This window comes from Amblyomma maculatum, chromosome 3, assembly GCF_055883805.1.
Source record: "Amblyomma maculatum isolate TAMU_Amacu chromosome 3, ASM5588380v1, whole genome shotgun sequence".
NCBI classification, from domain to species: Eukaryota; Metazoa; Arthropoda; class Arachnida; order Ixodida; family Ixodidae; genus Amblyomma; species Amblyomma maculatum.
Genome location: NC_139346.1, coordinates 152,058,012 through 152,200,228, shown reverse-complemented (window position 1 = coordinate 152,200,228; position 142,217 = coordinate 152,058,012). Strand labels below are relative to the sequence as shown.

The following is a 142,217-nucleotide window of genomic DNA, read 5'->3' as shown; positions in this document are numbered from 1 at the left end:
GTTTATTTGACTTGTGACAGAAAAGGGATGCGATTTTCATTGTGAGCCAGTAGAGAAGAGTGCGAGCAGGCCTGCGGCACCTCCAACAGACAGGACATAGTTCCTGGCAGGTGACTGTCAAGGCTGGAACAGCTCAGGTGGAAGAAATTGCATGCCCCGCATCATCTACCTACAGTAACCTAGTGATGTAGCTCAAATGAACGATGTCAGAGAAAAAATAAACCATAAGCCAAACTATACGAAAAAATAAATAGACCAGAGGTTCTTATGAACCAAGGTGATCATCAACTATTACTATCCATTGCTGTAGCTAGGCACTACGACAGCAAGGTTAGATTTGACAGCCATCACACACAAAGCCAGAAATAATAATAATAATAATAAAGGTCTTTTCCAATTACAAGTGCGCAATAGTCAAGTCTCTGAAACAACTATACTGCTGTGTGGGTTCAAGTCTTGAAACAAAATATTAATGAGAAGTGAATATTTGAATTACAGAATCACGTTTTCATAAATAAAAGGATACACTGTCGGGCTGAACGCCTTCAGCACATAGAAGGACGTCACGATGATGAGCGTCAGGAAAAGGGCATTGTTGTAGAAGATGGAGAATGTGGTTGCTTCATAGTCAGCCACCTCATTTTTCTTCCACAATATCCTGCACAAATAAAAATGAGAAATTTTGTTTTAAAGAAATGAAGAACAATACTACAGGTATAAATAAATATAATAATACTCTATAAAACTGGGACACATTTTCTTACTTTTCAACAAGCAATACGACAAAATTAAAGCTAAACAAGATCACAAGCTTTCATGGGCAAAACTCCTCACTTCATGCAGTTGAACCTTAAGAAACAAGCATACCAGGACCAACAGTGCTTTCCTGATGTTCAGTCTCCATTTTTCCTTTCATTAAATTTTGGTCTCTCCCTCCTAACTTTCAATAAAAGTGCTCAAAGAATGAAGCATTAAACCTATGTCAATTATTGATCATGGTTTCAACCACACACAATGCTTTGCTTTGTGGCTTTCAGAAGAGCAAAATCACACAGTTACATAAAAAAAAAAAAATTACTTTGGACTTACTCCGTCAAACAAAATCTGACGTAGGCGCATCAAGGGTTAAATGAAGCAGTCTAAAGAAAACAAAGTTATTTTAATAAGCTAAGTGCAATGTAGGTGTGCTAGCACAGTCACTTTGTGTAAAGCTGTGTACCTTCGTTAATATTGCTGACGACTGTGCTGTGCTAAAATTTAGTGACCAATTTTACTGATTTGAAGGAAATGCAAAAGCATATTCCCTATCAGCTCCACTGAAGTAGTGACGAGGAGCACCATAAACACTTTTGTTATATTCTAGTTTCTGTTATGACTCCGCCGGGGTGGTGCAGTGGTTATGGCGCTCGACTACTGTTCCCAAGGACGCGGGATCGAATCCCGGCCTCGGCGCCCGCTTTTCGGTGGTGGCGAAAAGCAAGGCGCCCGTGTGCTGTGCGATGTCAGTGCACGTTAAAGAACCCCAGGTGGTCGAAATTTCCGGAGTCCTCCACTACGGCGTCTCTCATAGCCTGAGTTGCTTTGGGACGTTAAACCCCACAAAACAAACCAGTTTCTGTTATGTTCAAGTCATAATAGAAACCCCTACGAAACTAAAAGGCAGATTTCCCTCTATTCTGCCACCCGCCAACCGTGGCTCTTCATTTATCCCCAGACAAACAGATTTTTTCCTAGCAAGAATTGCGTTTAGTCCAAATGCGAATTTGGTGTGTAATCACTTTATTTTTCACTTCAGTTTTGTTTTTCAGATACTGTACACAGATAGAAGACTACAACATGCAAATCAAAGTGAGAGAGATTGGCAGTTTAGCATGAAGTATGTTTAGCTGCAGCAATGTAGCAGTAGTTTAATGCAGTGGCCAGCGAAGCATAGCTGTTCAAACTGCCCAGGTTTGAAACCCATTCACAGCCATAAGATGTTTTTTTGTTTATTAGTGCTCCAAGGCTTCGGTCCCAGAAAAAAAAATGTTTTTTTGCTAGTGAGGCACTTGGTGCTAACACACAAAAAATCATTAACAGTAAGCGTAGTTGATGAGCAGCTACATTAAAAATTCCACTAAGCCTGCCTCTGCAGCTTCCATATCCCAGTGATGCTAAGTGGAGGGGGAGTGCCACAGTAACAAAAAAAAAAAAAAAAAAAATGAAGAAAGGTTGTTCAGGATTTCTCCAAGCAACAAGCATAAAAGTAAGCCACACTTGCCTCTCATCCTTTTCCTTCTTGGACATCTTTTTGTCGTCCGAAAGCTTCTTCATAATCTCTCGGGTGACAGCATCCTCCCTCTTGGGTGCCACTCTGCAGAACAGGAATTGGAAGTAAAGGGAAGACGTTGCAGCGATTGTACGCGCAAAAAAATCGCAGCCCAAAATTTATTCAGCTCAAGAAGTCGATCTTCGATCACGGACATAGTGCAAGCAAGAGCTTACTTGTGCTTGAGGACGAACTTGACGTTCTTGTAAGCGAAAGCAATGAGCCATGTGCACGAGATGGTCATCACGGCAAATATGATCGCCGACTGATACAGGTCCATCTGGTGAATCCTCCAAAACAGCCCTGTGTTGGAGATCAGAATCATCAGTTCACAACTAGCTCGAAGCAAAAATGTAATGTCTGACAACTTCCCAACTAAACACAACTACACAGCTTCAGCGCCAGTAACCAACAAAAACGGGAACACGAAGTTATAGCGGTCAGTAAAATAATTCGATAAGCTGGTATGTCCGTGCTGTTGCGCACCGTATAGTAAAAAACAATGCTGAAAATCGAACGTTTATTTTGTGTCTCATGAAGTCACGAGGCCAATGAGTGCGAGGTAAACATGAGCACGCGATCAACGCGTGCAACGTTCTTTGCAAACACCTCCAAAAGCATATTTTCATTGGGCGAAGACCGTCTATTAAAAAACGTAGGTATACTGTAGCCCGTCGCAACTGACTACGAAGAAAATAGGACTCTCGCATCCAGTAGTTAAGGCACATGCAGTACCCACGTAATGATGTTTTACGAGCATGCAGGCGAAGAGGAAAGTTTTTCACTTACATATTGGTATGGAGGACACAATGAAGGCGTTGCCGTAGAACAGCGCCGACGACTTCGTGGACACATTTCGGCTGAAATCTTGAAGCAAAAGCTCCTCTTCTTTCGTGAGCTTCCTACCACCTGCCATGTTTGCGACCGGAGAGGAAGCGCTAGGTCGCTGACGTTTCCGACGCGTGGCCTGCCTCCGACTGCAGCGGCACTAGCGGCATGCTTGTTATTACAAGCTTTATGTAATAACTAAAGAAAACTTCTATTTATTTAATATTACATTACGTGTCTTAAAACATGCACTCCATATCTTATGTTTTAAGCCGTCATCGCATGTTTGTGCTCAGCATCTATATGCATTTTATTACTTTCGGTTTTGGTAGATAGGGAAATTTGGACCTCTGTATCACATTTTGATTTAGTTTTCTTGATCCCTAGTGGAATGCGAACAATACGCTTGAAATAAGAACAGCAAAATGGGAATATATTAGTCGAAAGAAAAAGAATATCAGTAAATAAACACTCTGAACATTTTCATGACGCGAATTGGACCGCTGCGATGAAGCGGTAAACGAAGCTAGAGTGCACTAAAAGGATCTTCTAGTACACTCTAACGAAGCGGTGGCAGCGGTGGTTGTCAGTAAAATTTGATTCTCTGGCCCTTTCAGGCTATGTTGACGTTGTCCGGCAGCAAAATATGCATCTACCGCAGAGAAACTGAAACTGATTTTCATTTGTCGATTCAGGCTCGTGATACCCGATTTATTGATTGATTGAAAACTTTATTACTACCGATTTTGGAGATTTCCCTACTCCCCCACTCAAGTAGGCAGACCCGAATAGGGGACTGGTACTCGCAACTAGAAGCGCGAAAAAATTCACCGGCTTCTCACGGCCTCAACTGACAGGCAGATATGACTTCGTTTTGGGTCTCAGGGTTTGAGCTTTGCAGGAGGGACTTCCAAACTTCCATGTCTTGAATGTTGGCCATTGACCTAGGCAAAAAGAGGCATTGCTAGGTTATGTGGTCTAATGCACCTCTCTGTCCGCAGTGTTCACAGTTTTAGTGTTCTCTGTTCTCTACTTCTAAACGGTACTGCAAACTTGGTAGGGGTAATTTCCGGCCTGTAGCCTGCGAAGACTTTTAACTTCGTTGTTTAGCTGTTTATGAGGCGTGAGCCAATAAATGCTTTCGCGTTAAGATAAATTGGCCTGTGTCGGCAGGTTACCACTCACAAATTGAAAACGCAGCTTCTAGCTATAGAAAAGACTAGAACACATAGTTGTAAAAAAAAAGAAAAAAAAAAAAAGGCAGTGGCTTAGCTCAGCTATATGCCAAGATATATGTAGCGAGAGCTACTTTCCTTCTGGTTTCGGCTTATTGCCGAGCCTATGAATAGGCATTGGTCGTCACGCATCATTTTTTTTTTTATTTCGTGCACAGAAAGAAAGGCGGACCAGTAATCAGTATAGCAACACGCGGCAGTTTCGACTGAATGTATGCAGAATTGGGAATGCACAAATTCTCTTTGATATATGAGATCAGTGGTAGTCCCCCACTTAATTGTAGTTGGGACGCTGGGATTTGATGCAAAATTAAATTCGGATTTCTGTTTCATGTGGCTAAACGAGTCATCCCACGTCTGATGAAGTCCCCTAAAGTCCCGCACAACTCTGAAGCCGTGCCGTAAGCTGTCACACAGGTGGCAGCCACATTAACCACGGCGCCACGTAAACTCCTTGTATAACGTAATGCCGCTCTCCACATGTCTAACACAGAAAGCTTCTCCATTGCTCACTGCAATGGAAGGCAGCAGCTCCTTGTCTCACGTAGATGCAGACCACGGCTTTCTTATTAGGTTCAAGACGATTGGCATCAGAACCAAATTACACGACGGGCCTTTACATTCTCTTCTGTCGCTGTCGTCGGTTCCCCTTGATACTTAGGCTCCACCTGAGCTGCTATGCGCTGCCTGTTACACTCTACATCCTGGCGTCTCCGCTTGGCAAGACGTACTTCTCTCTGTTCAGGCATCTCTGCTGCTCGCTTGGCTTTTCGGTATTCATTCTTTCTCTATTGAATGGCCACATCTATACTGGACCCTAGGATTGAGCCTCTCGTCGATACTGCCGTTGAGCAGTGGCCCTACTCTCCTTCTCCATGCGAAACAACTGTACTGCGGCCGCCGTGTCTCGCCTCCGTTTATGCACGCAGTTATGCGCATAGCTAGCACGTGGCATCCACGTGACTGCGCGTGGCAGCGGCGGCCGCACACCGCAGCGAATCTCGTGCCCCTCGCACCTGCGCCTCCTCTCCGCGGCGCATTCCATACATTCCTGAGCGGTTCCACAGCGAAATGTTCGACCGACGACTGGTAGCCGTATGCCCCGCTGCGGTGGTGCAGTGGTAAGACACCGGACTACTGTGCCGGAGTACCCGGTTTCGATCCCGACCGTCGGTGGCTGCGTTTCGATGGAAAAGAAACGAAGCGGCGTCCGTGTGCTGTACGACGTTGTTGTGGCTGTAGAAAGAAGGAAAAGAAAATGCATGGGCCTGCTACTGGCTTTGTAGCTGAGCCACCTCCGCTGCCTCGTGCAGACAGAAGAGAAAATAGAGAAGAAAAAAAGGAAGAGGGAGAGAAAGACGCGTGCCGCAACAACAGCCGTCGTCCACCACCAAAGCGGTGGCGGGTGCAATGACGGCCTACAACAGATAAAAATACGGTGGCAGGCTAGCCCCCGCCGCAAGCGGCGGTTACCGACATGTCCCAGCCCCATCAGGGGAGTCTGCTGTACGATGTCAATGCACGTTACAGGTCCCCAAGTGGTCGAAATTACTCCAGAGCCCTCCACTACGGCACCACTTTCTCTCTTTCCGCTTTCACTTCCACCTTCCTCCCTTCCCTTACGGCGCGGTTGAGGTGTCCACAGAAAACAAGTGAGACAGTTACCGCGCTTTTCCCTTCCCATAAATCAATCAGGTATCCTCAGAACAAGTGTGACAGATACTGCATATATTTCCTTTCCTGTGAACCAATTATTATTTTTATCAGCCGAATGTACAGTCATGAGCAAAAGTGGTATACAACACTCAGCCGGTGGCGGAGCTCGAGAAAACTGCATGCCAACTTCATCTAGCAACAGCTATCTAAGGTCCATACAATAGTGACAGTGCCCCATTTATACCACATGCATGTGTCACTGTCGCTGTCTCTTACGCTGTCGCTAGATGGCATTTCGATGCAATTTTCTCGAGCTCTGTTACTGGCTGAGTGTTGTATACCCCTTTTGCCTACGACTGTACCTCTCGCTACAAAAATATGAAATATAGATGTCACCGTCGCGTATTGCCGTTCACCGAGAACTGCAGCAATGGAAGTGCCGGGCACGTAACAACAGAAAGCAAGTCAATAAACCTTTTTCGAGCATACAACGCAGTACGAAAACTGAAATGCACTATTAAAAAATAGCTTTTTTTGGATTAAAATTACTCACAGTAGAGAGCTGAATTACATCGGTTGCGTCTGTTTTTGCCCTTTTCCGTAGGTAAAATGCATATCTGTATTTTATATTTTTTACATCTATATCTATTGTAGTCTTTTCTAATTTGTGAGCGGTATACTTGCTGATACAGGCCAATTTTTCTTTTAATGCGAAAGCATATCTTGGCTCCTGAGTGTCCTGAACATGACCTGTGAACAGGATCTGTGGACAGAATTTGTGGACAGGAATTGTGAACAGATCATATCCGCATAAATTGCCAATAAAGAAAAAAAAAAGCACTGCCGCAACTGGGTTTCGAATCCGCGCCAGAACAAACAGCTTCCGAGGCGCAGACACGAGTTATCGTCGCAGTCGACCGCACATTCTCGAGCTTTTTTTCGTTACTTCCTTGTCTTCGACACTATATACACAACGCAAAATAACATTTACTGCGATCCTCTTGTGTGTGGGGATATTATACTTAAGCAGCCACATCTGACTCAGGGACAACAAAGGCTCTACCTTCGAGAGCCATTCGCAAACTGGATAAGGTTTTTTCTGTTTTCCAAAAAACCAGTGCATGCTTGCGCGGAAGTAGATTCGGGCTGGCCTTGCATCTGGTTCACTATGGTAAATACTAGGGTGCTTGGTAATTACTAGTACATACGCTGCACATACGACATCTGGCCGAGTGCGGCCGAGGTTCGCTAGCGTAGTGCCGGACGAATACACCAGACGGCGTGACAAAACTCGCAATGTCAATGAAGTCTATGGTTTGACGAAATCTCGTCTGGTCGGGTAGCACGGTCATTATTAGTACCAAAAAAGGAAAACGCCGTCCAAAGGTTTGGGTCTCTCTGCCGGCAATCTGCCGCCTGCATATGAAAGATGCCTCGGACGATTAATGAAACGTTCTTAAGCAACGCTCTTCGAGCGAAATTTTCAGTGCACAAGGCTTCCTTGTGGAAGCCGAAACGTCTGAATTTTTTTTATTAATTACTTTTATTTTGTGACCCAAACCTTTGGTCGGTATTTTACATTTTTGGTCACAATGACAATATTCCCAGTGCCGTCTCTCGACTGCTCGAATTTACTCTTTATCAGTTATTATCTTCGTGTCCATGCTTTTGTGTTGCAGAGAAAGCAGTTGTTAAGCCAATCAGTGAGTGCAGAAAGTTAGGAAGAATGATGAAACTGGGAAGCTTCAGGGGATTTGATGGGCGCAGTTGGCAAGGCCCGGGTTAACTAGAAAGATATATGTGAAAGTTATTTGCCCTGCAGTGGGTGTAGTAAGGGTGAAGATACCGGTAATTAATTTGAACTTGTTTTGTTGAATTCACGTGTAGGTTGGGAGCAGTTGTATAGACCAATAAGATCCAACCGCATCGGTATATATACATCGATCTACCAATTAGATTCCTACTGTGTCCAAATGGCAGCCCATTAACAGACTAACTGGAACAACAATTCGAATTGTAACCTGTTGGAAATGTTTACCATTCAGTTGGATTACCACGTATTCCAATTGGAAGCAGTGGGAAACTCAACTGGTCCACGCGCGTCGATATTTGAATCGTTCAATGGGAACATTATTTAAATTGGAACGTATTCAAAACCCTGCTGAGTCCAAATGTTATTCTTTTTACTTGGAAGCGTATGTAGTCTTGGTCAAAAGTCCTGAAGCCATAGGCTTTTCGTCTCAGTTGCAAAATGGAACTGTCAAGTCATCAATAAATGCGAAATGACATTTAAAAAACTTTCTCAGCATTATAGCCAAACGGTCGAGTTGGTGAAACATACAACAGCGCAACAAATAAACACCAAACAGAAAACTCTAGGCGCATGACCAATGTACTGAAATTGTTTTAAAGAAAATGCTTTAAGTTTACAATTCACAAATGAAGTCACGGTTGATAGCAAGCTAGAGTTTTTAGATCTGCGGTTTAAAATTGAAACGGGCCATACCTGCTGGGAAATCCTACCAAGGTTAAAAAAACTTGTTAAATTATAAACCGAATCACTCCAATACAGTAAAGACAGGAATTGTGGTCTCGTCTCTGATATCTGCGCTATCAAAATTTTGTAAACATATGATAATGAGCAGCCTAAATGAACAAATTGAAAGACTCAAGGCATCATTGATACCAGGATGATGTCCTGTTATTGGATTGTAAAAAGATAACCAAAAAGCTCAAATTTTGATCTTGGGTGCCTTGTCGGAAAAGGAAAGGACAGAAAAAAGTTTGCTGTTCTTTCTTGTGTACACCACCTGTGACAAAATCTTAAATATGGGGCTACAAGATATGACGTAGGGGTGGTTTTTTTTCTGCACTCAAGAAACTTAAAAGTATTTGTGCTAATTTGGAAAGAAAGGTTGAGCACCTGAAAGGACCTGAAATAATATGTGGGGTTAAGCTTGAAAGGAAGTGCTGAATGTGTAGTTTAGAAAATCCCAATATCATGCGGCGGACGGGCAGATATCGGCGTTGCATTAATGCATGTTTGAAAGAGCATGCAAATAACTTGGACGCTAACAAATTACTAGTCTCGTTGACCTCGTCCGTGATTGCAAATCTTGTTTTCCTTCCTTGCACTATTGTGATGTCCTGTACAAGCGCCCGCCCGCTTGATAATGGAGGCCTTCCACACGATGATAAAAAAGAAACAAAAAAAAATGGTTGTGCATTAGCAAGTCATCTATCAGACGGGTTTACAAGACGGCGCTGGGATTAATGGGGACCACGAGTACGGCTCGGCTCCTGCAGTTCGGCGTCCATAACACCGTAGAAGAAATAGCCGATGCGCAGCTCACTGCGCAAATGGAGCGCCTCTCTACCACCAAGACAGGCCGCAGTATACTGACGTCCCTGGGTTACAACTCCCCGAGCTCCCAGTCGGCAATCGTGCGAGATCAGCGATGAGGCGTGGGCCCACATCCACGTGGACACCATCCCGAAAAACATGCACCCCGAGTACAACCAAGAACGGCGGCAGGCGCGGGCCAAAGCCCTCGTCGAGCAACACGCCCAGGACCCGCACGCCCGGTTCGTGGACGCTGCGGAATACAAGCGAGAACGACTCGTGGCAGTGGCCGTTGCGGCGGCTACCGGCATCAAGACAACGGCAGCCGGTGCCCGGACGCCACAGACGCCGAGGAGGTTGCTCCGGCGATCTCGAAGGCCGAGTGTCGCACCGTGCTCAGCGACTCGAGGAACGCTGTGCGCCACTTTGCCAAGGGGCGAGTGTGCGCGCCGGCGGCCGACATCATCAGTAAACTCCAGCTTCAAGACCGCGGCAACACTATCCGCATCAAATTGTTCCCGGCGCACGCGGGAGATTGTGCATCCTCACCGAATCACAACGAGACGGCCCATTCGGCGGCGCGAGCGCTTACCTTCCGCGCCCCCGAGAGGGTCCGTTCCGAATGGTGGTTCGAAACAAAAGACCGAATGACTAGTTACGAGGAAGTGACTAAATTTTACCGCCTAGCTCGACGGGCAATGCCGCCGCCTCACCTGGCACTTAGTCGGGAGGAAGCGGTCATCCTAAAGCAAATGCAAACCGGGTCACTCCTAGCCCCGGCAGTGCTACACGTCCTCCACCCAGACATCTACACGAGTGATATGTGCAGTGTATGTCAAGTGGGTCCGGCGGACCAATGACACATCGGGGGACTGTGCCAGGTTCCCGACCGAATTTGCATCAAGGACATACCCGCCGGAACTTCAAAGTGCTGTGCAGAATACAGACAAGGACATTCAACTATGGGCCGTCCAGCAGGCCCGGGGTGCGCTTGAAAAGCAGAAGCCTCGCAACGCACCACAAACGGGCCAAATGAGGTAGTGCAGGGTAGGGCTTAACCCCGGGTAGACGCTTGGCCAGCGTCACGACGCTTTAACCCGTCGTTTGCCGGCTCCCTAATAAAGTTATACATACATGCATGCATGCATGCATGCATGCATGCATACATACATACATACATGCATACATACATACATACATACATACATACATACATACATACATACATACATACATACATACATACATACATACATACATACATACATACATACATACATACATACATACATACATACATACATACATACATACATACATACATACATACATACATACATACATACATACATACATACATACATACATACATACATACATACATACATACATGAAAGTGAGATTGCGGTCATCCTGCGTAGCAACACGTGTTTTAGGCTTGTCCACTTGTTGATAGGGTGGTCGCTTTTTCCACATATGTTCCTTCAATGAATCAACTTTCAGTTATGACAGCGTTCGTCATGTAGTTCCCTGCTTCGGTGTTTGTCTGTTGCGCTGTTGCCATTTAACATGTCTCGACATTCCACGGCCTTTGTATTGAATGGTGCCGTAGCGGCTTCATTTTGAGGCTGAGACGAAAATCCTTTGCCTTCGGGACTTTTGGCCAAGGCTGTACGAGTAGGCCACCGCCGCTGTGTCCATAGCGGGGTTTGTGGCATTGACTGCATGGGCTTGCGGTCTGAGCACGTATATGACATGTGGCGCTTGGACACGTTTGCAAGGAATGGGGGCAATGCGGAGGTTAGGAGAGGAGGAAGAGGAAATAACTTTTATTGTCCAAAATAAACGTCCGGCTCTAAGCAGGGGGCGTTGCTCTGGATGCAGGCCGGTCGGGAGGTCTTATGTGCCGGCGGCCTCTTCAGCCAGTCGAACGAGGCGGAGCTGGACTCAGGGTCCGAACTACGCATCAGGGCGGCGCCAGGGGCGGATTATCCAGGGTTCAAAGGGTTCAAGTAACCGGGCCAACCGTCCTCATGGGCCCAACGAGAGCTAGAAAAAAAAAAATAGCGGATTTTTAGGTTTGGTCCGAGAAATAGTGAGATCGTCTTCCTAATATTCCGTGATAATAATAATTAGAGCTTATGTATTACAATGTCCAATGCTTCAAAAGCTGTTCGCCGGATCGTAAGCTTATCTGATCACAAAGCCAACCTCATATTTCTCCAGTCAAAGTACCACTTTGTACTCGCGTGATAATGAGAAAAAAAAAAATAGTTTCAGCTGGTCCTAACTGGCACTTAACTGGTTCTTAACTGGTATTAACTGCTTGCAGATGCCTAGTAGTTGGAAGTCAGGGTCTCCCGTTTGGTGATCAAGTGTGATCGAACGGGTTTTAGCTGGTTTTCAGTTGGGAGCCACCTCGTACCGGCGAATAAACCAGCTGACCTCTGCCATTACTGCTGTTGATGTCAGCTGTACACATGTGTTATTAATCTGAGCGTAAGCAGCGAAAGCTTTGACAAAGGCAATAAATTATTAGGTAGAGATTATGATTGCTCATAGCTGACAGACGCCTCATTTGTCGCTGTTGTGAGCGCATAGGCGAGATTCTCAGGCGGGTCTAAGTTGAAAATGTCCTCAAGAAACTTTCCCAGCTAAAGGCTCGAAAACAATTTTAGAAACGTAATTACCTTTATTAATTTGCTTAAAAGTGGAATGAAAAATGTAGACATGTTATACGAATGCACGCGACTGAGAGTGGAAATGGCGAAAGCCACTTTATGAGTATGTTCTCATTAACTGCATCGTCTTTGTCATCATTACTATTTTGGTTTGTTAATGGGGTTTAACGTCCCAAAGCGACTCAGGCTATGAGGGACGCCGTAGTGGAGGACTCCGGAAATTTCGACCACCTGGAATTCTTTAACGTGCACTGACATCGCGCAGCACACGGGCGCCTTGAATTTCGCCTCTATCGAAAAGGGGCCGCCGCGGTTACGATTCGATCCCACATCCTTGGCCGCCGTAGTCAAGCGCCCTAACCGCGCTGCACCACCGCGACGGGGCTGTCATCGGTACAATCGTCATTATCGTCATCAATTAAATGCACCATCATTGTCATTGCTACTATCATCATTATCACAAACTATAGCGTCATTGTCATCGTTATACTGTCATCGATCACTGTCACTAACTGAAGCGTTATTTTCATCTGTCATCCTTACGCTAGAGAATGAGTATTGCACTCGGTTCCTCACAAGCCCGACGTGGACGTTATGCTCAGCTGGTGATCGGGGGTATAGTGATTCGATTTCCGGTGGAGACGGCAAATTTTAAAGGAAAGTGCGTGTACACTGTCCTATAATACACCTAAAGGTGGAGCTTAAGTGTCCACTCTATTTACATGGTGGTGATGAAATGTTTATTAAAAAAATTAGTTGTGGCTTAGCTCGGGCTAACCTTAGTTGAATTGCGATAGCAACGGCGGAGGCTTCTTTTACCTGCTAAATTATTCCTCTATCACGCCCTATCAGCGTAAGGTGCTACATTATTGGGGACACTTAAGCTCATCCTTTAGTGTATAACGTGAGAGCGTAAGCAAGCAGCCCACATATAAATGAGGAGGGTTCAATGCTGCTGAACCGAATGTGGAGCGAAAGCATTAGCTGCAGGTTACCGAGCGTTCTTCGTCCTCTTCTTCGTCTTTTTCGTCTTCGTCTTCTTCTTCATCATCTTTTCGTCTTCGTCTTCTTCCTAGTCTTCGTCTTGATCTTCGTCTTTTTCGTCTTTGTCTTCGTCTTCTTCGAATGAAGAAGATGAAGCCAATGACGTCGTCACCTGTTTCTTTTTTTTCCTTCAAGTCATCGTATCGCTTGATCTCAACGCGTGACGTCAATTTTTCGCGAAATTGTGTCACAAGACCTTATCACGTCACCTTATCACATGCATTGAATGACGTCATCAGTTTTGAGTTCTGACATACTGCGCCAACCAGTTCTAAACAACAAGTCACCCTGATAATGTGACTGCATGTCACGTGCACTAGCATTAAATGGGAGCTTTGCATTTAGCCTCCATCGTGAAGCGGCAACTGTGGCAGGGACCGAACCCATGTCTTCGAGCCCTGGTCGCCGTTCCAGCACGTCGGGAATTTCTTTTTGCAACAAAGCCACTGATACAGATACTACAATATATATGTCGTAGTCTCTCATAGTTCACCCACTCAATGTGACCTTGGCTGCGAGTGGGCTTGGTTGTATTTTTTATTCATGTTGTCGAGAAGTCGGTTTATTCCTTTATCATTCCGTACCATTGGCAGGGGTATGCGACCAGAAGGCGATCTCTGCCTTGTATACAGAGTTTAATATCGCGACCATAGTCTTCATGTAAACGCCAGTGTTATAACATCATTATTTATATTATTAACGTTGTGACATTAACAACAGCAGTTGCAATTGTAACGTCCAAAATCCTCTAGGTCAGCAAGCGAAAACATAATTAACACAACGCGCCAAAACTTGATAGCTCTGTTAGCACTGTACTACAGACGTAACGAAAAGCCTGACAGATGAGCTGCGAAGAGCAACCGCGGCCAAATCCATACGCCAAGGAGAATGAACCGAGCATTTACAAGGACGAATGTCGACAGCTTGAAAATAAAACGTGAGAGCACCGCATACCTAAGAGAGGGATGGGGACGAAGAAGGGGAGGAGGGGAGATCGGATGCGTAACTTCGAAATCGTGGTTTACGGTACAGCGCATGCGCAGTTATGATACAGGGAGAAAGGAAGGTTTGGTCCACGCGCATCACAGCAGAAGCGACCGACGGCTAAACGTTCGCTGCCGAAGGGTTGCTAAAATTACCTTGGCCCACCCCAGATCCAAGACAGGGTCTCGACGTAACAGCGCGCCGAGAAGAAGAGGAGAGAGATAGAGAGAGAGAAAAAAAAAGAGGGGGAACGTATTCGCCTCTAAAGAGGGGGAACGTATTCGCCTCTAAGAACCTCAGCTTCGAGCGTTCAAGTTACCGCGCGTTGTTTGCGAGCGCCGTGCCTGTTAAGTCAGTTGTGTGCAGTGCCGCACGAAAGCAGGCGCAGGGCGGAGCCAATTGGGAGGGAAAACACGTTAAGATATCATGTATCCTTCCACCGGCTCGTAGTGGCTATTTCTGTACTTATCATTTTTTCTTAAGCATTTGCAAGTTTTGTACAGCAAGGCCTGTCAGATGCACGGAGTGCAATATGGCCGCGACTAATTTCATAAGTACAGAATTGAGGGCTCATGAAATCTATGCGGATTATTTCTTTGTGCGTGGAAAGACATTTGCGCGCCTCAAGTGTTACTGAACGGAACTAGAGGGAGGATGTTGGCCGCCTTCGGGACTCGGGGTTCGCCGGCCGCCGGACACCAGTGATGACGTCAGGGGAGGCGCTGGTCACGTGACGGACCCTTCGGCCCGCGCGTGGCGGCGGCTGCTTCTGCTGCTTGCGCCCCCTCCTCGACGTGACCCTCCAAAAATGGAGCCCCGGGTCGGGCCACGCGGTGCGATCGCCTTGCGCCCGCCCGCCTGCTATCCAGTCGGGAGTACGCCCAAGCAGCAGCGCGGTTCTTTCGGGGAACAAACCTCGACCGGTGCGTCTGAGCAGCGCTACAGGGATTTGCCGTCGTAGCCCGCCGTGAATCGACATGGTAAAGTGTTCGCCTCCTACTTCGCCTTTCCTGCCTTCTGTTCAGCCGTTTACCGCTAACATTTTTATTCCTTCATATTTTTTACTTCGCAAAACGTGAACACGTTTGTGATGAGCCTGCGTTGTCTCGTCGTGGTCGGGACGATCGTCAGTGCAGCCAGCAAAGAACATGCAGAGAACGATATTCACAAAAATGATGAGGATTGATAAGTTATCGTTGCATGGACATCATGGTTTGAACCAATTGGCATTGTTGTAGAGTGCAAGGTAATCTGGCCGCTTCCGAGATAGAAGACAAGTGCCCCAGCCATAGGTCGCACATGCGCTTTACGAACGCAAAGTAGGATATATACTGTTGCAAGGGGGAAACAAGTAGAGCATTATTGCTTGTTATAGCAGTGAAAAGCGAGCGGTGTGCACTTTAGTATATAGTTATGAACTACATAAAAGATAGAGCCTGATTTTGTCTGTATAACGCCTTTGTAGAGTTTTTAACCCCGGACTTTCTTGCGAGAGTAGTACTGGTGTGACAATTTCAGCAGCGTCAGCGAACATCACTGAAATGTCGATACACAGAAATCGACGAGTGGATCGATACGATAATTTACAACACCTAATTGACACTATTTACGGTAGTTTACTTAAATGATAATAAACTGCTTTGTAATAGTCTGCAGCTGCGTGCTTCAAGTTTGAAATTTTGATATAGCCTTTCGGCTGGCATTCTATGACTAAACCTACACTTAGACGGAAAGTGTGTTGAAGGATGTATAATAACACCTTATTAACGCTTAATTATTTTTCTCCTCTGACAACACTCTGGTTAGCCTTTTGTATAAGTAAATCCATGTAATTTGATGTATATTTAAATCTGTAATGTTAACGTCACAAAAAAAAAAAAAAAAAAAAAAAAAAAACAGTTCAGCTTTGCTTTTGATATTGAATTCACTCCTTATGCGCAGACTTTCGACAACGCAGGAAAACTTATATTTAAGGAAAGGACTGCAGCAAATAACCAAGAAAAGAAAGTCTTGCTTTCATTGTCACAAGTATGGCAAAGCAACATAAGCCACTATACGTCTCCTTTTGTTTACCTACGCAGTTTGCAACGTGCATATCACGTATGACATGCATGCTGAGAGCTTTGTGTTGTTTTTTGGTTACAGGACGATCTGACGAAAGAGCAAGTGCAGAGTAAGTTTGACATATTCTACTGTTTGTCGATGTTCCCATCTTTTTTTTTTTTTTTTTTTTTCGAAATTCAAAATGCCCATTTGTCCTAACAAGATACCAGGAGCGGACGCCTGCATTTTTATGGAACATGTTATTTAACCAGCGCCTGTATCTGGTAACATTCACACGAGCCCAAAATAAATGCTTAACAAGCAGGAGGGTCTGGAGAGCCAAGCTTTGAAATATTCGCGATACTGATAGACACGAAGACACACACACACACACAAAAAAAAAAAAAAGAAGAAGCGGGGGGGGGGGGGGGCACGACGTTTAAGAAAAAGAAATGAAAAGAAGGAAGCAAAGGGCGCGAAATATGCAAATTGCATGAAAGTCCTATATTGTACAAAAGCTTAACTATAAATTTGAATGATAGCATGTTTAGATTCTTTTTTTTTTAAATACGCTTTATTTGTGGCCTTTGCAGCGACTGCCTAACTACTGTGTCGAATAGGTAACATTAGTTGTACAGATCGGGCAACAACTACGCAACTTAGGCGAAGTTCGAATCAGCGGTTAGGTGGAAAGAGACATCTCCGTCACAGGGTTACCTGGTCGCGCAGTTTGATTGCATGCGAGAGCAACCCTGATTTATAAAGAACTTAAATATACCTTCAGCCTCGAATGTGGCTTCTTGCCAAGTCATCCAGCAATTGGAAACCAATGAGGTCCACTGTTATACTTCGAATGTTGCGCTTGAACATCGCTGCCCGCAAGTATTCGGCATGACCTTGCTTCGACTCCCAACTAGGAAAACTGAGATATGCGTAATACGCAGACTTGCAGAAATTCATTCAGCTCAGTGCGCGTCACAAAATGTGTGCAGACTGCCGGCACGACTTGTCAAATAAATCTTATTTTGCTCTAATTTTCTTCGCTTGTCGTTGTAACGCCGACATGCAAGATTGCAGCGCGTTCATGTTCAACTGGATAATTCGGAGGTAACAGAAAAAGCAAACAGATATGATTTGGTTTGGTTTGTGGGGTTTAACGTTCCAAAGCGACTCAGGCTATGAGATATGCCGAAGTTGAGGGCCCCGAAAATTTCGACCACCCGGGGTTCTTTAACGTGCATTTTACATCGCACAGAAAATGGGCGCCTTGCTTTTTGCCCCAATCGAAAAGCCGCCGCCGCGGCCGGGATTTGATCCTGCAACCTTGAGCACAGCAGTCGAGCACCCATACCACTGCACCACCCTTACGGGGTTAAGTAGATATGAAGAGAATTAGCCAATCGCGTGTATTCGTTGAGTAAACGAGACATTAACGCAGGACACATCAAACGCTTCCATGCAACGTAACAGCAGTGTACACACTTACGTTATTATAATGCATACAAATAATTTCTAGTTGTAGCCTAGCGTTATGCGCAAAACAAAAAAAAAAAAAACAAAATTCGTCTTAATGTCCTATAAATGGTTCTGCCCACACTAGGCTTGGATTACAGTGGGAATTTAGTTGCTACTGTCGCCGCTGATGCAGCGATCGCTTTCAGAAGCACGGGCTCAGCTGTGTATTGGCCTTATATAATCTCCGTAAAATAGCGCAGTAGTCATATTTGATAAAGTTATCTTACCTTCTCACAATAAAAATAATTCTTATGAGGTCGTCTTTATTAAAATTTGGTGTCAGCTTGTATGGCAATGCGTTTCTGTATAAACTGCAAGAGTGCTTCACTGCAAAATAGGTATGACGAAGGCAAAGCACGCTTTTCAGGAGGAACATGAAAATACTCTTGTTTGCAGAGGCGTACGGATGGTATTGAAGGTTCTATATCCGGGCTAGCGGCCTTAATGCTGAGGAATGAAAATAATGGCGCAGGTGGGGGGCACTCTAAGCCATGGAGCTGAAACTGGCGAAGTGAATTGCTTAAATCACGAGAGGCTCAGCGGAGGACCATCGGAAGCTCATTAAGATGTTAAATACATGCAGGGGAAGTATCGTGAAGTAACCTTATTTTAAAGCGGTAATCACATCCACGAACGGTAGAAGTGCCATTGCTCATTTTTATAACCTCGCCAATAGAATTCCATTCTGCTTCAGCAAGTTGTGTAAGTATAATAATAGGGGTGACGGTGCTGGTGGTCAGTTGCTGTTTTGTGTAATGTTACAGTCGCACATGAACCCCTTCACATACACTTTAGCATAAAACCATATTTTGGCTTTATCGTTGTAAAGTTAAACGCCGCGGTGGCTCAGTGGTTAGACCATCCAGCTGCTGAGCTGGAGTGTCCTGGTTCAGACCCAGCCGTGGCGGCAAAGTTTCAATGGAGACGAAACGCAAAATCAACCCGTATGGTGTGCGATGTCTTTGCATGTTGACGAACCCCAGGTGGTTGAAAATATTCTGGAGCTGTCCACTATACGGCCCCTCTTTCTTCTCTCACTCACTCCACTACCCCTTCCCCCGTGGTGCGGTCCAGGTTCCCAGTGTGAAATGAGGCAGTTGCTGCATCTTTTATTGCACTAAAAAAAAAAAAAAAAGAAAAAAAAGCGAGCCTGTGGCTCATTATCAATTTTTCAGGCTTGTCGCTTCTTATTTCTTCGAATTCGTGCTCTCTATGTCCCGTTCTTCACTCACACTTGTTGAAAATTTGTTTCGAAGAGGTTGCTTACATCTGCGGGTTGTCAGCGCAAAGACCAGCACCGAACATCATTAACGTGACAGCCCTTTTCATCTTTAGATTAGTTTTGTTTTGTATTCATTGTCATTATCATTACTGACACGTTCACCAACGATGTGCCACCACATAACATATCATTACTTGTCTCCTATGCTTAACGTTTCACCGCAGTTTATATATTCATAAAAGGAAGCACGCTTTTCAGTGTGTTATTAACACGGCAGTAGACGCCGTTATCAGGGGAAACAACCAACCAAGAAAACAAAAATAAGCCGCTTCCGAATTCATAGTCTATGGTACGCAGTCACGAGAAAGTTCCTACGATGCCGTTATAAAGGGAAGCAACCAACCAAGCAAACAAACAATAAGCCACATCCGAAGTCATAATCGATGGTACGCAGTCACGAGACAACGAGTGCCAGCCAAAGTCGTGTTCTCGATACATAAAAACCGTTCTCGCTTCCTTTGAAGGTGCACCTCGGTGAAAACGCTCTCCCAGGGCGCCAGCTGAGAACGGAGAAGGGTCGTGCCCCACTCTTCCATTCCTGAGCGTACACACTGCGCAACGGTCGTCCGTCCCTCGGCTGCCTCCCAGAATAGCCACCCCGAGCCGCAGGCATGCCGCGATTCCCGGTCGTCTAGCTGTGCAACATCCTGCGGGAGTCTCGCGCGCGCATTTTCTAGCCCTCCCGTCGACAGCTAAGCGCCCATGTGTGCTAGGCCTAGCGCGATAAGAGAGGCCGCATTCCTTCGGAGTAGTCCTTTGAATCTGCTAAACTGAAAAATCGAAGCGTACAAACGATTAAAACCGGTCGTCTACTGCGCTGTTATTACTTGAAGGGTGGTCGGGGATTTAGCGGTATGCATTTATGGCAGCGACTGCATCACTTTGTGTAGTTCTAGTAGCCAGAACTCACAGGTGGCGGTAGCAGAAGACAAACCCGCTATCATCATTCAACCAGAGATCACTTCATTAGCATTAGTGACGAGCAAACTTTTTTCTGAACATTTGTTTTTCTTTAATACTCTTGCGACGTTTTAAATTTCTCTGCAAAAAACGGCAACAAAATTTGTTCTCGTGTGCTTTTTTTTTTTTTTTTTGCATTACAACTTCATTGACGTGCTATTCAGAAACAGCGTTCAGGTTTCGAGCTTCTCCAAGTAAAGAAAAACACATTGCGTTAGTATAACTGTAATTCAAACAAGGAAGTAAAGCTATCGAGTATAACTATGTACACATGCGTGTACATATTTTACCACACTCGAGGTCGCTCAAAGTTACTACAAGATAGTGAGATGGTTTAATGGAAATAGATAGGGCTACTTTCCAGCCCTGTTCACATTTCGTTAATTTTTAGCCTTTTCGAAAGAAAAAAAAAAAAAGAAAGAAATGAGCGAGAGTGCGTGTGTGTGCCTTTAGACCCCCTCATCTCCCCTTTCCCTCCCAATACGTTATTCGACATCTTTCTTATGAAGATCATACTATCTTGAGCGAGTTAACTGTTTATTTCAGTGCCATATCATTGATGCATATTCGGTAACATGTTAGTCTATATTCGGTACAAAGATACAGTCGACCCTCGTCGGACAACATTCCGTCAAACATAGGGTTTTTATTTTGTACAAAGTGGGCCATGCATTGCACTGACAGGCGCCTTGTTTTGATGGCAATGTTCGTTGCTTTCGAGAGGGGATTTGAACGTAGTGAGAAGATGGTTGCCATCGGGGAACATCAGGGTTTCGGCTATGAGTAATGGTGCATGAAATCTACAACAGAAACGGAAACGAAAAGACTGACCCTAAGCAGCACTGTAGTGAATAGTTTCGAATCAATTTAATATTCAGCGTACTGCAAAGAATGCCTCGCTCAAGCGTTTAGCGGTGTCTGTAATGCGGTCTCATATAACCAGAAAATCATTGTACCTACACCCAACACTCTAAGCTGATAATTGCTTGGTCAACACGTCACTATTCTTTAGAGGAGAAATAAAATGTAGCTCATCTTATTATTGAACTGATATATTTTCGTCTTGACTTAATTTTAATTGTATAATTGTATGCGTAGTGATATAGGCGCAAGTTTACTTGTAAACCGGCACCAGCACTTTCAGTTCTAGTGTGCCGCTGTCCTAATCGATAACAACGTAATCGTTTATTAAGCTTGACGGACGTATTAATAAAAACGCATCAAATCCGACCACTGATGAGTCACTCTGCGTGACATTTTCACAGTCGGGAGCGGCTCATGAGCGAAATAGTGTTGGACAGGAGCAAAGTATAAAATATTTGGGAGCTGCAGGTGTAGCGCACTGTTACATTTGGGTTTTATTTTCCTGGCTCCCGTCCAAAATATTTTGAAAAAGAGAGTAGACTATGTCTACAGTGGTCTGCAGTGTCTTGTGAGGTCGCAAAAAAAATAATAATAAAAAGAATAAAAAGAACAGAACAAATAGCGAAGGACCCAGACATCATCCTGTCTGTATTACAATGAAGCCATTTCAGCAGCAGTTACGTCTGTGTGTAGGTAATAAACTATTATTTCTTCGACCAATTATCTTACGGGCGGTTTAGTTGAGAAGTTTTTCTAATGGTGTCACGAAACCGATACAAAGAAAGAAAGAAAGAAAGAAAGAAAGAAAGAAAGAAAGAAAGAAAGAAAGAAAGAAAGAAAGAAAGAAAGAAAGAAAGAAAGAAAGAAAGAAAGAAAGAAAGAAAGAAAGAGAATGCAAGCGGTAGTTGTTCACCTGTGAAATGAAGGAGGTATAAAGCCATCATACCGCGCTCAGGTATGGAGTTCGATAAAACATGACGCTGGGCTAGTTGGTGATTCATACTTGCTCGTAACGAAGATGGCGCAAAAAAAGACGACCACAGAAGAGGACACGACGCAAAGAAAGCCCTTATCCTCTTATGGCTCGTAATTTTCGTCGGCTACTCCTTCAGTCCAAAGAGTTCAAAGAGCCAGTTTTCCTCATTCTCACACGACGTAGCATAGTTTCGAAGTGTTCGAAGTGATGGCCATTGTGCTTTATTTTCAATTCTCTGTAATTGGTCTCACCAAAAACAAAGCAAGACAAAAATACTTTGGGTATCTGAAAAGCCAACGGGCGAAAAATGCCATGCACATCTGCCATCACACAGCCTGGTCGCGCACCTGAAGGTGTCTGGCTGCCTGGCTGCAGCAGCGTTTTTCAAAAATTTTTCCAACTTGCGTTTCATTTAAATTAAATATTATACGGCATCGGACAGTTAAACCACGGTGTTTAATGTGGCCCTGGTAATATCAGAGTCTTGAAGCACTGAAGGGTTGTTGTAAAATAGCGACGCGTGCGTTGTTACGATGGATTTTAATACTATACAACGGCTACACAGTGTAACCCGCTCCTTACACATTGTCTCTCTTTCTCTTTCCGCGTGTGCAGTGTTGCGTAAGGCGTTCGACATGTTCGACCGCGACAAGAAGGGCTACGTGCACACCAACATGGTGTCGGCGATCCTGCGTACGCTGGGACAGACGTTCGAGGAGAAGGACTTGAAAGACCTCATCGCTGAAATTGACCAGGACGGTGAGCAATATCTTCAGTGAAATAAAAGCCGGCATAAAATGACCCAATCCCGTTGGGTTACACGCGGCTGTCCTGGCCACATCAGGGGTAGTTGTCTCATAAATGCAGAAATGTTGCTCTTAACCCAGATGAACGGAATAACTGTGTCCGTACACGCACATGCAGGTTCCGGAGAGCTGGAGTTTGAGGAGTTCGTGGCGCTGGCCGCTCGTTTCCTGGTGGAGGAGGACTCCGAGGCCATGCAGGAGGAGCTTCGCGAAGCCTTCCGCCTCTACGACAAGGAGGGAAACGGCTACATCAACGTGTCCGATCTGCGTGAGATCCTGCGCGCCCTGGACGACGCGCTCACCGAGGACGAACTGGACGAGATGATCGCCGAGATCGACACTGACGGCAGCGGCACGGTCGACTTCGACGGTACTAGATGCTCCTCCTCAGTTCATCGATTTCTTTATGAATTGAGGCATATCATTCAAGGGTGACCACGACGGGTCTATTGGTTTGTTCCTAATAATCGAAATTTTATGGGTCGGTCCACCCGGCATATAAGGATGCGCAAAAAGTTGAACAGACTGCGAATTGAGGTTTCTTCTATTCTAAATAGTAAACAGACGGAGAGGGACGACAGACCATATATCTATTTACCTAATAGATGCCTTGTAGAAGTTTCTTGGCCAAAACAAATTGGTTTTAAAAGGAAGAACCAGCATAACAGGACGCAAAAGTCTGCAGGACATGTATTAAGCTCTTTATTTTCTTTTCGCTGAATATGTTTGCTTGTAAAGGCGCCATACTCCCCACCTTTTTAAATCCGTGGAGCAATACGTCCACGTACCTAGTCCGACAGCCGTCTGTAACTAGGTTCAGATCATTCTCTCTCTCTCTCTCTCTCTTTTTTTTTTTTTTTTTCAGATGCCGGTAGATAAGCACGTGGTTAAAATGTCGCGCCCGAAAATATGCGCGTGAATTCCTTCAACGCAGACAAGCAGTAGAAGTGGCGAGATGTCGTTATCGTATTATCTCCCTCCAAGAACTGTGTAACACAACCGAGGTGACACCCAATATGTGCCAGTGACAAGAGAGCCCGGCGACGCATGCAGGCACAGCCGCGACGGCAGTTGCGGACCGGCAAGGCGAGGAAGCCAGAAAAATACAAAAAGGGCAAAAGGCGCCCGCTAGCGCGAAAAGGGTTGAGGGAGGAGAGGGCGGCACAGGCGCGCGACGAGCGGCGACACCCGAACGACGATGTGCTCCAACGTAACCGGAATCGCCAGCCGCGTAGCCGCCACGCCTTCGCCAAGCAAGCACACAGACTGAGAATACGTGTGTGTTCGTGCTCTTGCTTGCGTACAAGTGCGGCGGACGCCTTCTGAGCAGCACAAGCCGGTCGACCCCGACCTCGTTTTGCCGGCGTCACTCGACCGGCGTCTTGCTTGTCTTGTCTGCCTCTCACTTCCTCTCCCAACCGACGCGGTACTGTCCAACGTTGTACTGTCGGCTCGGCCAGGTTCTGTCGCACCGTTCTTGGATTGTTCTTCTGTGTATCTAGAGGGTCTAGCAGCACTTCGAAAGGAGCAGACGAGAGGGCGTTTGCTTTTGGTGTCGCGGCGGTTTCGGTGCTACAGCTGTATGTGCGAGTATAACGGTAACAGACAGAAAATGAATGCAGTTAAAAAGAACTTTCTCCTTGGAAAGAAAGGAAGAAAGAAAGAAAGAGAGAAAGAAAGAAAGAAAGAAAGAAAGGAAGAAAGAAAGAAAGAAAGAAAGAAAGAAAGAAAGAAAGAAAGAAAGAAAGAAAGAAAGCGCCCAGATTATTTCGCATACTTAATAAAGGACAGCCCGGCAGATTATAAGGAAATTAATGCTAACAGCCGCCTTTCCGCGCCAATAGTTTTGCTGTAATGGATGCAATAGGTGGTGCTCAGAATACGAGCAATCAACTCGAAGGGCGAATTGAGTTGACCACTCGATATAAAGCAACTTATTTATATCGAAAGCCACTTTAACGTTACTTCGTTATGCCTATTATGCTTGAATTGAAAAAGGAGAAAAAAAAAAAAAAAAGCCGGAATGAAAACTTTAAGGTAGCAACGTTTTACCACGTAGTCGTATTGTAATCAGCAGACGTTATAGCCATCTCCATCCGCGTAATTTAAGCTTTTGACATGTATGAAAGAAGAGACTGCATACCAAAGTCCTTGCTTGGTTTGGGCAGGTCTGGGCGAGATATTTGCTTATGAAGGTGCAATTTCTCATTTCTTCTGTCCATCTATTTTCGCAGAGTTCATGGAGATGATGACCGGTGACTAGACCAACAGCGTACTGCTGCTCAAGGATGCGTTGTGGCGTCGGAGATGAAGACATCCTTACCACCGACTTTCATCCGATGCACGCAAGAAAAATAAAAAGGAACGACAGCAAAGTGTCAACGAGTGAAAGAGACATATACTTACTAATTAAAAAAAAAAAAAAAAGCATGTAAGAAAAAAACTCAAAAGAAATTGTGAGAGCACTGCTCTGCAGGCTTCACCACTATATCGCTGCTTTCACAGCTGTTCTTTCTGTTACGTTAGTGCTGGCTCCGCCAGCTTTTCTTTATTTTTGTCTTTTTGTTAACCTTTCCACGTGTTTGAAGTTTTCTTGACTTATTTTTCTCCTGACGTCAGTAGCGACACGCGGCTACGAAAAATGGATTGCGAGGAAGCTATCGCGCGTGTTAAGGGCCGTTATCATATAATGCCAACGGTCCTGATTAACAAATAGACACAAAGTTTTTTGGATAAATATTGGTTGATGTGTACATTCGGTATAGCCGCACAACAAATTTGTTAAATAAAACTCGCTTGTTTCTGTTCCTGCTTTTAGTTTGTGTGCTTCTCTTTTCGCCTCGTTACTTCCACGGCCGCTCAATGGAGGCGCGCTTGGTAGTTGTACAAGACCTTGAGATCAATGTGCAATCAGTATGTTTACCGACAGCCATTTTCGGCCTACAGTGCGCGCTTCTCAAGGACACGCAGAAAAGTTAGTTAAATTGGCATGAGTAAAAAAAAAACTTACACGGGAAAAAAAGAAAAGAAAAACGTACAAAGAATATACTACGCGTGTCCGCTACACTGATGAGCTTATCAATCAATGCCTTAAGTTTGAATTAGTTCATTACTTGAAGGGATCTATGCCGGTCCTATTTGCAACGAAACGGTCGCTATATGGCTGACGACCGGCTCCGTGAATATAATGTCAGGGGCAGGATTCCTGGCGAGGCGTATGAAAACGTTCATCGTTATAGCTCAAATTCTGAGGTATGTATAGTTCTCTATTCGTATAGCTTAATTAGTTGTGAGGGAGATCCTTTTGCTTTCCAGCACGTTAGTACTAATAGTTTCTGATATTTTGATTCAGCTATTAACCTGATGAAGGCTCATACTTAAAAAAAAAATAATCACGCAGAATTTATTATTTTCGGTGGTGGGTGGTAAAAACTTTAATTTCCAACAGATACAGGGTAGGCGTCAACCTACCCGCCTACACGACGACCTGGAGCCCTTGGACCCGGGCGGCGTGTTCGGCCAGTCGGATTACACCTAGCTGAATCTCAGGGTGTGAGCTCAACAGTAGAGTCTCCCAAAATTCTTCCGTCGATTCGCAATAATTTGGGCGGCTAGAGCTCGCAGTCACTAAAGAAAAGTGTGTGGCGCCCTAGAACGAAGATAAACTTTAAGTATGATGTACCACAATTTCTTTTTTTTTGGTGTGTGTACACTGCAGCTAAATTTTAACCACCGGTTGGGCTCCGCAAATGTATGCATATTAAATATAAATCCAGGCCAGCTCAAAAATATATTTATTTTCCTTTTTCCTGTAATTATTTTACCATGGTCTTCCAATACTTGAAATCCGGAGGTGTGTGTGTGTGTGTGTGTGTGTTTGTGTGTGTGTGTGTGTGTTTGTGTGTGTGTGTGTGTGTGTGTGTAGTAGTAGTAGTAGTAGTAGTAGTAGTAGTAGTAGTAGTAGTAGTAGTAGTAGTAGTAGTAGAAAGTAAACGATGTGTTCGCGCAAAGGAATAGCACACAATTGCGTCGGGGCGCGTGAAATCTAAATATGAGTATGGCAAGAATAAATAATGAATATGGCAATGATAAATATTTGAGTTTTATGGTCCGCCTCGAATGGCCACAAAATGCCCAGAAAACAGTGATTCAGAGAATTTGCAGACGTACGGATCTGGAAAACGAAACCATGACAAGCGCTCACACTGAGCATTTGAACTGAACGAATGAGTAACAAAAAACAAAACGATGTTGGCAGATACAAGATATGAGAGCGTTTCCTTCGTTGCAAGAAGTTCATATTGGCTCCTTTTATTCCACAACTAAGCGCTTCTTTATCAGCTACGAGAGCGCCGTGGCAAGCGGTTATTTAAAGACAAATCGTGGGTGGACGGGGAAGCCGAAAACAACCGCAAGCGAAAAGGTGAATGAAAGGAATGGGGGACAGAGAACAGCGTAGCTATGCCGCTATAGGCTTTTGGGACAGAGCGCCGCGGCACGCCAAAAGTTCTCTTGAATTATCCTGAGGCTGAGGTAACAACGGCCAAGAGAGTGCCGAGCGTGCCGAGAGAGAGCACATTGCTGCTTTCACTGCTTTCACTTTCGGCCGCTAGATAGTGGTGCGGTAGCGTTGCGCAGACACTTGCGCAGTCGGCTGGTCTCGTGGTCGGTAACATGGCGGCCTCGAACCGTGAGATTTGGAGGGTCCGCTAAAAGTAAATTAAAGTTTCGGATAGCCGCGCACCTTTTTTTTTTTTATTTGTGCATTCGTGGATGCTCATCAAACTTCTACCAATGTTGAAACAGTTGCAAATGGGACTTCGCGCCTTCCTCCTAGTGGCTTCGAAGATATGGAGTTTTATATGTTATGTTGTTAGAAAACAGGTTCGAGCGGTGAGTACTGTTGGAGCACTTGCCCAACGAATTTATTCATTCAAACGTCGCCAGCTGTACTGTTGGCTTCCGTTGGTTACTGTGCCGCAGCTCGCGCTCAGACCCGATTCGAGCGGCAATCGACCTGTTGACGCAAGGTCGTAAAAGCAACCTTTGTGTTTAGACGGTGCCATCGTGCGAAGAGGCTGTGTTCATGCATTGCCTCCTTGGCCTTTACATTCACTGTAGCGCTGAAGATAAAAAGAAAAAAGAAAAATGTCGCGCGGTCCGCCTTAGTTGAATCCGCTTGCTGTTGATATGCTGCCGTTATTGCTTAAAACGGCGGTTCATTGTGCCGGGAAATAAAAAAAAAAAGAAAAAGAAAGAGGAGCTGGGCTTCTTTTCTTACCGCTCGATTTGCCGCGGTGCCCTTGTCATTGATTTCTCATCCGCAAAAGAAGAAGAAAAAAAAAAAGTGCATTCGATCCAGTACAATTCTATCAGTTTTGTCTTTGTCGCAACATCATCCCGCCAACAGCAGCACAGTGGTTCATCATGCTCGGCTTAGTTGACCGTTTTCTTTGTAGTCGCTTCGGTTGCTCACTGCATGGTACTGCTATAAATATGGGAAAGGATTGCAGCGTGTTGGATCACGCGTCTTGTTGTTTCGGGCTGTTTCATACGAACAAATGTGCGGAACGTTGCCGTTTTAATGAAGTTGTCAGCCTTTTGAATTGAGTTTCTGCCGCTGTCTTCAAACTCGCGTTTATTCTGTTTAATGGAAATTCAGCGAACTTACCGCGCTGTTCACTGGCGCGGGGGAGAAAGAAGAAACATCTTTTACTTCCGAGTGTGATGCTGTTCTTAGCGGCGATGTTCCCGGGGCAGAACATTAAGGTGCGGATGTGAAATTGCATCTCCTTCAGATGACTTGGCGTCCTCGGTTTCTTTGTGGGCTTGTCCTGACAATGGGGAACTGATAGCTCTTCCGAGAACTCACGAGTTTCGCAACATTACACCGTCCTGATGCAGTCTTTTGTGTGACAATATCTGAAACGAGTGCAGCGTAATCGAGACATTGAAAATATTGGGATTTAATAGGTAGCATGGTGCAGCTTGTACTGACATGGGCGTATATTCGGTTATCGGTTCCAGCGAGGCGGAATAATGAGATAAGCATGATAAAGATACATTAACTTCCTGCTCTAGCTTTCAACATTTGGCGTTGTTCATCACTTTCTGGCTTAATACTTCTGTTATGTGTCAAGAAACATCTTTTACTTCCGAGTGTGATGCTGTTCTTAGCGGCGATGTTCCCGGGGCAGAACATTAAGGTGCGGATGTGAAATTGCATCTCCTTCAGATGACTTGGCGTCCTCGGTTTCTTTGTGGGCTTGTCCTGACAATGGGGAACTGATAGCTCTTCCGAGAACTCACGAGTTTCGCAACATTACACCGTCCTGATGCAGTCTTTTGTGTGACAATATCTGAAACGAGTGCAGCGTAATCGAGACATTGAAAATATTGGGATTTAATAGGTAGCATGGTGCAGCTTGTACTGACATGGGCGTATATTCGGTTATCGGTTCCAGCGAGGCGGAATAATGAGATAAGCATGATAAAGATACATTAACTTCCTGCTCTAGCTTTCAAAACTGGCTTCAGTTTTGCAGCTGGTATTGCTGATGCCTGGCATGGCTGGGTCATCTAGCCTGCTATGGCATATTTTTTTAAGTGGACGACGGGCCGGGGGGTAGTTGTTCTGCTTGCCTTAAAGTAAAACAGTGGAGTAAAACATTGTAAAACATTACTTGTTGCAATTGCTAGTTGACATAAAAGCGCCTGTTTGTGACGTTTAAATTCGACTACAAAAAAATCACTGCTGACTGCAGCACCAGTTACCATAAAGGGAGGGACTGCTTCGTTTCCTGCTTGTCTCTGCCTAAAAGATGTTCATGAAAGATGGTGTGATATAACTAGGCTAAGCAGTAAAGTCAACCTTTTAAAATGGTACATAGACAGTTGTATACTAGACAACCCTGCAGGCTTTTCTGGACATTTGCTGAAAAACCTACAAGGTTGCGCAGTATACACCTTTTCAATAAGTAGTCGGTGGCCGCCGCCATAGTGCTCACTGGACTGCATTTTTCGCAGAAAAACCGGTTCCGTGGCGGCTTCCACTGTGATAGCAACAAGTGCGAAATGCAGTCCAGCAAAGCACTATGGCGGTGCCCAGCGACACTCTTTTGAAAAGGTGTATAGGACTGAGCACTATTGTGACCAGTATGAGCTACACTGCGCGAGCGCCTGGGCCAGCACTATAGAGTGTAGCTCATGCTGAGCTCGATAGTACACATTGCATTGAAAGGTTAACTTCTGTGCTTAACCTGATTATAGTATTCCATCTCTCATCAACTTGTATTATGTACCGGCAAGCAGGAAACAAAGCTCTGTTCACTGGTTGGTGACATCTGTCATTGAACAGCTGTGGCATGTAGCCTGTGCGTTCTCCTGACAGCAGTGTATCTGGTCACGTGCGTTTCCAATGTGGTTCTACTTTTACAGCCTGCAACGAAGCTTGTTCTAATTTTAAGTACAGAGTATATTCCTGCAGCACATTCTTCCTGCAGCGTGCATTAATTAGTTTTCATTTAGTCCATATCCGTCAACTGGGAAAATGTGATTATTTAGAAGCACAGCATGAAGAACAACTCTAAAGTGTAGCATTGGTAGCATCTAAGGGGCAGTATTTTGAGGACAAAATGGCAGCCTTCTCATCACTGTTATTCCTGTTAGATGCTGTTTCTAACGTTGGGACATTGCTTTAGTTTTGTGTACTAAATTAAAGGAGAAAGAAGGTTAAATGAAACACAGCTTTCTGCTTGCTGTTGCTTGTGAATTTGTTCTGTATTTAGGAGCCAGAAAAATATGTAAGGTCATTTGGCAACCTCACAGACACCCCTGCTCCATAGTGTGATGATTAGATTCAAAATGGCCCAGTGTGTATACTTATGAGTAAGAGTGATAGGGCTAGGTCCCCTTCTCCCAGCACAGTTGCATGTGTTGTGAAACTGAGGACTAACATCATTATTTCTCGAGCTCTAATTCACTCAGTAAGTAACACTGTAAGCTGCAGGCACCGATATACTATTTCAACAGTAATAAAAATTTTTATTCATTGCTAGAGGATACTGGGAGGCTTCTCTGTTTTTTATTTTTTTGCTCTCAGAGATGTACTATTCATTCAGAACACTTTTAACCATCAGGGGTGGAAGTGCTGCTCCAATTGCTCCATTCTGCTCCAACCCGCGTTTCCTGCTCCAAAATGCAATATTGCTCTAAAACTTCTCCAAACTGGCTATTTTGATGTTCTGCCATCAAATTTAGCAAAACACGGGAACAATGTCATTGCACCAGTGGCAAAGATATAACTCATCTTGCACTGGGCTTAATACAAATGAAATTTTTGCAAGAAAAGGAAGCATGGAGCATAATAAATATTCGTTTGCAAGTAAATTTACTATGAGCCACCGGTGATTGGAGATAATTGTGAAAAAAAAAATGCACTGTGCGTGAGATCAGCAAGCGAAGCAGGTAGCACAAATTACTGTTTGCCGTTAGAAAAAGTTGTCACCACTGCAAAAATTGCATGAGGTATCTAATGGTTCTGCTGTGAAAACAAGCAGGTACTTCACCATCAAGCCTCTTTGTCAGTGACAAGCTTGCCAGTTCTACGGCAGACAAAACCATACTTGAAGCCGTTATGGGTTGGTACGCTAAAGCTGTGAATCACTAGGAAGCTTCTCAATATTTTTGGAAAGGCATACGGGGTTTATCGCCAAAATAATAGAAATGAGCCCCAGCATTGCTCTAGCAAAAAATGATGAACTATTGGCAAGAGGCAGTGAAGTAAAAAAGATGTAGGATGGAAAGGCTACCCCTCAAAGCCATCTCTCTATATCCCAAAGCTGCTCCAAAATGCCCGAGCCTGCTTTCACCCTTGTAGACCCCCACCATATTTACAAATGGACAAGACGATCGAGGTTGTGTTGTAGTTATCTGCAATCCCACGGTAGGCAAAAAGTATGAGAGCGGCACTGGCACAAAGCTTATCAAGGCGTATTATTGTGGTCTGAAGGCTCTTTTTTTGCAGATGAAATATCCATGTGCTCGAGAATTTATTAGCCCAGGCATAGGATCAAAAAGGATCATATCTGGGGGCTTTGAGGTGTATTCTAAATAAATAATATAAAATAGATATGCACAAGATAGGGAGCAGAAATGTCATGCCCATTAATCTGAACTCCAAATTAGTATCCCTGCTATAAACGCATTAGGTGAGACTAGATGTTCAGTTATAAAGCGCACCAGCGAGCGTTACGGTTGCTGCTAGTCTTTTCCAAGTTTTTGCTAAGGTTGGCCTGTGTTATATACATTTACATGCTTTGTCAGATATGAGTGTGAGGTTGGAAATGCATTGAACTTGCATGAAAAGGAATCAGTTTGGAGATTTTGTATTTCAGAAAATGAAAACAGCAATTATCAAAGGTGTTTGACCTTAGAAACATGCTCCAAAACATAATTCAAATGCTCCAAAACTCTCGTTTCGTTGCTCCAAAGCTGTTCCAAAATGGCTTTATTATACTTCTCCCAAAGCTGCTCCAAAATGCTTGAGCCTGTTTCCACCCCTGAACCATGTTTCTTGATGTTTCTTCAACAAAGCTGGTATTGTCTCTGTGGTTTCATTTTGTTTTTATGCCTCAGTGCTGCTGAAGAGAGAGGCGATCATGTGCCTCCAATGTGGTGTTCACAAACTCCTTCCTGCAGTAGAATCCACCTGCGTAGTTTTGTATATTGTTCAATGCCAAACAGACTGGTGTGCTTTGTTATTCTGATAACATACTGGCTTGCTCATGTTGATAAGCTCGAACCTTACTGATAACATGGGGGCTTATTTACACTGTTAGCAAGCACATTGCTTGCTTATAGATAAAGCATGCAAGTCTTTATCTTTTGTTGTTTCCAAACAGTGTGTGTTGAAAGTCTTCACTTAATACGAGGTTTGCGAAGAACTGCAGCTGAATGACGCAAATTAGCGTGGGCAAGAAAAAAAGAAAGAAAACATTGCGCAGCCTGCACTGCAAAGGCACAATGGGCTTCAGCTGAATGACAGTGGCTCCTCTACTGATGTGAAAGTATTTTTGTAGGCATATTCTTAGCATAGGAGGTGATGATTTCAGCACACATGTTGTTAACATCCCTGTTAAATTGGTGCCTTAGTTCAATAACGGAGGAGTCACAATTGTTCCTCTATAATAATATGTCCTTATAATAATTTAATCAGAATGGAGCGTCTAGGTTGTGTAATTGTTATGGAGCAAGGAAAGAATTAAGGAGAGGCTTGCATCACATTTTTGGAAGCTGGACGTGAGGGCTCCCCTTACCCATTTGGTCATGCGTCTACGGCATTTCAGCCGTTTTGCACTTGTGCCGCTAGCACCTCAAAGATCAGAGTGAGCAGATCGGCTGTTGCACTGGGCCTCTGTCAGCTGTCGGGGGCTTTCAGAGTCTCTTACGAAAGCATGCTAATGAACTGAACATGCAACACTGTATACCAATGCTCACTTTAGGCCTCCAAAACATTGCAAAGTTTGCGAAAAGAAAAGGTTGCGTAAAAATGCGAATTTCCGCCTCTATCCGGCCAGTTCTGTCAACACCACAGTCAATATGAGTGATGCAGATGACATGTGAGGCAAAGCCGGTCGAGGAATCCCAGTAGCCCTTGCGAAAGCACGTGACTTCTGCCACAAGGCTTTCCTTCCTCCATGGGGTGCCATATGAGTAGTAAGATGTTTCTGCTTTAAGGAGGAATGCTTACTATAATTCATTTCATTTTCTTTAGAGGAACATATTTTTGTGTAGTAAGTTATATACAGATTGCTTCCTCTCTTCCAGGTCATACAACATCAGACAATCAAGTATGACGTTCTACCCCTTTCGCCACTGTCCAAGCATAGACTCAGTGAGTAGATTTTTTTTTTTTTTTTTCTTTCAGTTGCTAGTTGCTTTAACTTCGGTGTCAACGCAGAAGGTGCTGCAATTGTGGCAGTAATCTTTTTGGACATCGGGGATGCTGACATCAGTTGGTTAGGACATTTGAGTGATCTCTAAGGACCTCAAGTGTTTTGATGGAAGTTAAATATGCGGCACCATGCCGTGCGGTGTCAGTGCACGTTAAAAATGCCCAGGTGGCCAAAATTTCTTGGAAGACCTCCACTACAGTGTCCCTCATAGTCTATGTCGCTTTGGGTTGGTAAAGCCCAGATATATACCAGCTACTAGACAGTTAGCCATCATATAGTTTTCTGTGCTATGCTGATAGCAAAGCATTTACATGTACAGCTTTGTCGGAAGTAAGAATCCAGGAATCTTTCTGCTAGGCCATGCTTTGTGGCTCGCTCTGACTCATTCCAGTCCACTAAAGGTGAGAGGCACTCTCATCCTCACCTCTCTGAAAATACTACAGTTAGGTAGAAAGTTGGGCGAGTTGGTATATAGAAATGATTGAAAGGATGCACTGCACTTGTCCTGTTTTTTACGTGTATAGTCGTATTTTTTTGTACAGTGCATTTTTTCAATCATGACCCCTCCGAAAGTTGACTTCCACAGATGCTAGATTTAAAGGCTCCACTACATGTCTTGAAAATGCCAGAGGTGTGGGAAAGGTTCTTAGGTATTGCTGAAGAGCCTTGTTAATTCAGGGCTCTATCTCGAGCAGCTCAGAGAGGATGATTTTTCAGGAAGGGAATTCTTTGACGCCTTGCTAATAGAAGCAGTACATTAATTGTGAAGTTTTGGTTATAGTTTAATAGTGAAAATATAAGTTTGTTTTATTTAGTAACTGTTATGGCATCCAGACATAAATAATGGATTTTGATGCGTATTTCGCCAGGTTTAAGAAGGCAGTAAAGGTGATGGCAGCAGAAGTAAAGCAGTGAAACTTTATATGTGTACCATATTTTATTTAGCAAACCATCAGAGTGTGTTGTAGTAATAATGACATAATGCTTATTGAAAGGCAGCTGGCTAAACTTTTTTGTTACCATCCACTTTTATTTTGAAAGGAATTGAGTTACTGACCTACTTTGTACAGAACCAGAAACTTGGGTGATTTAAATTGGTGTTGCATAAATGGAAAGCATCATAGCATTCCTGCTTATGATTGTTTATGAGTGATGTCCTTGAGAGGCATTCATTCATTCATGCAGCCATTTATTCATTAACGAATCAATGAACGAATGAATGTCAATTGATTCAAACCTGAAACCATTTTCTACTCACTTCTTGTTCCCAGGCTTGGTGAGGCGGAAAATACTAGTCCTCGATTTGGACGAAACGCTGATTCATTCACACCATGATGGCGTCATCAGGCAAATGGTCAAGCCGGGAACACCGCCCGACTTTGTCCTAAAGGTTGCTGCATTTCTCATTCTTTTCTGTCCTCTCCAGATATGTCTAAACTTAATATTAAAGGGGGTCTGTAATATTTCTTTTGGGCTTCCTTTCAGTTTCCCTATTTGTTTTTTTATGGCTCCTCATGCTTCCCACTGTCCTTGTATTAACAAAAATGTTTTACCACATGAGATCACGACCTATCTAAATTGTTTTGTGTAAGAAGAAGAGAACGCATCTTTGAGTCACTTCTCAAGGATATCGTTAAGAGACCCATTCATATAAACAGTAAACATGCTTGCTGTGTGTTCTTGTATATCAGAGCCATAGCTAAAATGTTGGTTTTGCCAAAGAGGAAAGCTATATAGGTACGCTGAATTCAGTCATCACATTTTGGTTTTAGCTTAAAAAAGTCAGCATACTACTATTTACCTGCATTTCCAGCTAGCTGGCTATGTAGTAGGAGTTACATCAAGTCAAAGGAAATTGACAAAACGCAAAGCCGGGGAAGTGGTGAGTTGGGACACTGTTTATTTAAGCAGTACAGTTGCGTGTCTTCAGGCATTGTTATGCTAATTTACACAGCTTTCCAGACTGGAAGGCTCCACCTCGTTGCCAAACGTTATCTGCTGGCATAGCCGTTATCACTGTTATTATCCATCTGAGGCAGTTGCTTGGTTAAGCAGGTTTCTCTATTGCTTGTTAGGACACTTGGAATCATGCTGATGTCACAAAAAGTGTCATGTTTTTGTTACTGGGATTGTTCGTCTCCTTGCGCCGTTTCATTGTTTAACCACACGCTGCCCACGTGACACGCCACACTCTTGCTCGACATACTGCAGCAGCCCAGTAATAACAATGCAATCAGCCTTTTTTAATAACATGGCGATCAACCTTTTGAAAAAGAACCTTTCCATTTTTAATCCAACAGTTCCTCTTTTTAACTACCTCTGCATTTCTTATTGAACATGGTAGTCCTTGTGCAAGCGTAGCTATTAGTGCTTTACTGTGATTAATGACCATTTGTGCTTTAATTGCTCGTAAATTGAGTGCTCAGGCTGACAAAAATGCCAAGATGAATTTTGTGTGACTTTTGACTGCGCAGGAACACCACGTTAATCAGAGAAAAGAAATGAATGGCAATGCATTTCCGAGGGGTATTATTTTGCGAGAAACTGAAAATATTGCTCCGAATAAACATATAAACAGTCAGCCAAATGTTCAAGAAATAAAAACTGGAGAGTTCCACCACTAACCGTAACTAAACGAGAGCACTCAGTGCCACTGGTGAAGTGCGCGAAGGGTTGCAGTGCTCACTTACCCCTAAAATGTCATTGCATGCTGTAGTTTTGCAATGACTTCCCATGCAGGCAGAAATTGTGTGATGCCCATGTACAGTTTCCTGAAGACTTACTTGCTTTTATCTCCAAGGGTCACCAGGAAAGCTGTGTAACATACAACCCCTTAGAATTACTCAGAGGGGAAACTGGCACTTTTGCTGTTCATCCACCTTGGATTTGCTGGGAATTGTGGAATTTTTATTTGGCTTGGCCACTGATTGGTTGAAAACCTTGTTTTGGATTTTTTTTGCTTATAGAAAACCTCTATGAAATATAATGATACTTTCCATGCGCACCAAATGCCGGACATCAATTTGCATTATATTTAGTGCAGAATTGATGAGCATCCTATTAGAGTAATTCAATCTGCTCACGCTGGATCGCTTCATGGGCAGCTATGTTTTTAAAGCTAAACCCATTTTCAATCAGACATTAGAGGATTCAAATAAAAGACGTCACACTCTTCAATATTCCTGTAGTGTATGAAGTGCTGTTCAAGAAACACGCATAGATGAAGAAGCCTTTTTATTCTATCTAGCTAATGCTGTGAGAGCCCAGAGATGCTGTCCGTTGTTGGTTGGCTCTGATGATGCGTGCATCCAACTCTTTTTTTTTGCAGACTTTGAGCCTCCCCCATCCACTGAAAGTTGTAAATACATAAACATTCCCAATTTATTTTTGTGATACCTGTGTTATCCATGCCCTGGTTTTTTAATGTTTTGAACGTTATCACCTTGTGTAGTTCTGTACGCCGTGGGCCGATCATATTTTTGGGGTGTAAGTTCTTTTTTTCTCATTGCATCATTTTCTGCTGTTTGCCCGTAGGTCACAATAGACCGCCATCCAGTTCGTTTCTTCGTTCACAAGCGCCCACACGTGGACTACTTCCTTGACATTGTAAGTTTATCTCTTATGTTTCCTGCCTGTGCACAGCTTGAGAATGGAAATACAGTTGTAGGGACGCATATGGTAATGTGAATAATAATTGTGTCCATTGTTCTGTCATGGATGACATGCTTTGCCACGGTGGCTCAGTGGTTAGGGGCGTTCTACTGCAGAGCCGAAGGGAGCGGTTTTGGATACTGGCCATGACGGTCACATTTTCACGCAGGTGAAATGCGTGTGTGATGTTGGTGCACATCGAAGAACCCCAGCTGGTCAAAGTTAAAGGGGTTCTGCAACATAATTTGGGTGCATTGTTTTGCTTGTTTGTTGCAATGGTCGAGTTATGGCGATGTTATTACCACCAGTCGTAACACGCATATTTCAATATTCAATATTTTATTTGCTCGAGAAGCGAAATCATGGTACTGACGGTGTCGGCACATAGTGGTGGTTCTTTGCAGTGGATATGATGTCAACAGGTGCGCGTTTGACGACTGAATAAATACCAAATGCACTGCAAACTGTGTCCATTAGGAAAAATTAGTTATGCTGCGTTGTTATATGCTGTATTAAGTCAATGAATCCAACATATTTTTTTTATACAAAGGCACTGCAAAGCGAGTGACTCAGAAAGCACCAACAGAGGCGGTGGTTGCTACTTTGCATCACAGACTTTTACTGCTTTCACGACCTATGCATGTGGACAGCTATCTGTGGCCATGCGGCCAAAGTTAAGCAGGAAAGAATTCAACGACCTCGCCACTTGCTCCTCGCTATTGTAAGATGCCTGCAGATAGAGAGAAAAGGGTAGCCAAGGAGTGGGTTCACGAGAAAAGCACAGTAGTTGGGGTAGCATGATGACAAAGAAATCTCTCTTTCCCCTGCTTGCTCCCGGTCTCTTTGTTGCTCATTCTATTTCTGCGAGGCGCCATAAAAGAGGTCTTGCCAACTTTAGCAAAAATGTATTATAGCGACCGGAAATCATGAGAAGACATCTGCGACATTGTAGTGATGCACTCATGTAGGCTGTTTCAGTTGGTCGGGTGAAATGGGAAATCGAAAGACCTGGAAGATTGAGTTGAAGGCAATTTTTTGTTTGCTTGTATTTTGAAAATTCATTCCTTAACTCCGGTTCTAGTGCATGCACCGATTCCTGCAATTCTTTTTGATTCGGTACCTGCGTGGTATAAATATTCATCTAAAGTATAGCTGACAAGCGTAGCAGGACCCTTTTAATTTGGAGCCTTCCATTTCAGTGTCCCTCTTAGCCATTATTGCTTTGGGACGTTAAAACCCACATCAACTGTAGGTTCACTCTTCACTTTAGTTTTTTGCACCTAAACTTGCTGGTATTCTTAAATGTTTTGGTTTAGTTGCTGCCTTGCTGAATTTGCTTAGGTATCTTATTACATTATGTCGACAATGCATTAGCATTAGAAGTCTTGTGTCATGCCTCCGTGTTTATGTTTGCAAACCCTTGCTTGTTTGTCTGTGCTAACAAAGCGCTTTTCAACTCATCTAGCTGGCGTTTAAACGTTTTCCCAAACATGTCCAGAGGTAGCGACACAGACGCTGTAATTCCTTCCGGCTAGTCAGGTATTGCGACGTCACTTCCTACCCGCTAATAACTGAGATTTATGACAAACTGCCCACTTTTATTTCCTGATAAAGCTTCTAATGCTGCCACAATAAAAAACACTGAAAACTAATCTTATCATGTATTTTCGAGGCTTAGACTATATTGTCAAAAGGATCAATTCTTTCTACAAGAGAAGCTGTTGATGTTACTTTTTTTACTTTACTAATCCAATGGTCTTCAAAGCACCAACCTCTAGCTTTTTGCATGGCAAGTGCTTTGCACTCGTCTTCTTTTGAAAATGTCATGGCTTGCCATTAGAACTGAAGGCTCGGTGAGCAAACTGTGTCGCCACATTCATTACCACTTAGTGCTTGCAACATTTCGTTGCATCACAAAAATAGCTTTGGCCATCAGCTCATGTTTATCCCTAAATGCACTTGCTAGGGAGCAGAGACTTTGAAGTCTGCCTTATGTGAGCTAATCAGGCTCTTTCTAACCCAGAGAAATGAAACCCAATCTTTCCGTCGTGGGGTACATTGTAATATTAAAGGTTATCTGCATTTTATAGTGAAAATCTTGCGTTGCAAAGCTAATTTTCATGCTTACTGCTGCCTTGTGTGATGACAGGGGATCGCTCCCGTTGATGAAGAGAGGTGTGCTGTACACTTTTGTGGCTGCATTTCTTGCTGTGGTCGGTTCTTGCTTGATTGAATGTTGCGTGCGCTGCAGGTGAGCCAGTGGTATGACTTGGTAGTGTTCACGGCCAGCATGGAGATCTACGGTGCCGCTGTGGCTGACAAGCTCGACAATAATCGGGGAATTCTCAGGAAGCGCTACTATCGCCAGGTAGGTTCAGTTGAAAACAACTTAAGTGTTGGCAGGTTTCATTTCAAACAGGCTGCCCAGGAGGCTCCATGTACTAAAACATGGCCTCCCAGCCAATGGTAGATATGCGGGAACTTTTGACTTGCATTTGTTTTCTCGAGCGTATGTTGTTGTTTGCTTGAAAAATAAAAGAAAGAAAGAAAAATGAGGCCCGAAAGTGTATTGATGGAATAGCAAGCTTGTGGGTTTTTATTTTTTTGTTCACCCTGTTCATGCTCAGCTGTGCGCATTTAAGTATTAGATAAGAATTAGATTAGAAGATTTTGATTTTGGTATGATTATATTAGAGGAAAATTTGGTGTCAGTTTTTTTGTAAGGGAAAAAAAAGTGAGGCATGCCTCTGCAAGGTGGCATTTGGCAGGTAGCATTGCCAAGCACTAATCGGTCGATGAGTTGTGTGATGTCACGAGACCACATAAAATTGCTCAGTGAGCAGGAGCCCTCAATTCAGGCAGCTTTTTTAAAATATGGGGGGGGGAGATGGTGACCGAACCCGCCAGGACCATTGGATCCCAAGTCAGGCACTCTAGAAGCTGACAGACACTGCTATGTAAAAAGTTGCTGAACCCTTGTATATATTGTTTCATACAAGCAGCTTTGTGTTCTTAGTCCCCTTTACTTTTTGCCAATAATGCAGTCACTGGCAATTTATTGAGGTAAATTATAGGGCCGTCCTAATGCGCTTTGGATTTGTCCTCCCCCTTTTTCTCTAGCTCGTGCGGTCTTTCACACAATGTGGTATCTTACAACTGTATCTTAATGAGTGGGTGTGAGATAATAGAGGCACAAGTTGAGGGATTAGCAATCAAGAGAGTAGCAATGTGCATGCATGCAGATGAATGCTCGCGTCGGTTTCAGAAGCTTCAAGAAACCTAGTACTAGTTAGGTTGGTTTCCCCGCAAAGCACGTACACCACGCAATGGTTGTGTGTCAAGCGCCAGTTATGGTAGCTTCCCCGCATCACGGCTATGTAGCGTGTAAAATTGTGCATCAGGGTGAAAACTAACACCAATTGCACCACCTCTGTGATAGCCGACAAGTGTGCAGAATTGTTGCCGCAAGGTTATAATTAGTTGTTCATGCTGCTGTTGCCTCTGTCAAGACAATCTTGTTTCGCACACGACAGCACAACAGTGAACAAGCACAATGGGAGGACACACCACGAAGCACTTTGTGATGTGTCCTCCCATTGTTCGTTGTGGCACTGTTGTGTATGAAAGCCTGATGTACCAACACGTACAGCTACTAGTTTTAAACCTAAATCCTTCTTGTAAACCCATTTGTGAAACAGTCCAAGATCTTTTTCCTAAGCATTTCACCCCAGAAAAGCTGGTTGCCAAGCCAAGGGAAATCTTGTACTCATTGGAAGACCGGTGGGCCCCTGGTGGAACTGCAGATTGAACCTAACACTTTGGTGACATTGGTCAAAATGGGCTTCCCCCGAGCTGGGGAGAAGACATTCTCCCAGTTTCAAGGAAGGGGAAATTAAAAGGGAGGCCTCTGTGACGACATCACAGTGAGGCAGGAAAGCTAGTGCTCTTGATGGGAACAGTGATAGTGCAGGCTTCTTGGTACCCTTTTGGAATCATGTGGCTGATTACACACTGCTGTTTCTGGGAGGTGTGGGAGAACAACATGTGTATCATCACAGCGCATTGAAAGCTTACCTTTTTTTCACTCACATTTTTGTTCTATGAAATGCAGAAATGTATGTTATCGCTTGTTGTTGCAGGCTTTGGATGACAGCTTGTCGCATCACCAGTATAAATTGTAGCTCTGTAGCCAGTCACATCTTTGTCATCTGCAGATTTAGCATTTTGTACTTGTTGGCTGGCTTAAGCTTTGTTAGAGTAAAAGTGTTGTATTTTTTAGTTTGGCAATATTATTACTATCTTAGCATAACAGGGGCATAGCCAGGGGGTCTGTTTCGGTGTCAGAACACCCCTCGAAAGTTTTTGAGTGCAGTACCTCCTCCCTTTCCGCCTACTTTCGGCCTATTTCTTCTCCCATTTTTTTTTTTTTTTTCGACCGGCGGCGTATAACAGTCCCCAAGAACTTTTATGTTTACCACTGTAACTTAACATACACAAAGACAGGGGTCATGACAGAAGGTGAAAACCACTACTATGTCACAAATTGCTGACCCCTTGTACAGTCAGGGACAAAAGTTTGCAAGGCGTGAGTTTGTGTAAAAATATTTATTTCTATGTCACTGGACAAATAAAGTGAATGAAATGTGCTTAGTCACGAGGGTACATGCACACCCCATTCAGGGAAAAAGCGCTACAGGAAAAACTAGCGAGACAATGAAGAAATAAATTTTTTTCTAGAAATCCGCATCCCGCAAACTTTTGTCCCCGACTGTACATCATGTTTTGTATGTGTAGCTTTGGATTCTTAGTCCCTTTACAATTTGGGCAGGCCCGATGCATTCTGGATTTGTTTTTCCTCTCTGTTCTTATGCAGCATTGTACACTGGATTATGGAAGCTACACCAAAGATCTCTCTGCCATCACACAAGATCTGTCAAGCATCTTCATCTTGGACAACTCTCCAGGTGCCTATCGGTCCTACCCAGGTGGGTGCTACTGCTGCCTCATGACTTCCCTATTAGATTCTCTGTATGTGTGGAGGTGATAGCATTGCAAATATCTATCACACATTGAAGATAACACTTGTTTTTCTCCGAAATCTATTGAACTAGGCCTCAGAGATATAACGTGCCGAGTATAGGTGACCAGAATTTTCCTTGCAATAACTTGAAGGTCTTTGGCAATAGTTAGGTGACGTCACATGTGTTATCACGTTCCAGACTGTCTCCTGTGTATATATTTTAATGTTTAGTATTACATGTGTCATGTTGGAAAAAAATCTTTCTTCTTGGTTGGCAAGGTGAAAAGAGGGAAATCCCTTCTGCACTTGTAGGGGAGAGGGGAAGGAGAGGGAAGACAAAGAAAGGGCAGGGGGTGGATGGTGCCACAATAGAAAAAGGCAGATCCTACTTTCTCCCTCCAGGGAGAGAGAAAGGGCAATAAATGGGAGGCAATGGGCGATGTTTGAAGGAGAAGGTAGAGGGGGGTACGACTAGTCACTGTGTTGCATTTGGGATGTGGAGTTGGGGATGGCATGTAACACAGTAGTTGGGTGAATTGGATCACACCACTCGCTCGCACGGTCTGAACCCAGCCTCAGCTGCTCTGTCCACTTCAGTGATAATCTACTCTTTTTTGTTGGTATGCGATGTAAAATAAGGGCCACATGGACTGGCAGAGCAGCATTGCTGGCTCCCCCGGTCTTGTTGGGGCCAAAGCTGCTATTCCCTTTTTCGTTCTTCTAGTTATTTTTGGATTCACGCTGTTCTGATGGTGAAACAAACCAGGCAGGTGTCTGCATTAGTGGAGGTTCACGACGAATTTTGTTCACCCTTCACTACAAGTCTTATCGTTGTCCTCTTACTGGGTATGCAGTCCAGGTGGTGGCATCAGCATGTACACATTCTGATGCTGTGAAACCTTCTTTTGCCTGTTGCTTAGAGTTTAAACACATCTGCAAAACTAAATGCTGTAGGCGTTGTCCTAAGAAATGTGCGCCACGTACATTCAGAACATCTCACAGAGCCAGAGTTTCTTATTTCCTCTCACCTGAGATGCCTGAGCATCTGTGATTCATGCGGGGGCACAAAAAATTCTAGAAGACACTTTGGACCACTAAAGTGCGATGAGGCGAAAGCCATTATAGTATGTTGGATCTTAGCCCTCCACTGAGGCACCTCTATCTCTGTCTTCTTTCACTCCCACTTTCCTCCCTTCCTGTGGTGCATTTGTCCGCGGAGAATTGTGACCGATACTGCGCCTTTTCTATTCTGTAAATCAGTTTCAAACGCCACTGACGCCTGCTGTGCTAATGTCTTCTAGGCATCTGAGTCTGCTACTGTTTGCTGTGTGGTGTGGCATTCTAGAAAGCGGCAAATGAAAGGCACCACATGGATCGCCTGGATCGGACGCCTGGCGGGGTCAGCTTCTTATATGCATGAATCGCCTGGTGATGTCATGACTTGTCATGACGATACATCGCGTGCACCTTGTCGAACACAACCACCATTTCATTGAACACATCAAAGTTCACTGGCATTCTATTATATTTGTTTACGCGAAAGGAAAGATGCAGTATCTGTCACTTGCGGATGCCTGCTAGGGAATCATGAGCGTTTAATGATCCAGGGCTTGGCGCAGTTGGTAGAGCGCTGGGCTGGGGATTCAAGAGATGGAGGTTTGATTCCCTGTGGGGACAAGGTTTATTAATTTATTTTTAACTCGCTCTCGAAAGCGCGACGCCTCTGCTGACAGCCTTCTGTCGACAACGATGAGGCATTGAAAACTTTCGCCTTACAATACTGGGTCAGAGCAGGTGCTTTATTTTTCTGCCCAAGCTGGAGATTGTAATCAGCCAGCACGCAGTAACTCTTCAGGAAAGCTTAGGCTAGCTGAGCTTTGTATGCTGCTTCACTGAGAGTCAAAAACATGGTATGTCATTCAAGCAAGTCTAAATTTATATGAATCTGTGTTGCTGCTCTGTCTTGGATTCCATCAGGTAGACTGTTGACATTACAGGAAAGGAGATTTGTTGTCTTAGGCGCCCGACGAAAGTAGTTTTCTTTTATTTATGGGGACATGCTGTTTAAACAGCGAAAATTCAAATTGTGAGGTGACTGCAGATGAGATGCAGGAATGCATTTTTATACCTTGCTGCGGTTGCTTTCATGAAGACTTGCCTGCTGGGCACTGATGACCAACGAATCGTAACAGTTTTTGACAATGATGCAAACTCCTCAGACGACTGCAAACCACCGTGGTGTGGCAGGCTTCCAGGCCAACAACACTGACTGGCAGGCTTCGAGGTCAGCAACTTTGACAAACCCTGATGGCAGGGCTGTCAGCCGTACACCCTTCAGAAGATCTGCTGGTGAGCAGTGGCATCAGTAGGAGTGGGGGGGACTCGCCATGGTGCTGTGAGCTTATGGGATAGTGCGCACACACGGCACTCAATAAAAATTCCTCTTAGTGTTCCACTCCTTTCATCACCACTCGTATAACGGTAGAATAAGAATAAAAGCACATATGCCTCATCAAGCCTGCTTGAAGTTAACACAGAGCTGAAGGGCAGATTGCATTGGAGGGTGTAGTAAACTACACACTACTACGCCAGAGTGGGCATTTGTCACCATCACACCTGCCATTAAACCCTTAAAGTGTACGGGGGTGGAAGGGCTCCGCCGATTGCGCCATTCTGTGCCAATCTGACCCGTTGCGCCAAGCTGCGTCGAAACAGCAGTTTACACGGTAATTCACCGTCGCAAGTATACAATTTACCTGAGTATTATTGTCTGTTGTGCAACACTGGGCGCTCATTGTAAAAGCACGCAGCCACATCTACATCCTTGACAGTTTGGTTCACTTGTGGTGTTTTTCATAAAGTTGTTGTCACCATGATTTTCATGAAAGGCTGGTGACACGAGCCGTACCGAATTTCACTGCTGTTCGTCTATTTTTATTTCATGAACTTGACCAAAAATGTTTACAGCCATTGCACTCCTAAATAATTCTGGCCAATGGGAGTTTTCATGCAGTTTTTTAACTAAACTAGGTTTATTCGGAACTTTGGATAATTTGAACTAGGAGCGCAGTCCCTGCCGATGCCCACTTAAAGGGGACACGTGTGAAAGGCGAGTGCGATTAGCTGCGACACATTGTTGTGAACGGCATCGCCACGGTCGATCGCTGCTCTTTGCCTGCGTCCAACTCGGTAGATGTCAACGATGGTCCTTATGCGGCAAGTGCACAGGTGGCTTGCGACATGCTGAGGCACGACACACTCCGCCATCTATCACTGAAACAGTAACCCTGAACCTGAATTGCATGGGACAGTTGTTCCCACGCATATGTGCGCACTATGTCAGGTATGACGATGATTGGAAGTTCGCCATTTCAGAAATAAAGCTTAGTCGGATAGTTTTGGATTTGCTCCTACTTCACGCCATCCCGCGGCTGTGATTGGGCGCGCGCAACGAACGCTGCTTGGGGCGTCACAGCTTTTTTGCTTTTGGATGGCATTACGCTGTTATAACGCATAAGTATATGGCTCGTGCATATGTCCATGTTCTGCATCCAAGCTATAGCCACGCGGTTCCACCGCACTGTGTGGTTCGCTGCAATGCCTCACCGTGCCCTACGGTGAAGCATCCTGAAGACGCGAGGAGGCCGTTTGGGGCAGAGCCATCAGTTAATACCACTGAGTAGTCCTACGAAAGGGTTGGAGGCTTTTACGATTTTGGAGCAATCCTTCAACCTTCTCGACAGTGTGCGCAAAGCAATTAAAGTGCTTTACTGGACCGGGAAAAACGGAAAAAATGCAAGCAGCTGTCATGCAGGTGTTCATCAGATAAAATTACTGTAATGTAGACTGTTTTCAGCAATATTTTGTTTTATTCCATTCAATACCTAGAAATTAAGGTTAATTTGAACATTTCTTTTTTTCGGTTCTATTGGAGGCCATATTAAATAGGACTTACTGTAGCTGTGAACAGAAAAATGTGCTTAGTAATTTATCAGTCTGCTCCAAAGTGCTCTGAAATAGCCCATAAATTGCTCCAAACTTGCTTCAAGATCGGACTTCTGCTGCTCCCGTGCCTGCTCCAAAAAGCTAGAACCTGCTTCCACCCTGAGCGTATGAGGGATGGAGAACTCAAAATTCGGATCATTGCTTGCATGCGCTTGCTGCTCAACTCTTTTGGGACCCTTGATAGGACATGCGATTTTTGAAGGGTTGTGGAAAAAGAATTTAATAAGTGAAATATTTAACCCTTTCGCTGTGAAACAGCTCTCTACAAACTTTCTGAACAAAGAAAGTAGAAAAAGGCTTGAATGCAAAATAAAAAATGCTATGAGATAATTCAGAAGATGCAAAATGAGAAAAAAATGTCTTTTTTTAGTTATGAAAATTTGGCATGAAATTTAGCATCTAAGTTTTTTTTTTAGTGCTTTTTGGCACCTATATCCACCACTCAGTTCCCACGGTGGTTTTTTCAACTGTGACATACCCGTTCCCCTAACTCAAAATACCAGGGACCTAATATGTTATGTGGTGAAGCTCATTGTAAAGGAGCACCGTTCTCGTAGCGTTGTGGAATTGCTAAAAAACGTTAGTTTTCAGCTTGTTCTTTTTGTGCGGATACCACAGAACAGTTGTATTTTTGAACTTTTTGTGGTTTATGGTCGTCAGTACGGTCAGCGGAAGGTGGCAGAGTGCGAGCCGGTTTGAGGTCGAGGTTGAAAATCTACTCATGTAGCTCCTCTCTGAAGGCTAGGTGATCAAACCCGGCTCAGTTGTGTGACTTAAAGAACTTCGCACTTAGTTCCCGAATAAGCCGTCACACATGCTGAAGCTTTTTCTTTGTGACGGCTAACTCGCCTAGTCTAAGTCTGCAGCTTGCTGGAGCACTGAAAATGAAATTAAGCATCTTGGTTATGTGGTCCATGGTGAAAGTAGACCAGTGTGTAGGTTTCCCACATTCCAATACATATTCAACCGGGGAATGTCCCCAATGCCCATCCAGGTCACAATGCTTATGAACTTGAGGAGTGCCTTCTTCGCAAGACCTGTCACAACGAGCATATCTTGATATTTGTAAAATTCATGTCAAGGCATATTTATTGTTGTTTTCGCAATCAGCCTATATCACTTGGGTCAAGAAAAAAAAATTATAAGAAGTTCACGTCTGTCGGAAGTTACTTTGATCCAGTTCTGATGCCACGGCTGCATCTTTGCTTAGGCGCATGCCGGGTTCCCGCCGTCTGGTCATAAACTATGTACAAACTTCCACGCCATCAGCAGATCATTATTGCAGATTGCAGAAGCCCTACCACATAGAGATAAAATGGTGAGAACTTTTAGCGATCTTGCGTGTCTATTCAGGAGCGATTGGAAGCTGAAACTGTTCTCACCTTCGGCCATTAGCTGACGTTCAGGTATTTGTGCACCTAAAACACTGTCTGAGCTGGGATCAGGGCTTCCAAGATCGTCTTCTGATTCTTCACTGCAAGTCTGATTTAAAAAAAAAAAAAAAAAAAAAAAAAACAAAAAAACACCGTTTGCAGTCAAAGCAGCCAAATTACACGATTGACAAAGCTTTCTCTGTGTGGCTTGACAAGAGCTGGATAGCGCTTTTTTCCACCTTAACTGCCATTGCGCTCCAGATAAAATAATCTTTATGCGTTTCTGCCTGCTGAAATAAAAGCAAACTATGCTAAAACCAAACGTTCAGTTGTCTAACTGCCTTCTAAATTGCAAAGCATGTTCCGGCGTGCAGAAATTTGAGCTTGACTGTGCATTCAAGACTATGATTCGTACATGAAGATGGCCAATGGGGCGAATTTGAAATGGCTTAACTTGGAGTTGGGTTACGAGCTACTTTGTGAATGCAGAATTTGGTCTATATGAATTGCCTGCCCTACCATAGATGTCCTTTAGGTTAATAAATAACCGTGTGCAAATGTTGAAATTTTTGAATACAAATCAAATACGAATATGGGAAAAAAATGGCCTTCGAATATCGAATATCTGATCAGTGAAAAGAAAGAAAAATTGAATTAGGAATAGCAAAATTTTTTGTTCTGATTTATTTCAGAATTTACATGGTATTTGCAAATAAAACTAAACTAGAACTTTAAAGAAGGGCGTATCCTACTGAGAAACTCAGTATAAAATTTAGACGGAATTTTGTATACTGTTTCTTTTTGTACAGGAAGGACCTGCATGAAACCAGGTGGACCTGAGCTATCATGTTGCTGCTGAATTTAGTAATCAGTCGTTAACTCAGCCTTCAAGTGACAAGAAAAAAATATCAGAATTAACTGAAGCTATTGAATGGGCCTGAAGAAACTGCCGGGAACCGTTTGCATAAGAGTAATTTTATCTGATCAACACCTGCACAATGGTTGTCCGCATTTGAGATGTAGCCAAAGTGGAAACGATGTTCTTTCCTGGTTTCATCACGTGCTTCATTTTGCTCACACAGTCGGGAGGGCCCTTTGCACAAAAAGGGAAGGTCCCTCTTTACACAGTGGACCCGTCGCGTTTTGAGGATGCTTCACTGCACAGTCGGCATGTTCGAGCATTTTGGTGAAACGTCAGTGTAGTGAGACAGAACATTTTCGGTGTATTCGGTAATTTTTGAATGTTCAGAAAATTCCCAATATCAGTTTTTAATAAGAATTGAATAACAGACATACTCGATTTGCAAGCACACCCCTATTAATAAGCCATTTTAAATGGTATTGAAATTCTCAACTCGGCCACCATTAAAACTACTACTCAGCCACCACTAAATCTATTTGTTGACAGTATGGTGGTTGTTTTCGCATACACTTGCAAGATATGTACCATTTAGACCTCTATTACATACAAGGTTAAGAAATCTAGCTAACTGCAAGCACTGCTGTGCTACAGGATGTTCTCTGCCTCTCTCGTGATGCAACCCTTGTTGCAGCGTCAAGACGCTCAGGAGCTGGAGGGCTGGTTGAAGCCTATGATAGTTACCATCTTCATAGCCTCGATTGACATGCAGCCCAGCTAATTTTAGGCAACGTGGAGTCTGCATGTTGTTTCTCTGTGGAGGTCACTGTCAGTCTAGACCACCTGGGGGTTCTTTAACGTGTACTGGAATAGCAACGGTACACTGGTTCCTTGTGTTCTGCCTCTATCAAAATGCAACCACTGCGGCCGGGATTGAACCAGAGAGAAATGAAAAGGGAAACTTTTCCAAGTTTTGGCTCCTAGATATTGCCCCTTGAAAACACCTAGACGTTTGTTCCCAGCAAACTGTATTTTTTTTAAATTTTTTTTTACACATTAGGAGATCTCGACTAATTTTATATTCTGTAATAAGCATGCTGGCAGCAGTTGCTGTCAGAATTGGCCTGATCTTCATGGACACCAATATTTTTTAATTTTATTTATCATTATTATTATTTTTTTTTTTTTTGCGAGCTGCATAGCTCAAGTGAAAACTTGCTGTTGCAAATAGCCCGTGGAAATAGCAATTTAGGATTTAGCAAAAAAAGAAAAGGGGGGGAGGGGGGACTATAAATGAAAGGTAGGTGGCCTCTTTTTTGTTGGGCGTGTTTCTTCAGAATTTTTTCGAGTTTCATAAGAAGCCTGTTTTGCACATTTGGATCTTCTATTATCGGCACTTTCCAAGCTCTCCAGTGCAGTTATATGCTCCGTGCGGAGACTCTTGCCTCGGACGAGCTGCTCTCAGAATGCGATCCCTGGTAACTGTGAACCTTCCTGCCTCAGGTCGTACTTGCATGGAATTGTGGGTATAGTTTTCATCATCATCATCAGCCTGATTATACCCACTGCAGGGCGAAGGCCTCTCCCATATTTCTCCACTTAACCCGGTTCTGTGCTAGCTGCATCCACTTGACCCCTGCAAACTTCTTAATCTCATCCGCCCACCTAACTTTCTGCCGCTCCCTGCTACGCTTTCCTTCGATTGGAATCCAGTTTGTTACCCTCAGCAACCATCGGTTATCCTCTCTTCGCACTACATGTCCTGCCCATGTCCATTTCTTCTTCTTAATTTCCACTAGAATGTCGGTAACTTGAGTTATTTCTCTGACCCACTCTGCACGCTTTCTATCTCTTAATGTTACCCCTACCACTTTTCGTTCCATAGCCCTCTGGGTTGTCCTCAACTTAAGTAGAACTCTCTTGGTTAGCCTCCACGTTTCAGCCCTATAGGTGAGTACAGGCAAGATGCAACTGTTGTATACTTTCCTCTTGAGCGATACCGGTAAGCTGCTAGTCATAATCTGCGAGTGCTTGCCAAATGCGCTCCATCCCAATCTTATTCTTCTTGTTATTTCCTTTTCATGGTCCGGATCTGCGGTTACTACCTGTCCTAAGTAGACATATTCGCCTACTACTTCCAGTATTTCGCTACCTAATGTAAACTGCTGTTCCTTCCCGAGGCTGTTGAACATTACCTTAGTCTTCTGCATACTGATTTTCAAGCCTACCTTTCTACTTTTTCTGTCTAGGTCATCAATCATTATTTGCAGTTCATCCCCCGAGTTGCTTAGCAAGGCAATGCCATCAGCAAATCGCAGATTACTGAGGTATTCTCCATCTACCCTTATCCCTAACTGCTCCCATTCCAAGTCTCTGAATACTTCCTCTAAACAAGCTGTGAATAGTACTGGGGAGATTGTGTCTCCTTGCCTAACACCTTTCTTTATGGGAATTTTGTTACTTTCTTTATGCAGAACTATGGTTGCTGTGCAGCCACTATATATATCTTCCTATATAGTTTTAGAAGAATGTTAATATTGAATTGTGTTTTTTTTTTCTTTCTTGTGTTTGTAACTCTCTTCACTTTTTTATTGTTGTTCGTTGCTGATTTCTTGATTAGAAGTTGCTAAACTTACATCTGTCATAGATGTGCATCAGTTACATGACTACATATGTGTGCAGTCTTCCGGTTGGCTGATATGTTCTCAACTTAAAGCATATTCAGCTTGAAGAGAAGTGTTCAGTGCTTTGGACAGCTTGTTTTTTTAACTATAAATAAATTTTTATTCTTTGCACCATGATTCCCATCAATGATGCTCCTGCGCTAAATAAAAATGGCAGTGACTGAGATTTCAGGACCTTTATTCAAGTTCCATAATCCCCACTCCTCAGAAGCTTGACATTCAAAGGTTTCAGATAGTGTACAATTTTACACACCGGCGCATTTTGCGAAAGTGCGCTTGCTGGCTGCATTCAAAGCTAGTAGCTCACTTCTGCTGGCCCGCATGTGCATCATGCTTGAATGAGGCGCAGTGATAGCGCGGCTGAGATTTTCTGCTTCTACTAATGTATGTACTTGTGCTCTTGCTTCCCCCTCCCCCAATTAATCTAATTTGCTCACCACTTTTCTTTGCTCGGCTGCATTACTTATTGCGGCCTCAGAGGCCCATGCATGCTCAACTGCCTTCTGAAATTATAGGCGCTTGCCCATGACAGATAGCTGTCTCTGAGATCAATTTTTCGCATGCCACAGACAAACCTGTCGCAAGGCACATCATCGACAGAAGAATTAAAATCACGGGCTTGAGCCAGTGTGCATATATCTACCACAAACTGAGCTATTATAACGCGTTTCGTGCTGCACGATTGAATAAAACTTTGCCCTTTCTATAACAACAGATGGCCATTCAGAATTTTTCTTGTGGCATGCAAACTTAGCTCCAAGGTCTCGTAATTGATGTGCTGACCCTCATTAATGTTATGTAGTGCTCTTGCGTGCAGGCAGGAACCAGACTGTAGCGGCAAAGGATGTTGTAATTACTTTATTCTTATTAACAAAGGCTACTGGCGAGCACCACCATTGGTCGGCTGCCATCGGTGGTAAACTAGGAGGAGCTCTGCCCAGCACTGCAGTATGAAAGCCCCGTCAAAGGGGAGTGCTACAGTAGCGCGTGTGCTGGCATCAGCGGGCGTGTAACCGCTACAAATAAAGCCACAGAAACATTGAAACTAGGCAGGTGTGAGCACGTTATGTGCTGCCCTGTATGTCCTGAAAAGTTTCCTTGGCCGGTGTGAGAATGGTTCTTGCAAAGCTGGCACCGCGGAATTTGCACCTGCATTGCAACCGCCAGCATTACCATTAACGGCTGCACTAGCGTCATCGTTGCAGAGTACAGTTAGAATTCTCATGTGCTTAAAGGGACAGAACAGTGGCCAAACTAACATGGCCATGTTATTTGTTGGCTCCCTTCATTTATCGTTTTATCTGGGCTTCATGTCTGCCCCAGTTTTGTTCTTTGCATCTGCCCCACCCCACACTTTCCATGTCAACGCGTTAATTTCTGGTCAATATCAGATGCCATTCCTTGGATGCTTGGGCTCTGATAACCGTGCTCATGCGCACTTTTAGTCTTTGTGTGTATATAAGGCGCGGATCGGTTGTTTTCAAAAATAAAGTTGTTAGTGAGCGCATGTGTGTGTGTCCTTCTCTTCCTGGTCCGTCGTCTGCTATAGCGTTCTTTCTCTGACAATAGTTTCAAAAACTGTCTTGTGGTTAAGATTTGCTATGCCTTTACTTATTTTGTTTGCTTTTTTCTTACTAAACATGATTCGCAAACCAGTAGAGCTAAACTTATTACTAACTACCTTTACCCTCCAATTTCGTTTTCTGCCCATCTGTTTCTGTGCCTCTGCCGAAAGTTTCAGGCGTGTAGCAAAAAGACATGCATGATTCTAACAAACCGTCACAGTCTTTCATAGCGATTCCAATGCCGCTGCGCCCCACTATCTGTGCCTTCTTTTAAAACTAACGCTTGCAGCAGCTCTGCAATAAGCAGCATCGCGAACTGCGCATCTGATAGGCAGCCTGATGATCATGAGGAATGCAGAGTGCCGCCACAATAGGGCGAGAGTAGGAAAAAAGGACAGGAGAGGGCCATGAACGATCCGATCGGCTCTATTCGACAGGCACTGTAAAAATAGAGGAGGTGCTGGTTGAATCTTTGGTAAACAGAGTGGTAAGGGAACTGCTCAGTTCTTCATGGCCACATGGAAAAGTTAAAGCTGGTTAGCTTGAACTGTTCAGCTTGTGCAGCTTAGATGTTATGGTTACTCACACTGTTACAGGGGCATTAATAAACAGGTTTGCACATGATATGGCCATGGCTGCCAGTAGCAGGGGGGGGGGGACAGTTTCAATGTCTCTGCAATTGACATGTATTAATTATGCATGCTCTGTTCTTTAAGGACAATCAAATTCCTTAGAGTATGAGGATTATAAGAAAACTTCGGAGAATGTGGTGCAGGTCTTCACTGTGACAAAAGAACTGTCATTGCAGAGGAGGCTGAGATTTGCAGTAACGTCACGGGGCACTGTGGTTGTTCTGTAAATAATTTTCTTCCACAGAAGTAGAAAAAATTTTTCACGTAAGCTCCTCAGCACTTATGCTTGTACTAACAGCTTCTCTACGCTCTCACGCGTTCATATATTCCGGGCTCATTTGTCAATTTGAACATAAGATGACTGCATTTATTAAGTCCTATTCATGCATGTTTCCCATGAACAGAGCCTGCTGTTATCTCCTCTAAAGCATTTTTTTTTTTTTTTTGCAATAGCAGTACTGCACAGTAACACATAGTGGTGGGTGCATAAACTGCGTCCCAGTATCCAGTGGGGGAAATGGCACCCTGTTCTTGTACAGTGCTTGCACTGCCTCTCCTACAAGCAGTGGGAACTAAGAGCCTAAATACTGTGCCTTACTGTTGCTTATTATAGCACGAGCTTGAATAAGGGCTGTGTGGAAAGCATCAGTCTTCTCAGCAAAATTTTATCAAGATGCCTCATCTTTCATCTGATTTCATGAGGGCTGGATTTTAAAGCAAACTTTGTGGGCTACAGCAATGCTTACATGTCTGATGGTCACAGTCACCTATGGAAGGAGAGGCATCCAACTTCAGTGCTTTTAGGCAGCTTTTACTGGTAGCCTGCAAAGGAGGAACCTGGGTGGGTATATTTACTTGGCATTCTGAACATACATTGTTCTGTTGAAAATTCATACTTTTCACCAGCTCAGCCACCCATGGCCAAAACTGTGGCAGTGGTGAAAGTCCGTGCTTCAACTTGCTTCCCAGTATGCTGCCTTTGTAGGACCAGTTGTGCAGCTTTGGCATGTGCTGCTTCTCATGCGCGTAATTACAGTCTCGCAACGGTAGGGTCCCCAACTTCCTCTTTCTCCTACCTGGTCATCTGTCAGCACCTTATATGGCTATTTCTGCTGAAAGTTGGTCAGCCAATGAGGGGCCATTAAGTGGATTTTGTCAATGTTGCGCTATCCCAACCTTCGACGTTGTCTCCTGGCTCTGTTCAGAGATCTTTTAGGCTTCTGGGTTGAAAAAAATCCCATAATGCGATCTAAAAGGTAGCGCGCACTAGATAAGGTTTATAAATTATTTGTTAGTTGTTATTTAAAAAATAGAAGAGAAAAACTCAGACATGTAGATTTGAACCGCTGTCTTTACATTTAAAAAATCATTGCCAACCTATTGCTGCACAGAAACTAGAATGAGCACTTTTGATTGTGCTCTTATTTGTTCTTATAAAATTTTTCCTATTTGCCACTAGATGATGCTGCTCTATGGGAAGCTGTGGCATGGTACTGTTGAGAGAACGAAAATTTTGCGCAACTGTGATGTGAAGCGCTCTCATGCTGTAGTCTATTGATATGTGATTGCCTATTATATGACTGTCTGGAACCCAAAACCTCTGGCGCAAAATGCCTTTGGTGTGTCATATCGCCCAACTGCCATCGAGTTTGCTGTATGTGGAGGTAAAGAAATTACGTTGAGATGCAAGGAAGGTGCAGCTACCGCATTGTGTACCTGCACCTTTCTTCTAGTCTCATTTATCTGCTCCTGTCCTCTTTACAGTGTTGCCATATTGCTTCTGCTTAAAAAGAACAGAAAACTGGGCATATTGATGCTCGTTTATCTCAACACGTTATAGAACTGCACGAGCTTGGGCTGGCCCAAAAGCCCGGGACAGGCCGGATCCGGTCGGATTTAAGGTTGCGGGTCTGGGTCGACCTTGGACCCATACATAGAGGGTCAGTGTCTGGCTTTTTAATCCCTATTGCAGAGTAACGTACACTTCCGGCATTACAGTAGCGAAACGGATGAAATAAAACCATGCTATGCGCAGTAGAAAAAAAAAGTTAAGGTTTGGTGACTTATTTAAAGTTAAATCTCATTACAAGAGACACTGTTACAAGAGACACTACTCTCAGTTGTTATAAGAGACATCTGAAAATGGTTTGGTTGATTTTTCTGTCTGCCATGTTAACAACATTGCATACAAGAGACATGGTTACAAGAGACACTCGGTTACTAAGGACAACATTTTCAGGTCCCTAGAGTAAATTCTCCACTATTTAGAAAAGACACAACCCAGGTGTGCTCATGCAATGCAGCTGAAGCGTACCAACTCGTACATGATGCACTTCAAATGCCCTTAGCTAAATTCTGTTTCATATCGGCATCCTTTTTGTTGCAATATGTCAGAAATTAAGAAGGAGTGCTTCCCATTGATTGGAAAGTCAAAACGACCTCGTTTCAGCCACTGGCATCACATTACCGTCACCTTTGAAGCAAGTCAAAATACATGAATGACATCTAGCATTTTTAACTCCTCTTTGTTAAAATTTGATCACAAGATGAAAGCTCAGAATCTTGATGTCTTCCTCTTTGTGGACAATGCTTCTAGCAGCACCAAAGTTCTCGGGCTCAAAGCCACCAAAGTTATTTTTCCCCTCCAAACTCCACACGCTACCTTCAACTAATATGCAAAGCCATTATGCACGCTGTCAAGTTGCTGTACAAAACAAGGTTGGTAGAACACCTGCTGCTTCACAGGTAGCAAGAGTGTACAGTAGTAATTGATGCGAAGTTTGCTGTTTCAGTGATTTCAGGTGTCTAGAATGGCCTGAGAAGTGAAGCTGCAAAAAACTGTTTCAGACAAGTAATGTGGTGACATGATGTAAGAGAGCCCATATACGGATACTGTGAAAAGCTTCCTTGAAAATTAAGCTTGGGCGAGCATCCAAGAGACTGCTGAGGTACCAGAATCTTTTGAAGAATTCGTATCTGCAGATGTGTATCTTGTGTGCTCCCGAAGAGCTTACAGACTGTGGAATTCTCAATGGCACATGTGCCACAGAAGATGACAACCGGGACATTTCGGAGAAAACGTGTCAGTATCTGAGGGTGACGAGCATGTAAGAGTGCTTCAAAAATTTTAGAGCAACAGGAAGGCTTGCAAAGTGAAGTGCTTTACCTCCAGAATATGGGAAGGAATATACTCTGCTCTCACAAAAATACATACTAGCATGAATAACTTCTTTAAGCTTTCCTGAACAATTCCCTTTTAATGCGTGTGAATGCATTTATATGCTCATGTGCAGTAAACTTTAACACAGTGCGTTTAGAATTTTTGGTTACAAGAGACCTTGCTTACAAGAGACAGCTTTTTCGGGTCCTTTGAGTGTCTCTTGTAACGGTTTTACTGTATTACCCTAGGCTCAGTGTTTAAAGTGCTCGGCTACTGAGCCACGGTACCCAGGTTTGATCCTGGCCACATTTTGATTGAGGTGTAGAGCATGGCGCCCATGTACTGTGCCGCGTCACTGCACTTTAAAGAACCTCAGGTGGTTAAAATGATCCGGCGCCCTACACTACGGCATCCTTCATAGCCTGAGCCACCTTGGCATGTATGCAAACTCTTTTCCTTTTCGTCTCTATTGAAAAGTGGCCTGTACGGCCAGGAATTTAATTCGTGAAACTGCGTTAATTAAATAAAAGGGTTATTCCACTGGCTTCGGGGATGCTTTAGTATTTAGACTGACAAAATTCTTGAGGGAATGTGAATTAGTTTATTTCGTGTGCACGCAATCCTTTTCATTTGCTTTTTAGAACTTCTGCACATTTTCACATCTACGTGTGTACGTCTACGTGTGCACACCTACGAGATCACTGTTCAAAAGCCTGACCAGGAAAACGCACCTCATCATTTTATTTTGCATGAAAAGGATAACATTCTTCGGGCATTACTGCGATTTAAGCTTCTTTGTCGGCGAGTTCTTTCTTTGTGTAGTAGGACTCTACTCGCTCACAGCGAACAATTTACCTCATGTTTTACTGTGAGAAAGGGTCCGGGCTGTGCCTGTACCGGGCTTCACTGCGAGCTTTACAGGCTGGGCTTGGGCTTAAAGCAGCAGGCCTGGTCAGAGTTTGGGTTTTGAGTTTCGGGCTTAGGCTGGACTCGGGCCTCAGATTCAGGCCCGTGCAGGGTTTTATAATGCAATGTAAACAAACAAACGAGCTAACAAAAAAAAGTGGACAGAGAGACTATTCGACACAATACTTTTGTTACGTGTTCTTTCTTTTGGTTTTCTTTTTAAGTGCGTTGACATTTCTCCTTCTTCTCTGGCATGCTCAATCTGTATTTTGTCTTCTCTTCTTCCTTATTTTTTTTTTTTTGTGGTGGTCCTGTGCAGACAATGCCATCCCCATCAAGTCATGGTTCTCGGACCCAAGGGACATGGCGCTGCTCAACCTGCTGCCGGTGCTGGATGCGCTGCGCTTCACCAGCGATGTCCGCTCAGTGCTGAGCCGCAACCTTCACCTTCATAACATGTGGTAGCGTCGGCTGTGTACGCCTCCTCACTTCCACACCTCTTGGCTACACATAACGCCTCTGCCCACCCCATCACACCACTGCTGCTGCCGCTGCTGGCTCGTTGGGGAGGGAGGACTCCCCACGCTCCCTTCCCTTCTTTGTTCCTCGGAGCCCAAACTCGTCCCCCAGCCAGGGGCAGTGGGCACCGTTTCCAGACTTCCCATCTGCTGCTGAAGCCTCTTTGAGGCATGAGGACGACAAACTTGGTTTCGTTTACATCCTGCCAAGCTGCCGTGGCGTGTCAGCATCTTGATGGGACTGCTCGCACATCAGCACTGCAGTGGTGGTGGCCTTGTTGCCAACTCTTGTCGCGGTTAGTCTCGGACCTTGGAATCATGCAGAGCCGCTGTTTGATGTCTGTTCTTATTCCTTATTTCCTCTAAGATGACAAATGACTGCCTCGTGTTCCTGGTTCCATTTCTTTTTTGCGACAATGCTTCAAGATAGAGTCATCACAAGACCTCCTCGATGTGTGTTGTGGCATAATTGTCGGACAGAGGTGTTAATAAGACTCACGCGTTACTCTGTGCATCCATCATCTAGTTTTCTTGTGCGGCTATGTTATGCCTCCCCGTTGTGGCAACACGGTGACATGCTGTTTATTTTTTGCTAGTATGACTAAGCAGCCACCTGGGAGGCTTCAAATTACTTTTCATTAGGACGTTCATTCTGTTTGACATTGCAAAGTGCCCAGTGTAGCGGTGGATTGCTGGCATGCATTGCTGTTTGCCATGTTGTGATGTGCTTGGTGATTTGTCAGTGCAGTGTGCCATCGTACACCACTTGCTTTGAGGTGGCATGTGCACCATTATTGCTTTATGCTGATTGGCATTTAGGTGCCTCAAAGTTAATTCGCTTTTTGTCTCTGACTCATGTCGACAGGTGTGGCCATGTTATTGAGGTTTGTCATGTTTAGATGAAGCTGGGCACCAAGCAACTTTCAAATTTGAATTAGCCATTGTTGCATTGTGTTTACCTAACACAGAATATTTTTTTTTTCTGGTCCCCTATTCCTGCTTGTTTAGCAGGGTGTTGATGTAATTTCATGGTGAGCCACCATGGTACAAATATGTTTTGGTAATTAAGTTTCTGAAGCTGCTGCTGTACAAAAATTTTTTCGTTCACTCATCTAAGCCTTAGTGTAGATGCAGCCCATCACATCCTTTCACACCTTTTTCACTCTTCACAATGTTTAGTTTATTGTTGTTTACTTTGTTGGATGTAGGACCTGTCGACAAAACTGTTCTAAACAAATCATTTCGCGCACAATGTGTTTTGGGATGATAGATGTTTGTCAGCTCTTGTTTGTCAATTAGTTGCTCCCTTTCCTTGTGTCATAAGGTGAGGGGGTTATTTCAATTGCTTTTTGCTCTTTTGAAATTTCTGAGTATGTGGATGCCATAGGAAGCAAAGTCCAGGCAATGGAACATGGCTTCCTTGTCTCTCAGCCAGAGTATGCTGTCTTGGCCAAAGGACTTTGTGCACTATGAGTTAGGAATGTACGTGGAGGTTGTATGTTTAGACCTTTTCCTTGACTTGTCCAGAGTTACTGAACAGGTCTAAACCAAAAGGTGTTTACTCCTTTTCCTTCTGGTTCATATGTTCATGCTGTCAGGCTCTTCAGTGCTAGATTTCTTCAGTAATTAAGTTGTTTTGCATCTTATATGTCATATAAATTTGTAATCGCACCACCTTGTAGGCAACGAGATGTTGCTTGCCACAATGCATTATTTTTTGGTTTGCTGACCTATAAGAAGGTGGTTAGCATTGTTCTTCTCAGAGTAGCGGCAAGCCTCAAATTTATTTTGAACTTGTGCTGCTGCCTCATGACCTAAGTCACACTTAAGTTATTCTTAAAGTGTATGCTAAAGGAACGACTTTTCTGCGTTTTGGTGCTGGTGGTTGTTGACACAGCCACCGCATCACTTGTTGAGTTTTGCTTTGTTGAAAGTGTTTCCTCCATGTACGCAGCTGTGATTGACATTTCGAAAGCCATGTTACGTGTATGATTTTATTTGATGCGTCCGGCATTACGATTACGCTCGCTGGGTTTGACGACCCTTCACATGACCGACTGTATATTTTGTACATAATGTACACACAAGTTAGATATATTCTGAGGAGTTAAGTACAGCTCAAGCTTTTTTTGTACAAACGTCCTGTGATTGTACAAAAGAACTGAAGTGAAAAACCAGAAAAAAAGGAAACAGAAACACCTGTGAATAAACTGAGCTATGCTTTGATTGTTTCAAACGGCCTTCGTGAAATTCGTCTGCTGCGCACGGCCGTATTGATTTGAGCGTGCCTGCTGTAAACAAGTCGTGGCTGTGGTAGGTGCTGCCGCGTCGAAAGTTGTATGCCGGTGCATAGACTGCTACCTCCGCATGCAAAGGTGCAAAATCTGCTTAGCTTCGGGCGTTGAAGTCCCAACTTCTGTTGCTTTCTGTTTTATTCCTCCCTCCCTCCCTTTTTTTTTTTTCGCTGACCCGAACCGAAGGGGAACATCGAAAGCACCACGTAGAACGAAAGCGCTGCTGCTCTATCGGGCGTCGGTCTCCATTTGATAAAAACCTGCGAGTCGCGCGCGCCATTGGCTGGCTGCGGCCACATGGAAGCGCTAGCAGCCAATCGGAGCGGCCGCTTTCTGCTGCTCACGTTCTCGTAGCTCGAGAGGCGAGCACAGGCACAGCCGACGAAGTCTGCATCACGTAGATTTTGTCTTCTCGGCCCGGGTATGTATTTTTCTCGCCCACGGCGATCGCCTGCGAGTGTATGTCGTTTTGCGGAGCTAAATGTCTGACCAAAGACCGTCCCTTGCTCGGCGCTAGTGTGATTTTGTGTTCTTTTCTCGGCCGGGGTTTGTTTCGCAGCCAATTGGAGAAGACAGGCTGGAGCGGCTAGCGTAACAGTTTCTTCACAGGACGGCCTTTCACGGATACAGTACGGTAAGGATACTCTATTTTCGCTGTATTTCTGCGCGTGCGTCGATCAAAAGTGCCATTTGGGTGAGCCGCTGGCCCGCAACCTTTATCAGTGCAGGCCTCCTCGCGTGGTGTCATGTTGTCGTTTTCCCGGAGGCCCCGTCCGAGTCGATGACACGTCGACGGATATTGGGGAATAGGCTTAGAATGGTCGCATCGCGTAGACTTTTTTCGCATACGGCTGCTCGCGACCCGACACAGGTGTCACAGCGAAGCAAAGCAAACGACGCTGAGAGCGATTATTGGGCCCAAGACCTTGGAGCCTCAGTACCGTGGCCACGTTGGCATCGCCGCTGCCCCTGTGTGGCTCGGAGGCATGTTGCAGATCCGGTCAACAAGAATTCGACCTGTGTCCCCGACTTCTTTATTTTCTCACCCGTTCGAGTCCTCCTCCCGGGTTTGTTTCTAGCATCCCTCGTTGCAAAACTCGGGCGTGTGCGGTAGGTCACGAGCACGTGTGCATTGGAATACGTGCGCCCGCATCGGCCTCGCGGGGTACGGCCGTGCCAAGCAGCGAGGCCGGTTGACCGACCGCCCGTGCGGTGCGAGAGGAAAAGCGTGCCACCGTCGCGTGCCTCTTCAAGGGACGAACTCGCTTGCGGCTGAGTGGCCCGCTGTCGCAGTTCTCCGCTGCTATCGCTCGGGATAGTTGACAAAATCGCCAGATTATTTTCGCAACTGTCTTTGCTCTCGCTAGCGGCGATCTCGTTTCGCTCGTAACCTTCAAGCGTTTTTTTATCCTAATGAGGGCACGTCTTCTTGACGATGACTATCTGGTAGTGAGGAATGGTCTCGAGGCGCGGTCATGTTATCTGCGCAGCTGACCAGAGTCCAGGCTGTCCCATATGGTAGTACGCGTAGTTTCTTGTGTGCTCTTGACGTCGTGAGCCGATGAGCTCTTTTCGTTGTCGGCGCAAGAAATTGCGGCTGCTCTAAGTTTGTTGGCCAACAGTTTGTTTTTATGGTGTAAGTGGTGCCATTTGCATCGATAATGGGAAGACTTGCACTAAAAACTAGTAGGGGTTGGATTCATTCCAGCTGTGACACAACGCGCATCGACCAGTGTGTTTAGAGCTTCAGTGGAAAGAAACTGCATTGTGTTCGTACCAAGCAGCAGCAGTTTTGCGTTTGTCCAAACCTTGCATTGTGGTGTCATGTGATAAAGGAGTGGAAGGAAAGGCAGCATGTGTCTTAAGTGCTCTCTTCTTCTGGCTACTGTTGCACCTAGGTTTTCTCTGTGGTGAATGGGGACAGATGGACACTGTGGAAACGTGGTGTGCTTAGGACCCGGTATAAGTTTGTGCAATAGTGTGAGGCATGCGGCAAGGGCCTTGCAGAAATCAGTGCATGACACTACTGTCGCTTCAAGCATTCGTAAAAAGTAACATTCCTAAAGGCATAGTAGATGATTACCTGTCGCTGCCTCCACTGTCAGAAGTGAAGCCTGTGTTTAAGTACAATGACAATGGACAGTTATCTTTTAAATCATCAGATGATGTATAAACCTTGCAAGTACCTTTGTTGGTAGTGTATTTGGTTGGCCCAGTTGAAATTGCACTTCACTTCGGTTCTGATTTAGGCCCATGGAACAGATTTCCCAAAGCAGCTCACATTTTTTGATGTTACAAAATCCAGGTGGCAAGATCTGCTGTTAGTTTCCATAAAAGGTGCATGAAAGGAGACCCAATGCTTCACCGCTTGTGTTTTGTCGTCTTGGTGCACATTGGTAGGGTTCCCTTCTAAACCACTTGGACCTGGCAATTTGTCCTTGATGTCATCTTGGCATCTTCTGTGATTCTTTAATGTGGTTTCACTTTCGGTACTGCTGCAAGATTATGCGGCAATTTTTACTTTAAAATTCTCCTGCATAGCTGACTTTTTTATTCAAGGCTAGTTGCTTCAATTTGATTTCATAAGCCTACAAATACAATTTTTTAGAAGTTCTGCTGAAGCTTCAGAACAGGATATTTGTGGGTTCAAAGAAAAGTTTTTTTTTTTCAATACTGAGAATAGGAACGTGGTAGCCATTGCGATAAGCCACTAGTTGCATGCGAAAGTTTTTCAGCCAAATAAATTTGGTAAGAATAGCAAATTCTACTCACTTAAATGGAAACGATAAAAGGTTACACGTTAAGGATTGTACCTCATTGGAAGACTCAACCCTGTCAGTATAGTGCACCGTTTTCAAAATAAGCCCAGTGCTCATGCAAGCACTTGTACAAAGGTCCAGCTGTAGTCGTCATTAGAACTGTCATAAAGCTAGAGAGAGCAGCATCATGCAAGGCTGTAGATTTGAAATTGAAGTGTAGTGGAATTTTGCTATAGGAATGGTTTGTAATGTGAGTAGATGGAAAATGATAGCAGACCTCGGTGATGAGATATAATTGTTGATTACTTGGTAATATATCTTAATTTGCAAGATATTGTAATCATAGATTTGTTTTGAATAATGCTCTCAGCACCCGCCGTGTTGGTGCAGTGGTTAGGACGCTCGACTACTGTGCCCAAGGGTGTGGGATCGAATCCCGGCCGCTTTTCTATGGAGGCGAAAAGTAAGGTGCCCACAGGCTGTGCGACGTCGGTGCACATTGAAGAACCCCAGGTGGTCTAAATTTCCGAAGTCCTTCACTACGGCATCTCTCATAGCCTGAGTTGGTTTGAGACAAACCCCACAAACTAAACCTGAATAATGCTCTCTACTAACTTAATGCACGAAACCACTTTTAATACATAAAAATATGTTGAGGAAGGTCCTTAGCTCAGGAAACGCCTGGCAGCATGCAGTTTTAAGTGTGTAAACAATGCAAATGAAAATGTGCTGTCAGCAGCCTGACCGCAGATGCATTTTCTTTTAGCTATACCTTTTCTCCATGGAAAAATTTGACATGATGACTAAGCACTGTTCTGTCCATTAGCTTTTTTGCTGTCTTACTTGCACTGAATTGCAGAGGCCGGACAAAAATTGCAGAGAAATATGGCCTTCAGGTAAACAAAGAATGTGTTATTATTGGTGCTGCTGCTGCACTGAAATGTGAATTTTACCTTTATTTACATCTACATGCATTAATGATATACACGTGAAATTCAAGTAATGCAAAAGGAAGCTAATATGCCCTGATAAGCTTGCTTTTATTAATGCCGGTGCCTTTGCAAATTACCTCTAATATAATTATAGGCACACAGGTGTTATTCAGCAGAAACAAAGGATTAACGCAGCTGCTCTTTCACAATAAATGAACCTGAAAATATATATTTGTGTATTTAAAAGCCTTTCCTGTCAGGTATATATGCGTAGGTCGCTTCAAAAGCAGATGGCTTGATTTGGGTATTGCTGTTCTTGCAATATGCTAGTTGTTTCCCTTGAGGGTCTGCATCATCTCCGGTGTAATAGTGATCCGAATCGGTAATGACCTCGGCATTTTGCTGCCTCTTGTGATGACATTGCAAGCAGCTGGAGTGAGTGCAGTTGTATGCAAGTTAATTTCCTGTTTCAGCAAATTGCCTCAGAAGTTGCACACCACAATTAACTGGGCAAGTTTCGTGGAATCTCTGAAGAGCTTTGGGCTCTGCTCAGCTTAAACAGGTTTCAGCTGAAATAATGTGTGGTTTGTGTTGTCAAATATACTATTTAATAGTTGTGTACATTTGAAGGGGTTGCAGCTCAGATACATTTGTGTGTATTATGTTTATACAGGAATCTATCAACAACATTGAGCGTCTTTTACCAGTTTGTGGGCTAAACTGAGTTGGAGCTATATTGATTCTATCTTTAGTTAAGGTCAAAGGACTTTGCTTTAGTGGTGAAACTTGTTCTTTGGGAGAGAGCTCTTTAATGAAAAACAGCGAATTAGCTAGCATTTAGGATTTGCTGACGTGCTACTCAGCGTAGGAAAGGGCATTTGGGAGAGAAAGGCAAAATGAGAGAGGTGTTGAAAGTAAAATAAATGAAAGCAGTGGGGGATAGAATGTGCCCATTAAATGCGTACTAAGGTGCATCGTCGAGTAATGTTAAACAATGCAGTAATGAGATGCATAGTCCTACAAATGAGCTTATAAAGCTCGCAGCATGGAAAATGCGTGAGAGTGACCTGCAAGTGCACAAAGTTCATGGCATGAAAAATGTGCGAGGGTGAGATACAACGTGAAACTATAGCTCGTCAAGAAGTCCGATGTCTTCTCAATATGCAAACAGAAAATTCATTGCTTGTCTCTGTTGCCTGGGGCAGGCTAAAGGACCTAAAATACTGTCCAGTGTTAGAGGCGCTGGGCAGAGCTTCTTCATGCAATGTTCATAGTAAGCGCACTCGTCAGTATTCACTGGGCACTCAAGCAAGGTATGTTGTACAGTTTCGATTGTGCTACAGTTGTCAATGCGGACTGCTCGTCAGACCAAAATGGTATCGTAAGCTGTTTGTAAATGGAGAGTTCAAGCGAAGTTGGTGATATAGTGTTCCGAGATAGCGAGGAAATCTGGGTCTTCAGAAGCAAATCTTTTAGCCAGTTGGGATGCATCAGATTTCGTGATGAAGGTCTGAATATAGCTCCGACGTTGATAACCTTTATGAGTTGCTTCATCTGCTTTTTCATATGCAAGAATGCCACAGTGTGTTGGTGTCCACTGAAATGTTATGCAGTGACCTGCGGCAATAGCCAAATGACGCCCATATCCGATGTCAAGGGGAACGGGTTGATGGTTAGTTTTTCTTGAGCAAGTTGGAAAGGATTTGCAAAAATGCTTTATTTCTGTGGAAGCTTAATTGCTTGTTGAGGGATTTTGAAATGCATGCTTAAAGCCAAAATCCAACTTTGGTTGATGTAACGATTCCGCTGGAAAAATGAACGCATTAGGATCTTGAAAACGTTTTATTTTCAACATATCTTGTTGATACTTAGCATGCAAGTGTGGGATAGAATGCTGATTTCAAATATCAATTTAGATTTAAGATATCTCGTCAGGAAAAGAACAGGTGGCAAATTGATCATAAATAAATACTAATGTTGGAAAGAAAAGGGTATGTGGCAGTAATTATGTCTGCATGTCCCTAAAGAGGTCTTTTTTAAAAATAAGGAATTGCTATAATACCCCATAATAAACAACCTATTCAGGCTGGTTATTATCTTCTCCTTGAGATGAGATATTTGATACCTAAATGCACATCAGAAATTGCATTCTATTCTTTACTTGCATGCTGTGTTTCAAAAAGATATGAAAAGTAGTTTCCAAGACCCTCATTCCCCCTTAAGTGGTCTGTAGCTTTAAATACATTCCATTTCTGAAATGCAAAATGGCAGGCAGCATTCATGACAGATCCATTAGTTTCAGGGGGTATCTTTCTTTGCCTTGTGGGAAATATAAGACATGGCTTGCTGTCGACATATTTTTTTTACATCATTACAGCAGTGCTTATTGAAATGTGGAGGTAAGGATAAACCGTGACGAATGAGTTACTATGAAAATGAAACGATTAACTGCAAGTTTATGGCCTGTAGGCTACGTTCACAACTTTGTATGGGAGTTGTTTTTTGGCAAATTAGTTTTCTGTAGACTACCTAGGATATAGTCAAAATTGGACAGTTTTTGTCATCCCTGGTTACAAATGAGAGGCCATGCAAGCCATGATTTAATACCATGGGTCAGCTGAATAGTGAAAATTTTCGAGAGAAAGGGGGGGGGGGGGGGGGGGGCTAGCAGTGGGAATCGATAACGTATAATGGCAACTTTTTTTTACTGAAGTGATAAACAATCCGTTGCATGCTCTATGCTTACAAGCAAACAGTCAGCTTTGTGATGCTGAAGCCCAGCACGTGCACAAGCCACCTGTTTTCTGTTGTGAGTTAACTTAGCGAGTAGTTTTCCTTCAATGGTAAACGCCATGGTGCATCAGCCACTTGGGTTGCTATGGAAAAGGAAATAAAGGGCAACATTGAGAGGCACAAGGTTAGTAGTTGATATTCTGTTGGATATTAAAAAGAAAAAAAAAAAATGAAAGAGGATTTATGCAATGAGCAGCAGCTAAGCAGTAATCAGTGGATCCTAAGGGAAGGAAGTTTTGGCGTCTCGCCTGAAGTGAGGTGGAGAGATCAGATGGGAATAATTGAAAGCCATTTGCGATCAAGGCCTTCTTTCCTGCATTGGACATGATCTGGAGTCTTAAGCTATCAGACTCTCCTTTTGTTTGATGTCTTACCTTACTTTATGGAGATTTTAGTGAGGAAGAAAATAAGAGCTTTAGAAGCATAACTATAGTAATTTTAAATTTTTTCGGTCTACATTACTTCTGTTCATCATTTGCCATCATTAATGCATAACTGTTACGACAGCCCACAGAGGGTAGATATTTTGCATTTGCCCTTGGTTCTAGCATATTCACGATTTTGATATCAACAAGTTCTGCAAGCAAGCGTGTAGATGATTGGAGGAGCCATTAGTTTCTGTATCCATATTGTTCTTTATTCTGGAGCAGCATGTTGCTTTAGTGCTTCATTGAAAGCACGCTGTGCCATCACAGAGGAATGCGCAGTCTCGTACATAGTTCTTGGGCAACCTTTGTTGCACCTTGGCTGTTTGGTATAGTAGCTAGTCAATCATACCCATTGTTTTTCTGCATCTCTGGAATTGAAGAGAACTGCAATGTTCACTTTCCCAAGCTCTTGGAGGTCCTGATGTTTCCTGAGATGACAATCAAGGGTTGGCATATATAGGTTGGTTATTGCATTCCGACGGCAAAGGCACTGCTTTCACTGGAAACGAAAGTTTATATGTTGGAAATTGTAAAAACATCAGTTGTGGTTTAGCTCTGGTTAACCCTAGCTGAATTGCGATAGCAATGGCAGAAGCTTCTTCTTCTTGCTACATTATTCCCATATCACACCCTATCAGTGTAAGATGCTATAATATTGGGGACACTTAAGCTCATCCTTTAAGGGTATGACGAGAGAGTGTAAGCTACCAGCCCACATATAGTCACGCTTCAGCCAAGCTGTATCGACATGCCTGCGTGTCATAAGGATAGCGAGAGTGCAAACGGTGTCGGGGACAAAAACAGAGAAAGGCCTGAACCGAAGGGCGCGTCAGGAGACGGCGGTTTCGTTCTTCTGATCGCCGGCCGAGCGGCCACTCACGGTGTGTGTGTTTGTGCGCGCGCGCGTGTGTGTGTGTATGTTTACGCGCCGCAGTGCCCTTTTCGGAAATGGCACGGCTGCTTCTTGCCACTGCCGGCCAGTCGACCAACGGCTCGTCGCCCCTCAAAGCGTCCCGATCCACTGGCGTCGTTGAGGACACAGCGATGGGCCTAACAAGACTCGGACGCCCGCCTGCCCTGAAATCCGAGCTTACGAGGGGGCTGCGGACCAGCACCGGGGACGCGAGGAGTGAGTGAGGAGGATTCCTCTGTTACCGACACCGCCGAACGAGCGCCGCGACTGCCAGGCTCCAAGGGCCCACGCAAGCGTGGGGCCCCCCTAAAAAAAAAAAGGGAAAGAAGGGAAGGCCTGGAGAGAGGAACACGGCCAACCGTCGTCGAAAGACAGTAGCTTGCAAGACTCCCAACGAAACGGTCGTTAGTTTGAATTCCTGTAAAGTTTCTTTCGTATGTAGCCATTAAATCAGTTTGTTAAGTTTCACCGGAGTTTTATTCTGTGACCAAATTATCTCAACGCAGACACGACGACCACAACGATTAATACGACTGACAAAAAGTTTGGTGCCGAAACCCGGGACTCGATCTGCCGTGGATTTGTGAGCTCAACGCTTTCTTTCAACGCTCACGTCAACGCATCCATGCCAGGGACGTCTCGGCAACGATTGGTCACAACTACCGATGTCATCGATCCGGTGAGCTTACTTATTGGCTAATTAATTTCGAAGAAAATGGAACGCCTTTTAAAGAAACGGAAGGTTTTGCGCTCGCAAGTTACAAAGGTCATCAACGAATTCAACGAGCGGCAAACGTCACTAACAACTACTGAAGCTACGTTGCTGCATGCTAGACTCAGCAAGCTAGAGCAACAACTTGATACTGTCAACACGGAAATTGAACCATTGGTACCGGAAGATGACGCAGAAAACGACTACGAGCAAGTATTTGAATATCAAGACCGGATCATAACCTGCCTCGCTGGACTAAAGCTTCAAGTTGATAGTGGTCCGTTATCAACGCAGGCTGCCGTGGAATCGGCGGGTAGTGGCATCATCAGTCAAACGGCCATGCCAGCCACTCAAACGACCACGCCAGCCCCCCAAACGGCCACATCTGGGAAGACAAGAGTGAAACTGCCGAAGATCGACCTACTGAAATTCACAGGACGGCGCTCTGACTGGCAACCCTTTTGGGAAGTGTTCGAGCAGGTAGTGGATAAAAACGAAGATTTGTCTGACATCGACAGATTTCACTACCTGCGAGCATCAGTCACGGGCGACGCGGCAGCGGCACTCGCGGGTCTTCCACTGACCGCAAGGTGCTACAACGATGCCATCCAGCTACTCAAGAAACGGTTTGGCAACGAGGAGCTTCTTGTTCAGGAACATCTCAAGAGGCTGATCGACTTGAAGCCCGTGCGCTCATCAGACGATATCCGTGGTCTTCGCCGTCTCTACGATACCTTGGCGGCACACATCAAAGGCCTCGAGACGCTCGGACAAAAGCTGGAGTCCTACAGCTCGATGCTAATTCCGATCGTGCAAAGAGCGATGCCACGTGACATCCTGTTGGACTTTAGCCGAAAGTGCGTCGTCGACACCGACAGCCTCGCCTGCGAACAGAGCTCCCTCACCGATGCGTCGTCACACGCAACTAACGAAAGCGGCCAAGGTACGGTTTCTTCCCTTTTAAAGCTACTCTCCTTTCTGAGAGTAGAAGTCGAAAGTCGGGAGAATTTAAATGCATTACAATGCATGGACCTCAAGCAGCAACCTAGAGAAGAACTTAAAGGCAATTTGAGGCTGCATGGGAAAACGCATGACAGGCATGTCCGATCGGCTGCGATGCTACATCAAAACGCTACCCCATTGACCTGCTTTTTCTGCGGTTCCAACGAGCACAAAACGCAGAGCTGTGACGCCGCAAAAACTTTGGAAGAGAAGAAACAACTTCTGCGGTCGTCCGGCCGATGTTTCAAGTGCACTAAATCTGGACACCAGTCACGAGCATGCCGCGTAAGCATCCAGTGCAACAAATGTCGCAAGAAGCATGCTAGCACAATGTGCGACCCTTCGTACACCGGAAACAGGCCACCTGAGCCGAACCGCACCGTAACGAACGCGCAAGTAAGCCTCGAAACTACTACGACGGGAAACGGCTCTACTTCCAAAAAAACCGTTTTGCTGCAGACCGCAACTGCATTATGTAGTGGAGAGGCTGGTAAGGCTCAGGTACGAGTTCTGTTCGACGGGGGAAGTCAGCGCTCCTACATCACAGCTGACACCTCGCGGAAACTGGGATGTACGCTTCTCGGGCATGAGAGGTTGACCGTCGGGGTGTTCGGAGGCCACCAAGCCGAACGCGAGTTCCGAAGAGTAAAGGTTACACTAAAGACTAACCGCGGAGACGAGCGGGAACTCGAAGTACTGGAAACAGATACCATCTGCGATCAACCTATTCCCTCACCACCAGAGAGAATAATGAAACGACTAAAGTCCCTTGGTTACGAACCGGCCGAATTCTCAAACAACAACGGGACAGAATGTGTTGATCTGCTTATCGGATCTGACCACATATGGGACCTTACCACAGGTAGATCGGTCAAATTAGAAAACCGACTGAGAGCAGTGGAAACATCAGCGGGCTGGACTGTTCAAGGGCCCATTGAGGACGATGCCGAGCAGACCCACTGCTTCCAAACCGTGACACTACGAACATCTGTAATCGAGAGGCAGACGACAGATATTCTGACTAAATTCTGGGATTTGGAATCGATTGGAGTAAAGGAGGTCGAGGAGAACGACGAAATCTGTCAAGCTTTAGAGTTCTTTGAGGACAACATCAAGCGAGTCGGTAACCGCTATTAGGTTGCATTGCCTTGGAAATCCGAGATTTCGCTCGAGGATAACCGAGAAATTGCTCTGAAGCGCCTCAATCAATTGGCGAACCGACTCAAAAGAGCTCCTGACCTTCTCGAAGAGTACGACACGGCGATCAGGCAATACGGAATTCTGGACATGACAGAACGGGTAGAAGACGAGGCCAACCGTAACCTCTGTGTTTACCACATGCCTCATCAAGCAGTGCTCCGTGATTCCAGAAAATTGAGAGTTGTATTTGACGCTTCTTCCCACGCTAAAAGTACAAGGAGCCTTAATGACAACCTTGAAACAGAACCCAACTTAACGGCAGACCTCGTCGGGCTTTTGCTCAATTTTCGCAAGTATCGAGTTGCGCTTGTCGCGGACATTGAGCAGGCCTTTCTGCAAATTGGAGTGCGAGAGCAAGACAGAGACGCTCTGCGATTTTTTTTGGTTCCGAGAGACTCCTCAGGCCGGTACTTCGTTGCCTCCCATTGAAACGTGGCGCATGAAGCGAGTACCGTTTGGAACCACCGCAAGCCCGTTTCTGCTCTCCGCTACCCTTCAGCACCACTTGAAAACTTGCTAGTAAGAGTTTCCCCACACACAGAGCTCGCTGCAACAAAGCCTTTATATATACGACCTGCTAACTGGTGCAGATGACGAAGAGGAGGCTGTGAAGCTCTACAACGAAGCCAACGCGATCTTCCACAGCGCCGCGATGGAGTTGCACAAGTGGTCATCGAACAACGAAAGGCTGTACCGACAAATGACTTCGTCATTTCGGGGGGGAATGTGTCGGGGACAAAAACAGAGAAAGGCCTGAACCGAAGGGCGCGTCAGGAGACGGCGGTTTCGTTCTTCTGATCGCCGGCCGAGCGGCCACTCACGGTGTGTGTGTTTGTGCGCGCGCGCGTGTGTGTGTGTATGTTTACGCGCCGCAGTGCCCTTTTCGGAAATGGCACGGCTGCTTCTTGCCACTGCCGGCCAGTCGACCAACGGCTCGTCGCCCCTCAAAGCGTCCCGATCCACTGGCGTCGTTGAGGACACAGCGATGGGCCTAACAAGACTCGGACGCCCGCCTGCCCTGAAATCCGAGCTTACGAGGGGGCTGCGGACCAGCACCGGGGACGCGAGGAGTGAGTGAGGAGGATTCCTCTGTTACCGACACCGCCGAACGAGCGCCGCGACTGCCAGGCTCCAAGGGCCCACGCAAGCGTGGGGCCCCCCTAAAAAAAAAAGGGAAAGAAGGGAAGGCCTGGAGAGAGGAACACGGCCAACCGTCGTCGAAAGACAGTAGCTTGCAAGACTCCCAACGAAACGGTCGTTAGTTTGAATTCCTGTAAAGTTTCTTTCGTATGTAGCCATTAAATCAGTTTGTTAAGTTTCACCGGAGTTTTATTCTGTGACCAAATTATCTCAACGCAGACACGACGACCACAACGATTAATACGACTGACAAACGGTTCTGGCAGGCTGATTCTGATAATACCCTCCCACATGAAAGGAGTGACCCAAGTTGGCAGTTCCTGCCTGTGGCATAGGAGTAACGTGAATTCAAATGTCATGGCTGGCTGATGTTTTTATGAGGAGACCGTAGCTACGCCTCTTCATGGCGTAGCTGTGGCCACCCCAGGTCTCGCTTTGGCTGTCGTAGTATTGCTTTCGCAATAAAAGTACAGATGATGCAACCTCTAGCTGTTATTGCAAACAAACTGCGTTGCATCTAGCCACCTTTTTTCTTGTGTGGATCCCTGCAGCAAGCCTACACAGTCATTTACATCCAAATGGAGAGCGCTGGAATTTGTTTCAGCTTTGCTGTCGTGATTTTGAATTTGCGGGCAGGAAAGTTTTGAATTCGACCTAATACATTCATTTCGCCGCCGGAGAAATGCCAACATAGGCCTAAGATAAGGAGGCAGTCAATTTGCATCTAAGTTTTTCCGAGATGTCTGTGTGCACATGCTGTTCATGTTGCAACTGGACTCTGTAAAAATGGCTGCCCCAGGGACCTCTCTAATGATGGGAGTGATAGCTCATCTTATAGCGCAAATTGTACTTGTAGAGGCCATATCTGCACATGCATCTCGGCCTCTTCAGCCACAAATTGTCCTGTTTTTAAAGCAAAATTTCAGATTTTTTTTTTTAAGGAACATGCTTAAATTACAAAAGTGCTTCCCAGATGACTGTCATTCAATTTCTCTCTGATCTTGACATGTCCACCTTATGACTGCACTGCATTTTTTCAGGATCTATATGATACTTTTTTTGGCTCATTTTTCTCAGAGGATTCGCCGTGGTAGCTCAGTGCTTAAGAATGCTCGAATACTGAGCTGGAGGACCCGAGTTCAGTCTTGGCTGAGGGCTGTGTTTTGATGCAGGCAAATACAAAGGGTGCCTATAGGCTATGCAGTGTCAGTGTATGTTGAAGAACTCCAGGTTGCCAGAATAATTGAATCCCTTTACTATGGCATCCCTCATATCCCCTTTGTTGCTCTGGGTCGTAGACCGGACATAGAGGACAACAAAATATTGCGCTTAGTTATAATTAATTCTTCAATCTCATTGTGGCCATGCTGACACTTGTCCGGCAGCAGGCCACTCATTAATCGGCAAGAACATTGGAATTTTAGATCTAAACGATTCAAACTTGTAGTCCTTACTGGTAAGGCTGCTTGTTCTTGCCGACAAGGCATGTTGCCAAAATGTTTCTTTTCTTTAGCTAAATGGCTATGCAAGCGCAGCCTCTGGGATCTGTGCCAAAAGAATTGATGCTGACGGACTTGTTTGCTTGCAAAATCAGTTGGTGATAATGGTGCCTGTATTTTGTTTGTCTTTTTTTTTTTCTCGCTTATATCTGATTTTTTGTTGTTGTTGAGAGTGGTCTGTTTGTGATTAGAATTTCGTACTTAAGTGGTATGGGCTAGCTTCTATTTGTATCTGGTGTCCCTTTAAACCCTGCATTAAAAAAAAAAAAATTCAGAAGCCAGTATGTAAAGATTTTGCCTTACTTCAGGCCCCTTAAAATGCTGTTTAATGCAGAACAAGCAAATTTTTGAAACAGCATGAGATCTTAAGTAAAACACAGTGGCATTTTTTGTAGAGAGCTTTCTGCATCCATTTCACATGCCTAGCTTGAGGCATTCCTACACAGCTTGTCAGGAAAAGTTTGAAATTTAAGCTCCAGCCATTGGTAGCATATTATATTCAGGCAGTAACTAAACTTACACAAAGCAACATATACATGTATGGAGAGGCTGTAATCAAAGGGGAGTTAATATTCAGTGAGACTAACTTAGTGCTGCCTATTTTTGTGTTAGTTTCTGACTCTCATTTGTTATACTTGTTGAATGTGAGTGACATTCTCAAGCTTCTCCACAAAAAGTGCTTATCATATTTAAAATATTTTTATGCATTTGTGCTTGGCAGTAGACTGATTCCCTTAGGCTTACTTTGTGTGCTCTGTCTCTGCTGAGGCCACTGTTTTGATGCTCCTTATCGTAGTAATGTTGAGGTGAACACCATCTCTATACTCGGGGACAACTTTCCGTGGCAATGGAGTCAAAGCTACAGGGGCGGGGCTTTCCTAACTGTGTTACTACGCCATGTAGTTCTGAGCATCTGGCCACGGTAATCAACACCGCGCACGACGTACACTGTCAAAAACAGACGCGAAATACAAACGCGCGTCTGTTTCGAACGCACGCTGAAACTGGCGGGGAAAAGCGTCAGACGCATCCTACCTGGCCCTGCGTACTCTGCTTGCGCTTTGCGAGATTGTCGACAGGCCGCGCAGCAATCGACATGAACGCTGCATATTAAACTCCCGTTGTATTGGCTAGTACTGTAGTGTAAGCCTGATACAATAATAAGGTTAATAGTTCCGTAATGGTATAACATTCCAGAGCATCACCTGCGACATTTCTGGCGGCACTATATTCTTGTGCGGAGCGAGCTGGTGTGTTTCGGCTCCGTAGCTTCCACCACATTGCCACAGAAAGTTGTCCCTGAGTATAGGTATATTGTTGCTTTTGCCACCATGTTTTAGACTGTTTTTCATAAGACTTAACACGCATTAAACCTTGTTTTTCTTAAGCAAGGAAAAATGCTGTTGTGTTCATTTTAAGTTTTCCTGTTTTGTCGTTTACTATAGGAAATAAGTGTTTGAATCTTGAAGCAGCTCTTTAGTAATGTAGTATTTGACATGTGCATTTATAGCCATGGTTGCCATTCAGCATGTGCTGAAACTGTTAATACTATTTTTTCTGTAGCGGTTGTGGCATTGCGAAAGGTTTTATGGAATCTGCTAATTTTCACAAGTCAGTACCTTACAAGAAAAGATTTTGGCCCAAGTCTTATAAACCATGCAATGTTTGAACCTACATAGCATGTGGCTTGGTTGCTTTGTTGTTTAGCTTATGCCTATGGGGGTTATTCTCGCAAGAATGCGCCACGGGGGGGGCTAGACGCTAAAGTTGCCTTCTAGCCCAGACGTGCAGCTCTAGCGGACAGAGCTGTGACCCCCAACCCGCGATGCGAGAAGTCGCTACTGTGGCGGGTTCGAGCCAGAAGGGACAGACACCGAGTTACGTTCTTGAACAGTTTATTACGCGCAAGAAAAATACACTCAATAACAACTGCCATGTAGCAGGTGAACGTCGTGTACATGGGTGAAATAAAATCACCTAAGGGGGGAAGCACGTGCAAAGAGGTGAAAGGTAGTCTGCTCACCTAGCGCGGCTTCATGCTCACGGCCCGCGGCGGTAAGTGCGCGCTGAACCGTGAGCAGAGGGTGAAGGGGCGGCGGTCTCCCCGAGGGAAAATGCAAACCGTGTACGTGCATGCTTAACCGTCGAAAGAATCCCAAGGAGTTGCAACAGACATGCTCCTCACCTCGGGCCCAGGGAGAGAATGTTTCCAGAATAGACCGGGAGGAGAAAAGGAAACCCGCGTGGTGTGGCCGAGGGAGCCTGGGAAGGTGGCTAGTGTGCCCTTTCCTCGCGGTCCTCCCTAGCACCACGCATAATTACGCGTGGCCCTTTATAATGGGGCAGGGGATTATGAATCCCCACATGCCACAGTTGCTGAATAGAATGTGGCCACATTTCGTTGGAGGCGAAATCCAAAAATGGCCATGTGGTGCGCAATGTGAACACATTAAGAGCCTTAGACACTAATGACACCACAATTTTGATGTTTTCGAAATCCGATAATGCAACATTTCGTGATTTTTTTTTTTCCTTGTCCGGCAGCAAAAGACTCATTTTTTGTTTCAATATTTGTAGTTGAAGAGGCTTTCTTCTGCCGCTGGGATTCAAACTTGAGTTTTACTTTACAATGTCATAGGGCAAAATGACACAAATCATAATAACGTAAGTGCGGATTCCTTGATTGCACCCTCTGTTTGCACAAACCATAAATCCCGTCCCCGAGCTCAACAGCAAAGTCCTCGCGATGAATGCTGGACTGCACTTCAGCGACCTCTGCCCCATAGAGCATGCGATGCTTTTCAGAGTTGAAGCGGCTCGCAAGTTTTCTTTGCATTCCAATCTCTAAGCTGATTTTTCGTCATCTTCTTTGTATGATAAAATGCACATCCAGTTTTTAAATTAACCTTACTTCGCAACATGTAACCGTAATGCACGTTTTTCAGTTGCCTGGATCTCTTGCATGTAATGGCGCTCATACTTGTGAGAATCTTTGACACCTGTATTTCTGTTCTCGCTCTTTTTTAGCTTACAGGAGATTTGTTTTTAGTAAGAGGGGTATTTATAAGAGTAAGAGCTGGCATTCTGTCGGTGCAAGCCAGCTTGATTTTTCTCTTCAGTGGCCCTTTACAGAATGCTGGCTTGTTACAAAAAGGGGAAGTGCATTTCTGAAGCCATTGCAAGGGATCACAGGAAGATAATCTGCTGCTGTTGCTACTTCTGGTTCATTCTAGTTTATACTTTCTCACCCTGCTTGCCCATTAAGTTGCGGCTGCTGTGCTGATGTACCTTATTATGCTAATTTATTCATGCTGCGGTATCTTTGCCAGTGCATTGTGACATCTTAAGGTGAAAGCCTTTAAGCTCTCATCTTGTCGGCAGAGGATGTCACGCTTTCGGGAGCGAGAGTTAAAAATAAAAATAATAAATTTGTCTCCACTGAGAATCGAACCTCTATCCCTTGGATCGCCAGCCCAGCGCTTTACCACTGCGCCACGCCCCGGATCGCGAAACACTCTTCATAATTCCATTTGCCTACCTTGAGGATGATAGCGGGATTCCGCGAGTGACAGATACTGCGCCTTTCCTTTGCCGTAAACGGATTATAGAACGCCAGCGAACTTGGATGTGTTAAATGAAATTCTGGTTGTGTTCGACAAGGGGCGTGCGATGTACCGGCACGACAGGTCATGACGTCACCAGGCGATTCATGCATATACGAAGCTGACCCCGTCGGGCGTCCGATCCAGCCGTCCGTGTGGCGCCTTTTATTTGCCGCTTTCTCTAACGCCGCACCACACAGCAAACAGAAACAGACCCAGATGTCTAGAATGCATTAGTACAGCAGGTGTCAGTGGCATTTTAAATTGATTTACAGAACAGAAAAGGTGCAGTATCTCGCAATTCTCCGCAGACACATGTAGCACACCAAAGAGGAAGGTGGGAGTGAAAGATGAGGGGGGGGGATAGAGGTGTTGCAGTGGAGACTACGATCCACCACGCTATAATGGCTTTCGCCTCATCGCACTTTAGTGGTCCAAAGTGCCCTCTAAAATTTTTTTCGCACCAAGTGGGAACTGCTATGGAATCAAACAAAAATGAAACGACGCTGTACAGTGTGTGGAGTGGGCTCGCATGGGTCGCCAGCTAATCAATTTTTCATCTGCTTATTTTTTTCAGGTCCCGTGCTTCGCAATATATATATATATATAAAAAACAATATTTAGTTTGTAATAACAGACGTGTTAAGCTTGTGCAAGTGCAGGTGAAACTGGCTTTAGCACATAGTCGTAACAGACAGCCTACACGTACATATTAACCGTGACATCGAATGCGTACTTTTAGAGGTTGTCTAATTCCGGGCCCGCAGTAATGCTGTGGTGTTGCAGCTTGAAAAAAAATTTAATCTACTATGAAAAAAGCCAGCAGTTGGGGAGAAGAAACGCGAATAATTTTTTCGGGATGTTTTTTGTTTTGTCTACTTCAGCCAGCCATTAAGGTACAGCGTTCCTCTGCGATGTCCCTCTAGGGAGTTGAACCCCATGTAACACAATGTGTGTCATCATCTTTGTCTAAATTTCCACCACTCTTGCTCACGTGCCCTTTGCAGCTGTACTGTCTGACTTTGGACAAGTCCCCAGCCACAGGATGAATGCGGACTTGCAGCAGCAGCAGCAGCCTGCCGATGGGGGGGCGGCAGGAGGAGCTTCCTCGTCGTCGGCGGCTGGCTTCAGCTACGATGAGGTGTTCCCCGCCCTGCCCGAGAAGGAGGCACCCGTGGAAGCTGGTGGTGGCGCGGGGGGCGCTGGGGGCAGCGTCCTGGGCCAGTGGAACCAAAAGATGCACGTCAAGTCTTCCGTCATCACCCAGATCTTCCACGTGCCGAGCGAGGAGCGCCGTTTCCGGGAGACGAGCTCGCAGCGCTTTGGGGAGCTGGGGGAGCAGGCCAAGATCTGTGCGGACATCATGCGTGACACCCAGACAACCATCGAAGTGAGCTCGTCCCGTGACCACTCACTCACAGTGTTGGTGACGGGCCGCGAACGCAACGTGGCCCTCGCCCGTGCCCATGTGCTTCGTGCCCTCCAGACGCAGGTTAGCTTCACTTCTACCCCACTCCCTTTAACTCTTTTGATGAATTGAATGATGACGTTGGATGTGCCGCCTAGCTCCAATTTCAGTGGGTTGGAACATGTAGCCCGTTCTAGGGAGATAGTGGGGCACTCGAACTTCGGCTTCTCCGTAGGTGCTGGTGGCGACTAGAAGAAATGTTTGTTCGAGGCATGATGATCTCAAGTGTAAAAAAAACAATTGTGTCAAGCATTGGATGGCATTGGATGTGCCACAAATTCAGTGCTGTTCACATGATTCTGGGGCTTTGGATGTTTTTGATGACAGCAGTAGTGACGAGCCCGAAAACTTCGCGAGCTCTGACTTCTGCTCGGATGCTGAATCAGGCAAATATCAGCCTGGAGCTTCTAGTGGCTCACAAAAAAGCATACTTTAAATTTCAGCTCACCGTTGAGTAGTTAAACCTGCTTACTCCGCACACCCGCTTTTTTATTGATATTCGCTAGTGTTTCAGTAATCTGTGCCATGGCTTCAGCTACAAGAAACGCTCTGGCACGCGAGGTGGCAATTTTGATGGCAAACTGAATTGTACTTCGCAAATGAAGTGTATAAACATACCCTACAAAGACTGTATGAAACTTGTACATCGCAAACAAAAAGAAAAATGGCAGTCTTTCTGTAATAGTAAAGTGGATAACAAACTACACTTAGTAAAGCCCATTTTGGGAGAATGGATGTGCCAGCATCAGGAACGTTTCATAGAAGTAATACTATGCCGCCTCCACATTGGACACACACACACCTGACACACAATTTTCTGCTGACAAAAAAAGACAAACCTCAATGCGAAGAATGTGGAGAACAACTAACTAATAACCACGTTTTATTCTCATGCACAGGTCTCGAAACACTAAGAAAAAATGATTTTACCCCATTTTACAATTCACCCAAAACTGATTTTAGGCGAAGATGGACTTGTAGATTTGTCGTGTTTTCAGTTTTCTAAGGGAAGCAAATGTCGTACACAAACTGTAGAATAAATCAAGTGTGCATCAGTAAACAAATTAAAACCTCATGCTTTCCACATCATTGCATTAGCAGCTTATGCGCCATAAAAACCAACACAACCAGTTTCCTAAAAGGAGACTTTCTAAGCAAACTGTAGTTTAAACACACCCATTCTTCCCATGTTTTCACAAAACAAATTAACCTTGCTCTTGGCGCATGATAGCCTTAGTTGCTTATGTGCCAAAAAACCCAACACAACTATCCTTTACAAGACATGCCAGCCATGAGCCGCAAAAAGTTTGAAGATGTGAAAACAGCAAGCTTTGCTGTGAGCATGGAAGGCAGAGCTGACAGATGACATTGCTAGATTGATAAAAGCGTTATGAGATTACCGCACCTTCAGAATGGACCTCAGTACGTAACATATTAGGTTAGTTCGTTGGAAATTTTGCTCCACTGCGTTTTGTTAATGCTGTTGAGAGAATGGGTACATTAGACTCAACTGTCACAAGAAGTGAATAGTAGTAATAATACTGACGATTATGAAAACTGGATAAATGTTAAGGCCTGCCATAGCAATTGTTGGTTTGGGTGATAGTGACCACTGCTTCCAAACAGCACGATAAAAATAAAACTGCAGGTAGGTGTGCCAAATTTTTGCACCTTAAAAATTACCTGTGTAGCATATTTTGTGTAACCTGAAATATTTTTGCAGTGTTTTATTTTAATACTTGTCTCTTCCAACTTGATTTTTTTTTAGGCAAGTCTACAGAGTAATATTTTGTTTGTCATGTCAGTTGTGAAGTTACATAAAATTTGTGTATCTAGATGACTGTCTCAGTATTTGTGTTTTTATATAGTCCTTAGGTCATTTAAATGTTTAATTTAATCATATTTTTCCACCACCCTTCAGAGTTTCAGATTTTATTCTACGGTCCTGAAAGATTTAACACCAAAACGAGAAACCTAAGCATACCCAAGCATTATTTTCAAAAGTAAGGAAAGGGCATTGTAACATATTGTAACACAATTTTCATTTCATGAAAACTTTATTTGCATTTTTTATTTTTATCCTTTTTAAACATTGTTATTTTTCCTGCAAGCTTTCAGTAAAATGCTTTTTCGTGTTACATATATGTTACACCAGGTTTGTTTAACTATAGCACATCTAAAAAATGTCTTTTCTGAGACCACTGAATAGGTTTTAATGAAAAGAGATTGCTACCTTGAGGTACCATGCTGTCTGGACCTTGGGTCTTTCTCATGTTTTTGTTTTTCCGGGTTATTGCTGTTTAACGTAATGGCGTTTTGGTTTTGCATGCAGGCTTCGGGCAGCATCCAGATCCCTAAAGAACACCACCGCTTCATCCTTGGCAAAAACGGCAAGAAGTTGGCTGAATTGGAACAAAACACCGCCACCAAGATCACAGTTCCACGGACAGATGATCCGTCCGATTTTATCACGATCAGTGGCACCAAGGAGGCCATCGACCGGGCACGCGATCATATTCAGAAGATCTCCGAAGAAAAGGTACATTGTTTGTCGTGTCACCGCTGTTTCTGCAGTTCACAAGAGTTCTGGAGGTTGAATGGATGCTGATGACAAATTGGAAGTTCGCCTGTTGCGGTTATAATGAAGCCTCATGCTGAAAGAAAGCTGTTGTCACCACTGGTTTTTCTGTTGCATGGTTTGCATGCCGGCGCCATTTACTTGCATTGTATTGACACTGAGGATTCACCTTTGTGTTCCAACTTGCTTTTCCTGACGGGGATTTTTCTATTCTCTGGCCTTGCAGTCGAAACACGGTGTGGAAAAGTTGAGGATTCCACGCATGTACCACCCATTTGTGGCCGGACCGAATGGGAACACCGTGAAGGCTCTCGAGCGGGACACCAACACTCGCATCCGGCTTGACAGGGAAGACGACGAAATCACCATCACGGGCGACAAGGAGAATGTGGCCAAGGCCAGAGACGAGATAATGGCCATCTACGAAGACCGCAAGCAGCACTGCCAGAGTGTGGGTGTCGAGGTGAAGAAGTCTCAGCACAAGTATGTTCACGGCTACAGGGGTCAGACACTGCAGGAACTATTTGAGCAAACTGGGGTCTGGGTGGAAGTTCCCCCCATGGAGAGTGATGTGGAGACCATCGTCCTGCGGGGCAACCCTCAGGACTTGGGCCACGCGCTCTCGCTGGTCTATGAAAAGGCAAACAGTGTGCGGACAGTGGAGATCCCAGCAAAGAGCTGGATGCACAAGTACATAATTGGCAAAAAGGGCGAGAACATAAAACGCATCACGGCCGACTACCACAAGACACACGTGGACTTCTGTGAGGATGAGAATGTGATACGTGTCGAGGGCCCCACAGAGGAGCTTGAGGCTGTCAAGACAGCCTTGGAAGAGAAGGTGCGGGAGATTCAGACTACGATGGACTCCGTGGAGATCAAGGTTGACCCATTGTACCACAGGCACATCATCGGAAAGTCCGGCTCCAATGGTAAGCTTCTGATTATGAGTGAAAAAAAAAGTGTTAATGCAAAATGGGACTGACTGCTTATTTGTATTTGCTTGATGTACAGTGAAAGCTCATTAATTTGAACCTAGATAATTCAAACTTGTGGATAATTTGAACTACACCACTTGTTCCGGCCTAGCTCCATAGAGGTCTGTGTACAAAAAAGCTTGTTAATTCGTACCAGATTCGGTTCCACTATGAACCATTCGACCTACATGCTAACGCGTATGGGTGGTCTGGTGCCCAGCACATGGCCGAAGAAACGCCCCCGTGATAGGGCGATATAGTTATGAGGTTATGCATGTCCAAAACGGGGACAGAAGGTAAAGCCAAGTAAAACAATGGAAGAGTGGGTTACTGTGATGGCAGCTGGCAGAGACAGTGTAAGGGGGTGGTGGTCATGGCGGCGGCTGCTTGCTGTCTGTTCTGCACAAAATGCTCTCTAATTCGACCCAGGTTAATTCGAAAATATGGACAAGTATGTCTGTCTGCGCAATCTGAGATGACGCTAATGTAAGGCATCGGATGGGCGCTACGGGTCTCTCACCGGGTACATAGGAAAACATGCGTTGTAATTGCAAACAATGTGCACATACATGAGAAATGTATATTTCTCTATGCTGGTTAGGCTGCGTTCGGGTGCGATTGCATGACACTGTAAGCGATTTATATTGAACCCACTTTTTCTTTTTTGTGAGCCATCCATCATCGAGTGGGAAGTAGTACGCGGTCAGCCACGAGATCATGACGGCTTTTAGCATTGTTCACTTCAGAAGGTGGTTGCTGCTATCATGCGTTCCAATGATTTTGTGGCAGTGGGCGGTGCCCTGCCCAATCGTGGTGGAATAAAGCGAACTTGCTGAAAACCAGGTTTGCGCAACTGGACAGGTTGGGCAAGCCATTGCCGGCATTCCTCAAATTCCTCAAAACGGGGCTCTTAGCATTGTCGTTTTAGAATCCTACTGAAATTTTCGGTGGCTCGTATTGTGTGCAACTGCTCCTTTCTGTGCCTTTGCAGTGAACCGTCTGAAGCAGGAGCTGGGTGTGACTGTGCATGTGCCGGCTGACGAGGAGCGGTCCCCAGTTGTGAGGCTGGAAGGTCCGCCAGAGGGGGTGGCACAGGCCAAGGTAGAGCTGTTGGAGATGGCCCATAAACTGCAGAATGAGGTGATACGCGAGCTGTGTGTGGAGCAGCGCTTCCACCGGACTCTCATCGGAGCCAAGGGAGAAGCGATACAGGATGTCCGCAGGCGCTTCAACCAGGTGGGCAATCAAAACCATGCATAATGTACGTTGCATGAAGTTAAAATAAACATAGTGCGCATTTTTCATTGAGTTTTGTTTTCGGCTTTGGTGGCAACGTGAGATTGGGATTCCCCTATTGGGGAAAAATTTGACCGGACTAAAGCAAAATGCAAATAAATGCAAGCCAGGACACATTCATGTGCTTTTCCAAATTTATACATGTTAGCAGTTAGGATTATTTGTGCTTTTATGTGGAGGTTATGTTTGTGTGCATTCAGAATTCAATGGATTCGCATTTAGTTTCGATCACTTGCATTTTGGTCAGTAGTACACAGTAACTTGTAATCTGTACGTGGTCAAGTTTACTGAGAGCAGCAGCTGGTATTGTTTCCCTTTATGATTTGCAATAGCATTATACAAATCCAGTACTAAGGAATGTTCCTTCATTTCATGTCCTACCCCGTGCGAGTAGGTGAATGTGACGTTTCCGGAGCCTGGATCGCGCAACGACAAGGTCCTGATCCGAGGGCCAAGGGAAGATGTGGAGGCTTGCTACCGGCATCTGAGCCAGATCTGCCAGGAGCTGCAGGCCTCCAGCCATCGTGTGGACCTTGTGCTCTTCAAGCAGTTCCTCAAGCACCTGCAGGTATGCGTGCTTCAAAAGAAAAGATGGATTCAGACTGGCTTGTAAATGAGTTTGCTGGTGGTACAAGATAATTCAAGAGTTTGCAATGCTATTTCCACATAAACCTTCATGTTTTGACCCTGGCCGTAATGTCTTATTTGCGGGGAAGACTTGCTTAGTAGAACTAGATAAGGTAGTTGTGTCGAGTGACGTCGTTATAGATGTTGAGCTTGAAGTTTCCAGGTGGCCGCTTTATGTCCAGACTGTGGCGTCTGAAGGCTTTGGCCTTTTGAAGTAGACTAATTGTTGTTCTCTATATACAGGATTTATTACATAATAACACCCATACGAGCGGTGTTGGCATGGGGCTTTCTGAGAAGCCTTCAGAAAAAGCTAAAGTCCAAAACAAGATGGACGAAGCGTTCCGATCCTCATTACTGTCTGGGTCTGGCTGCCGCCTTTGTTGCAGGGCAAGGGCCGGCCATTGGTGCGACGCATCCAGCAGGAGACTGAGGCGCGCATCGACCTGCCCAGCGAGTCGAGCAACTCTGACGTGGTCATGATCACTGGCAAGAAGGAGTGTGTGGCTGCTGCCAAGGAGAAGCTGTTGGAGGCACAGAAGGAACAGGCAGATGTGGTCGAGGTGCATCTCATGATCCCCTGCCACCTGCATAATGCCATCATCGGAGCCAAGGGCCGCCTCATCCACTCTATCATGGAGGACTGTGGCCGTGTCCAGATTACGTTCCCTCAGCAGGATTCCAAGAGTGACCGGGTCACTCTGAGTGGGCCCAAGGATGATGTTGACCGGGCCAAGAAGCAGTTGCTAAACCTCTCCAATGAAAAGGTGGGTTGTGCACAATCCTGGGGATGCTCGTATCGTGTCAGTCAAGCCCGTGGCTTCTTTCATAAATGGGTCTTTGGGCCGGTACAGTGCTGCGATTTTAGGACTGTGCAAAGGACAGACCTTTGATAATTTGAGATCGTTGATCTACTGTGGTATAATACATACGATTGAGAATGATGAGTGTCGCTGGTGTGGGGGCGCACCTAAATAACCTGAATTGGTATCACCGAGTGGGACTTGTCACCGTTTCCTTTTTTTTTTTATTTAATAAACCAGCTGCCATTTAAAACTGAATGGTTTGATCTATAAGGAATGGCTGGCCAGTTACTTTGTGAGTTTTGGCTGGCAGGCATGGGACTGGGAACTGTGAACAGTTTGCTTTTCTCGCCAAAAATGTGCCTCACTAAAAGCATACGTAAGAAGGGAGCCAACAGCCATTTAAACAAAGGAAAACACCAGTTTTTTTTTTTTTTAATATATCAGTCCATCGCAAGCTGAATTCAGCAAGACTTAAGCATGCAATCAAAGTTCAAAGACTTTTTTTCTCATTTGTTGTCTTTGGTGTTTCATGGGCCTTTGCTCATAACAAGAAGCTCCTGCTTGAAGGCAAACTAATTGAAAATGACTCTCGAAGAAGCTGACAGTGGCGATTGTGAGCAGTCTTTGTGACACTTTTCGGAGGAGTTCTTTTGCAAAATTGCTTAACATGTTTGATGCTCCTCATTGTGCGGCGTGTCTACTACATTTGTAGTAGTTCTTGGCAGAAAGGATGATTTTGATGTTTGTGCTTGGCTGTTTATTTGAAAACTGCTGTGAATGAAGCAAATAGAAAGAACAGAGCACAAACAAGAGCCGTTTTCTTTTTTTTAGCAATTGTCCAGCTACACGGAGGAAGTGCGTGCCCAGCCAAAGCACCATCGTTTCTTGATTGGCAAGAATGGCTCCAACATTCGCAAGGTAAGCCCCTATAGGAGTGTAGAAATGTGCTTAATTTTGCACTGTTTTTTATTTGTGTGCTTTCCAGACCTGTAGAAAGGAATTGAGATAGAGAATGCACAAAAAATGATAAACAGTGAAGTAACGTTAGCAGTGCCTTGTAGATGGAATTCTTGAACTGTGGGGTCCAAAATGGCAGGAAACCATTTCCAGTCGTTATGCAGTTCTCTATAGGAATAAAGGCTCCGTCATGGTGGTGCAGTGATTAGGGCGCTTGACTACTGTGCCCAAGGATGCGGGATCGAATCTTGGTCACGACGGCCACTTTTCGATGGAGGCGAAAAGCAAGCCGCCCGTGCGCTATGTGATGTCAATGCCCTTTAAAGAACCCCAGGGTGGTTGAAATTTCCAGAGCCTTCTACTACAGCATCTCTCATAGACTGAGTGGCTTTGGGATGTTAAATCCCACAAACCAAACCAAACCTATAGGGACAAAGAAAGGTGTAAATGACGCTAGTTCAATATCTTTGCTTAACCCTTTGACTCGCTATGCACACAATTCTGTACAAAGTGAACTCTCAGCTTTTTGTTAACTGTTGCTGCTGTACTTAGCAGTGAATTGGTTTCAGGTAAATTTCACATCTTTTGTGTCACAAATAAGGTGTTTTTTCTTGCTGTATACCAAACAAAGTAAATAGTATTCTGCAAAACAGTGTGTGGTGTAGTATGATGTCCACTATATTTATGTAATATTTTGGCAAAAGCGATGACAATTTTCTCTTTTTTTCTCAGTTTCAGGTGCGATACGCACCTTTGAAATGGAAATTATTTCCACGATTCTTTGGATGTGTGCTTAAAAGGAGTCGCAGCATTTCGATGTGTTGGTTTTCATCTAAGAAACATGGTACTCTTGCGAAGCTTGTTTCAGGCAGGTGGACTTCACTACTGGGACTAAAGTTGTGTGCAATGTTTGAAATGTGCGCAGGTGCGGGAGAAGACTGGTGCACGAATCATCTTCCCAACAGAACGGGATGATAACCAGGACACCATTGTTATTGTTGGCAAGAAGGAAGGTGTGCTTGATGCAAAGAAGCAGCTGGAGGAGATGATCGAGAGCCTGGTCAGTGTGTGGTTTGAGACGTCATGCTGTTAGAGCTAGAAAGTTCGAAGGGCAAGACTTCTGGCATTGTGGTGCAGTGACAGTTCAAGCTAGTCATGTGCTTGTGGCAGAATGTAGTTTTACGCCGAAACCTCAGTGTAATGAACTTTAGTGTGACAAAAATGCTGAATGTAACAAAGTATTTTGATTTTTGAGGCCACAGCGGCACTGGCGGCCGAATGAGCCATCGGATCAGTGATGTGTTCTCTCATTTTGAAAGGGCTTCAATGATGGTGAAGCCACAGCCTGTGTCGTCATCACTCTCGTAGCTGTCCACTTTCACTTCAAATGAAGGTTGTCCCCTAGAGTGGTCTGTGAGGTGTGTTGGATGATTTTCTGCATGTCAAGACACTCATCTTGATGTTGTAAAACCCTATGTGATGTAGTAAACAGTTTTATTGACTTTGTTGTATTGTTTAACGTAACTGTAAAACGTTAATAATTCTGTCAATTCTGAATCTTGAATAAATTGATGAGTTTCTGCAGTTTCTGGTGTGAATGTGACCGGATAATTCAAAGTGGCGGCACATTCTAGCGTAGTTAAGATGAAGATTGAGCTGCTATGCTCAAATGCTCAGTCGTGACTGCGCTTTCTTCTTTCTTTTTTTCCCTTTCTGGAAACAGGAGAAGGTGGTGGAGGAAGAGATGCGCATTGACCCGAAGTACCACCGCCACTTTGTGGCCCGGCGTGGCGAGGAGCTGCAGCACATTGCCAATGAGTTTGGCGGTGTGCAGGTGAGCTTCCCGCGCAGCGGCGACCACAGTGACGTGGTCACCCTCAAGGGAGCCAAGGAGTGCGTCGAGGGCGCCCGCAAGCGCATCCAGGAGATCGTCCAAGACCTGGAGGCACGCGTCACCATCGAGTGCGTCATCCCACAGCAACACCATCGCACCATCATGGGCGCCAAGGGTCACAAGGTCAGTGTTGAGTCCACAATATGGGAAGATGCAGCATAGCATCTCTTTGGGCTCTGTTTGAAGACCATTGTCAAGACAGGTGGCACCTTGACTGCACAACATTGTCATCAGCGGCTAGAGGCCCACTCTGGTTCTGCCAGTTGTAGTGGTTAATGTATTTTGTGTGGGGCTGTGTTTTCTAGGTTTGCAGTATTGAAGATGGTGTTCTGCAAATTTCAACAGTGTCGTTCGAGCAAGATATGGTACACTAGAAACTGCTCATTTTCTAAAACATTATACAGGGTTAACTTAATTATCTTGAAAAGTGATTCAAAATCATGAAGATTTTTAAAAATTTGACTTAAATATAAGCAAGAAAGTATTTATTGACACTTTCTCTTCCAGTAAATTCCAGTCTAATAGTGTTGACTCAAAATCTGAAGGGCTTTTCAGGTCCTTATCCGCATACATACTCTGCCAATGGTAAGGGCAAAAGTATTCGAAATTCTCGTCTCCATTGTTTTTGAATGTTTTGCCTTATCACACTATCCACTGCAGAGTAGCCACAGACTTGTACTGGTCATACCGACAAAACCTGCATATGATATGATATGATTAGGGGCCTGCAAATATTGAAATTTTCGATTAATTGTATAGAAGTCTATACAGTAAAACCTCGTTTATCCAGATCTCATTAACTCGGAATTTTGGTTAACTAACTCGCAGCGTGGTCCCGGCAAGAGTTCAGTAGCGGCAGAGACTGATTATCTCGGAGGCATTTACCCGCACATCGGTTAACTTGGAGAACTTTGAGGATTAGGGCTACTGACTTGCCTGCGTTACCATGTGATACAGCATATATGGGCATCCACAGCGAGCAGACAACGGGAAAACTACGCGAGGCGAGTCTGTCTGTGTGCTGCTCGGCAAAAACGAAAAACAGCGGGGGGAAAAGAAATTGAGCTGAAGGGCACGAATGTGCTGATGATGATAGCAGATGATGTGAGCAGTGGCTAGGCGGTGCCGGTGACCGTGCGCTTCAAAGGCTGCCTTGTCATCATTATCATCATCAGGGCGGAGAAATTGTTTGTATTTTGTTGTTAAATGACTGCTGCTACTGTCCCGTGGCTGCGATGGCTGCACCAACTGCACGCCTGATTTCTTTGTCCCGATTGTTTGTGATGCGACGGTGACAGTGCGCGAATCATGAAAATAAGTGCCGGTTGCTCTGTTCGACTGTGTGCTCCACAACGATGGCGACCGCCACTCCAGTGAAGCGACGACGATGTTGCCGACGCTGGCATGCTGACCAATGACATGTCATCGGAATTTCTCGATGAAGACTGAAATTGTTCCGGTGATGAAAGTTATGAGCAGCCGCTGCCGCGATGTTGCACTGTGCAAAAGGCCCCTGAGCTCTTTGAGCTCGGCTGTCAGCATTGACCATAGGTAGCTCCCATATTACTGCCCAGCAAGGCAGCAGAGCAGCATGCAATGCTCATTGCTGATTGACTGATTGAGGCACTCATACCGCTGTCGCGCAGCACTTCGCATCACGATCAGTTGATAGAAATCAAGCTCAATGCGGATCCGGTGTTGCTACACAGGAAAATCGTAATCGCTCACAATCCTGCTCTGCAACCTCGACTGCGGTCAAGCAGTCGTTGCTGCCCTCGTTCGCAAACATTAATCAATTGTATAAAAAAAAGTATGGGTCACTCGGAAGATTTATTATAAAACATAGTTTTAAAATAAATAACTTTGTCTCTAAGTTTATGCGATTTGAACTGCAAAACTGTTCAAGTTTTCGAAGTCGACACCTTGTGGCGCAGTTTGGTGGTGGTTAACAAACATGCGGGCTTCACCACATTTGCCAGTTGTTGCGTGTGCTAATCGCTTGGTACCCTGCACACGTGCGCAGTGAATGACACAACTGCTACTTGTCCATTGAAACTGTGGTTAGAAAATAGAGAGCAAAGTTATAATCAAGTTTGTACTTTTATATGTATTGCAGACAAATCACGATATTCACCGTGCGCACAGCACAACCTCTAGTGTAGCAGTCTGTCAGAATGGAGCGGGCTTGTGTAGCACGGTCCACATTACTGCGCTTGAAACTTCTTCAATCCTGATCGTTACCGATTGCGATCCTAAGTGCCCATGTGACAGCATTATAAGCCGCTAATAGCTCTGATATTTTTTCTATTTCTGCTGTCCCAAAATATTTGCGGGTGTACATACTATATATGGGATTTCATGGTGCGTTGACAAACAATGGTGCGTTGACAAACATTTGAGGTTTTCGGATGCTTTGCCTCATTGCAGTTATGCACTGCAAAGAAGCCACCTTGGCAGGCGGTTGCTTGTCATTAGGCTTCCGCTGATGCTCTGTAGAGTGGCTTATGATTCAAATGCGATGCTAATCTTTCCGCACTTACAGGTTCAACGCATCAGCCAAGAGTTCAATGTGCACATCAAGTTCCCCGAGCGTGACTTCCGCGAGCGGGGGGAGACCCTGGAGAACGGGGATGTGGCGGTGAACGGTGATGCGGCTGAAGAAGAGCAGGGCAAGGTGCGCAAGGAGGACCTGATCCTCATCACGGGCAAGCAGGAGGACTGCGAGAAGGCGCGAGAAGCCCTGCTGGCACTGGTGCCTGTCACCCAGGAGGTATGTGCACTTGGTCCCTCAGGCATTTGGAACCCATCTATCTGTCTACTCATTGCTTCACATGCAGACCAGGCGCATCTGTGAAGCCTTCGTTTTCCACTCCCCCCATTTGGATTTTCCATCCCTCCCTACAGAGGCCTTTTCGCATTGCTTTTTTCTGTGCTTTCATCTACTGAACACTTTCTTCTACCTTTTCCAAGCCTTATTCATCCAGCTTTGTTCTTCCTACCACTTCCCGTTCCCAATTTTCTCACCCCTGGTCAACCTGGCTGTAATACTTGGTTCCTCCCTCCTCCCCGCCTGTTCTTTCTTGTCTTTAATCCCAATTTCCTCTGCCCCAGCGTGATGCAGTTGCGGTAATATCACTTAGCTTATGAACAGTCGATGGAATAGAGGAACCTTTTTTTTCCCCGGACCACATTCTCTCTGTCGCTCATTTCCACACACCTACACGCATCCTGCCATAGTGGGCCGAAGGAAGATTTAGAGTAAGGATATGTCATGTTGTTATGAAAAAAGTGAATGTAAAAATACAGTGCAGAAGAGGTATGCAGTGCGGAGTATACAGTCGTGCCCTGTTAATATTGTCACGACTGAAGTCACAGGGAGCCGTGAAGGTACACGTAGCCGAGGACCAGAGAATAAGGTCGCTTGTCGTTCCGAGGCACGTGGCAATATGACCCCCGTTAATATGGACGACGAAAATTATGGACAGTTTTTCTGGGGACGAAACCTTTTCAATGTATTTATGCCTCGTTAATATGGAAACTCGCTGTCTGGACAATGGACAGGGGAAGAATGCACGCGCCCCACTTGGGCCCATGTATTTTTGTCTTGTTAATATGGACAGTGCGTGAAAAAAAGCAGGGGGTTCCGAACGCAAGTTAAAGAAGGGTGCGCAGGCCGGGAACCTATGTGACAGCCGATATGGACGGATGCCTGAACGAGTCCTGTGGAGTTGGAAAGAACCAAAGTGGGCGTGTCGTCATTTTAGGAGGGGGGGGAGGGGGGGGACAAAAGCGGAGAGGAACGTACACAGCAAACCGAGGGTCAGCGTAAGGAAGACCCCGAAGGAGGGAACCAGGCGATTTCTGGGTGCAGCGGAAGTGCCGCCGCAGTCGGGAAAAGAGCAACATGTGGTTGCAATAAATTCTGCTGAACGTGAACAGAGAGGCCGGTAAAAGCGTAAGAAAGAAATGACAGGAAGAAAGACAAGTGCCTACAGTGGCGGTGGGAACTGAAGTTTTCTTTCCCAAAGTGCAATGTGTATTCCATGAGGCCGTTAACGGTTTTCGGTGAGAGTTAAGACACACTCACAAAATAGAGCGACAAAAGAAAGGCGATGTACGAACACGCAACCGGGACCGGGCGTCCCGTCCTGGACACGCTTCCCTCTCATGCTCCTGGTTTTCGTCCCTGTTGCGCTGCCGAGTTGCCACACTTTGCTCACCAGGCGGTCCGCATGTCGGCTTCGCTTTGAGTCAACGATGCGGCCTTGACAAGGTCTGAACTCTTCATAGTCGGCTAGCCGTCGTTCTAAACTGTACTTCAGCTTGCAGTGTTTGTTTTATAGGAACACATAAAAACGGCGCTAAGATGGGATGTTCGATAGCCCTCTGCATAGCAGCTTGCCAACTTGACTCCCTTGCTTCCTTACGGAAACGATACAAGGCAAAAAAGAAAGAATCAGAAGGGAAAGGCAAAAAGGTTAACTAGGCAAAAAAGGGCAAAGCATCAGGAGCCTGTAATCCTCAACTTGAGGCTTTTGGCATGGCGGGAGTTAAACGCAAAAGAACAGAGCTGAACGTAGGCGCGAAGAAATCTGTGAATACAAGCGGCAAAAGCCATCTCAGCCAATCCAAGCCGTGAGGGACTAATATCGACAGCTCAGCTGTTCCCTCGCCTCAGGAGAACCTCAAGCAGCTACTTAGCGGCTACTTTGCTCAGTGACGAGGCCATTTTGGAAGTGGCAATGAGTAGAGAATCAGACGCTGATTCATCAGCCAGTGAGGAGTTCGTGCTCGAAAGTTCGACCAACACAAAGCCCACCATCACAGGTGTACAGTCGCAGACTGATTTTTCAAACTCCAAAAATTCGGACATACTCTATTATTCGGACTGCTTTGTGGCACCGTCGCCCTTCCCATAGGCCGTAATGCATAACAAATATCGAAATTTCGGACACTTCGCAACCTCTCATTTGATTTTTCGGACCCTACTTGAGCCAACTCGATCGACAGCAGCTACCCACACTTACGCTGACTGAAGCATGAAGCATCATTTCCGTTTTGGAATGAGCCTCCTTACCGCCCCAAGAGGTGGCGGTAGGAGCGGAGTACGCTCATCATCGTTTTTGTGTGCTCCGGCACAATGGCTAGTTTCGGTCTGGCCCATCCAATCCAGGTCAAATCCAGTAGCCGCTGGCCCGGTCGTCTCTTCTTTCTTCTTTGTGACGGCGTGCGGTGTAGTTATAGTGTGCAGTGTTCATTCTATTTGTGTTCCTTGTGTGTTGTGTACGCCTAGCAGTGAGACCAACGAAGCACACGGGAATGGCACCAACATCGGGGCAGTCAGCGCCGGGGAATTCAGCTAAGAAGCGTGGCAAATACGCAACGATGATAATGGCGAAGAAGATCGCCGTGATCCATCAAGTGCAGAATGGCCGTCTGCTGAGCGAAGTTGCCCGGGAGTTCGGCATCTCAAAGCAGACTGTGTCGGACTATATGAAAAACAAAATGAAGATTTTGAACGAATCATTGAAGTCTTCTTCAGTGCTTGAAAGAAAAAATTTCAGAGAGGGCAGCCACCCGAAGCTCAAAGAAGCACTCCACATGTGGCTGTGTGCGACAGTTGCAAAGAGGATCCCAGTGTCACGGTTAGGAATATGACAAAAATTAAGCCAGTTGTTTGGGTGGTTATGGGCTGCACGTGCCTAATAGCATGACTATTGTATAGATTTCTTCCTCCGGCATTGAGCTCACAGACTGCGTTCCCGTATTCCTCAGGTGGAAGTCCCATTCAAGCTGCACCGCTTCATCATTGGCCAGAAGGGTGCCGGGGTGCGGCGGCTCATGGAGGATCACGACGTGAATATCACGGTGCCCCCACAGGCCGACGAGAGTGACACCCTGGTCATCTCCGGCTTGGCCGATAACGTTGCCTCGGCGAAGGAGGCTCTGCTCGAGCGTGTCGCCCAGATCCTTGAGGAGGAAGAGGACAGGGTGAGTGGCAGATTTCCTCAACCTCTCTCTCTCTTGGGGGCTTGGGGGGATGGGAGAGAGGAGGGGAAGCACCTCTGAAGGGTTAAGTGGGGATCAAATTACAAAAATTGCGAAAGAAAAGTAGATTTTAGAAAACTAAACTTTTTCGGCATCTACAATGCTCATTCTTTGCTGTACTAAAATATTTAACCCAAAAACTAATTATTAGAGTAAAAAAATGTGTAGACATCATTGTGTACATGTGCAATGTATGCTAGTTCACAACTTTGAGGCTTGTTTTCTCAAAAGTTTGTTTTAAGCTTATCACCTTGCTCGTGGAGAGCATAGCTCGGCAATGAATGCACGGATTTCAATGCCATTTGTTTTGTAACTTTACTTACATATGCTTTGTATTGAGGGAGTCTCGAAATGTTCTGTCTAGGCTCACATTGTTTTTACCAACCGGTAATTAGGCCATGACGCATTCTGAATATTTGTAGAAGGTGCATACTCTAAAAAAGCAGAGAAATCAAAAACGAATTTAAGAATGTCTTGATCTAGACTATGCTTCGTGGTGAATATTAAAACCATTTAGAGACCCATAGCACATTTTCTTGACGTGCTGGGCTTTCCACGAGCAAGCAACATGTGATCAAAGTATAAACAATGATAAAACAAATTACTGAAGATATCAAAGCAAAACTTTATATCCAACTGATGCTATTTCAAGTGTGTACACTAATTTTAATCTCTCAGAGTCGAAAAGTGAGAAAGTTTGCCTACGATCCCCTCATCCCCCTTAAAGGGGGACCCAGGTATTAGACTCATGTTACATTTCTTTTTATGGACACATTATACCAAGTTCTCATTTAAAGCATAGTGACTGGCTAGTTGGCTTTGCATACTGGATACTGCAGTGCAATAGTAGCCTGGTGCCTATGTAACCTCTTGGACCTAGTGCTTATATAATCAAGTTCAAGGCAATAAAATCTAGTTGTTAGTCAGCGATTGTTTGCATTCCTCTCGTCTTGTCCTTGTTACTGCTGCGCTGCAGTGTGTAGTAAGTTTTCACTCTTTGTACGATGCCATGTGCCAGTTTCATAATTGTAAGCATTTTTTTCCTGCATCAGGCCGTTTAGGTACAATGTAAGCTCATTAATTCAAACTTAGAAAGACCAGAAAAACGTTAGAATTATTCAACTTTTGAATATCAAACGAGCGAGGAAAAACTGAAAAAAATCCACTTGCATTACAGTACAGTGAAGGCCCGCTAATTCAAACCTCTGTAATTCGAATTTTCAGATAACTGCGCTGCTCGGTCCGGCTAAGCTTAGCTGAAGTCTATGTATAAAAAAGTTCATTAATTTGAACTTGAGTCTGTTCCACCACTGATAGTTCATACCTAGTGTCACCGCATCTAGGCAACGTGGCACCTTCCACATAGCCAAAGAAATGATCCTGCGGGTCAAAGGAAGCTCATTGACATTTAGAATCAGAGCTTTAACTGTTTATTCTTTTTTGCGTTCGCTTTGCAGAAGCTGCGAAGCTTCCATCTTGAGGTGGAGGTGGACCCCAAGTACCATCCCAAGATCATTGGCTGGCGAGGTGCTGTGGTTACCAAGATCCGCAAAGATCACAATGTCCAAGTGCAATTCCCAGAGAAGGGAGAGAACGTGATTACCATAATTGGCTACGAGAAGAATGCCTGTACTGCTCGGGACGAGATTCTGCGCATCGTCAAGGAGTGGGTGAGTGTGGGACAATGTATACGTGGTCTAATTTGCAGGGTTTGATTTACAATAATAGTTACAACAGCAAACTAGTCATGCAGTTTCGTTCCAGTATGCAGGTGAAAGCTGCAAACGTATGTCGCGCTCAACGACTGACGCACATGTTCAAAGATCTATTTATTCTGCCATGTCACTCCCTTCTCTCTCCCATTCCCACCTCTTTCCTCGACCTCGCCGCCCCTTCGTCAAACACTTGTCGACTGTCCACTCGGTTTCTAGGACCTGTACCATACCGCGCGCACACTCGGCCTCCGAGATCTGCACCCTTCTGCTCACCCTTGTGGAACCAGTCTCCTTATGCCGGCAATCTTGCCTCACACATGCAACCGTTGTGACTGGAAAAAAAAATGTTTGAAATTTGGTCCAGGAAACTGACATCCAATAAGTCAGTCGGTCACTGTATTTGAAAGTTTGCTGACCAATTTTTCAGTCTGAAAAGTCGTCCAAATAATCGAACATACCAAAAAAATTTGCTGGATCTTTGCTTAGAGAAACTGGCTTGCAAAAAGAAAATGGCAAATTTTGGCATTTTCAATGCTTTGGTTGTGAACAGCGGTATTAAACCTTGACTTTAAGCCACTACAATGGCTGAGTGGTTAGGACACTTATTTTTGATCCTGGTGGTGCAGATTTGATCCATGGCTGAGTGGTTAGGACACTTACTTTTGATCCTGGTGGTGCAGATTTGATCCTGGCCGCAGTGTCCCCTTTTTGGTGGAGGTAAAATTCAAGAAGTGAAAGGCAGTGCATTCCCGTTACAAGCCCTGCGCAATTTTTCATGGCCCCAGTGACTTTGAATCAGCGAAGTTTTATTTTTAGCGTCATCACTTGCATGCGCTTATAGGAACTGCTCATGAAAAGTACCGTATTCACTCGAATCTAAGACGACTTTTTTCTTCACAAATATGGTGCACGGTTTGGGGGGGTCGTCTTAGATTCGCAGCCGTCTGAAAACCGGGTTGAAAACAGAAGATCGGTCCACGCGACGAAAGAAAAAAGCTTACGCCAGAAGCGCACGAGGTGCTACGGTGGTAGCTTGGCGACAAAAAAAAAAAAAAAAGGGGGGGGGGGGGGGGGGCGTGGCCTTCCGAAACCCACTCAAGGCCGCCCGCGTCCCCTAGCCACCATGCCCCTAGACGCCCCTAGTCTAGGGCCCGACTGGGTAGCCTCCGCTGTTCTGTCGTTCTCTTTTACGTTTCTTCTGCTCGCGTGCTCCCTCCGCTCCGAGCGTGGAGAAAGGAGAGGGAACGAAGAGGCGAGGAAAGAAGCGGAGCGGCTCCCTGTGATTGGTCCGAAATGATGTCACTCGCTGCGAAATCAGTGCTAGCGTCACTAGTGTGTCAGTCATCTTTCTCTATCCGGGAAGCTGCGTCTCTCCGTGCTGCGTCCTTGTTTGCGCCTTCTTTGTTTGCGGATGTGAACGGTGTTGTTTGCGCACGCTTCGTGATGAGTGAAACCAGGTGGCATTATACGGCACAGTTCAAGCGGAAAGTTATTGCTGTTGCGAACGAGACTGGCAACAACCTGGAAGCAGCCAGGCGCTTCGGCGTTTCTGAGGTGAACGTGCGCAGGTGGCTTCGAAACGCCAGCAGTTTGGCAGCGTGTTCAAGTTCGCGGAAAGCCTTTACGGGACCACAACGCAGGCGCCATGCAGAGCTCGAGAAAGACTTGGCTCGGTATGTGAATGATCTCCGGAACAGATGTGTCGCCGTCACCGTCGAGATGATACAGATGAAAGCCAGGAAATTGGCCCGTGAGCGTGGGATTAGTCGCACAATTTTCAAAGCTAGCAAAGGCTGGGTGAAGCGTTTTATGAACCACGCGGGATTCTCGCTCCGCCGCCGAACTTCAGTCTGTCAAAGGCTTCCGGAAGACTTCAAAGAGAAGTTAGTTTCATTTCAGCGGTACGTCATCGGGCTGTGACGCCAACACGGCTACAGCCTGGGGCAAGTAGGCAACGCAGATCAAACACCGATGCATTTTGACATGCCGGTCAACTACACTGTTAAAAAAACTGGCTCTAAAGGCGTGAAAATTCAGACGACGGGAAATGAAAAGCAACGAGTGACTGTAATGTTAGCTTGTACTGCGGATGGTAGAAGGCTTCCCCCCTACATTATCTTCAATCGGAAGACATTGCCAAAAAAGGAAGACTTTCCTGCTGGTGTCATCATCCGCTGCAATGAAAAGGGGTGGATGACCGCGGAGATGTTCAACGACTGGCTCCACACCGTTTGGTTCCGTCGTCCAGGAGCGCTGCTGAGGCCACGTTCGATGCTGGTTCTGGACGCGTTCAAGGGGCACACCACTGACGCTAGCAAGGCTTTAATGGCAGACAACCGGTGTGACCTCGTCGTCATCCCAGGAGGGATGACCTCGCAGCTGCAACCTTTAGATGTCTGTCTGAACAAGCCTCTGAAGGACAATGTTCGTAAATATTACTGTGAGTGGATGGAGCAAGGAGGACCCGCACTTACGCCTACCGGAAGGTTAAAGCGAGCATCGTTGTCCCAGCTCGCGCGGTGGATCCTGGACGCTTGTCGCGCTATTCCAGATGAAATGGTCGTCCGCACATTCAAGAAATGCGGAATTTCCAACAACCTCAACGGCACGGAAGATGACATGTTGTGGGATGATAGTGACAGAGGCCAGCAGCAGCAGTGACAGTGAGTGATGGTCGGTGCACTCGTTTGTTGCAATAAAGGAGAAAAAAAAAATTTTTTTCTTATTCATTGTTGTTAATTGAGGGGGTCGTCTTACATTCGTGGCAGTCTTAGATTCGCATGAATACGGTAGCTTCAAACAACTGGGTGATACCATGTCGTGTTTGTGGTCTGTGAGGCTGAATACAAGCTTGAAGCACCAATGTCACCAATGGTGACGTCAGTACTGCGCAGCACTGTTTTCTTGAGTCATTAAATCTATCTGCTCAATTTGGTTGCATGTGCGACTGGCACAACTTGACTTGCGTACAAATTGTGTAGCGCCACAGATGAACCCTTGCTGTTTGGGTATAGTTGGTTCGTTCCCATGCTTACTGGATCCAGAGCACGAAAAGGCTGAGCGCAATGCACTTGACGAGACTGAACACAGAGCTATTCCTTATTCCAAAAAGGCGCAAACTTGTTTGCCCACATGCTTGCCAACGCGGTTAGAAATTGAAAGCAGAAAGTTTTGTTTCCCTGAAAAAGTGGTTCTGTCTTCTGTGCCATCCTGTCGCCCTTCTTGCTCTTGTGCTCTTCTCGTCTTTCTTCTCATGCGCTGATGAAGAGGGAGAATTACATTTTTTTTTTAAGTGGTTCTTGCTGCGTTCTTAATGGACCTTGAAGGTTCTTGCCTCATTTGCTTCTTATTATCACTAATTAGTACTAGTGCTTTGAAAAGGGCTGCTCATTCTCACAAAGTAGCTTGCAAAACATGATGGCTGGGTATGTTTGTTTTTTAAATTTGTTTTTCTCCCTGAATTTTCCCTTGGGCCACCTGCATAATGAACATGTTTTGCTGGTGCAGGAGGATATGGTGACCAAGGAAATAGAAATCGATCACCGGGTGCACTCCCGACTGATTGGGGCCAAGGGTCGCAACATCCGGCGCCTGATGGAGCAGCACAAGGTGGAGATCAAGTTCCCGCGGCCAGAGGACCCCAACAAGGACCTGGTGCAGGTCACAGGCGCAGAGGAAGGTGTCGAGGATGCCCTTGACTACCTCAAGCAGTTCGAAGACGAACACGTGAGTCGAGCTTATCTAGGGTGGGGTGCCTGGTGCCTCAGAACAAGAATCATTCTTGAACCTTTCAGATGCCCCGGCAACTGATTTCAGGTTTCACTTTTACCGCTACTTCTTCGCTGCTTCCTGAATTTGATTATAGAATTGAGGCAGTTTAAAGCTTTGAATCTTTTTATTCTCCGTGCATCACTGATGCCGCTAACAATGCTCGACATGGTTCTTGGTTATTTCGTGCCTAATTTCCCGCGACTTCGCTGGCGGGGAATACTGTGAATTGTGCTGTGGCTACAAACCTTAAAACTAATGCTCTGTTGCATTGCTGTCTTTCTCTCATTGATAACCAGTTGGAAGACATTGTGGACCAAGAGAGCTACCACCAGTCTCGCCAGAGCCACAACAACAACAGCGGCGGTGGCAGCAACAACTCTCAAGGCTGGAACGAGACGTCCCCGTCGAGCGAGGGCTTCGTTGTGCGTGGTGGGCCCTGGGAACAGCGAGCTCCCGACACCACGAGCACTCAGGAGTTCCCCTCGTTCGGCGGCGGACCTGCGCTGGACTCTGCGCCGGCCAAGCCTGTGCCCTGGGGGCCCTCGCGTCGCTAGGCAGCTGCTGTGGTTCCACCCTTCCTTTCCCCTCTGTGGCAGCCCCCTCTCCTTTATACTTCCACGACACTGGCCCCTTCAATTTAATGTGGTTTCCTCTTCCTGCACTTCCAATGCGCGCTGCATTGTCTGTCCACATCCAAAATTGGGTCTTCCTTCTTGCCGCCTGCTAACTGCTGCTGTGGCGTGGGGTGTGAGAGCTGTTCTGGACCAGCCATGGAAGACTTCTTTTCAAGCTGATGTGTCTTAGTTCCCCCTTTTATTCTTATGGAACCGTCCTGCACTTTTTTTTTCTCGTAAATGGCCTGCCAGGTACTGGTTGACCGTAGTGTCGTATTTGCCGGACGCATTGCTTTGAGCACCTGCATCAGTTTTTCGTAGTGTCGTATTTGCCGGACGCATTGCTTTGAGCACCTGCATCAGTTTTTCCAAGAGAGTTGAAAGCAGTTCCACGTTCTTTTCCCTTTATTTCTACTTTTTTTTTTAATTACGTATTTTGAAATCTGAGCACATGCTGGAGTTGCAAACAGGCTCTCCTTTTTTTTTTTTTTTTCTTTTTTTTTTTTTTCTGTCACCCATTCCTTTCTTTCCTGTTCTTGTGAGCAGGGGAGAAGTCTCTCCTGTGCATTGTCATGAACTGGAAAGGTTGCGACTGCTGCACCATTTTTTTTTTTTCCGCTTTGCCTAGGCTTGCCTCTTAGTATTAATTTAATTACTGAATAAGCCATCCAAATTTTCGAACCCTGCCCATTGAGGAGAGTTCTTGTTCTTGCATGTTACTTCACTTTTTTTTTTTCTTTTCCATGCTTAAAAATATTGTATGTTGAATTTTCACTGATTTGTTAACTTCCTTTAGTTATGATTATACGCTGTGGCATTGTTAAAAAGACTGTATATTGCGATTACTTCAATGGACTGTGTCGCCATACTGTGCTGTAGACGTATTTCATTCCTCTTCTGTTAACGTTGAACTCAGAAACATGGGAAAAGGGTTTGTTGCAGCTGGCTTATACACCAGGTTGTCTGTCCTTCATTTGTTGATTAAACTAAAGCAGCTGGTATTGCTGCTCCTGGCTGTTCAAGAACTCTTAGTTTGCTCATTATCATGGTCTTTTATTTTTTTTTCTCGTTTAACCTGTGTTGTCAAGGTGTGTGCGTGTGTGTGTGTGTAAATGGTGTAAGTGTGAATGCTGTGTTGTCATGTGTCACCCCCCCCCCCCCCCCCTTTCTCATTTTGTCTCGTGGTCGAGTACTAATTAAAATGCTGAGTCAGTCTTTGTGCTTCCTGTACTGCTGAGACGTTTATTATTATTATATTATTAACTGCAACCTTTCGTGAATGATTCTCTTTTCTTCTTCTGATCAGCGGACAAAACAAAGATCAATGCTTTTCTCATGTCCTCTTCTGAGAAGAGCCCTTTTAGCTGAAGGCTGCAAAGAGTAATTGTGATGCCTAGGATATCCATTGTTTCTGTTCTATAATTACTGCATGAACAAAATCAAGTGGCCGTGACAGACTGTTATGCTCTTAGAGTTTGTAACTCTCTCTCATTTGTTGCAGTCATTTCTGTAGCCCTTGATTTCGTTCCTTTGTTTTTCTTAAATGCTTCTAGCCTCCTTTTTTCTCGCCTAATAAATTGAGGCATTCTTGTCTTTCTACGTCCTTTTTGGAGGAAAGTTGCGTTGCTGCTGTTTAGCTTGGTGTTGGCCCCTTCGATTTTCATGTGACTGCAGTTAATCTAGCTGCACAGCTTGCTGTCTCATTCTGTAGTTCAAGCAACTCGGATTGTTTTGTTCTTCTGCGCAGTCTCTGAAAACTCAGCAGGTACAAAAGAACTTCTTTATAAAAATAGTAGTCAACATTCGAAAACTCTCCCAGCTTTTGCTTTTTTGTGTGTGTGTAGTTTATATGGCATGAGTGTTTGGAAAACAGGCACAAGTTGTGTAAGGCAATGCTCAAGTTTGTCTGGTGCAAACACAGAAACCAAGCTCAGACGCCCTTTAAACCCTGCATTTTTTTTAGGGGGGTGGGGCGCCTGCTGTCTTTCGTTCTCGGGTGTACAGAAGAGCTAGTAGTATTTTCTGTTGCTTCTGTACACTTTCCTTACCACTTCCAACCTTGGACGTTTAGGTGTGGCAGAATTACGCTCGTCATAAAGAAACCTGTTTTCACTGTGCTTGGTACGTTTTACATGATGCGTGTATGCTGTATTTTTTTTTTTTTTTTTATACTATGTTTTCGACGTTTCACATTGTGTGCAATGTTTACAGCACCGATCAAGTCGGTACAAGTAGCACTAGTTACTCATACCTGCCCTCTTTTAACTGTTCAGACTTGCTTTGTGGGGGACCTTTGCTCTACAACTTTGTTTTCCCCCACATCAAGGTTACATGTGCATTCGAAACATGCAGTCACAACCATTTTTAGCACCTGCAAGACAAAAAAAATATTGTGAGATTAAGTGTGGCTGTCTGGAACCTTTCTCATTTTGGGCGGGGAAGCCATGTCGTGTTGCTGTGTGCAGAATGGTGATGAGAGCGAGAAGAGTTTCGACGGAGCGTCCCTGATGCCACCCAAACGGCGGCTTGGGTGAGGGTCCTAGTTGGGGGCAAGTTTCTATGCAGTCTTTGTGCCAGTCGTTGTATATTCTAAAGAGGTATATTGATCTATAAAAAGGGGAATAAAAAAACGTTACAAAAGTTGTCTCTTCTTTCAAGCCACGTTTGTGTGCTTCACAAAGTCGACACTGCCGTACGTGTGCTTCACAAAGTCGGCACTGCCATACCAAACCTGCCATACTTGCTCTAGCATTTAGGTCTTCCACTGTACTGTAATTAAGGTAAGTATGGCGTCGTGTCATAACCTCCGTCGATTTTTAATAATATAGTAGCTTCGCTGGTACGGTTTACCGTAACCACCTCGAGGCGCTGTGGCCTACATTTGTAGTCAGATGGTCTGTGGATCGCTGCTACCTGTCTGTTTTGCGACGTCGGCGGTACTCCGCCAAAAACGTAGCTGATACTGTCGGAGGATGAAACTAAGCTTACCATTTCGTTAACAGGTATTGCAGTAAGCGTCGCGTTGCGCTTTTGAAGGAATCCTGCGCGTGCCAACTTCTGAGTCATCCTACAGTTCAGTGGCGCGGAGGCTTGGAATATTGGGGATCGCGCACGAGCGCGTTTCGTGCGCGGGTGTGAAAGGGCATGTAGTTTATTATTTTTTTCATTCAGCATACGCTGTTTCGCTAGCTCCAAATATGGCAATCAGATTGAAGCAGCATGGAATTAGAGAGATATTTTCCTGTTGCCCACGTGGGCTAGATTGATCTGCTAGCCAAACTGGCGCAAGCGCTGCTATTTTTGAATGACCTCAACACGAAACTACTTTGCGCGAGTTGCCGTGAAAGGGCCATAGACGTCGCGTCGGTCGCTTTATTTTTATTAGTTCACAGTTATGGCAGACGACATTTCGGACGATATTTGCGACGACTGGGAGGATATGGTGGAAAATGGCGTAAGTCTTCAGGCTGATATAGTTTGTGTAGCTTTCGCAGCACATTTACGTTAACTGCAGGTATTATGCAAGTCGTGTTGTGGTCTCCGGTTGGCCAGGTTGAATCGACGAAGGTTATAGCCCTAACGGTTAGGCTTATGTTTCTCCACTGAGCTTTCCTGTACGATTCATTTAGCTCGGCCCGTTTCGCCTTGCACGAGAAAACAAACTCCCTATTAAGATCGCCTCTGTGCTTGCTGCTCGCACTTGTGTCCTGTGCGCGTCGCTGGAACTCTAACATGTGTTGTCATGTCCAATCAGGTGCTGGAGAAGAAGTTGGAAAGGTTAAAGGTGAAAACAAACTCCGCAAACAGGTCAGTTTACTTGACGTTTCTCCTGTCGCGGTTGCTCTTGTTCTCGAGCTTATGGGAAGCTTACCCAACCTGTCGATTTCTAGAAGGAGTTTCCTTCAAAGCGCCCAGTACGTGTAACAGTGTTCATGTTGCTGACAACAGTCTTCTCGTAGTGTAGGCTAGACGGTGCAAACGTCGCGAGTGCTTTGAAAGTTCTACAGGTTGCTTTTTGTGCGTATTGTTACACAGAGTTCCAGCTGTGCCCTTGTTTCGTGTAGCTGTTGAGTTCTCACTGGCACAGCCGAACGGCTTCGTGCTTGCCGCGTCCTTCTGATAACATATACCGTCTTGATATCCACTTAGCCATCTTAAGGCGTCCTCCGTAACTCGTTTTCTTTTTTGCGTGTTCCGCCCAACGCACCTGCCAGGCCTGTCGCTGATTCTAGCGTAGTTCGAGATTCGTTCCGTGCAGGCGTCTAAAAACGTTGGGTGTCTATTCCGTGTTTCAGTAACCACACGGACGCTCCTGCGAGTGGCGGTGGGACCGGTGTCGGCGAATTAGCGGCGATGCCGCGTGTGCTTCTCGAAGACAGTGTTCGGACGCCGTACGCGCCGGCTGTGAAAATCCTGAAGCGGCCGCCCGACGCGAACCGATCTGGCAGCAGCCTCAACGGTACCGGTTCCGAGAAATCGCCCAATCGTCAACCGGTCAAAAGCCTGCAGCAGCGGGAGGCTGAGTACGCCGAAGCAAGGCTGCGAATACTAGGTTCGGCCCGCAGCGAAGACGACAACCAGAAGGAAAAGTAAGGGCGATCGGGAGTGGTACCACCACGTATCCGTCTATTGCACGTCTGTGATATGGTATATTTTGCATGACTGCGTCCATTTCGATCGGCTGTGCGTAATTACCAGAAGATGGTCTGTAAACTGTATAGATATCGTATGCGTTTCTGTTTGTTTGCAGTCACCACTTGTACACTATGCATAGCTTCTTGACTTGTCTCTAAGCACATTTTATTTTGCGCCCGTGCAGCATTGAGTATGGTGGGCAGCACTCTGAAGGCAAATTGTGCATTTAACATGTATTCATACCAGCCCCTGCAGTGATAAAATTGTAAATATGGAGTTTGCTATGACCTGTGTAATAGTTTTAAAATGTTGGTTATCAGCAAATTATTTTTTCTGTCACTTGTGTTTCCACTACATTGAGATCGTTTATCAGAATTATTTGACTTCTTGCTATGTGATCCATTTGACTTGTTGCATTCAGAGTCATCCTAATTGCTTCAAGCAGGCTCTTGCCACTCGTTTTTGTTTTGAAATCCTCTACATACCTCAGTGCAGCTCTATAGGTAGCACAAGCTAGCCTTTCGGAGTTTTCTATTGTTTATAGACTGAAGTAGTCACTACGGATGCACGTGCTCTTGTTCAGTATTTACATATAGGCAGTTTCCATTTAATATCTTTGTCACATCAACTGGTTGTATGCCCATTAAGTCAGCGGCCACCAATGGAAGTCAGCCGATACTGCACGGTCCTTTGCAGTGACCATTGCACCTTGTGGAATTAACTCGATGTTGGTTAGAAAATACCGGTTGAAAGGTTACAGGCCCTTGAGAGCATTGTTGCTCTCATATGGCAAACAAAAATACAAAAACTAAAAGCAAATGAAACCTCCTTCTTATAATATAAATTGTAGGCTAGGTCAGTTTGTTCACAAGTAATTTTGATTTTGACTATAACATTACACTTGCACTGACTGTCAGATTTAAGAATCGACACAATTTTTATTATGCATTGTGTTGCTGCATCTCAGTTGCCTTTTAAATGAATATATGGACCAAATTCTTGCTTTTTCAAAAATTATGCGGAAGAAAATATTTGCAACCACTACGTAGCTCTACGCCAGTTAACTAATTTATAATTGAATTTTTTTTCTTGTGTCGGTTTAGTTCCAACAGCCAAAAGGTGGCTGTGTGAAAAAATAAATAAATAAAAGCTGAGATAAGTGTACTTCTTCCTCATTTTTTGTGATTCCAGCTCTTCGGCAGGCAAAAGTTGTGAATTAAAATGAAGTAGCAGTCATACTGTGGTTTTTGTATGCCTTACATGACCCCAAATCGTCTGTTATGGCTGTTCATCTCTGGTCAGTTCACAATCCATGTGGCTGTCCATGCTCTCTAACGAGCTGTACATGATAAGAACCCACGGCTAAAATCTGGTCTGCCTGCTCCTTCGACTGAGTACGAGAAGCACCCTTCAACTGCTGCACTAGGTGAAACATGAATGCTTTTGAAAGGCCGTGCATGCCGATTATTGCCCCTCTATCATTATCAGGATATTTCTATATAGTGGGCATAGAGATCGCTCATGTGACAGGTCAGCAAATTGGTTTATAATATTGAAGATGCTACCAAGCACTTGTATAGGAGGCAGTGACTGCATTGTATGAGCAGGAAATTGCATAAATCTTGGTTTTGCTGTTTGGTGAGAATGTTGTTTTTGTGCTGAGGTATGCTTTTACCCTGATATGAGAGCTTTCGTCAAGTTGTAGTATGTGGGTTTCTGGCACTTATCTCTAACATAAGCAGTAAGCAGTGGTGAATCCACTAGCATAGCAGATTTGGTCATTGCAGATCCTCTGACAGCAAAAGTTAGTTGATTGTCAGCGTGGTTTTTTGCACAAGTATTTTTTTTATATATATAACCCAGTTATTTACACTAGTGTCATAACAGCCAGCCTTTGTAACCTAAGTAGCTCAAATGAAGGTACTTTCTGAACTCATCATTGACATTCTGTGTGCTGTACATGCTACACAATATGCATGCTATTACTTTGCAAGGAGGCGCCTAGACGTATTGTGCGTGTGTTTGTGTGTGCAGGTCGGCTGGTGTAAGTGTTTTGAACCATGTGGTGAGCGACCTGCACCAGGTTCCCATTCGGCAACCCCGGGGTCCTGACCAGGGATCCAATGGTTTCCAGCAGCCACGGAGGTAGCGCTGGCTTGAGGCATTGACGTTAACTTCTCCCACGCTGGACCCCTTGCCTCCTCTGTCACCGGTGCGTCGTTGGCGTCGTGTACATGCTGCAAGGAACTCTTCTACATGGAGTGTCACTTCGCAGAAATGTCAAGAAAATGTCGACATGCTCTTCTCTTTTGGTGTTCTTCTGCTGTCTCGTCATTCTTACTGAAATGCATGCTTCACGGACTCCACTCTGTTGCTGCTGACCGGGGCAGGGCAGGATCTTGATGGGTATTGTCGGCAGTGCACCTCAATTATGGAATCGCTGGTTTTCGCATGGCTTTGCTAGTGTTTTTTTATCTGCGTGCAGAGTTGGTTTTTGGCGCTTTCTACTGGCACGGGTAAAATGATGCGCGTTTGATCTATGCTGGTTTTGCGGTGTTTACAAAAGGGCTCTTGGTTTCACTATCCTTGTTCATTGGTACCTATTGATGCTAAATATCTTCCTTGTGGAAAGCTCTTGGCTGCAAGCTTGCACTGGTCTTCATCACTGGCTCCCAACCATGTAGGTAGTGTACCAGCATCCTTGCTCCGATGGTTGCAGGTGCAGTGGAGACTATGGCGTGCTGTTTAGAAAGGCTGTTGCGTGTGTACATTTTGTTTTCCTTGCACTGATGTGTTTTTGAGTGAGCAGTCTTTAATATTTTGCTTATACTTTCATTTTGGGGCACCATGTGGATGAGAGGAGTGGCTTAGAGATGTACACGAATGCATGTGTGAAACCAAGAGCTTTTGAGCGAAGCTTGTGCTGTGATGATTGTTGCATTTTCACCTGCCCATTTAGTGTAACATTTTCTTGAGTCAGTTTCTGGCTGGCAAAAATGTGCTAGCCTCTCACTATGCACGCTACACAGCTTGTTTTTACCACTTTCCTTTTTTCTTTACACCTTACTGGGTCAGCACGTGCATAGTCCTTTCTTTGCACACTGCAAAAATGAAATTCTCCTGTTTGTCTTTTTTGCTTGTAGTTCATTTTGTTTCACTGAGGGAAGAGTATTGCATGTAGAAAAACATTTTATGCAAGCAGGTTGTTCTGGGATAGGCATGCAGCAGGTCTAATATCTGCCAACCTTGAATTACTGCAGCTACCCTTTCCCAGGGCCCAGTTTTTTTGAAGGAACAGTGCCATTAGGCATGTTTCGCTCAACAAACAATGTCAACACACGCAAGAATTTTTATATATATGTATGCATGTGGTGAAGGCCTTTCCTGGCATTAAACGGGGTGCTAATAGGGTCTGGTTGCAGTATTTATAAATTGACATGCTTGCTCATTGGAAACCGTTTACACAAATACATGCATAAGCATTGTCGAGCAGGGAGGCATGGAGGGGTAAGTAAACTGTAAACTGTATCTGTTTCATGCTGCTTTACAACTAGGAGTGAATCCTATCCTGGAACAATAACGTAGGCTGCTAAACACTGTGGATAGTCAGTTGAGGCTCTCTAACAATGTGTTGCCCTGTTTTTTGCATGCTCTAGCTAAATTGGACCTTGTTTTAATGTGCATGCAATTGAGTTTATATAGGGATTTCAGTGCATCAGAATATACGTGCATATTATACAAAAATATATAAATATATATATGTTTACATATATATGTACATATATACACAACATTTTCTGACTGCCCTTGAACTGTGTGAATACATGTATGTATACATTACTGTATGTGTACATATCCATGTGTAAGTGTGTATATATTGCTAATAAGTAGTCAGCTGAGTGATCGGTGTCAAGAGAGTTCATTGAGAGTGTAGTGTATTTTGCTATGTGTTCGTACCTGCAAAGTGTTGTTCTTGCGACTACGAGCTTGATCTTTGAACCACATTTAGTTTTCCAATGTGTCGAGAAAAATTTTTTCTCTTGGTTAGAAACCTCTACTTACACATTGTCCATGCACGTGAGAGATTGTTCCTTTTCGTACTGCCTTTTGCTGTTGGCTACTGCAGCATGAGCACTATGGCCACTGGAAAGACTGAATGGCCGGACTCGGGATGGTCACAAAATAAGCATGGGGTCCTTGTTCACACTCGTGATGTGCAGTTCTTTTCTGACGTTTATTTTTCAGAGGGAGGGGGGGGGGATGTCAAGTGGAGACTGAAAATTGTGTAATTCTGGAAGCAAGATAGAAAGTGTGGTCTTTATGACTTTACAAAATGCATGCATCGCTTACATTTTTTTTTTTCTGTTCCGTGTGTGTATGTGTATGTTAAGATCAAAGACAAATTGTGTGCAAATTTGAGCATTGTGCACACCTTCGACATTCTGTATAAAGGCTTTCTTTTGCTCTGTCACATGAATTCTTTGCTTGCTTTTTAAGCGTGATCGGTACAAGATATTTTAGATGTATGGCCGATGCTCTTTCCTGCTCACATTTTAGTACTGTATTACCAAATTGCTACTTGGGTGATGCCTGAAGCTGCTTCTTATAAGTGGTATAATCAGCGATAGCTTCTGTAAACACTCACTGTACTGTCTTAGGTGTGCAAACACACGTCTATATATTTTACTGATTGAAAAGTGCTTCTCTGTGTTTTTTTTGTTTTTTTTGCTAGAACTAGAAAAAAATGATACCTCAACTTTATTGTAAGCTCTGTAAGTTCATCACTGCAAGCTTATGGTCATGCCTAAGTGATTTCAGTTGTTAAAGGTCATGAGATGCTGCAGAGAGCAAATTACAGCGGAACAAAAGCATATCTCTGTCATGTGATGGTCAATAAGAAAACACGAGACATATTTTCAACGTTTATTAGGGGTTGTTTTCAGTCACAGCAGAGGAGAGAAGTTTGTACATGTGTGAGGCATGATGGCACCTCGTCATCTTTGGAAGGTAATGAAACAAGAAAACAATCCAAAGCTGTGCCTGTTGAAAGACTCTAAAACCATGCAGCAGTACCAATGCAGGTAGCGTGTATCAACTGGGTACATGGAGGCTGATGATTTGCAAACATCACAAGGCAATGAGCGCTCATGTTTTTGGGATTGGGGTGAGGGGCATGTTTGTAGTGATGTGTTTAATCATGAATTATGTGTGGTGATTGTTGCACGGTGTGTGAAAGTACCTGTCACGCAAGAGTACTATTCTCTTTATCCACATTGCATGTTATCGAGTGTTACTGTTATTATTTCACAGACTGCTTAGAACTTCTGCAATGTCTGCAGTGCTGCAAGAAGCCTTGATCCTGCAGAGTGACTCCAAAATTTTTAGTGGGCTGGACTCAATGCTAAGGCAAGTGCTTCATTGAATTAGTTGCAGAAAAAGAGCTGTATAATAAGCTTGGTTTGAAGCAGGGATTGCAATCTATTGGAGCAGTAAGCAGCAGGTCTGTTTTAGACTGATAGAAGGACTTGAAGGAAAAATAATGGCACGGTTGCCGTCTTTCGACCAGACTGAGTTGCTGCATCCCGCTTTTTTCTGAAATTTTGAAAAACAAGCTGAGATTCTAGCTTTGGGAGAGGAGCGTCCACCAGAGGCTACCTATGACACTAAGTCTAGCATCTTGAATGGTGCTTAAACACAGTGGTGAAAACTGTGGCTGAGTGGCACCAGAGAAAAGCGTTTGAGATATTCCTTCCTAGCATGTCTTGTTTTTCTTGGCTTTACTTTCAAGTTCTTACTTGTCATGGCTAAACTTCCTGCTCTTGTTTGAATTTGTAGTGATGAAAATCTCTGCAAGTAATGGGACAGTGTGTGCAATTAGTGAACGCTAGTTTTCAGACTCAACTGAGTAGTTTGTTTTCAGACACGATTTAACTGACATCATGAGTCGCAGACTGCTTCTAGTGGTATGTAGATTAACGTTGCCTAGGTTAATGTCTGTGTATTCTTTGAGAACATAAGTGCACTTATCTGCGCAGTCTGGTTTCGAACGGTGCTTTCTCAGTGTTTGTAGTTGTATTGTGTGACTTCACACTGCATTTGATTGCACTGTGTTCAGTGCTCTCTGTAGCTAAAACCTCTTGCTTGCACAAAACGAAATCAGAATTTTAATGTCTGACCATTTATCCTCTCAAATGCAGCACTGTGACTTGGGCAGAAGTAGTTTTCAATAATGTAAATGTATCCTGCAGCAGATGTGACAGCGATAACAGCAGTAGTGAAGGTGCCGTGCTTCGGCAGTGTTCCCCTTATGCAACCTGGCTTCCAGTAGGTGATTTTTTTGAAGTGCTTCGATTGGAAACATTTCACTGTGGCGCCGTAGGTTTGGCGTACTACCTGAAGGAAAGCGTGGTTTAAACCAGTATCGCAGACAACTCGATTGAGGAGTTGTGGCCGTGTGTAGTATTGATAGACATTTTTTGCTAATAACAAACTTCCTCTTTAGTCTCGATAACCCTCAGACGTTCAAATAAGTAGGACGGATTGTTGTGCCGGTTCGCTATATGCAGAAATTACTGACTGTTGGGAAACTCCTCTTTTTTTTCCTTTTTTTTTTTTAGTAGAACCAACGCAGACTGTGTTGCAGGTAAGGACAGGACAGGTATGCTGTACGCACTGATACACCCCCTGATGTTTAAACCAAGGTTGTGATTGTGGTGGGTAAAGTTCGAACCGGACAGACACACTCCAGAGTAAATATAGCGGAGACACAGGTGGCATCCTCTTCTGAACCCTTGCCAAAGTTAATGTGTTGCACTTTTATATTGTTGCACAAACGACTAGCTGATGTAGAAGCAGTACTTTTCGACGAGGCGTATTGTTCAAAACTTCCGAAGAGAGCATATAGGCACTAATCTGAATGCAAAAGTGTAATATTTGGGCCAAGTCGGGTTACTGTTTTCATTTGTTCATAAATGTTTCTGTCGTGCATCAATGCAGACAAGATGATACATTGTTGTAGAGGCACCTCCACAAAATGCGACGTGACCATTATCACTACATGAGACACATCCACAACAATGCATGTTCCTTCCGCTAGGCTTTGTTACCAAAATACCAGCAGCTAGAGGCACCGCAGTATCCTTCAGTGAGGAGTGCACGTGTTTTACAGGGTGATAGGGAGTGGAAGCTCCGTGCCTTTGCACGGTAGTGGCGGGTGATGATGCGTAGGGAGTGGGGTACGTCGCCACCCGGCCGCGCCGGGCGGTGTTCTCCATAATAGCGTGTCAAGGGACGTATCCTCGCTGCTTTCTTTGCGATACTCTTGTCTGCCTGCAGCTGGGTGGGTACACAGCAGTCGGGCTCGGCATTGCCAAACTGGAAGAGGACACATCGCGATGTCTCACTCTAGGCTCCATGTGCTCCGGTCGCTGGCGCCGCGCTCACTTCGGAGCCGTGAGGATCGTGACGAACTCTGCGAAAAATGAGCAAGCCACTCGTTAGACCAGTCGTTAGACCAGATGTCTTGCTGTTCATACATTGAAGAATAAAACTTATCATAGTTTGAGCATCCAACTTGTTTGGCGCAAGGTTTGGTTCTCGGTTTTGCCGGCTACCCACCTGATTTCCCCCTTCGGATGAAACCGTTCAATGCTTAAAAAACAATGTTCGCTTTACGCATTTGTGAGCTAAATGTATATGATTTGTGTAGCAATTTAGCCCCGCATGCTAGCCATAGCCGTTGCAACTGCTGCCGCGTCGCGAAGGGCGCTACACCTTCCACCGTAGCCGCCCTTTCCCTCAACTTTGCCGCCTGCCAACTGTGTCAGATGTTTCATGCTTACGCCAAGTCCTTGTAATGAAATGATCAATTATGTGATTAAGGTCTTAAGGCTGACGCTGTAGTGGAATGCAAGGCAACAGCATCTTTCACTCAAGTGAGGAGAAGCAAGGTGGTGAAAAAAGCATAGACCTTTGCAAGGAGGAATTCCGATTCCCTAGACGCTTTCATATTGTTCCCTGGACTGTCGTGTGCACCTCCCGTTAGCATGGTGGAAGTTGCAGCGGAACCGGTTTCCGGCAGTCCAGAGATAAAGAATTTTGAAAACTTGATGCGTTACGATTCAGAAGTGTATACTCGTCTCTTCAGTACAGTGACCTAGGTCAAAGCTAGTTGGGCCTAATTAACACTGCTTGCACGTGTGTGAAGCACTCGCAAGAAATGGTCTGGGCACACACGTGCGCAATTGCACCTTCCCTTTAACGTGTTAGGCTTAGTTAAGCCTAACTAGGCCTAAATGTCTCTGAGGTCACATTACAGTGGCACTTGCTGTGTAAGCATATTTCGTTCTAAAGTGCTGTTTCGCACGTAAAGCTTGCATTGTCAAACCACTCATTTTTCCCTTCAGCGAATCCACATCCCACAAACTACATCCATGATTGTGCCTTGTCTATGGTGCCCTTCTGGCGAAGAATCCAGAAGGCTAATTCCACCATGCAGATAGCAACCACAACCTGGCTGCCCATGCTCTATTAAAATCAAATCATGAGCACTACTTGAGGTCAGTTCTATGCTTTGGTGAAAAGGAAAACTTGTTCTCTTACGGACGGTGGCGATTGGCTAAATCCAAATGAAAAGCCAGGCGCTCCTGGTGGGAGGAGGGAGCAGTAACTGGGGATACTCTATCCCCAGTTACTGCTCCCTCCTCCCACCCACCCGTACGCATCGCATTTGTGAATTTGGGGCTTATCAAAAGCAGATCTACATTATTTCGTGAATGCAAACAATAGCACAACATAACCCAACACTTTGTTTCGGTCTCAAGAGAATTTTGTCGACATCATAGCAACCACCTTCAAGGATGCATTATTGCCGTTCTGTCCTTTTTAGGTAGAACAGAGCAGCTGTATGCTCCTTTATCGAGGGTTCCTACGTATGATTTACGGATGTTTTTTACAGTGTAGATATTAGAAATGGCTAATGAAGAGAGCTGACAGCAGGGTTACGTGCGCACATATGTGTCTTGTATCAGCCTTGATCTCGATGCAGACAATGTCGAGTTTATTCTAATGGGGCGACTCTCTCGGTTAGGAAAATAGCGAGTGTGAATGCGCAGAATATATTACACTGAAAGGACGAAGGGTGTGGTTAGGGTCCCCTAACTATGCGCGTCGACCCTATTCTAAATCTGCTTAGTAATGAGCAGCTTCACGCCATAACTAGGCTTGCAGAGGTCAACGCACTTGGTGCAAGAATCGTCGTCTTTGTCGCAGTACGAACCGCAGATATCCCAGTTTAGCGCGGTCTTGCATATCGGGCCGTTTTAGATATGGGCGACCCTATCGATAGGGGGATGAAAGTAGAACCCTACGCTGAAAGGGAATAAGGGTCTGATTAGCCTCCCCTTTGCGTTCCGATCGTATTCTAAATCTGTATTTTAAAACTTCAATGGATTATCTATTTTATTACTAGCCAGTTAGGTGACGCTCATTGTCTTGTCTAGGTGCGATTCGTGCCATCGCATGCGGCAGTGCGCAGCATATAGTCCCGCGTCTTCAATCTGATATCTAGGATGTTGGTGCACGTTAAAGAACCCAGATGTTCGAAATTCCCGGAGCCCTTCACTACGGCGTCTCACATAGCTTGAGCCGCTTTGGTTACGTTAAACCTCATAAATAAGATACCTATGATAAGGGGCTGCATACCTTCATCTGCAGAGCCGAGCATACACTGATATTTAGATCGCTGCGCGTTCGTCGAGGTAATGAGTTGATTTGGCGTTTGGCTGGGGCAAAATACAATAACGGTTATTAGGAACAATATTGCATTCCGAGGAACATTAATGTGGAAAAGTCACTTTTTTGTTACTGCAGCGTGACAATAGTTCCGGTACTTGAATGCTTGTAATTTCAGGCAACCTTATGTCCAGTTAGCGCTCCGCCATGTCAGCAGCCAGCTACCGCGTAACAGCGCCATCAACGCCGGAGATTTTCGGTGAACGGGGCTCCGCGGCGGGTACTACACGCGCACCCACCGTCGTAGTTGACGAGGCCGTCTCCATCGAGGTCCGCTTCGCGGATCATGTCCTCGACCTCTTCGTCGGTGAGCTTCTCTCCCAGGTTGGTCATGACGTGCCGCAGCTCCGAAGCCGAGATGAAGCCGTCGCCGTTCTTGTCGAACACGCGGAATGCCTCGCGGAGCTCCTCCTCGCTGTCCGTTTCCTTCATCTTCTTTGACATCATGAACAGGAACTCGTTGAACTCGATCGTCCCATTCCCTGCGAGTACCGTCGTTCCTTCGCTATAACGAGAGCTTCGCAACACAAATGCATCGTTTTTATTCGCATAAAGTTCTTACCTCGGGAAGTTTATTTGCACGAGATAATAAAATAAATTGGTTCAAAGGAAAGGAAAGGCGCAGTATCTGTCACACTTGTTCTGTGGACACCTGAACCGCGCCGCAGGGGCTTTTAAGTTCGAAATGCGTTTGCTTACTGTTATATTAGAGCCAGGTCCCGCGTATCAGGAGTGCTGCTTTCGCGGTATTCTTGACATTTGCTTTGTCACCTTTACGCATCGAGAGGTTTTGTCAGGATGAGTAACTTAAGGCTCAAATATGGCAGTCATTTGATCTACGTGAACCCCAAAGTGATAACCTACTCAAAAGAGATACGGAAGGGAACTCAGAAAGGAAGCTTGCAAAATTAGTTGAAAGTATAGATACAAATGAATAAGTGACACCCTGTATACGTGTACCTGCGCTGGTATGTTCGATGCACACCGTAAAGCAGCTCGACCTCATGAAAGGTCTATAGAAGATTGTAAACGCTTGCGTCTAGCATTTGATAGGCCAGCGACCCTCACCGTCCGTGTCCACGAGTGTGACCATATTCCGCAGCTCCGTTTCGGTTGGCCTCTGCCCTAGGGAGCGCATGACGATCCCCAGCTCAGACGACGTGATCCGGCCATCCGAGTCCTTGTCGAACAGCATGAAGGCCTCTTTGAACTCTGGAAAAAGTCAAGGGCGCAAGGAAAAAGAAAGGAAACGTTTAAGAGTTGGCACTTAACATGACGGTAGTCAGCACAGTGAGCATTGAGCGCAGCACTCCTAGTTTATTATCTTGTAACATGCCGTCTAGCTATTAAGGGTTTGGTGAGCGCACTTATATTTCTCAGACGAAGCTTCAGATGTTTCCGAAAAGCTGCAGCTTGTAGGGGATTTTGATTCGGGATAATTTCCGACAGTCTTCATAAAACTGAAAACAGTTCTTCCAGGGCACTAGTGCGGAGTGGATCCCATGTCCAGTTCAGTTCAGTCGTGTCCGACTCTTCGTGACCCTATGGACCATGTCACGCCACGCTTTCCGGTCTCTCACTATCTTCCCAACATCGCATCACTTCATCTGCACTGCCTCGAGAATGCCATCTAACCATCGCGTTCGCTGCCTACCCCTTCTCCGCCGACCCTCAACCTTTCCCAACATCAAATCTTTCTCCAGCGACTCCTCTCTTCTCATCAGATGACCAAAGTAGCTGAGCTTTAACTTTAGAATTTGACTCTCCAATGAGCAGTCAGGGTTTATGGTCGACAATATCGACTGATTGGATCCCATGTATACAGGAGGTGAAATTGGATGTTGCGGGGGCGTGGGAGAGGCGTCTCGGCTGCTCTTCAAATTTTATTTTCCATGACGCTCAACATCTATCCAAATTTTTGAGATAGTAGTTTATACGAGTGATACAAGAGCATTTTTAGAACATGTAACTGTGCCACGAATGGTGCTGGCACCCAGTTAGCATTTATCTAAAGTGTCGTCATGGCAGAGCTAATGCAATGCTTGCTCTAGCACTATAGCCAGCAGCAACCTTAATTTCATCTGATGTGACGATCACGAGAGCCATGCTGCCTGTGGTATGAAATCTCTGATGTGTAAACGCCAAGAAGGCTCTAGGTTTACATCATACTAAGGCTGGTATGATGTATGGTATGGTTTGTAGGACAAGGTACATTATGTTTAGCGTCCGGGGGCTGCGCGATGGTTATGAGGAAATCCGCAATCGTACAGTGGAGGACCCCTGTTTAATTTCAATGATCTTGGATCCTTTACCGTTAACTGATAATTTGCGCAGTGTGTTTTCATCAACCATTAAGGGCATGGTTCGCCTGTTGACATCAATGTACTGGATCGAGGGAACAGTTTGGGAATCACCGATATTGTTTCCCACGGCCCGTACGAAACGCACAGACAGGCAGTGACGGGGCTCATACTATAAAGTTAAAAAGTACCGCGACTATACGATTTTTAGTTTTTGTTTTTTTCGTTGTAATGATGCGTAGTCGCCCAAAGCTGCCTTTTACCGTTTCGGTTTTAGCTGAGCCGAACAATTAGAGCTTAGTAAAGGCCACGCAAGACATTAAAAAGACTGCTATTAAGCGGCTTCTTTATTGTTTGTCATTATGGTCTCTGAAGGTAGGCTGCTTTAATCACTGTGGTGAAATAAAACGACAAAGCATACATTACATGCTTACGTGCATAATTTCTAAAGCACGCAGTATTATACACGTCGAGCGAGGTGCCGCCTTTATAAAACCGCCTGGCTGCATAAATGAGCCACACGGCCAATAAAACATCACCGCAGCCACTTCACGGAGTGGAAAGGCCACCCACGGAGCGACGCCGTGGTATCCCGGCGAAAAGGGGTATTTTGTTTTGGGCAGCTGTCGAAGAGGCCGCCTCCTGGAGGGGACAGGACAATGCGTGGCCCCTGTGCCCACTGCTCGCGCGCCTTCTTCCTCGGCCCAGCGGCACAACGCTGCGGCGTCGCTGGGGCGTAATGGAGCCCCTCATGCGAGCTAAATCGGTCTTGCGTGCGACAGCACCGGCGTCAGCAGTGGCCGCTGCAGCAGCAATGGGGGCGAAGGCGTTGCTCGAGTTCCTGTTCGCCGCAGCCATGCTGCTGACCGCCGCACGTGCCCTCCACTCGGCCGTTCTGCATGCTGGCCGCCAACGCAGTGCTGTCGTCTCTTTCACTGTCCCCCCCCCCCCCCCCTTAATTTCTTTTTCATAAGTTTGCACAACACCGAGTCTGCGTCACGATCCTCCGTACAGTGCCGCTCGAACAGCTTTTCCTCGAGCCAAAAATAATTGGAAGGGCGAAGGGAAATTTCTTCTTTCCACTTCGCGTGAAAAAGCCCCCCATTAAATCGAAATTATTCTCGAACGGCGCCTCGCCTCCTCTTTACTAACAGCTCTTTTTGGCTATTCACTAAACAGAGTGAGATGGATACTGCGCCTTAATTTTATCACCTCATTGCTAGTTATTTTAAATAATAGCATTACTATATTGTTAATAAATTTTCTCCTGATCTCAGCTGCAAACTCTCGACTTGAAAAACTTTAGAAAAGGGCGACACCTTTCTGTTGACACAAGGGGACTGTTTGTTGGTAACGGAATCCTTTTGGCTGCTCCTCTTGGTGCCTTTTTTTTTTTTTTGTTCTAAAGGAGAGTCGTGGCGTGCAATTTGGATGAGGAGTTTTTGGGAGCGACAACGAGAACCTGTAATGGGAGCGGCTATCTGAGAGCTGATCTAGGTTAAACTTAAGGACCCAACCGGCCGAAGCAAGAACTTGATATGGGCAGATCAGGTTGTCGAAAAAACAAAGCAGATTAGGTGATTGAGACTACGCGGAGCTCCGTAAATAGTTTAAAGTCTCCCCGCTCAAATAAGGCAGCACTGCTGGGGAAGATGACTTCGGCCGCGTCTTCTCAGGGCGGCTAGTGAGGCGCACGTGCTTACTCAGATGTGTTTGCGTACACACCCGAACAGACCTGCATGTGTCGCTGAATGCTGCATTCAAGACGACTATGCATTTGAGCAATATTTGAGACTAAGGCTAACCTCTCCGTTGTTCTCGCCACTGCAGATGCAGAAAAAAAAAAGTAAATAAACGCTTTTCTACCTCTACCCCTGAGATTAAGGCATGGTAATGAAATAGAACCAACGGATGAGAAAAACAAAGACAGTCCATACTGAGGAAACGATTCAAGGTCACTACAAATGCGAATACGATTTGCATGTACTGGCACGTTACAGTCTCGGGGGTGTAAAAAAACAAAGAAAACTTGAGGACGTTTGGTTTACTTCTCTGCCATTTTTGTTTATTTGACTTCGGCTGCAACATCTACCATCTTGTATTGACTTTGCCGCCTTTTTGCTTTCGGTTTGATTCTGAAAACATATTTCTTGCACATTTTAGCGAGTACGCAATTTGAAGGCAGCAATGCCATTCTGCTTACGGTACTCAGTGTTATTTATTCTTTTGACATAGCATTGCTGAAAATAAATTCGGCCAAAAATGTATTCACGTTTAGAAGAAATGAAACTCTTTGTAGCAGAATCACAAAGAGCAGAATGCGGGAGCTAGCCCGATAGTCGTAAACATAACTAAAACGCCGCAGTTACTACGTCCGTGTGGAATCTCGCCTATAAAGCTTGCTTTGCCTTTTACACGCAAGCAGTGCGACAAAAGCACCGATCTCGTGGAATGCTCGCGTGGAATATTTATTGTAGACGTGGGACGGCGGGAAAAAGCGCGAACTAAGCCTGCTTTGCCCACTGCTCCTTTAGTGAAAAAGAAGAAAAGAGGGGAGGGGATGGAACGTAGGAGAGGGAGGAGGGAGAGGATGTTGGCTCGGAATGGGACCCACTCCAAGGGAAGCAGTAGAAGCGCGGGCAGTAGTATCCAGCCAAACCTCGCCAGAAAGATCCCCCCAGAGATTCCAAGCTGCTCCGTGCAGAAGGCGAGGGAGGATTGAAAGCAATAATGTGCAGAAATGGCGCAGAAGAGTTCTACCTGGCGGTGACGCCGCAGGCTGTGAATTACGAGATCCGAGAACCACATGATGAAGGAAGAGAGAGCGATTAGCGGCAAGAACTGGCATAGCGCGCAGTTATAAACACCTGGCCCGCTGTGTGAACCCGCGAAAGCAAAGGATGCATGAACGGGGAAGATGTGCGCAACAGCAGGAACAGAGACGGAGTGGATGATAACGGTCACAATTGGGCTTCCTGCCAGAGGCAGTCTCTCGTCAATGCACATGCAGATGTATTCGAGTAGGAATTATTTTAATGAAAAAATAAAGAACGAAATACTTGAAACGCTTGCGGCTCATTTTGTTGATAAGTGCAGCGATTTGAAGGACGTCTGCAACGTGGACGTGAGCTTGCATGCCCGGGAAGCTGAAATGAGCCATCGTGACCTCGGCTCCACGTGCGGAAATGGCGGTTGGCGGGCGTCCTCTGTAAATAATCTGCTTTTTATCGCATTTACTTTTGCCCTCTGTTATTTTTGCCTTCGCACCTGCGTGTGCGAAAACGGTCGTAAGTCGCTCTCGCAGTATTCCATCGGGGACGCTGGCCACCCGATTATATGCGACCTACGCTGTGGAAGTTTTCAGCGAAACGTAGGGGGCACGTGCGAAATGGGAAGATGCCCAAGCAGTGTTATGACTTGATGCGGTGTGTACACTGAAAAGGCTAATTTTTAAGTGTACTTTCAGCGTGGCCAAACGTACTTTTGTCATAGCAGGGCGATGTAGTATTGTCAGAGTTGTATCGCGAGGTCTACGGCATTGTCATGGTATGGTCGTAGCAGAAAACTCAATGACGTCACCTATGTAGAGTGGGTGATCCCCTTCTGAGCAATAAGAGCGGAGTGTTTCAGGGGTCGATTAGTTGGCCAATCAGAATGCGCCATCTATGGTTGCTCAATCAAAACAAAGTCTGTAATAGGTTGACTTGGGTCTTTCACAGTGAAAGATGCGGTATGGGTGACACAGATATATAGGTATCATTTTTGTTCCGGAGAGGGAGGAGAAGCTGTGCAGTATTTATCTATTTTTATCAAGGCAGTTGTTTCTGAGAACTGCGTGATAAAGGGGTATGAGAAGGGACGAAATATTTCAGCTAAGGCACTTCTTTCTCTGGATGGTGTCGGATACCCGGCAGCGATGAGGTGACAATGTTAAAATGCAAATTTTGGATCCAAGTTTACATAAGTACAACTCAGTGCAAGCTGCGCTGACATGCTATTGAGTTAGCAATGAGTGCATGTGATGAACGACACTTGAAACCTAGGTTACATACAGATTTTCGAATAGTCGGCGAAAAGTCAATAACAAATTCACTTTGTTCTCTTTAAAAGCGCGTTCGTTATTACCTCGTATGATAACCGTGCACGTGGATTTCGGTTATATCTATCTTGGTCTATAGAGATAAGGGCAAGGTGCAATTGTAATTTAACCTGTTTGTCATCGCCTCGTCACTAAAGCGCACGGTAGAAAACTTAATTTTCATAATTTTTGGTAACGGCTCGAAGCTCACGCATAAATAAATTGGCTCCGAGAAGATTTATCCTCATCACAAAAAAGAATTTCCGAGGCATGGATGCCGTGGCTCGTGTGGCGCCAATCTCAATGTACCAGAAATGTTCTTTGAGGCCGTCACGTTGTGACCTTGTTACCTGCGTCATTAACATGTGCACAGCAGTGCCTACAAGAAGGTACTTATCGAAAGGGCATTTTGACATCCCTATATAATTCCGTCAACTCGTAGTTTGTCCTAATCTCTATAGTCATCTGCGACGGCGCACATATGAATACGACGTGATGTGTTCGTGGTGACATCTCGTCAGTTCGCCCTTACCGAAGCTGCATTTTAATGCGTCAGCACGAGATGATAAACTCCGTCACTTAGCCGTTTTGTGATGTCTGATATACATCCAGGCTCGCGCGACATGCAGCGATGATCTGTGTCGGCAGCTTGTGCGACATTACGAGACCACGTGTCGTGGTGGTATGGGCAGGAGCTACTTTTGACAAGGGCACCGAAACCACTGGGGCCCGAGTAATACACGCTACTGATTTAGATCGTGCCGGCGCGGTCGTAAGTCGTGGTTAAAGCGGTACTTTATGTCGGCCAGCTTGGTTAAAGTAGGGCTTTATATGTGCGTCGGGTGGTGTATCACACAAATTGGTACATTACGACCGTATATGCCTATGAGTATGCGCGACTCGAAGCCTAAGAGAAAACTGAAGTGCCAGCACACCTAAATTTCATTTTACCTCACCACGATAAATAACCCGTAAGTTCTTTTTCTCTCTCTCTCTCTCTCTCTCTCTCTCTCTCTCTCTCTCTCTCTCTCTCTCTCTCTCTCTCTCTCTCTCTCTCTCTCTCTCTCTCTCTCTCTCTCTCTCTCTCTCTCTCTCTCTCAAGCATTTTAACGTAACCATTTGCGCTGGATCCGCCGCTGGACAAGGCTGGTTACTACCAATAAAACAGGTCATTGTGATAGCCCTTACCATCATTTTGGTAGTGAAAATGCTGAGCTCTAGGGAAGAAAACACGTTTAATGAAACATCAGGGCTTGTATTACGAGTCCAGGATAGCTGAGACGCGCTTGACCAAAACTTGGTGTTATCGCTGAGTTGAGAATATAGGATTGTTCTGTAAGCCAGTTCGCGTCCGAAACAGGGCGGTCTCGTGTCAGTATTCACGACAGCATCTGGGAGAGAGCAGTTTGAATTGCAGAGGGGAAGTATTTTGTGATTGATTATATTACTAAAATCTCACTGACCTTTTCCTTTAGCAACGGCAAGAGACCTATGCGTTCACCATCTTGTTGCTAATCAGCTCAGCCTGAGGGTTGCGCTAACAATTAACTTGGTAGCGTAGGAAGATTATTTAATACCGAAATGGCCTAATATTCATGAAAAAAAAAAAAGCGTACAAATAAGGGCCTTCCTAAGCGTATGCGTTAGGGAATCAGCTTGAGAAAAAAAGAAAGGGGGGGGGGGGGGGGGGGAGACTGAAGACCATTTATGTGCTACAAATGCAAAAGTAACCCACCTTTAACCCAACATAACCCACCTAATGCAACGTAATAAATCTCAGACCTTATTTATCAAATCTATCTTCATCTACTATCAGTTCAACTTAATAAGCCCTTAGTATAACTTCATCCACCATTTATACAGGTTAGTCCACTGTCGGTAACTATCACTGTCATTAACTACATCTACCATCATGTGTACCTACTGATTACATTTGATCATTTCGCGTATGCCTCTACCCTGTCCTTTCTCCCTATCCCTCTCCTCTTTGTTTTCCTCTACCTGTTGTCCTTTTTATTTTCGCCGCCCTTATTCAGGTGCTTCTTTTGCTTGCGATAGCAGATTCCAGGGCCGGCAAATTGTTTTTTTTTTTTTTTACTTCCTTGTGGTATTATTTTCAATAAAATAGCCACGTGCTATTGTTGCTACTCGGCTACTCTGATGACGTCCACTGATTTTTCGTGTCCGTTCTTCCACACGCCGGACGATGCCAGGTTCCATCGCTGATGACCCATATAGTGATGTCGCATTCAAAACAAGGTGGTCATCAGTAGGCGTCAGCTACACTGCGGTTGTAGTAATTGCTTATTTTCTTCTAACTTTTCAAAAGCTTATGCAGGGACTTAGGTTGGGACCAGGAAGTAATTACGCCATTGGTGACCAGCTTCTTAAAACCTTATCCCTTCGCGAAATTCGTTTCGGCTTCTCGTGTAATTTAGCGTCTGCGAATATTTTAGAATACTGAGCAACTTAAACTAATCGTGAAGGGCTGAGATGAAAAAAAAGAAGAAGAAGTTGTTAAGAATGGAGGCAGGCCTTTCGGGCGTCAGTACCATTCTACGCTAGTTAAGAATTGCTCAAGGCTTTTCCAGAAGTAGCAGACCGCGTCACGAAAATCGGAAGGCGATGTTTTCTCGGCGCATTATGCGCTCGTGTTGCGAAAGTCAGAGGAACTTTTAGGATCAATTTTTTTTGGGGCCTAACTGCCCATCCTTAGCACTAACTGTTTATAACTCCAATATTACTTTCTGCGGAATCCTAAAAAGCCATTCGCGTTTACTGATATATTGCCCTCGAGCTCAAAATTGCGGCTGTATTCTTTGTCTTGGCTATGCTCTACGTGCAATGAACGTTTTCGCCAGAATGGGCTGTGAATTTTTCGTTGCCATTTTTAAACTCCACCAGTGCTTTGCGGATAAGTTTCTGCGACTGTGACATGAAATACGAGAGACGACGTCTAGCTCAGTCGTATATTTTTCTAGGCATTAAAGCTAAGGCGAAAAGTGCTGCCATCAGATCCGATAGTCTTCCTTTGTTATTTATCTGTTCACGGATGTCATCAGTATCGTTATGTTTTGCCTGGCTGCGCATCGCAAGAAATCTGCGCGGGTCGAAAGGGTGCGTCACAGTGCGGCCCGGGGAAGAAAAAGAAGGCCAGTAAAAGCCTTGGACAGCGCAAAAACGCGAGGCGGCAAGCAAACAAATAAACAAACAACAGGAAACAACATTAAACTTTAACATAGTAAACAAAATAACAGAACAACGAACGTCTTTATTCAAATGATTAAACAACTATGTACAGAAAAAGCGAAACATGTTTTCTGAACGCACGCCTGACATATAACGTTTGCGCGCGGGTTTCTCAATGATTCAAGAAGGCGACCTCGCATCCGCGGTTATGTGGGTCGGGTCAGAGCGTTCTCGCCAATCGTGTTGACGCGTGCACGCCTTGTGCGCTACCCGCCCGCTTTTTCTCGGTGCTTAGACTGGCTGCCGCTTGTGTGCTGCAATCTGACACGGCACTGCGGGCGTCGGGGGTCTCATTCATAATGAACGCGGTTTCCTTGGAGGCAGAAGCATCGACACGCTTTTCAGCTAATTGTCATTGGCATACTTATACTTTAAAACGCGACGGAACCAGCGCTGAAACGTGGAGCGCGGCCGTCAGAGGAGGAGGGTGCACAAAGTGCTTGAGGCGTCTTCTGCAGAACCGCTTGATGAATGATGACAGCGAGATTAATTATGGAGGTCATAAATAATAAGTTTGAATCGTCGTTGCGTTGCCCTGGGAGAATATTTTGGGAGAATCCGTCGTTAGGTGGTTTGTGTTTTCTATCTTTTTTTTTTCTTTCAGATATTGAATTTTTGATTGTCTGCTCTGAATGGTAATATTGAAGGCGTTGAGGAACACTGGGAGCTGAAATGGCTTTACTGGAAGCGGCATCCACGTGCCGTCTGAGGGCGCTTAATGGGAGGTTTCAGTGACTACGCCATCGTATTGTCATTCGTTTCTCTCAACTTTATTATCCTTGTCCTGCCCTTTAATTCAGTGTCGTCCTCTCTGTATTTTTTTTTTTTTTTGCGTTGTTAAATGTTTCAAGTCTCTCAGCTTGTACGGTTTTTTATTGTTGACTTATATCACGGTGGCCCACGCTCCTAACGACTTTGTCTATGCATTTCCGTATTTTGATGATGATGCTACCAGCAGATAAAAGCGCCTTTTCGTTTGCTTGAGTTGCGTCAATAACCAGCTCTTGTGTCACCGCTGAGGCGATGGCGATGTGAGTCACGGGAAGATGCATATGTAGGCATGATTTAGGGGAGAGAAAATGAGTCATCAGTTTTGAGGTGCTCTAAAGCGAATCAGTGGTAGCTGAACGGGAAGTTTCTTTCTTTCTTTTTTTTTTTTTTTTGGGGGGGGGGGGGTCATCATCATCTGCCGGGACAATTTAATTTACGGATGATCTTCTCAATGCCCTCCCACTTGCATTTCATGTCATGGATCTGAGCGAATCTGTTGCAGTAATCGATACGGAACCGCTTGCATTATACACCTGCGGGCCCCCGTCGACGGAGAAGTGGTCCACGGGTTCTCAGCGCGTCCACAGGTCCGCTTGGTGCCGTCTCGGTCGAGGTGTTGGGTTTTATGCCCTTCCGTGACGATCGAGTTTGTGTGGGAAGAAGCGCAAATGGTCTTTGTTCACACGTCATGACGATATTTATTGTGATTGCTATTGTGACTGCTACGATAACGATATGTCGAAAAGCTGTGCACTAGTTGCAAATAATGTGCTCTCGAGAGCACATTATTTGCAACTAGTGCACAGCTTTTCTCACATGTACAGAGCTTAAAGCGTCTTATTCTGGACATCGGCAGTGATACAAACCTATTGGAGTCGCGCAGCAACATCTCTCCCTACCATTCTGAAAGTTATAACTTCGACGGATGTAATTGGTTTAGCCCTATCACTCAGCTTGGAAGCACAGGTCTGAGACACGTTACTTTCGGCAAAGGCTATCACATTCCGAACCTTGCATCATGCATTGGCTGTAAAGGGCACGATCTTCGTCTGAGTTGGCCGCAGATTCATCAAATCTGTGCGTACGACAGGGTTTTAGAGTGCACAAAAAGCAATCTGATTGCCTTTGGATTTTGTTACATCTTTCGGGCTTGTTTCCTCGAAAGCTGTGAATTTCACGCGGCCCAGTAGCTAGCAAGTGCTAGCAATCTGACGAAACGCCTTCGCTACTTGGCTGCTCGTGAAACGAGATGTCTTCGTTACTGCCTGCAAATAACTTCAGCAGTGGTATCGGTCGGATGCTGTCAATGTGACAATAAAATAAAAATAACAGTTAATTTTGGCATTGATGGCTGTCTTGTAGATCCGAACATATTGAGCTTACTTCCACTGCCTCGTTTTCCCTGTGTTTAGAGTCTACGTGCACTCGAAATGTAAAAGCTCCATTAAAGCCCACAATCAACTTAAGAACTTATTATAATTTCAGCGCCTCAAAGAGCGATGTTACCGTCAACGAAGTTTGTCGTATTTCATAGGTCACTGGAATAGGAAACGCCGAAATTGCCGTTTTACAAATGCTTGCTGTCTCTTAACTGCAACCACAGTATGACATTTTTTCATGTTTTAGTTTGTGAAGCAAAAAACAAACAAACAAAAAAATCTGCTGAGGTTTAATGTGGCTAAACGTAGTATAACGTGGAAAAGCACTAGTATGGCGTAGTTTATCTTGTTGTATGGCAGTTGTATTTAACGTTGTCGTTATCTTGTCTCCATCACATACCGGCATATATACTCGTGACGAGGATCGTGGTGTGTGTTGCTCGAGTCACCACGAGCCACATAAATATAAAGCGTCGCTTTAACTACGACATGCGAACATGTCGGCGTGGCTCCTGAAAGGATGGATTCTTATCTCACCCTCCCAGTTTTACAACGAAGCCCCAATAGGCACTGCCAACTCGGGCTATTTGGATGAAGCCTTCTGAAGTAGTGATTTCTCACTCATAATGATCTCTGTTGAGGTAATGAAGCACACGTTAGGTTTATTTTGGTTTTGTGTGGCGTATGATGTGTAACGTTCAAAAGCAATTCAGGCTATGAGAAATGCCGTAGTGGACGGTCTATAAAATATAGACCACTAATATAACACAATACATGGGCGCCCTGCTTCTCGCCTCCATCGGAATGCAGTCGCCGTGGCCGGGGTCGAACCCACCTCCTCAGGTTCAGCTTGTGAGCGTCTTAACAACTGAGCCACCATGGCGAGGCACAAGCACACGTTAGGCGTATATAGGCCATCTGCATAAGATGGCAGGCCGGAGCTTGTGCGAGCAGCGTCAGCTTTGGTAAACAGGAGTTGAGTAAGCTTCGAGTCTGAAGGGCTTTCTTTTTTGTCAGTCATTATCCCTACAGGAAGAAGGCTTGCGCCGTAACATGCTTGGGCCACGGCTTGTTCAAATAAAAGCCCCTTCCAACCAGACGCTCCGGTTCTAAGAACGGTCCGCTCTTTCGGCGGCCCACTTTAGGCCTTCGTCGAAAAGCTCAGCCCTTGCCTCTAAGAACCCCGTCTACTATAGGGTGTTTGCTTCCGTGGATTACAGAAACGGGCACTTTTTCACACGCTTTGACAACAGCTTCGGAAATTAACTGACGGACTCGACGTACAGGGCGTGACATACCGGGCTGACTGGTAACTCGGTACATAATATTATATAGCTGATCTTTCCGCACAGCCTTCTATTGATGGTTATATGGGATTATATCCGCTACTGTCAAAGATTTGTACATTTTCTATCAGTTGAGCAGCCGCCGAGAAGTAATTGCCGAACACGACGTGCGAAAAAAAAAAAAAGAAAGAAAAGAAGTGGTGGGGGTGTTGTGGGTTATGAATATTATCCCAGCAAGGCAGTTCAGGAGTGTGATGTGGCTGGATGGGTGTAGGGATGCCCTTGGCTGCGAGAAACTAAACGCGTGAAATGACAGCCGAAATAAGAATGAAAAAGCGTGCGATAGAACAACTGAGTGTTACGACATACCTGCGACTTGTTCTTCCGTCAAGCCGTACTCCGTCTGCAAAAAAGAAAGGAAACAAGTTAAGCGGACAAAAAATTTAGGCACTGATATGTCGAAATATATTTCTTGCACGTATACAGACAAAACTATTTTCTGGCTTTTGGGATTCATTGTGTAAGGTGTAGGCATATGATTGCAGCGACTCGAGCGAAATGGTCCAGTACACCGTCTTCCCTGTGGTGGCGGGAGAGATGTGTGAGAACGCCAAAATACGCGCAACAAGCGACTCTCGCACGCACGTGCCTTCGCTGATTCTCCATCTCGCTCATCCTCAAACGCAAGCTATGCAAGCTAGCTTGTATACGCTATCGCATCATATGGAATAGCAGTTTATTTAAGCGATAGCTAATACACCTCGTTTGGTCGAATATCCGTCGGCAGTAGTAGTAGTAGTCGGCACCGCGTGTCGAAGATAATCGAGGGCTGCGTAAAAAGAAAAAAAAAAAATAATAATCGTATTGTGGTAATTTAGGGTTCTAGTGATCGATGATTGATTCATGTGTGATAGGCGATGACGAGTTAATAAAATCATTGTAAGTAATTTATGCGTCATGAATTAAATCGAAATAAAAAATGGTAAAAAGGCGGTTCAAAGGTGTCAAAATGCTGAAAATGAAAAGTCAATGCTTGATGATGCTCATTAAGAAAGTTTACTGCGTGTAATTGGCAATTAATTAATTACAATAATTGGAAAATGGCGTTTCAAAGTGTCAGTATGGTCAGAATTAAAAGACAATGCTTGATAATAGTCATTAAGAAAATTTAGACTGTGTAATTCATCAATTAATTATTAGAAGAAATGAAGAACCGAAAAAAGGGGTTCTAAGGTGTCAAAATGCTCGGAATGAGAAGTCTATGCTTGATGATGCTAATTAAGAAAATTTAGAGTGTGTAATTGATCATTTAATTAATGAAATAAAAAAAAATGTTTTCAAAGGTATGAAAGTGCTCATAATGGAACGCCAATGGTAGTTGGTGATAAGCATCGGTGTATAAAAAATCAAAAAAAAAGAAAAATAGAAATAAAAAATAAAAATTAAAAAGAAACAAACGTCGTCCATGTGTGTGAAATGCTGTCGCGTCATACCTTTAATGGTGGAGCCTAAGTGTCCCTCTAAATTTTTTCTCTGCTTCTACTCTTCACGAACGGCGCTTAAGCACAAATATGAGGCCAACATGCGTCCAGCCTCAAGCGACGCTCGAGGTAAGAGTGCATATGGTATGGAAGGGGGTAGAGGGAGCGGAGGTGGGATCTTTGACTGGCAGTGTAAAAAAGCGAGCGTACCTCAACGTTCTATTTTCATTCTCTACAGACAAGGAGCTGTGCGGGTGAAGGACGTAATAGCCCACAAGGTCAGTTTTAAACCCTGCTCATTTACACCTTTTTGTCGCATCGAGTACACGCAGAGCTGACAACCGCGTTCCGTACACCCGAGCATGTGTCTCCGTTGAGCAATGCGAGCTTCGCACCGACGACACCGCCTAGCGCTGTCTTCGGTTCGCTGCTCGTTAAGAAGAACACTCTCCTCCTCTCCTTCTCACTTTCGTGTCTGCCTCTACAAAGGCTGTTAACGCTGTTGGCGCGTCCGCGCCGCGGTCCGTTTTATTTTGGGTCTGGACGGTGGGCGCATTCGCCGCTGGCCTCGGCATTTCGTTCCCACGCACGAAGTGTGCGGGAGGGCCACCGTGTCTTTCATTCGGATGCCGGCCACCACCACGAGGGTGCGAACAAAAACAAATTGGCGGGGAGGGAGAAGCGCTTAGCAGTTGCATGTGCCTCAAAAGACTGCAGAGAGCAGCGCTGTGGGCTTGTCATACTGCGAGGCGCCAGAGAGAATCTCTCTCTCTGTCTCTTTCTTTGTTGTCTTCTTTGTGGACACTTGAATCTTGGGCTGAGAAAGAAAAGGAGAGTGAGAAGGTCTTCGAAAGAGACAGGAGAAAAGTCTGAAGTTAGCCAAGCGTGCTAAAGTCAATGATGTCCGATTGGCTACACTGGCGCGTGCAGATGAGTGTTTAATAAGAGTGAAGGAGAGCGAGAGAAGGAGAGTGTTTCCGTTGCTGTAGGCAATAAAGGCAGAAATAAATTAACTGCATGAGTCTTGAAAACATATATAGCAGTTGGCGCTGCTTTTGAACTATGAAGCGTGTCTTGAAAAACCAACCCTCCAGATCTGTCTAGGGTGCAGGGAAACCCGGTCCCCGCCCTTCCAGTGCTTAGGAGTTCCAGAGGGAAGACAAAAAGCCCACTATACGCAGTGGAGTAATAAAACCAATAAAACCCCTGGCCTGTATACTTTTTAATGACTGCTCATGCATAGTTATTACTTTTGTTGCTGACGATGGCCGAAATGACACGGGCGGACGACGGAGGATGGGTTAGAGTTTTGGCGTGGAACGCAATTTAAGGAAATGGTATAGAGACTTACAGATAACGGGAAAACAAAGTCTAGGAATACTGCATGGAAAATTATATATGAGTTTGGAATTAGGAAGGCCTTTTGTCCCTAGACACATTAAAGAACGTTGCCCCGTCGCCTTTTTCGTTCTGGTGCTGATGTTTTTTTCTGTCACTGGTTTCTGTGCGACCTAAACGTGAGCGCGACCACTAAGCGGCCGTATTGCTCCTAACTCAATCATGTCACAGTACCTCATTCATCATTAACATCAGAATCATCAAAAACACCAACACTGCTAGAAACAGACCCCTGGACGGAAACCTTGAGACGAATGGTACTTTCGTCACAAGTAATGAGTTACTATTTGCCAATAACTTCACACATGACGGTGCTGTGTACAAGTCCCCGCCGACATCTGCGACCCTTTCTTCAGATGCTGCACTCTTGTTGCACGCAAAGAAATCAATTCCATCTTGTCCACGTGGCAAATTTATTATTCTTTACCGCAAGAAAGTGATCAGGAGGCGTCTACAGCTCCAAATGTTAAGAAAAATGACGCAGAATCGCTAAAGCAAGTTCCGACTCCTGAAGTTCCGCAAAGCAGTCCGCAAGGCAATAGCGGAAGTGGGTCTTCCCACTATGGGAGGTCCCAGATCGGCCAAATTAAAGTGCCCGGGGCCGATGCGGGTGCACGCTTACTTGATGCGGAGATGATGAGTTTTGTACGGGTACTGTACAAACAAAAAGGTGCTACACAGATCTCACAACTCTCCGCCCGAATGTGGTCGAAAACGCGAAGTTAGGATGAAAAAGAAAACAAAAAAATGTGAAAGTTCGCGGAACGCAGAAGCCGGTGGAACTTTGAGCGCGGTGCTTCATGCACGTACTGTGGGACGGCAGCAGTCCACCTTCCCCTGGGCGGCGAGCTGGCCCAAAGGCACGCGTCCCTGGCCCTCGCCGCCAGCGCAGCACGCCCGCGCTCGTCCGTGGCTCAAACCCCTTCGGCCGTGGAGACGGCGGCGGCGGCGTTGCTGGAGGCAGCGCTAAACACGGAACGGGTCTCCCCGCTTCTGCCCTCAGCTCTCTTCTTTCCCGTCCCATCTCATTCGCCTACCACGCCACACAGCAGAGGTGCTCCTCTCTGTCTCTTCTTCGCATCACCCACGTGGCAACAACCCCCACCTCCTACATCTAGGGCTCTCTCTTGTTTTTGCTTACTTTTCGCTGGTTGTTTCTGTTTGGCGACTTTTATCTCGACTCTTGTTTCAAAACTGTTAAGGTTAGAACATAGGGTGTTTGAGAAGGAGGAGGACTGAAGAAGCTTCGTGGCATTTACCTTTTGTTGCGTGCGGTTTTCTTTCTTTTTTTTCCTTTTTCTCTCCTTACTTCGCCCTCCCAGCTATTCTGGCTGGTTTCAAAGCTTCGTTGCGAACTCTAGCTTCCTTCGTTCCCAAAAAGTTCAAGGTGTGCCTTTGTCTTCTTTTTACCTTCGATCGCGAACTCCACTTGCTTTTTGAGTGTACTTGTTTGAGCGTTTAAGTTAATCCTTCTTTTAACTACTTCCCGCAGCTCCTGCATATTTTTGCGCAATCTTTCTCTTCCTTCCCTCTCCTCTTTTCACTCACTCTCTCTGCGCTCCCCGGCCGCCGCTTTTTGCGTCGTCTTTCGCGCACCTCCCGAGATTCGGTTGCTCCTTCACATTTTTATTTCTATTTGTCTCTTTCTCCCTTTTTCGAGGCCACCTCTCCTCCCTAAGCCGACGAGTCGCGCAGTCGCTTTCGAACTCGCCGTCGCCGCCACCTTGGCGCGCGTGCGGCGTTCTTTCACGCCGTGCTTCACGCCACGTCTGGAGTGGACGCTGCCTGTTTATCGTGAGATGTTGAGCGTGCGCGCGCTGGCGGGCGTCTGTGGCCATTGAAAGAGGCGTGTTCGCACCTGACCTGCCTTTTTACTGCCATCGCGCCTTTACCCACTTGTCACGATGGCGCGAAGCTACAACGCGTGCTCAGAATACTAGCGCGGTGACAAAGACGGTGGACAGGACGAGCAATCGAGCTGGGCAGCGAAAAAAAAAAAAAAAAAAAAAAAAAACGTTACTGCCAGCCAGCTCTTATAAGCGCTGCACAACTTGTTTGTTTGTTTTGACCTGCGTATAGTGACGTGTTTACGAGATTCCCCGGAGCTCGAAACGGGATATGGGGATGACGGATTTCAAACTCCTCCTGAGGTTCACGCTTCACGTGTGCCGAAGCGGCATTGTTGTGAGACTCCTATTTCTATAATCAGTTTTGTTGTCAGTACTTTTTTGTTGTTGCTGTTTTAACTTGTTTATATCAAAACTCGCTGGTTGTACCAGGGGGCCTCAAAAGCAAACCCCGTCGCTTAGAAACTTTTGGACCAAGGCAGTACCGCGCGTTAAGAGAATACTATATTAGGCATATTATATATATATATTAGGAGTGGACCGGAATGGGAGAATTTAACTCCGACGACCATTATGTCTTTTATTGTGGGCACGAATCCAAGAGAAGGAATGGGGACGCTCTCATAGTAAACAGAAGAATGGGAAAAGCAGTGCTAGGGTACAACCCCAAAAACGACCGATCCAAGGTCACCCTTTCAACATAACAGTGATCCAAGTCTATGCACCGACCACTACTGCTGAAGAAGCTGACGTTGAGAGATTTTATGCGGACCTACAATGCCTTTTAGACCGCACCTCATCATCAGACGTCGTTTTTCTCATAGGAGACTGGAATGCTAAGGTCGAGAGTGAAGAAATATCCGGAATTATAGGCAAGTTCGGTCTTGGCGAGCCAAATGAAGCTGGGTAGAGGCTAGTAGAGTTTCGTCAAGAAAACAACCTGACCATAGCGAATACTCATTTTCAACAGCACAAGAGGCGCCTGTACACATGGACTTCACCGGACGGTCTGTACAGAAATCAGATCGATTATATTCTTTGCCGGCTTAGATGGAGAAGCGCTATACAAACAGTAAAAACAAGGCCTGGGGCCGATTGTGGCACCGATCATCAGCTTCTTATTGCCAAAATTAAGCTTCGATTGAGGAAAACGCAGAAAACTAGAAGGCCTTTCAGGTATGATCCGGATCAAATTCCATTAGAATATGCTGTGGAAGTGAGGAATCGATTTCAAGAATTAGATCTAGAAGACAGAGAGCCCGAAGAGATGTGGACTGATGTTCGTGATATAATACAAGAAGTTGCTACTAAGGTAGTCCCAAAGCAAAAGAAATGCAAGAAAGCAAACTGGTTATCTGAAGAGGCTTTGCAAATAGCTGAGGAAAGGAGGATGGCAAAAGTTATGGGGGAAAGAGAAAGATACAAGGCTCTCAATGCGGATTTTCAGAAAATAGCAAGGAGAGATAAGAATGCCTTCCTGGACATACAGTGCCAAGCAGTTGAGGACAACAGCCAATTAAGGAACACAAGAGCTCTGTATAAGACAATTAAAGATATCAAAGGAAGCTTCTGTGCTAAGCTGGGCGTGATAAAGGACAAACGAGGCAAGGACCTCACTGAAGCCTCAGAGATAAAGAAGAGGTGGCAGGAATACACAGAAGAACTGTACAAGAAGGACCCGAATGTGCAAACCCAACATAAGACGGTTGTGATTACTGATCTCGAGCCGGGCATCCTGAAGAGTGAAGTTGAATGGGCCTTAGCCAGCCTTGCTAAGAAAAAAGCTAGCGGAATTGATGGCATTCCAGCTGAGTTGCTTCAAAACCTCAACCATGACGCTGTTAACATTCTGCATACATTATGTCAGAAGATTTGGACAACCTTGCAGTGGCCACAGGATTGGAAGAGGTCAGTTTACATCCCCATTTCAAAGAAAGGCAGTGCCAAAGATTGTTCCAACTACCGCACGATCGCGCTTATTTCGCATGCTAGCAAGGTGATGTTGAAAATCCTCCAAGGTAGGCTGCAGCAGTATGTGGATCGGGAGCTTCCGGACGTGCAAGCTGGGTTTCGCAAGGGCAGAGGAACTAGAGACCAAATTGCCAACCTTCACTGGATCATGGAAAAAGCAAGAGAGCTCCAGAAACCCATCTACTTCTGCTTTATTGATTATGCGAAAGCGTTTGACTGCGTAGATCACAGCAGATTGTGGCAAGCTCTCAAAGAGATGGGAGTTCCAATTCACCTCATCTGTCTCCTCAGGAACCTGTATGAAGGACAAGAGGCCACAGTCAGAACTGGGCATGGTCTTACTGATTGGTTTCCGATTGAGAAAGGAGTGAGGCAAGGCTGCATACTGTCGCCCTGCCTATGTAACCTATATGCAGAGTGCATCATGAGGAAGGCCGGTCTGGACGAGTCTTCAGCTGGAGTGAAGATTGCTGGAAAACGTATCAACAACCTTAGATATGCGGATGATACCACTTTAATGGCAGAAAGTGAAGTGGAACTCAAGAGACTTCTGATGCGCGTACAAGAAGAGAGTGAGAAGTTTGGGCTTAAACTGAACATTAAAAAGACAAGGATCATGGCGTCTTGCCCTATCAAGTCCTGGAGCATCAATGGACAAGAAGTGGAAGCTGTGACAACTTTTCTCTTCTTGGGCTTCAAGATTACCTCGGAAGGAGACTGCAGCCATGAAATTAGGAGGCGCCTGCTCCTGGGAAAGAGAGCAATGGTTAGCCTTGACCGCCTAGTAAAGAGCAGAGACATTAGTCTGCCAACCAAGATCCATATAACTCGTGCTATGGTCTTTCCAGTTGTGATGTATGGATGCGAGAGTTGGACTGTGAAAAAGGCTGACCGCCGAAGAATTTACGCGTTTGAGTTGTGGTACTGGCGAAGACTCTTGAGAGTTCCTTGGACTGCCAGAAGATCAAATCAGTCGATATTGTCGACCATAAACCCTGACTGCTCATTGGAGGGTCAAATTCTAAAGTTAAAGCTCAGCTACTTTGGTCATCTGATGAGAAGAGAGGAGTCGCTGGAGAAAGATTTGATGTTGGGAAAGGTTGAGGGTCGCCGGAGAAGGGGTAGGCAGCAAACGCGATGGTTAAATGGCATCCTCGAGGCACTGCAGATGAAGTTATGTGATGTTAGGAAGATAGTGAGAGACCGGAATGCGTGGCGTGACATGGTCCATAGGGTCACGAAGAGTCGGACACGACTCAACGACTGAACTGAACTGATATTAGGCATGCTTTGCGGTGAGTTGTATAAAAAAAAAAAAAGTGAAGCAGTAATACTCAGCACAGACAGATTGTGCCAAACACATATTTGAGAACAAACTCCAACTAACGACAGCACACCGAATATTAAGAGCAGGAAAATATCCTTGCGTGATATGCAACACGCGAAACCGGTAACCGATGAGAAGGGAGCCATAGCAGTGTGCAGAAGAGGGTAAGGTGCATTAATGAGATTAGTGAGTTTTCGGGGATATAGAGGTCGCGGCAGGTTCTGGACGGTGGACTGGGGTTATGGGAGGACTGGACCTTCGCCTTGCACTGGATGTAGCCGAGTAAGCGACGGTGGCAATGACGGTCATGCTGTCATAGTGCCTACAACGCATGGTGATTCTCGTCGCGCATGCGAGAAATGTGGTTTGATTCTGACGAAATCGACGGATCGCTCCGGAGGCGCTCCAAACTAGTTGAAGAAGCAACCGTGCACTGCTGTTTTCTCTACTTCGTTCTCGTGTGCTTGCGCCGCTGTGATTGCTAACAGTGCTTAATCCTAACGGAAACCCTCGCACTGCTCAGACTGCTATAGTTTAAGAAACATGGGTGCTCGGAAGCGCGTTATTTGCTCCTTTATTAGTGCTTCGCTGGCGCGTTCAGACGTCGTACTCATAGTTTTCATTTAAAATATATCTTATAAGAGCTTTTGCATGCCTATTGACACGCTAGAAAGATATAACGGCCGCCAAGTGGGACGCAGGATTTTTATGGGGCCAGCAATGCAGGAAGAGCAGGGAAACGGGAAGTTGTCTCTCTGCAGCGTATGGAACGCTTGTAGGAACATGATAACTTATTTCTTGTCCGGCGCACTGGGCCTGTATTGATCTAAAATGACGATACGCAGGGACACGACAAGAGCCTATGAAGATACGAGGCTCTATTTGTTAGCAAGCATGGCTGAGCATACGTGACTCAAAGCACATTTCAGGAGCCTTCTGACTAAGTCTATAATAGCAAGCTTTAACATGGCAGGCGTGTATAGTGTTATGATGTGGTTTGTGTTCCACGAAAAGAGATGTCGGTTTTTAATGATGGTTAATTCGAAATCCACTTCATTCTGATCCTTTGTGCACATCCTTTTGCCCAATGCTCTTGCTGCGACTGCACAGTCGGTCAGACTGGCGAATGACAATAATCGCATGGAATACAACGTAAAGGACTCTCTCAATAGCGTCCTTACAATCATTACATGCTTTCCAGCCCCGCCGGGGTGGTGCAGTGGCAAGATGCCCGACTACTGAGCTGAAGTACCCGGGTTCGAACCCGACCTCGGCGGCTGCGTTTCGATGGAGGCGAAACGGAGTGGCGTCCGTGTTCTGTGCGATGTCAGTGCACGTTAAAGAACCCCAGGTGGTCGAAATTTCCGGAATCCTCCACTACGGCGCCTCTCATAGCCTTAGTCGCTTTGGGACGTTAAACCCCACAAACCAACCACAAACCAACATGCTTTCCATTCACAGATTACATTTCGCCGCGGTTAGGGCGCTCGACTACTGGGTCCAAGGATGCGGGATCGAATCCCGGTCGCGGCGGCCGCTTTTCGATCGAAAAGCTGTGCGTTAAAGAACCTCTGGTGGTCGAAATTTCCGGCGCCCTCCACTATGACGCCTCTCATAGCATGAGCCGTTTTGGCACGTTAAAACCCATAAACCAAACCAAACTATAACCTAACCATTCACTGCTAATACTGCACATAGTGTGGGTTAACTGCTCCAAAAAAACAGTGTATGAAAAATGCGACCTCAGTGTTCTAGCTTTCGAGCGTATTTTTATTCAAAGCAGCCCGTGTTTCGTAATTTTCTTTTTGCACGAATAATCGCAAAAAGGGCTCACCAATGTAAATTAATACCCAACCAACATTAGCTGGTAGTTTTTTGCTTGTATTTTTTATCTGTCAGCTTGAAGTTTGCTGGCTATTTCTTAGCTCTAGTGCTAAATGCAGAAATTTCGCCTTCTAGTTTTCAGCAAAGAAACGTACGAAAACGAGGAGCTTTTTTTGTACGATACATAGGAAGAGAGACAACGACCACCGACACAAAGGAAAGCATAGGGGACGTTTTTTTTTTTTTTCTCTTCAGATCAACGTGAAAAATTAATGTAATCATGAACCTAATTGATTAGAAAATAGAAGAAAAAAAAACAACGCCGCTGGTGGTGTCCGAACCCACGACCTCCGAATTTAGCGTCCGGTGTTCTACTGAATGAGCTATACGGCGACTGCTGTTTATATGCACTTGCTTCGGTATTACGCATAATAGAGTTTTAGAATAGGGTGACCTTATCGTTTAGTGGAATAGGGTAATAGCGGGGCGCTAGCTAGTGCGCATGCCCAAAGTAATTACCACACCCCTCGCCTATTCACCGCAGCATTCCGCGCGTGCGCATTGTCGCTCCGCAATTACCATATCCCCCTAACCTGCAGGATCCCGCTATTCTAAAACTCCCTATTAATGTACTGGGCTCATTGCGCCGAAAAACCGTCGCCTTCGCCTTGTCCTAGTTTTGAGACACGTGTCGAAAAACGGGATTGAAAAATAAAAACGCATGTGGTATCGTATAAAAATGTGACGTTACCTTCTTTGCGTACAGGGGTGAAGTCATTCTATTTCACTTCCCATTTAGTTAGCAGCCGTCTGCAAATCAAACTGGAGGTTAGTTCGATACAGGGATTCAAACCGACGGCACATGTATCTCCACTTGTGCGCCGTTCATTGTAAGAGTATGTCTCCGCCGAGAAGGGAAACAGATACTGCACTTTCCTGTCTCCCAAAACCAAGCCATATAACACGTTGTCAAACTTTATAATAAGGGAGTAATTACTCGCTGACATACACCCAAGCGCGACCATACGGCTACAAAGGAAAGCTATACAGCTTTCTTAGAAACTTCGTAGTTAAAGAAAAATTACTCCTGATCCGGATATCGAAACTTTGTGTCAGTTTTTCATTCACGGAATGAAAAGGCGGTGTTAAAGGAGCTATCACGCCTTCCCTTATGATGAACTTTAAGCGTTCCCCTAACCTTTTTTTTTTTGTTTTGTTTTGTTTGATTATGTTGCGTGTAACCTACCCTTCGATGGATGGATGGATTATAACAACGTGCCCTTTGAAACGGGGTGGTGGTAGTTTGCACCTTGCTCGGCTTTTTTCCTTTATATATTGAATGTTGTTATAAATTCCTTAACTGTTTCGATAGTTACTAAATTTTTATTCTACAGTTATGTTATCTTTCTGATTTTCAGCCACTGATCTTCCAATAACTCTTTGCTAACTTGCACCGCAGATTCATTCACCCGACCACTGGTACATGTAAACCTTAAGGCCTCCGGGAGAGTGACTACGCCAGCATCGAGATCCGGATGGATACCATCGCATTCGAGTATAAGGTATTCAGTTGTTTCTACGAATCTACCTCACACTGCACATGTTTCATCTTCTTGGCTAAATTTAGTTTTGTACTTGCGTGTTTTAAGACACCCAGATCTAGCTTCATAAAGGGCCTGTTGAGTCATCAAAGAAAGATCCCTTCCTTGTACGCCTTTTGCAGCTTCGATATATATATATATATATATATATATATATATATATATATATATATATATATATATATATATATATATATATATATATATATATATATATTGCCACCTAGCGTTGCCAGGTGGCGCATGACTGAGGTGTGAAAGGAGGACGAAGTTGAAGAGGACGACAAAGTGTCGCTTGCACGTTTGCGTCTGTGCTGCTGTGTTCTTGTGTCTGGGCTACCCCCTGCTATCATTGGTATCCTTAGTCACCGTGTACGTGACAATATATATATATATATATATATATATATATATATATATATATTGCCACCTGGTGTCCCTGATGTTCTCAGGTGGCACTTGGAAGAAAAGGACGCCGAAGTTCTCTCGTGTGCTGTGCGCGGAACTTTGCCTGCTGGTTCAGCTTCGTCCCGTCGTCTTAGTCACGTCTAGCCCTGTTGTCCGTGACATATTTTGGTGGAGGTGCTAGGTATGCGGTGGTGTACGAGACATGTGCTGGGATCTAAACCTAGCGCCGACACCAAAATCTGCTTAGTCTATCTCGACGACGTTGTCGTATTCTCTAAAACCTTTGAAGAACACCTCGAACGCCTGCGCGCAGTATTAGATGCCCTCCGGTCAGATGACTTGACGCTCAAGCCAGAGAAGTGCCACTTTGGCTACAAAGAGTTGAAGTTTCTTGGTCACCTTGTGAGTGCCGCAGGCGTTAGGCCAGACCCCGACAAGACTTCTGCTGTCGCTAAATTTCCCGTTCCTGCAAACAAGAGAAGTTTGAAACGCTTCCTGGGTCTCTGCACGTACTACCGCCGCTTCATCGCCGATTTTTCCAAAGTTGCCGCCCCCCTGACTCGCCTCACGCGCGATGATACACAGTTCGTGTGGGGCGCCGAGCAACAAGAGGCTTTTGCGGAGCTGCGCAGCCGACTGCAAACAAGCCCTGTTCTTGCGCACTTTCATGAAGACGCTGACACCGAAGTCCACACAGACGCCAGCAATATCGGCCTTGGTGCTGTACTCGTTCAACACCAAGCTGGCGTCGAAAAGGTAATAGCGTATGCCAGCCGTACGCTCTCCCGCGCCGAGACAAACTACTCCACTACGGAAAAGGAATGCCTTGCGGTTGTGTGGGCAACCATGAAATTTAAGCCTTACCTCTACGGCCGCCAGTTTAAAGTTGTCACCGATCATCATTCCTTGTGCTGGCTGGCTAACCTCCGCGACCCATCGGGACGCCTAGCACGATGGAGTCTTCGCCTCCAAGAATTTGAGTACACCATTGTGTATAAATCTGGCCAGAAGCACGAAGATGCTGACGCGCTGTCGCGCGCACCCGTCGGTTTAGTCGATGAGAGCACGGACGATGAGAGCGGTTTTCTTGGATTGGTGAGTGCTTCAGACATAATGACCCGACAGCGAGCTGACCCGGACCTTCGACCTGTCATTGACCATCTGCAGGGTCGCGCTGCTGATATCCCCCGGCAATTTGCTCGGAATCTGTCTGCTTTCTGTGTCCGGAATGGCGTTCTATACAAACAGAACTCCAGCACTGTTGACCGAGCGTTCCTTCTCGTAGTGCCAGCCGACCTCCGTGCCGATATCCTTTTTGCTTGCCATGATGAGCCCACCTCTGGCCACTTGGGCTTTGCACGCACACTCGCCCGAGTTCGTCAAGCCTATTATTGGCCTAAACTTGCTGACTCACGTCAGAGGCTGTCGTGAGTGCCAACGTCGAAAGGCGCCACCTATCAAGCCAGCGGGTTTGCTCCAACCTAGTGCGCCTCCCCGATCGACTTACTGGGCCCATTTCCGCTGACATCGGTCGGTAACAAATGGATTATAGTCGCGACCGACTATCTCACACGGTATGCTGAAACCAAGGCGGTGAAGCGTGGCACGTCATCTGAGATCGCCCAGTTTTTTATGCAGCAGATCGTGTTGCGCCATGGCGCACCGTCCCAAGTAATCACCGATCGAGGCACGGCGTTTACGGCACAACTTATGCACGACGTATTTGAGCTGAGTCACACGAGCCATCGCAAAACCACTGCTTATCACCCACAGACGAATGGCCTCACGGAGAGACTCAATAAAACGATCGCCGACATGATTGCAATGTACATAGACTCGCAGCACAAGACCTGGGACGAGATTCTCCCGTACGTCACATATGCCTACAACACTGCCATCCAAGAGACTACGCGTTTTACGCCATTTCGCCTGCTCTATGGACGCGACGTTCAGACGATGTTAGATGCCATGCTTCCGTGCTGCACGGATAATCCTCTCATCCCAGACGCTGAGCAGTTTGCTCAGCGCGCCGAGGAAGCACGTCAACTTGCCCGCATCCACATTCAGCAACAGCAGGGAAAGGATACGCGTCGCTACAACCTCCGTCATCGACACGTCACATACCAACCAGGAGAGCAAGTTTGGGTGTGGACACCGGTGCGCCGGCCCGGCTTGTCTGAAAAACTGATGTCGCGATACTTTGGACCGTACAAGGTTCTGCGCCGTGTCACAGAAGTGACATACGAAGTCCTTCCAGCGGGTACTGTGCAGACCTCGCGTCGGCAACCACGCTCCGAGGTGGTGCACGTTGTCCGCATGAAACCGTATTTCACGCAGTAATGTGCAGTGTACTATGCACTCGTTTAGTTGTGTAGGGCACCGCCTCCGTTTTATATTCGTTTTCTGTACTGACTTGCATCGCCCATCGCTCGCGCCCAGTCTATGCTTTCGTTTTTTTAGGAGGGGGAGTAAATGCCACCTGGTGTCCCTGATGTTCTCAGGTGGCACTTGGAAGAAAAGGACGCCGAAGTTCTCTCACGTGCTGTGCACGGAACTTTGCCTGCTGGTTCAGCTTCGTCCCGTCGTCTTAGTCACGTCTAGCCCTGTTGTCCGTGACACACACACACACACACACACACACACACACACACACACACACACACACACACACACACACACACACACACACACACACACACACACACACACACACACACACACACACACACACACACACACACACACACACACACACACACATATATATATATATATATATATATATATATATATATATATAATATGCGTCCTGTCAGTTCGGCTGCGGTTCCTTGAATGTTCGAAAGAGCATTGAGCAAGGGTGGAGCCTCCGCAAAGGTCGCGAACTGAGGCTCCCCTCAACACTTGTTCAGTGCTCTTTCTTACAGCGTAGCCATCTTCTTTCTCTCGTTCTACCCTTGAATGGTCGGAAGGGAGATGACGTCACAATGTC

The 142,217-nt window shown here is 45.2% G+C and overlaps 6 protein-coding genes across 8 annotated transcripts in view; 4 read left to right on the top strand and 2 right to left on the bottom strand.

Moving 5' to 3' along the window:
• The window catches only part of LOC146196489 (translocon-associated protein subunit gamma), a 3,271-nt gene extending 16 nt beyond the window's left edge, over window positions 1–3,255 (bottom strand). Inside the window, exons 1-5 of the mRNA XM_084598229.1 lie at window positions 3,098–3,255; window positions 2,485–2,611; window positions 2,261–2,353; window positions 527–658; window positions 1–103 (exon numbers count right to left, since the gene is read on the bottom strand). The exon at window positions 1–103 is cut by the window's left edge and continues 16 nt beyond it. Coding sequence (XP_084454355.1) covers window positions 37–103; window positions 527–658; window positions 2,261–2,353; window positions 2,485–2,611; window positions 3,098–3,224 — 546 coding nt within the window. The 5' untranslated portion in view covers window positions 3,225–3,255 and the 3' untranslated portion in view covers window positions 1–36. The remainder of the gene's footprint in view (window positions 104–526; window positions 659–2,260; window positions 2,354–2,484; window positions 2,612–3,097) is intronic.
• Window positions 3,256–14,904: 11,649 nt separating this feature from the next.
• On the top strand, window positions 14,905–25,333 carry LOC146196488 (troponin C). Its single transcript, XM_084598228.1, has 5 exons — window positions 14,905–15,059; window positions 16,225–16,252; window positions 22,335–22,478; window positions 22,644–22,895; window positions 24,760–25,333. The coding sequence occupies exons 1-5, from the start codon at window positions 15,057–15,059 to the stop codon at window positions 24,786–24,788; spliced, it is 456 nt and encodes a 151-aa protein (XP_084454354.1). The 5' UTR covers window positions 14,905–15,056; the 3' UTR covers window positions 24,789–25,333.
• A 1,822-nt stretch (window positions 25,334–27,155) lies between these two features.
• Dd (CTD nuclear envelope phosphatase 1-like protein dullard) lies at window positions 27,156–60,089 on the top strand. Of its 2 annotated transcripts, none has more exons than XM_084598223.1 (7): window positions 27,156–27,418; window positions 33,353–33,419; window positions 34,752–34,870; window positions 37,015–37,086; window positions 39,383–39,499; window positions 42,005–42,116; window positions 44,371–44,500. In XM_084598223.1, the coding sequence occupies exons 1-7, from the start codon at window positions 27,299–27,301 to the stop codon at window positions 44,418–44,420; spliced, it is 657 nt and encodes a 218-aa protein (XP_084454349.1). In that variant the 5' UTR covers window positions 27,156–27,298; the 3' UTR covers window positions 44,421–44,500. The 2 variants fall into 2 exon arrangements, with proteins under 2 accessions (XP_084454349.1, XP_084454350.1); XM_084598224.1 differs by lacking the exon at window positions 44,371–44,500 and adding an exon at window positions 57,655–60,089 and having other exon boundaries at window positions 27,157–27,418.
• A 325-nt stretch (window positions 60,090–60,414) lies between these two features.
• On the top strand, window positions 60,415–102,521 carry Dp1 (satellite-binding protein 1 Dp1). The gene is made up of 16 exons (XM_084598222.1): window positions 60,415–60,568; window positions 60,707–60,781; window positions 78,135–78,619; window positions 80,928–81,134; window positions 81,400–82,105; window positions 83,142–83,386; window positions 83,841–84,014; window positions 84,463–84,840; window positions 85,711–85,797; window positions 86,762–86,896; window positions 87,560–87,853; window positions 90,273–90,500; window positions 93,506–93,721; window positions 95,236–95,448; window positions 99,001–99,219; window positions 99,561–102,521. Exons 3-16 carry the CDS (start codon window positions 78,173–78,175, stop codon window positions 99,816–99,818), a joined length of 3,807 nt encoding a protein of 1,268 aa, XP_084454348.1. The 5' UTR covers window positions 60,415–60,568; window positions 60,707–60,781; window positions 78,135–78,172; the 3' UTR covers window positions 99,819–102,521.
• A 654-nt stretch (window positions 102,522–103,175) lies between these two features.
• LOC146196485 (SUZ RNA-binding domain-containing-like) lies at window positions 103,176–108,979 on the top strand. 2 transcript variants are annotated; one of them, XM_084598226.1, is made up of 4 exons: window positions 103,176–103,332; window positions 103,633–103,685; window positions 104,174–104,467; window positions 106,548–108,979. In XM_084598226.1, the coding sequence occupies exons 1-4, from the start codon at window positions 103,273–103,275 to the stop codon at window positions 106,660–106,662; spliced, it is 522 nt and encodes a 173-aa protein (XP_084454352.1). In that variant the 5' UTR covers window positions 103,176–103,272; the 3' UTR covers window positions 106,663–108,979. The 2 variants fall into 2 exon arrangements, with proteins under 2 accessions (XP_084454352.1, XP_084454351.1); XM_084598225.1 differs by lacking the exon at window positions 103,176–103,332 and adding an exon at window positions 103,383–103,460.
• A 457-nt stretch (window positions 108,980–109,436) lies between these two features.
• LOC146196484 (calmodulin-B-like) lies at window positions 109,437–127,766 on the bottom strand. Its single transcript, XM_084598227.1, has 4 exons — window positions 127,738–127,766; window positions 115,374–115,517; window positions 114,545–114,787; window positions 109,437–111,984 (listed from the first exon to the last, which is right to left on the bottom strand). Exons 2-4 carry the CDS (start codon window positions 115,498–115,500, stop codon window positions 111,953–111,955), a joined length of 402 nt encoding a protein of 133 aa, XP_084454353.1. The 5' UTR covers window positions 115,501–115,517; window positions 127,738–127,766; the 3' UTR covers window positions 109,437–111,952.
• Window positions 127,767–142,217: the final 14,451 nt, after the last annotated feature.

Excerpts from the sequence above, each read along its gene's own strand:
- LOC146196485 (XM_084598225.1), top strand. The coding sequence starts at position 103,398 with ATGCAAGTCGTGTTGTGGTCTCCGGTTGGCCAGGTTGAATCGACGAAG. Across the intron at positions 103,686-104,173 it reads AAAACAAACTCCGCAAACAG|TAACCACACGGACGCTCCTG; the intron begins GTCAGTTTACTT and ends TCCGTGTTTCAG. Across the intron at positions 104,468-106,547 it reads GACGACAACCAGAAGGAAAA|GTCGGCTGGTGTAAGTGTTT; the intron begins GTAAGGGCGATC and ends TTGTGTGTGCAG.
- LOC146196488 (XM_084598228.1), top strand. Across the intron at positions 16,253-22,334 it reads GACGAAAGAGCAAGTGCAGA|TGTTGCGTAAGGCGTTCGAC; the intron begins GTAAGTTTGACA and ends CCGCGTGTGCAG. Across the intron at positions 22,896-24,759 it reads CGGCACGGTCGACTTCGACG|AGTTCATGGAGATGATGACC; the intron begins GTACTAGATGCT and ends CTATTTTCGCAG.
- LOC146196484 (XM_084598227.1), bottom strand. The coding sequence starts at position 115,500 with ATGCTGTTCGACAAGGACTCGGATGGCCGGATCACGTCGTCTGAGCTG. Across the intron at positions 114,788-115,373 it reads CACACTCGTGGACACGGACG|GGAATGGGACGATCGAGTTC; the intron begins GTGAGGGTCGCT and ends CGGTACTCGCAG. Across the intron at positions 111,985-114,544 it reads CGGCCTCGTCAACTACGACG|AGTTCGTCACGATCCTCACG; the intron begins GTGGGTGCGCGT and ends CATTTTTCGCAG.
- Dp1 (XM_084598222.1), top strand. The coding sequence starts at position 78,173 with ATGAATGCGGACTTGCAGCAGCAGCAGCAGCCTGCCGATGGGGGGGCG. Across the intron at positions 86,897-87,559 it reads AGGAGATGATCGAGAGCCTG|GAGAAGGTGGTGGAGGAAGA; the intron begins GTCAGTGTGTGG and ends TTCTGGAAACAG. Across the intron at positions 93,722-95,235 it reads TTGAGGAGGAAGAGGACAGG|AAGCTGCGAAGCTTCCATCT; the intron begins GTGAGTGGCAGA and ends TTCGCTTTGCAG.
- Dd (XM_084598224.1), top strand. The coding sequence starts at position 27,299 with ATGCTCATCAAACTTCTACCAATGTTGAAACAGTTGCAAATGGGACTT. Across the intron at positions 27,419-33,352 it reads TTAGAAAACAGGTTCGAGCG|GTCATACAACATCAGACAAT; the intron begins GTGAGTACTGTT and ends CCTCTCTTCCAG. Across the intron at positions 34,871-37,014 it reads CGCCCGACTTTGTCCTAAAG|GTCACAATAGACCGCCATCC; the intron begins GTTGCTGCATTT and ends GTTTGCCCGTAG.